At 64.1% G+C, this 125,229-nt stretch overlaps 3 protein-coding genes and 1 long non-coding RNA gene across 9 annotated transcripts; 2 read left to right on the top strand and 2 right to left on the bottom strand.

Annotated features, from left to right (window-relative positions):
• The first annotated feature begins 3,875 nt into the window (after positions 1 to 3,875).
• DENND3 (DENN domain containing 3) lies at positions 3,876 to 34,914 on the top strand. Of its 3 annotated transcripts, none has more exons than XM_036337578.1 (23): positions 3,876 to 4,072; positions 9,959 to 10,235; positions 11,099 to 11,214; positions 12,195 to 12,334; positions 13,293 to 13,404; positions 15,126 to 15,245; positions 16,015 to 16,233; positions 17,035 to 17,141; positions 18,875 to 19,030; positions 19,782 to 19,878; positions 21,175 to 21,278; positions 21,939 to 22,138; positions 22,515 to 23,036; positions 26,034 to 26,293; positions 27,491 to 27,661; positions 28,459 to 28,588; positions 29,052 to 29,159; positions 29,671 to 29,810; positions 30,491 to 30,651; positions 31,166 to 31,299; positions 31,825 to 31,937; positions 32,016 to 32,153; positions 32,232 to 34,914. In XM_036337578.1, the coding sequence occupies exons 1-23, from the start codon at positions 3,971 to 3,973 to the stop codon at positions 32,430 to 32,432; spliced, it is 3,828 nt and encodes a 1,275-aa protein (XP_036193471.1). In that variant the 5' UTR covers positions 3,876 to 3,970; the 3' UTR covers positions 32,433 to 34,914. The 3 variants fall into 3 exon arrangements, with proteins under 3 accessions (XP_036193471.1, XP_036193470.1, XP_036193469.1); XM_036337577.1 differs by having other exon boundaries at positions 16,993 to 17,141; positions 32,019 to 32,153; XM_036337576.1 differs by having other exon boundaries at positions 16,993 to 17,141.
• Positions 34,915 to 37,162: 2,248 nt separating this feature from the next.
• SLC45A4 (solute carrier family 45 member 4) lies at positions 37,163 to 80,096 on the bottom strand. 4 transcript variants are annotated; one of them, XM_036337579.1, is made up of 9 exons: positions 80,024 to 80,091; positions 55,978 to 56,079; positions 54,357 to 54,974; positions 43,395 to 43,583; positions 42,218 to 42,397; positions 40,769 to 41,784; positions 39,960 to 40,059; positions 38,892 to 39,092; positions 37,163 to 38,697 (listed from the first exon to the last, which is right to left on the bottom strand). In XM_036337579.1, the coding sequence occupies exons 3-9, from the start codon at positions 54,598 to 54,600 to the stop codon at positions 38,144 to 38,146; spliced, it is 2,484 nt and encodes an 827-aa protein (XP_036193472.1). In that variant the 5' UTR covers positions 54,601 to 54,974; positions 55,978 to 56,079; positions 80,024 to 80,091; the 3' UTR covers positions 37,163 to 38,143. The 4 variants fall into 4 exon arrangements, with proteins under 4 accessions (XP_036193472.1, XP_036193475.1, XP_036193473.1 ...); XM_036337582.1 differs by lacking the exon at positions 43,395 to 43,583 and having other exon boundaries at positions 80,024 to 80,096; XM_036337580.1 differs by lacking the exon at positions 55,978 to 56,079.
• LOC118670564 lies at positions 77,762 to 80,838 on the top strand. Its single transcript, XR_004972379.1, has 3 exons — positions 77,762 to 78,699; positions 78,920 to 78,985; positions 80,656 to 80,838. It is a non-coding gene; the product is annotated as an uncharacterized LOC118670564 (long non-coding RNA).
• A 28,552-nt stretch (positions 80,839 to 109,390) lies between these two features.
• Positions 109,391 to 110,953, bottom strand: GPR20 (G protein-coupled receptor 20). The gene has a single exon (XM_036338585.1). It carries the CDS (start codon positions 110,928 to 110,930, stop codon positions 109,857 to 109,859), a length of 1,074 nt encoding a protein of 357 aa, XP_036194478.1. The 5' UTR covers positions 110,931 to 110,953; the 3' UTR covers positions 109,391 to 109,856.
• Between the last annotated feature and the right edge of the window lie 14,276 nt (positions 110,954 to 125,229).

Genomic DNA, 125,229 nt, shown 5'->3' with positions numbered 1-125,229 from the left:
CTGAGGCTCTGGAGCCAGAAACAAGTGAAGGGTCAGGTCAGTTAGTCTGTTGGAGGCCCCAGGGCAGGCACAGAGGGCAGGGCCATGATGAGGGCCCAAGAGGAGTAATGAGATTGGGGGGGGGGGGGGCGACCACTCCCACCTGGTTAGGCAAAGTAGGCAGAGCTTCCTGGAGGAGGCAGCAGCTGAGCCAATGAGAGGAGAGTCCCTTGTCTGGGCAGAAAAGGGAGAAGGACATTCCAGGGCAGCAGGACCGGCAGGTGCAGAGGAAAATAACCTTGAATAACCTTGGGCTTCCCTCCGGGCCCTCGAGTGCCGGGTTGGTACCTGACTTCCCCTTTCCCACCCACTTACGGTCAGCTGCCTATTTTTATGTGTCTTGATTCCCAGTCTGGGTGGGTTAAGAGAGTTCTCACATCTGTCCCCTTCCTCCCTGCCTGGCGCACAGCAGCAGCTGGACCGCAGTTGGACCGCAGCTTCCTGTCTTTCTTCACAGCGAAGGGCAAGCGTGGCCACCCCCCTGCGCGGGACTCGGCGGCTCTGCCCCAGGGCCCTGCAGGGTGCAGGCGTCTGCAGCTCGAGCTGCCAGGAGCCAAGGGTGCGGAGGGCCGCCCAGCCCTCCGTCTGTCATCCCCCCCCCCCCCCCGGCTTCTTTCTAAGCGAGACCCCCTGAGCTCATCCCTGAGAGTGGGGACAGCCTTGGGACAAGGCACCCTCCCGGCCATCAGCGTGGGGACCCGGGACAGCCCACGGCAGCCACATTGTTTGACTACAACAATGCTCCAGAAATAGACCAGACCGTGGGTTTTCTCTTTTTCTCTGAGGAAGTCTTTCATATTCACAGAAAACGTGTTCAGCTCTAACATGAACACCCCGCCCCACCCGCTGAGGCGTCAGAGGGCTACCCAGACTGCTCCCCTCCCGAACTTGTGTCGCCAACCCTTGCTGTCCTTTTAAAAAAAAAGCATATATATATTTTTTATTGACTTCAGAGAGGAAGGGAGAGGGAGAGAGAGATAGAAACATCAATGATGAGCGAGAATCATGGATCGGCTGCCTCCTGCACGCCCCACACTGGGGATGGAGCCTGCAACCCAGGCATGTGCCCTGACAGGGAATGGAACCGTGACCTCCTGGTTCCTAGGTTGACGCTCAACCCCTGAGCCCCGGGCCCTTGCTTTCTTTCATGGCCTCTTTCTGTCTGTGTGCTTTGCCCAAGCGCGGACTCTGTTAAATGGTGTCGGCATGTTTTCCTGTGATCCGGTTCCTTCCCTCGGCCCCAGGTTGCTGAGTGGCTGTTGAACGGCACCCACTGCACAGATGGGCCCTCATCGATGGGCAGTGGAACTGGATTCTCTTATTCATCAAATACTCGGGTGCACCCGGGGGTGCTGGGAACTCACGTGCACAGGGCGGGGTCACCCAGTCTGTGGGCACCGGGCCGGGTCAGACTGTAATTCACCTCAGATATCCAGCCCACTACGCGCCAGCTCTGTCAGGCACGGCGGTGTGGCCAGCACACAGTGGGCGCTCAGAAGGTGTTTGCTGAGCAGAAGGAAATGTTTTTGTTTGGGAGAGGGAAGGACCGTTACTTCCGTTTTACCATGATGCAGGATGGCCTGAGCCCAGTGGTTTTGCAGCCGGCTGCTCCTCCCTGGCTGAGCTGCCTGTGGGGCTACGGCTGCCTGCCCGGCCCTGCAGCCCACGAGGGGTTCCTGGAGCCGTCCCAGGGGGTTCTGACCTGCCCGGGTTAAGAGCCGCGGTGTGCACCCCTCACCGTCCTGGGAGACACGGAAGTCGTAGCTTGCTGTCTCCGCATGAGCCTGGACGGGGAGCACTTGCCAGCATGTGACTTCCTCTCATTTATTTTTGAAAGAGAGAACAACTTGTAACAACGGTTTCAGTTGGTTGGGCAAGGAGCCCCTTGCACGGGTGGTTAATGTGCTGGGCTTGCCACCTGAGGCCCGGCCCGAGCCTGGGCGGTCTGTTGTCACTGCCGTCCGGGCTCTCAAGATCCGCCCCCCTCCCTCCCCCCCGGTTTCGGGTTGTAGGTTTCCGGCTCGATCCCCAGTGTGGGGCGTGTAGGAGGCAGCCATCAGTGTTTCTCTCTCATCGTTGATGTTTCTCTCTCTCTCCCTCTCCCCTCCTCTCTCTCTAAAATTAATTAAAACATGTTGCTTTTTAAAGGATAGATTTTGCTCACACTTGTCTCGCTTTCTCCCCAGGCGCGTGCCCTTACCCGGAATCGCACTGTGATCAACTGGTTCATAGGGCTACGCTCAACCACTGAGCCGCGCCGGCCGGCCGGGCAAATCTTTCTTTTCTCTTCTTTTCTTTTTTAATATATTTTTTATGGATTTCAAAGAGGAAGGGAGAAGGAGCGAGAGATAGAAACATCAGTGATGAGGGAGAATCATGGATCGGCTGCCTCCTGCATGCCCCCTACTGGGGATCAAGCCAGCAACTCGGGCATGTGCCCTTGAAAGGAATCAAACCCAGGACCCTTCAGTCCACAGGCTGGTGCTCTATCCACTGAGCCACAGCAGCCAGGGTCACATCTGTCCTTTTGAAGTCCATGACTAACTGCTTGTCAGCAGGCGGAGGAGAGACCTGGCTGCCTGGCCAGAGGGACTGAGCATGACTCAGGATCCTGAGGTGACTTACTACTAAGTGGAACACAAACCCACTGTGAGTCAGACTGTGGGGCCACCAGCTGCAAGGGATGAAGGAATCCTTCCCCTCGGGGTCCAGGCCTGCCCCCTCTCCCCGCCGCCCGCCCCCCCCATTTCCACTTGTCTCCTAGTTATTGTTCTGTTGTACTTCCGCTCCCTGATGGCAGAGGTTTGACGTTATTATTGGGCACTGCCAGCTTTTAAATCATAGATTATTAGAACTAGAAGTTCCTTTGGAATCATTTCCCTTTTCGTTTTATAGATGCATATGCTAGGGTCCAGCCAGGGTCTGCCCAAGGTCAGCTGGGACCCCGGCCCCTTTTGTTGTGTCCAATGACCAGGCTCCAAAGCCGGACCAGGAGGACGCCGAAAGCCCCGTTTCACCGGCCTGAGGGGGCTGGGGGTGGCCCACGGTCCATAGAGACCCTGGAGCGGGCCGGGCTCGGGCCTGTCCCGCTCGGACCCTTCCCAGTCCTTTGCTCCCAGGGCTCCATTCTAGTAGCGCGCACTCCACCCCGTTTGCGGCCGAATTTTATTTTATCCTTTTTTCCTGCTGAATTTTACTCAGCCTCCTACTGGACATGGCCAGTCTTGGGTTAACGGGCCGGCTACTAACCAGGAATGGATCTTTCCACTCCCTTTCTGCGCCGGCCCTTCCTGCTGTCCACGCCCAGCCAACTCCCAGGCCCAGGGCCAGAGGGCTTCCCGGAGGCGGAGGCTGGGCGGGGGAGCCCAAAGGGCCCTAGTCCCTCAGGGTCACCGGCCCCATTTGGGGACCCCGCCCACTCCTTCTCTGGTTCCCCGGGGAGGGGGCCGTGCGCCGGGGCCCTCCAGGCCGGTTAGGAAATGACTTGCTCCAGCCGGGCACTGCGCCCGCCCCGCTCCTATCCGCCCCGCTCCAGCCTCAGACCCCGCCCCCCCGCCCCCGCCCCCTAAGACCCCGTCCCCGCCCCGCTCCGCCAGGCCGCGCTCCAGCCCTCAGGCCCCGCCCCCAAGGCCGCGCTCCAGCCCTCAGGCCCCGCCCCCGCCTCGCCAAGCTGCCCTCTAGCCCTCAGGCCCCGCCCCAAAAGCCCCGCCCCCGCCTCGCCAAGCTGCCCTCTAGCCCTCAGACCCCGCCCCAAAAGCCACGCCCCCAAGGCCCCGCCCCGCCAGGCCGCGCTCCAGCCTCAGGCCCCGCCCCGCGGACGGCGCTCTTCGCGGATCCGGCCGGCAGCCGGTAGTGCGCTCCGACACAGCTGGGCGCGAGGTCGGAATCGGGCCCCCGGGTGCGCCCCGCTGGCAGCGGCGGCATAGCAGCCATGGCGGAGGCGGCGCCGCAGCACCTGGCGCTGCCCTCGGGGCTGTTGGAGCTGTGCGTGCTGCTGGGGGCCCCCCGGGACAGCCTCCGCGGCCCCGAGCAGGTAAGCACCCCGCGGGAAACAGGAGGCGCGACGGTTGCTGAGCGGGTTCAGGACCCGGCGCTCCGCGAGTCAGTGTCCCCGAGGACCCCCGCACCACCTCCTCTTCCTCGCGGCGCCATCCCCGCACCCCCGGGCGGGGACCCGGCGCGGCCTCGGGGTGCGCGCAGGACGATGCGCCCTTGGTCCGGCCAGGCCTGGCTGCCTCCGGTCTGCCGGGCGCCGAGAGCCGCAGCTGTTCTTCCCAGAGGCGGAGTTCGATTGGCCGCCCCTGGGGCTCCCCCCGCAGCACCCCCGGGTGGGGACCCGCTGGAGTCGCTCCAGAGGTTCCTGGGAGGAGCGCCTGGCGTCCGTCCCGCGTTCTCCAGGAGCCTCGGCTCCGGTGAAACCAGCTGTTTTCCCTTCTCTCCACCGGCTCAGCCCAAGGGACAGACGCCTGTCCCCCCGCCCCTGGGAGCTGCAGCTTCGGACTTTCTCCTCCTGTTTTCCCTGTGCTCGCACTTTTTCTTGGTCCTGGGACGGCTCTTCTGCATGGGCCTGCGGCCCTCTATTTTTTTTCTGGTTAGAGGCGATGCCGTGTGTTCAGGGACCCCACTCTACCCCCCAGTTACGCCGGCCAGTGCATCGGACCGAGAGAAGCTCAGTGTTCCTGAAATCCACCGCATTTACATCTGCCCGTGCTTTCCTGGTCTCTGCTCCTTGGCCATCGCCCACCCCCACTTTTACTCCTCGAACCCCCAAATGTCTGTGTCCCCTTTTTTAAAAAATATTTTTTTTATTGATTTCAGAGAGGAAGGGAGAAGGAGAGAGACAGAAACATCATTGACGAGAGAGAATCATTGATGGCCGCCTCCTGCACTCCCCACACTGGGGATCCAACCCGGCATGTGCCCTGACCGGGAATTGAACCTGGGACCCTTCAGTCTGCAGGCCGGCGCTCTATCCACTGAACCACACCAGCCAGGGCTGTGTCCCCCTTTTGGCGGTCTCCTCTGACCCTCTCTGGGTTGGTTGAGCTGTCTCCCTGCCTCTCATTGGCCAAGTGGCCGTTCCTCCTTTTTCTTCTGATAGGAAATGGCCGGGTTGCAGCCTGGTCTGCCGGCAGCCGGCGCCCGCGCCCCGTGCTTCTGGCGCGGTTGCCACACACCGGTCAGTCGCCTCGATGTGAGATGTGTTTTGGGAGCAGGATGAGTGAACTGAACTATGACAGCGCTACTTCCTGAACCAAACAGGCTGCGGCATCCTGCCAGGTCTGGGGCCGCCGCCGCTGTCTTCCACCTCCTGCCCTCTGCTCTGCACTGCGATCCCACTGATCCCATTGATTCGGGGTTTGGAGGAGGGCGGGGAGACGGTAGAAGAAGGAGCAGGAAAAAGCGAGCGTGAAGACACACGTTACACTTCCTGGAGCAGCGCTGCTTGTGTGACTCATGAATGTTAAAATGAACCAAACATTTTATTTATTTATTTATTATTTTAAAATATATTTGTATTGGTTTTAGAGAGGAAGGGAGAGGAAGAGAGAAAGATAGAAACAACAATGATGAGAGAGAATCATGGATTGGCTGCCTCCTGCACGCCCCACCCTGGGGGTCGAGCCCACAACCTGGGCCTGTGCCCTGACTGGGAATCGAACCGTGACCTCCTGGTTCGTAGGTAGACACCCAACCACTGAGCCACTCCGGCCGGGCTTACTTCGTTTGATTTTTTAGAGCTGTTCTATTTTGAATGCCCAAGGCTGTTTAATAACTTTTAATTTTGCTTTTTTGAACTCCTCCATTTCTCTGTGCCTCAGACATCCCTCTGGTGAGCCTAGGGGTGTGAGGATCCTCCAGCTTAAGCCCAGGACGGTGTCGTGTCCTCCCTTTGGGGTCGAGGTATTTCTCAGATGAGGTGGTGTTTGTTTTGTTGATGACAGTGACAGGGAATTGGAGGGTCCAGTTCGATCCCCAGGTGAGTTACCTGTTGGTGACATTTCCCGCCACTCTGCGGTTGCTATGGAGACCAAGCACAGGGTGTGAGGCAAGGGGCACACGTCCACCAGAGAGGAAGGAAGTGCCGAGCTTTCGCAGTTCGGGTCATCCTGGTTTCGGTTTTGAGCCCAGCACCGCCCAGCAGGACTTTCTGGACGAGGACAGCCCGAGGATAGCTGGTGCTCTTGATCTGCCTGCCCAGCCGCCGGTGCTGGCCGCAGCGGGTCCTGGGTATCGGCTCTGGAGCGCTAAACAGTGATTAATTCTGTTCTGTTTCTCAGTTGATGCGGACCCCACCGTGAAGGTCAGGGCCCCTGTGACTCACAAAAAATCTGTGACTCAAATGAATGAATGTCTGTGGTCTTTACCTGTGCATTAGATTTTTTTTTTTAATGCGAATGATGTTTTCCTTGGGGGAGAAGGGGCTTATTAGGTCCCGGCCTGCTGGACAAGAGCAGGAAATCCCTCGGGCAGAGTCTGTGGGACTGGGACCGTCGTCCCAGGGTGTGGGCAGCGGGGACGTGAGACGCCGAACACTCGGGGTTCAGGGTTATTCTCCCGGGAACTGCCTGACAGGGGTCCTCGCCGGGCACCGATGTGTCGGGGACACGCTTCCTGGCGGCCCCGGCAGGGGCTGGGCAGGCAGACCCGGGGCTAGGCACCGGCTCCGCACGTACATCGCAGCTTCCGCACCCCGAGTGGCGCCCCGCAGTGTGACAGGGACGCCAGCCCCCGCGTGTGGCTACGGCGACCATGTGGCTAGGATGGTTCTGTGGATGAGAAGACGCTATTTACAGATTCATAAAAACGAGGAGAAGGCCCGGGCTGTGCAGCGCGCTCCCTCCGCGTCACGGCCCTGGGGCAAGCTCGTTTTTTCAGACGCGTCCGTATTGCTTATCGGGTCAGAAGAGCCAACAGTGGAAACGGTTTCCACTTTTTTTTTTTTAATTCTCACCCAGGGATATTTTTCTTTCTTTTTTTAAAAAATGTATTTTATTGATTTCAGAGAGGAAGGGAGGAGAGAGATAGAAACATCAATGATGGGAGAGAATCATTGATTGGCTGCCTCCTGCACGTCCCCTAGTGGGGATCGAGCCTGCAACCCGGGCATGTGCCCTGACCAGAATCGAACCTGGGACCCTTCAGTCCGCAGGCCAATGTCCATCCACTGAGCCAAACCGGCCAGGGCCCAGGGATATTTTTCCATTGATTTTCAGAGAGAGTGGAAGAGAGAGGGAAAGACAGAGAGTAGATGTGAGAGAAGCACATCGATTGGTCACCTGCAACCGAGGCCCATGCCCTTGGCTGGGATGGAACTCCTGACCCTGTGGTCCACAGGCCGACGCTCTAGCCCAGGGGTGGGCAAACTTTTTGACTCGAGGGCCACAATGGGTTCTTAAACTGGACCGGAGGCCGGAACAAAAGCATGCATGGAGTGTTTGTGTGAACTAATATAAATTCAAAGTAAACATCGTTACATAAAAGGGTATGGTCTTTTTTTTTTTTTTTAGTTTTATTCATTTCCGGCCCGCGGTCTAGCCACTGAGCCAAACCAGGGCGGCTGGCTTCCACTTTGGAAGCAGCAAGCTGCCTCTGGGCCTCAGGGTGATGAGGGCATTCACCACAGTGAGTGGGCCTGAGGGGTCGCCGCGGGCCGAGGGGGTTGGGGGGATGGACGGAGGCAGCCACGTCTGTGCTGGGGGTGGGAACACAGGAAACCAGGGCAGCCCCTGCCTCGCTCCACCCGCAGCTCCAAAGGTGGCGGTGCCAAGGCCGGGCAGCCGCGCTCTGGAGGGATGACGGAGGGCAGAGGGGGGGACGAGGGGGGAGGTGCCTGGGAGGCGATGGGAGGGCGATCGGAGCTTAATTTTTGAGGCTGTGGGTTTAAGGGACCCGCGCAGGTGCAGGTCCGGCAGGCACCTGAGGACCGCCTGGGTGTGAGCGGGCGTGGGGCTCTGGCGCTGCCCCCTGTGGGTGGACGGAGGTCGGTGAGGAGGGCCAGGGGCCAGGGCTCAGCCCTGGGGGCCAGGGCGGCTGCGAGGAGCAGGAGGGAGGGGAAGCGTCCGGAAAAGGGCCGTCAGCCGCCTCCCAGCCTGCTCCCCTGACTTTCTACCGGGAGAGGGGTGGCTGCAGGGGGTGCCTGGCCGTCTTCTGGGCTGTCACGCCCCCTGTGGGGGAAAGGGAGGCCATGGCTGTAGTTGCCTAGGTCCCAACCGCTGGGTTTGAAAAGAAAGTTGTACAAAAGATTTCACGTAACCAAAGAAATAGGCTCCTTTGTGTACGACGCGCGAAGGGTTTTAGTTATACGGCCTCTGATTTCCCAGGTCTGGTCTTGGTTCCCATTGGTATTAATTCCACCCCCCCCCCCAATACAAAACAATTACTGCATTTAAATTCTATGGCATGAAAATCTTCTCTTTCACCTATATTTTATTGATTGATGTTAGAGAGAGAGGAGGGGCGAGAGGAACGTTGCTTTGTGTTCCGTGCATTTATGCGTTCAGGCTGATTCTTCGTTTTTCCCATCGCCGTGCGCCCTGACCAGGGCGACCCCTACCTGGTGTGTCGGGATGATGCCCCTGGGCGGGCAGCACTCCCGCGTGAACACAGTGGATGCAGACGCTGTCACTGTGCCGCCTGGAGGTGCGGAGTCCCCTGCTGGTGCCGCTCATTCGTACTGAGTGTGATGTTGGCTGTGTCCTTCCTGCTGGTCAAGGTCGCGTTCTCCTGGTGCCAGTGATGCCCTTCCTAAGGCCATTTCTAGGGTCCCCCCCCCCACCCCCCCCACCCCACCAGGCTGCCCCTTCCTCTGCTCTTTATACCCAAGGCTCCTGCGGTAGACGCGTCTCCCAGGCTGCGCTGCCTGCAGTCCGTGGGGAGACCTGCGGCCAGTCTGGCCGCCACACAGCCTGGGAGCGGTGTTCCCGCCCTGACACTTACCCCAGATCTTCGTCCCCGCTCTCCTCGCAGCCTCACAGGCTTTGTCGTCAGAAAAGAGACCGAGGGGAGCCCATGCTCCGTGTTCTTTGGGGGCAGAATGGGAAGAAGAGGTTAAGACAAATGGTGGACCCAGTGACAGTTTAGGAGAATCCAGGTGCAGTGACCCCCTTTGACTTTTTATTTATTATTATTATTTTAAAAACATTTTTATTGATGTCAGAGAGGAAGGGAGAGGGAGAGGGAGAGGGAGAGAAACATCAATGATGAGTGGGAATCATGGATCGGCCGCCTCCTGCACGCCCCCTACTGGGTATTGAGCCCACAACCCGGGCCTGTGCCCTGACGGGGAATCCAACCGTGACCTCCTGGTGCATAGGTCGACGCTCAACCACTGAGCCCCGCCGGCTGGGCATGACCCCCTTTTATCGATCCCGCGGGGCACTTGGTGGAGCGAGGACGCACGTGTGTCCTTCCTCAGTGCCCTCGCTCTCTCCGTCCCCCGGGTCTGTGCCGGCTGCGCTGGCCTGGAGGGCATGGTGCTGGAACAGGGTGTGCAGGGCTGTGTATAGACCCGCCATGGCGCTGCCCTCCCCACCAGCCTGTGAGGCGAAGTGGGGGCTTCCCGGGGACCCAGAGAGGCTGAGCCCTTGGCCTGGGGCGTCTCCTTTACTTCCCGCGCTCCCCCCGGGCAGGGAAGCTCCAGGCTGAGGAGCTAACTGGCTGCCCTCGGAGACGGGGCCGCTCTGACCTCAGGTCTGTCCACCGCAGGACGGGCCTTGTTCAGCAGCTGCAGGACCAGGCTCCGGGCGGCGTCCACTTGCCTGGACATCGGGCAATTCCGAGGGTCCTCACTGTCAGCCGCTGGCGGGAGACGCCGCCCCCACGGCAGTGCCGCTGCCCGCGGTGCACGTGTGGGCCCAAAGGGCGACCGGGACAAGGGCGGACGCCATCGCGTACCTCTTCCTTCTGCCTGCTCCAGGTGGCCCAGAGGAGGGGGCTCCCAAACCCTTCTGCCCTCGAGCCCGAGGTGCTGTCCGTCTTCGTGCCGCCCTTCATCAGCAAGGAGGACGGACAGACGGCCGGCACCAGCTGCGGGACCCTCGGCAGAACCAAGAGGCGCTCCTTCAGGAAGAAGAGAGAGAAGCCGAGGGCGGACCCCGGCCAGGGCCCCCCGGGTCCCCGAGAGACGGACACTGAGGACGTCAGCGTCCCCGACGGTGTGGACCTGCTGGCCCTGCCTCAGCTGTGCTTCCCAGGTACCTGCCCCATGCATGTGCCTGAGGCCACACCGCGACCTGCGTCCGGAAGTCGCCGGGAAGTCGCCGCGTTCCGGGGAGGGAGCGTGCAGCTGGAGGGGAGCTGGCCACCCTCAGGCCTGCGTCCTGTCCCAGGATGGCGCTGTCTTTTTTTCTCTTTTTTAAATATATTTTTATTGATGTCAGGGAGGCAGGGAGAGGGAGAGAGAGAGAGAAACATCCATGAGGAGAGAAATCATGGATGGGCTGCCCCCTGCTCGCCCCACACTGGGGATCGAGCCCACAACCCGGGCCTGTGCCCTGACCGGGAATTGAACTGTGACCTCCTGGTTCCTAGGTTGACGACACTCAGCCCCTGAGCCACATGGCCGGGCAGGACTGAGCTGTCTTGATCTTGGGGTTTCAACACTAAAAGGCAGCTGGGCATCCAGCACAGCCCCTGGGGCGTTTGACAGCTGAGACCTGGCGGGGGCCGCATGGCGTGTTCATGATGCTTTGAAAGCATTTCATCCTCAGGGGCCTGGCAGGGGCTTGTGATGTCAGGTGAGCCAGTTCCGGCCCCTCCCGCCCGTTTCCTGCGTCTCCGGGGCCAGATGCACAGGTTGTGCTTTCCCCCCAAACCGGCCAGGTCTGCAGACAGCAGGGTGCGTGCGGGGCTGCGCTTCCTGGCGGGTCGTGGAGAAACGGCACACGGGCGGGTGTGGAACACGCAGACTGAGGACTGGACATCAGTGCCTGTCCGGCCGTTTCCACGGGAAACTGCTGCTGCTGCCTCGTTTCGGGGACGGTGCCCCAGGGGTCCCCGTGCTCGGGAAGCAGGGGCCGCTCTGGCTTCACAGATTCTCTCTCCTTCCCGCCTGCAGGGGGCCTGTGTGTGGCCTGGGAACCTCAGGAGGACCATGTCCACTTCCTGGTGCTGACGGACGTCTGCGGGAACCGGACGTACGCCGCCGTGGCCCAGTACTACCGGCCACTGCACGTAGGTGGCCCCCGCGCCTGCCCTCTGCCATCGGGTCCCGGTTGGGTTCCTAGGACCACACCATTTTTCAGATGAGAAAATGGTGGCACAGAGAGGTCAAGTGACTTGCCTGGGGTCACACAGCAGCCAGGATTTGAACTTGAGCAGACCGACCCTCAAGAGTGTGCACTCACTGCACGGTGGTGGGCAGACGACGTGGCTGACTGTCCCCAGGGCTCTCCCTCAGTTCACAAAGTCCCTGATGGAAGCTGTCATCACGTTCCTCCATCCCCACCCAAACCCCCTCCACAGCCCCCTCCTGACAGCCCAGATTATGGCCCCGAGAGTGCCCTGCACGGAGCGGTGCCTCTGGGAGGCGCTGCTGAGCTGTTTCACGCCCAGGTCCCTCTTGCTCCTCCTCCTCTGTGATGTCCCCCCACCCCCCACTGGCTCCAGCTGCTGCACTTGCTCCTGTTCAGCCAAGCCCTGTGGTCCCTCTGGTGTCGGCTTTTCTACCTGCATCCCCTCCCCCGAGGCCGTGAGCTTCCCCAGCGCACAGACGCACCTTCCCTTCCTTGTAACCTTTTAAAAATATTTTTATTGATTTCAGAGAGGAAGGGAGAGGGAGAGAGGGAGACATCCATGATGAGAGAGGACCATTGATTGGCTGCCTCCTGCACCCCCCACCACCTGTGCATCTGGCCCTGGGGACCCAGGACACAGATGGGAGAGGGCGGAACTGGCTCACCTGACATCACAGCCCCTGCCAGGCCCCCGAGGATGATGGAACTTGGGACTGAAAATGCTTTAAAAGCACCATAAACACACCACTGGGGACAGAGCCCGCAACCGGGCATGTGCCCTGACCGGGAGTTGAACTGTGACCGGAGGGGGTTGGGAGGGGGACTGGGTCCGGCCCTGCGGCCCCCCCTCTGTCCGGAGCCTCGGGCGCTGTGGAGGATGCACACAACGCCGGGAGGTGACGCCCCGTTCTCTCCCAGGATGAGCACTGCTTCTACAGCGGCAAGCCCCCCTGGGAGTCCCGACTGAGTGTGGGCGCCGCCGGCTGCTTCGTGCCCTTCGCCGTGTGCGTGATCTCGAGGTTCCCCTACTACAACGCCCTCAGGGACTGCCTGTCCTGGTGAGCCGCCCCTGCCTCGGCTGCGGCCACCCTAAAACCCTGACCCGGGCAGGCTCGGGAGCTCGTGTGGGAACCCCGGATCCGGGCGAGGCCAACCTGGGGCCGAGGGACAGGGAGGGGAGGGAGCGCAGACTGTCGGAAGTCATGATGCTGGGATCTGAGAAAGGGACGTGAATCAGGAAAATGTCTTCCCTGGCTATCGGAGAAAATCAGCGGCCACTGTCAGTTTTGATTTTTGTTTGCATTTTATTTTCATTTATTTATTTTTTAAAATATATTTTTATTGATTTCAGAAAGGAAGGGAGAGAGAGAGAGAGAGAGAAACATCAATGATGAGAATCGTGGATTGGCTGCCTCCTGCACGCCCCACACTGGGGATCGAGCCCGCAACCCAGGCCTGTGCCCCGACCGGGAATCAAACCCAGTGCCCTCCTGGGTCATAGGTCAACGCTCACCCACTGAGCCACACCCGCCAGCCGGGCTTTGTTGCACTTTGACAGTTTCCCTTTGGGGTAGAAGAGCTGACTTAACGCTGACGCTGAGCTGGAAGCAGGAGGATGCAGAGAAGGTCTGGGAAACCGAGAGCACGGCATGGCCCTGATCCACCGCCTCGCGGGGTGTGGCCGCGAGGACCCTGCGGGCAGCCCTGCCACCCAGCTCTGCTCTTGGAATTGGGGTGGTGATTGCAGACGGGGTGGAAGGCGTGGGCAGCGAGAGCCACGTGCGCAGGTCCCGCGTCCTGCTGGTTCCGCTGGCGGACAGGCCATCGGGACCCACCTGGATCGGACGGAGCCAAAATCCTCTCCGGCAAACGCGCGTGTCCGTCACTCAAGTCCCAGCACCAGCTGCAGACTGTAACTGTGGCCGGCTCCAGACACGGGGTCCAGCCTGCATTTATGGCCACGGGCGTCACACAGGCTGTGGAACAGAGAGCTGAATGTTTCTTTTTAAATTTCAGTTTGTTGACTCACCTGAAGCTCTGCAAGGATTTCGAAGTTGACAATCACATCAAAGATTTTGCTGCAAAAGTCTCTCTGATCCCCAGCCCCCCACCGGGACCGCTGCACTTGGTAATGTCTCCTGTTTCTCTGCAGAGACGGTAACATGATGAAGAAGCCTCGGTGTTTTTCCTAAAACATTTCCTGAGTTTCCACGTTGGTTCTCAAGTTCCTGACACGCCTTTTATACACTAGCCCTAAAGGCCAAAACACTGAAAGTAGAAATTTATTTTCTAAAAGTTTAGCAATGACGCTCTGTTCTTGCGTCCGGTAGGCAGGCCTCGAGCTCCGCGGATTGGCCCCGATGAGTGGGTGTGGGGCTGGTCATCGGCCGCCTGGGGACTTAACCCGCCAGTTCCTTACTCCCTACGCAGAAATCGCGTAGCATTTACTTAAATTACAAATTTCCCACTTGTTTCTCTAGAATATCAGGCAATATATTTAACTAGGTAATGTTTTCTCCTGTCCGGTGTGGTTAATGAGATATATATATCATTAATGATATATATATATTTATTTAGTTAATGAACAACGATTTCCCAAACTGGGTTCCGTGGAACCCGCCCCCCCCCCCCCCCCAGCTGTTTTTGGCTGTTTCGTGACAGGAAGGTTTCAGGGTTCAGGAGGGTCTGGGACAGGCAGACCACATTCTGCCTTGGTTGAGTAACAGCTCAGACTGCACGTGACGCAACCTGTGTGACTCAGCGGTTTTTAGGCTGACGTAGCTGTGAGATGCTTCCTTTTAAAAAACAAAACCAAACCCAGAAAACCAGGCCCGTCAAGTGCGCGCTAGCAGCCGTAGGGGCTGCGCGTGCAAGTCGCTCTCCTGGTCCCTCGGCGACGCCACACACGTCTCGGTCCTTTACATTTTGGTTATTGCCAGTTGAGAATGTGTTGCATGTATCGTGAGTCACGTGATCAGGAACCTAGTGCGTCTTTGTAACACGGCCCCGAGCCCGGCCTCTGCTAGGGAGGAAGTCCTGCCGTCGAATCGGGGCGGAGCCAGACCCCTGCAGGGACCCGAGTGGGGACGTGCTTGGGCGGGCACTCTCATCAGGGGGCAGCTGGCATTTGTTTACTGTGCAGCGATGTTCTCGCTCTGTGAACTCGGCAAGGCCTCAGAGGACCTGCTGCCGCAGACTGAGCGCTTCTCCGTTCTCCCCCAGGACGTGGCTCATACTTAGGGCATCCCGTTCTGCTCATCTGTGGGCTCCAGGGCCGGGCGGGCACCCAGTGGGCACCCTGCAGGCACCCAGCATTCCCTGAGCGCCTCCCATGTCGTGTGGCTGATTCTGGAGACCCCGAGTGGAGGGGCCGTAGCTTCCTCTGGGCCCACGGTGTCCTTAAACATGACAGGCGTTCTGTGAATACGCAATTTAAAGCGTTATTCTAAAATATTTAGAAAAATTAAGTCTTTTAAAAAATTGTTTAAATGACACGTCTTTAAGGAACTTTGACCATTAAATACTAAGAGCAGATGTCCGCTGTAACTGCGAATGATGACGACTAGCTAAGGGTCATTTGAAGGCGATGGATGTAGGATCCGTGTTTGTTCTGCTAACGAATTCCAGAGTTTGAGGAAGTCTGGCCGAGAAAACCGTGAGGGCCAGTCCCTGTGGCCCCTGAGCGCCAGTCCTGTGTGTCCCAGACTGAGGTGCTGTGACCCACAGGGGGGCCGCACGAGTCTTCACAGTGTCCCCCGACCCCAGTGCTCTCTGAGCCCAAACTGTGGGTGTGGGTGCGTCCCGCCCCCGCCGGGCGGCTCTGCGTCAACACGGAACACGTCCCCGCAGATATTCAACCTGAAGCCGCTGCAGGTCGTGTTCCCCTCGCGCGCGGACCCCGAGAGCCCCGTCGTCGACCTGGACCTCCACCTGCCGCTGCTGTGCTTCCGGCCCGAGAAGGTGCTGCAGGTGCGCCCCCCACCTGGGCGCGTCCGCCCCTCGGCCTCACGGCATCAGAGCTGCTGTTGTATCGGAGGGGATTCGCGCGCCAGTGTCTCCCACAACATAAGACCCACGTGCTCCAAGTGCTAATTTCCTTTTTTTAGAGAGAGTGGAAGCGAGAGGGGAGGGGGGAGAAGAGAGAGAGAAACATCGATGTGAGAGAGACACATTGATTGGTTACCTCCTGCACTGGTCCTGACCGGGGCCGGGGTGGGGTCTGCAGCCCAGGCACGTGCCCTTGACCAGGAGTTGAACCCACAACCCTTTGGTGCTCAGACCGGCGCTCTAGCTATTGAGCACACTGGCCCGGGCTCAGAATGTTAAATTTTTTAAAAATACATTTTTGTTGATTTCAGAGAGGAAGGGAGAGGAAGAGAGAGATGGAAACATCAGTGATGAGAGAGAATCACTGACTGGCTGCCTCCTGCATGCCTCTATTGGGGACCGAGCCTGCAACCCAGGCCTGTGCCCTGATGGGGAATCAAACCGGTGACCTCTTGGGTCCTGGGTCAATGCTCAACCGCTGAGCCACACCCGGCCGGGTAAATGTTATTTTTTTTTTGTTTAAAAATTTTAGCATTCACTGCTGTGCACACTATTTACAAATTGCTACTTTTGGGGGAATCCCGGTGGCTTTTGTTTTGGCAAGTGGCGCAGGGAAAGCCGGGCAGAGGCGGCACCCGGGCCCTGGCTTTGCTGGGGGCTCACGGCGCCCGCGGCCGGTCTGTCCCCGCAGATCCTGGCGTGCCTGCTGACGGAGCAGCGGTTGGTCTTCTTCTCGGCGAGCTGGGCGCTGCTGACGCTGGTGGCCGAGTGCTTCCTGGCCTACCTGCACCCGCTGCGCTGGCAGCACACGCTCGTGCCCATCCTGTCGGGGCAGATGCTGGACTTCCTCATGGCGCCCACGGCCTTCCTCATGGGCTGCCACCTCAGCCACTTGGAAGAAGTCAGCAAGGTCAGGCACCGGCTGGGTCCCACCCTCCCCTTCTGGCGAGGCGCCCAGCTGGGGCGCCGGGCGGTGACCTGCAGATTCCGGCACATTCCGGGCTGCTGGCGTGGGGCCTCTGGTGTGTGGCTGTGTGTTTTGTCGCAGATAAGACCTTACAAGGAGGCCAGGCACATATTTTCAAAATCCCAGGTGTGTGCGGTCACCGCGCTGGGGCCCTGCCCAGGCCGGGTCCTTGGAGGCGCAGAGCAGGCGGGGCAGCCGGACAGACACGTCGGGCGTTGAATGTGGGTGATGCTCTCGCTGGAGTTCTGGAAGGTTCTCTCCAGGCTCCTCGAAGGAGCGCTGCAGTGTTTGACATGCACTGAGGCCTTGGCTCAGACACAGGCCTTTAGCTCGTCAACATCACTCAGGTGTTGACCCACTTTTGATCGAGATCACATAAGGCTCTGTGTCTACGTGAGGTTTTTAAAAAATATATTAAAAATATATTTTTATTGATTTTAGAGAGGAAGGGAGAGGGAGAGAAAGAGGCATAAATGATGAGAGAGAATCACGGATGGGCTGCCTCCTGCACGCCCCACACTGTGGATCGAGCCCACAAGCGGGGCATGTGCCCTGACGGGGAATCGAACCGTGACCTCCTGGTTCATAGGTCGACGACGCTCACCCACTGAGCCACCCGGCCGGGCTGAGTCGGGTAGTTTAATGATGAGGACATTTAACGAATGCCTCGGGGTGTGCACGTGCATTCGTGTGTTCTCACAGCCACATGCAGATTCTCACCTCGGCCTTGACGCCTGCCCACAGGAAGCGGACGGTTTGGTTCTGATCAACATCGATAGTGGGAGCGTCACCTGCTCGGGCAGCGACGTCCCCGACGTCCCCCTGCTGGCGGCGCAGACCTTCATTCAGAGGTAACCGTGGGAGCTGCGCGTGGGCAGACTTCTCACTGGCCCGTGTTGGGTACCTTTTCAGTCTGATATTATTGACAGACTAGAGGCCCGAAGCATGAAATCCGTGCAAGAGTAGCTCTCCCAGCCCCGGCTTCGTCCGGAAGGGTGTCCAGACGGTCACTCCGCTGTTCGGCCACTCGGTCGATTTGCATATTATGCTTTTATTATTATAGATATTTCATGTGTCTATAGTTGGAAATTATTTGTGAATTTTTAAAAATAAAAGTCATTTGTCTTTATTCTGATCTACCCTACGTATCAGTATGGCCTTGAGGGATCCGGGGATGGTCATGGCTCCCAGGAATCCTACCTCTCTTCTTGCCCAGGACCCTGTGCCCGTGACCTTTGCAGTTCCTTCTGTCCATCACCCTTCCATCCACCTGTCCATCATCCCTCCATCCACCTGTCGTCCATCCCTCCATCCACCTGTCCCTCCATCCACCTGTCCATCCATCCCTCCATCCACCTGTCGTCCATCCCTCCATCCACCTGTCCCTCCATCCACCTGTCCATCCATCCCTCCATCCACCTGTCGTCCATCCCTCCATCCACCTGTCCCTCCATCCACCTGTCCATCATCCCTCCATCCACCTGTCGTCCATCCCTCCATCCACCTGTCCCTCCATCCACCTGTCCATCCATCCCTCCATCCACCTGTCCATCCATCCCTCCATCCACCTGTCCATCAGCCCTCCATCCACCTGTCGTCCATCCCTCCATCCACCTGTCGTCCATCCCTCCATCCACCTGTCGTCCATCCCTCCATCCACCTGTCGTCCATCCCTCCATCCACCTGTCGTCCATCCCTCCATCCACCTGTCGTCCATCCCTCCATCCACCTGTCGTCCATCCCTCCATCCACCTGTCCCTCCATCCATCCATCTGTCCCTCCATCCATCCACCTGTCCATCCATCCACCTGTCCCTCCATCCCTCCATCCACCTGTCCATCCATCCCTCCATCCATCCACCTGTCCCTCCATCCACCTGTCCCTCCATCCCTCCATCCACCTGTCCATCCATCCCTCTGTCCACCTGTCCATCCATCCCTCCATCCACCTGTCCATCAGCCCTCCATCCACCTGTCGTCCATCCCTCCATCCACCTGTCGTCCATCCCTCCATCCACCTGCCCATCCATCCCTCCATCTACCTGTCCCTCCAGCCCTCCATCCACCTGTCCATCAGCCCTCCATCCACCTGTCCATCAGCCCTCCATCCAACTGTCCCTCCAGCCCTCCATCCACCTGTCCATCAGCCCTCCATCCACCTGTCCATCAGCCCTCCATCCAACTGTCGTCCATCCCTCCATCCACCTGTCCTTGGGGACTCAGGCTGAGTCCATGGCCATCCCCTCCGGGCCAGGGGGTGACTCGGGAGGTTTGGTGCCTCTGAGCGCGCCAGGCAGGCGTGGTGTGCAGTCAGGCCCTCGCTGGAGGCCTGGCTGTCCTGCGGGGGGGCAATGTGTGCTTTGCGGGGCAGAGCACGGGAACGGAATGACTCTTGGATCAACATGTGGTGCAGGAAGTCAGGCCTGTGAGTTCTGCACTGAGGGGCTGGCTGTGGGAGGGGACTAACTTGTGGGGAGTATGTGTATCGTGTCCCCCCGCCCGGTTATTGGGTGCCCTGAGCCCTGGCCTTCCGGAGCCTTCTCCCCGCCCAGTGGGAGCACAGGTGACCCGTCCCTGCCCTCCAGGGTCCAGAGCCTCCAGCTGCACCACGACCTGGACCTCGCCCAACGGGGCGCCAGCACCGACGTGAACGAGGGGCGAGCCCGCAGGTGGGCCTGGCAGCAGAGGCTCAACCGCCAGATCCAGCAGCTCACCCTGCAGCTGCTGGTCAACATCTTCAGGTACCGCCCCTCCCGGCAGGGGTGCGGGGCACCCTCCCCCAGGGGTTCAGAGCAGAGCCTGCCACGGGCTCACCACCTGGAACTCAGTTTGTTTTTTTAATACTTTAATTTTTTTTCTTCTTAAAATATATCTTTATTGATTCCAGAGAGGAAGGGAGAGGGAGAGGGAGAGAGAGAAACATCAATAACGAACGAGAGAGTATCACCAATCGGCTGCCTTTCACGCCCCGCACTGGGGCCCGAGCCTGCAACTTGGACGTGTGCCCTGACCGGAAATTGAACCCTGAGCTCCTGGTTCATAGGCCGATGCTCAACCCCTGAGCCCCGCCGGCCGGCTGGACTCGGTTTCTTTGTTTTTAATATATATATTTTATTGATTTTTTACGGCGAGGAAGCAAGAGGGACGGAGTCAGAAACACCGATCAGCCGCCTCCGACACACCTCCCACTGGGGATGTGCCCGCAACCCAGGTGCATGCCCCCGACCGGAATCGAACCTGGGACCCCCCAGTCCGCAGGCCGACGCTCTATCCACTGAGCCACACCTGTCAGGGCTGGACTCAGGTTCTTTTGTGTGAACCACGATTGATTTTGCATCGTCCTTTCTGTGAGGGGCGGGCCCAGGGCCGCCCTGGCTGCAGGAAAAGCTGTGCTAGAAGTAGTTTTACCCCAAACCGCGCGTTCCGGGTCCGGACCCCTCCCGGACGACCGTGCCGCCCGCTCCTCCTGACGTGCGCCCCGTGTCGTGTCAGGGAGGTGAAGAACCACCTGAACTACGAGCACCGTGTGTTTAACAGCGAGGAGTTTCTCAAAACCCGCGCCCCCGGGGACCAGCGCTTCTACAAGCAGGTGAGGGCCTCGGGTGGCGCCCCACGCACTTCCCGCGGGCAGCCTCCCGGGGTCTCCAGCCTCGGCTCTCACCCCATCCAGCGTGCCACCCCCGGATGCTTATTCCAGCCGGCGTGCTGCCAGCCAGGAGCGCGACGTAACACACGCCTGTTTTACGTGTCGAGTGTGATGGATTTTTAAATTGTTTTTAAAAATGTATTTTATTGCTTTCAGAGAGGAAAGGAGAGGGAGAGAGAGAAACATCAATGATGAGAGAGAATCATGGATCGACTGCCTCCTGCACGCCCCCCTCTGGGGATCAAGCCCACAACCCGGGCCTGTGCTCTGACTGGGAATCGAACCCTGACCTCCTGGTCCAAAGGTTGATGCTCAACCACTGAGCCCCACCAGCTGGGCCGACTTTTGACAAATGTGCCCACCTGGTAACCCCCTCCGCGGTCTGGATGGAGACCTTCCCGTCATCCCAGTCTCCCCTCGGCCCAGCCCCAGTCCCGCGGGCCGCGGGTCACTGTGGGTTTCACTGGGTGAGGTCACGCCTGTGCCCGGTGGTCCTTGCTTGTTCCCCAGCAGAATCCCAGGCTGGGCCCCGCCCTCCCTCTCTCCTGGGGATGAGCACCTGGCTGGCTCCGTTCTTGTCTGTTCGGAGAAGGAGCGTTTTGGGGTTTCTCTGGCGGCTCAGCCCCAGGCAGGTCTGCAGACCTCTTTCAGGGGAGGCTGACCCCCGCGTTCCCCCTCCTTGTGGGCGGCGCCATGGCTGTCCCGTCCCTCAGTGTCCTCACCTGGCGGCCCCGCCCGCCCTTCCTCCTCCTGCTGAACATGGGGTTTGCCAGCGCCCTCCTCTCTGAGCCCCAATCCTCCTGCATGTCCCGCCCTCCCCCCGCCTCCACCGGGGCAGCGGAGAGCAGGTCACCGTGGAAACAGCCCGGCTGTGGCTGTGGGAGGCTCACCGTTGCATGGGTTGTGGGAGCTCAGGGCAGGCGTCCAAACCAACAGGGGGCAGGCAGGGTGCTGCCTGAGGCCGGGAGGGGTGCGGGGGGAGCCTCGGTCCCCCTGGGATCGGTGCCGGGCCTTGGAGACGGGGCGCGCTGCTGTGGGGGCCCTGGCCTGGGCTTCTGCACTTCCTGGTGACTTTTCAGATGCACGGAGGGGCGCGTACTTTCCGTCGGTCGCTGGCGAGGGAGGCGCGGGGAGCGTGAGGCGGTTGTGATGAGCTAGGAGACGGGGAGCCCGGTGGCCGGGAGGGCGCGCGGAGGAGACGGCGTGCGGCGCCCGGTGGGTCACTGTGGTCTCCCTCAGGTCCTGGACACGTACATGTTTCACTCCTTCCTTAAAGCCCGGCTCAGCCGGAGGCGGGACGCCTTCGCGCAGATGGAGCTCAGCACGCAGCCCGAGGAGGACAGGTGTGCGCGGGCGGGCGGCTCTGGGCCCCGGGCCGCGCGTGGTCAGGTTAATGGCACAGACAAGCGATAGGTTCCTGCAGGCCCACACTCGGCACCTCGTGACGAGCTGCGTGGCAGGCTCCCTCCGAGTGCTTATTTGGGGTCCCTCTGAGCCCCCATGCTGGCCCTCCCCGTGTTTGCACCTCCGGGTCTGTGTCCCCTCCCATCTCCCTTGCTCTCCCCCCACATTTTCACGGTGCTTCTCCCGTGCGCCGTGGGCGCCCCGGGCTCTGGGAGCTGCGGCCTCTCCCACCCTTCACTGCCCTGCTCAGCCTCCCCCTCGAGTGCGAGGACGGGACACGGGCCACCACCCTGGGGGACCCGCAGAGCCTAGGCTGGCTCGTCAGTCATTTTTTGTTAATCCTCACCCACGGATATTTTCCCATTGGCTTTTAGAGAGAGCGGAAGGGAGGGGGAGACAGAGAAACACCGGTGTGAGAGAGACATGGATTGGTTGGTTCCTGCTTGCTCCCCATCAGGGCCGGGAACCTGCAACCAGGGGATGTGCCCTTGGCTGGAATCAAACCCGGGACCCTTCAGTCTGTAGGCTGACGCTCTACCCACTGGGCAACACCGGCCTGGGCAGTCGTTTTTGTGTCTATAAAACGTTGCTTCTTTCAGAATGAATGGGATGCTTCTGAGCCCAAGGAGACCAGCCATCGAGAAAACGGCCTCTCACAAACCTTCGCCCGGGCGCGCGGCCCGCCGGCGCATGGTGGTCAGCATGCCCAACCTGCAGGACATCGCGGGCCCCGAGCTGCCGCCCAGGAACGCGTCGCTGAGGAAGGTGGAGGCCGAGGGCTGCAGCTGCAGCAGCGCAGGTGACCCGTCAGGTGTTCGTTCTGCAGGCTGTGTTCATGATACTTTTTTTATTTTTAAATTTTTAATTGATTTCAAGGAGAAAGGGATAGATAGAGAGAGAGAATCATCCATGATGAGAGACAATCACTGACCGGCTGCCTCCTGCATGCCCCACACTGGGGATCAAGCCTGCAACACGGGCCTGTGCCCTGATCGGGAATCGAGCCCTGGCCTCCTGGTTCCTGGGCCGACACTCAGCTGCGGAGCCGCCTGCCGGGCCCCACGGGTCTTGCTCCGCGTCGCAGGAGGTGGATGTGTCCGGGGCCACGTGGGGGGACGGGACCGGGGGCTTGTCTGCGGGTCCCACTGACCCTCTGCTTCTCCCCTTCGCTCCAGCTCCGGACGTGAGCCCCAAGCCCACGTACACGTTCAAGATCCCCGAGGTGCACTTCCCCCGGGTGCGCCAGTGCGTGCAGACCTACTACGCGGACTGCGTGGCCCAGCTGAGCAAGGCCATGAGCTGCGTGGCCCCCGACAACTCGGTGCTGCTGGCGCGGTACCTGTACCTGCGGGGCCTGGTGCGCCTGGCGCAGGGCCAGCTGCTGGACGCGCTGCTGGACTTCCAGAGCCTCTACAAGACCGACCTCAGCGTCTTCCCCGCCGAGCTGGTGCGCAGCGCCGTGCAGGCCCTGCCGGGCCCCGAGCGCGCCCAGGCCGAGCGCACGCCCGAGCTGCGCCGGCTCATCAGCCAGGTCCTGGACAAGCCGGGCGAGGCCCCCAAGGCCGACGACCGCGTGAAGCACTTCGAGCTGCCGAGCCAGCACCTGCCGCTGGGCGACTTCGTGCAGCGGGTGCAGGAGTCGGGCATCGTGAAGGACGCCGGCCTCATCGGGCGCCTTTTCGAGGCCCTGACTGTCGGTGAGAGGCTCTCGCGGGACGGGGAGACCTGCGGCTGCGGCGAGAGGGCGCCTGCAGGGAGGGAGGGAGGGAGGGAGGGAGGGAGGAGGCAGTGCCTCCACAGCCAGGGGCCGCCACACACACGCACGCACACGCACGCACGCACACGCGCACACGCATGCACACACGCACACACACATGCGCGCCACACACGCACACACGCACACACACGCGCGCCACGCACGCGCACACGCACGCGCACACACATGCGCGCCACACGCACACACGCGCACGCGTGCGCACACACGCACACCACACACACACACACACACACGGGCACACACACACACACGCTGTCTTCCTCCGGGCGCAGCCGGCCCGGCTCTCCCTGGCCACTCGCGGGCTGCGCTCTGGAGATGCCAAGAGGAAATGGCAGCCGTGGCCCACGCAGGCGGGGACAGGTGTCACTGGGGTCTGGGGGCGGGTGGACGCCGCCCAGGAGATGCCCATGGACAGGGCAGTAGCGAGGCCTGGAGTATGGGGATCGAGCCCACAACACGGCAAGTGTGGGTGTGGGGCCAGGATGACGCTGGTCGGGGAGCTGCTGGGGATGTTCTCTTGGGCTGTGAGGACGGGGAGGAGTGTCCCGCCTGGGGTGTGTTCCCACAGCCAGGCGTCGTGCACCCCCAGCCACTGAGCCACACAGCCCCGTTGTCGCTGTGGCTGCTCTCAGGTCAGTCAGTGAGTGGCCGGACTGGGACATGGGAGCCAAGTAGTTGGCACCAACGGACGTTTGGGCCTCATCCAAGGATATTTTCCACTGATTTTTAGAGAGTGTTAGAGGGAAAGACAGAAATATCGATGTGAGACAAACACAGTGATTGGCTGCCTCCTGCACACGCCCCAACCAGGGCCCGGGCCAGGAAGGAGTCTGGTACGTGCCTTTGACCGGAATCAAACCCAGGACCCTTTGGTCGGCAGGCCCATGCTCTACCTACTGAGCCACACTGGCCAGGGCTGAGTATCGCCGTCTTGGACTGAACTGGTGTGTGTAAGAATACATCCAAGATTTTATTAAAGAAATCCATGTGCCCTGGCTGGTTTGGCTCAGAGCGTGGGCCTGGGGACTGAAGGATCCCGGTCAGTTCTGGTTAAAGGCACACGCCCAGGTTGCGGGCTTACTCCCCAGTAGGTGTCATGCAGGAGGCAGCCAATCAATGATTCTCGCTCATCATTGATGTTTCTAGCTCTGTCTCCCTCTCTTTTCCTCTCTGAAATCAATAAAAATATATTTTTTAAAAAAATGCATGTGCCCCAGCCTTGCTCTGCAGACCCGTGAGTGCGGGTGAGCGCCCCCTGGTGGACAGTCTCCCAAACAGTCCGGCGCCTGCACCTTCCTAATTCTGACAGCCCCCGCAATTCTCCCCCCCCCCACCTCCCGGCCCCAGGACATGGCTTCCCTTTCCCTGGCCACCCCGACGACAGCTTCTGTGCCGCCTGTCGGACCAAACTCGGCTGCGGCCGCGACATCAATTTCCCGGGGAACCACCCCCGACACTGTCAGGAGCCGGAGCGGACGTGCCGCAGGCCACCTGGGAACCACAGGCCTCGGTTCCCCTCCAGAGCAGGGCCCGCGGGAGGGCAGACCCGGAACGCAGAGCAGTGGGCCTGCCCGGCCGGCCCGGCGGCACCCTTACTGCCGGGAAGGGCCCTGCCGGCCGTGCCTCCGTTTCCCCGTTTGTGCTCCCCCTGCAGCGGTGGGAGGGTCCCACGGGCCTGTGCGGTGTGGGGCCAGGATGGCGGCTGGTCGGGGGCTGCTAGGAGATGTTCTCTCGGGCTGTGAGGACGGGTAGTTTCCCTGTGCAGCGTGTGCAGGGCCACGTGACCGCATGCTGGTGCCTGGGACGTGGGTGTGGAGGGGACCAGGGCCCGGACTGGAGGAATTTGGGGCCTGGTGTGGCCGAGGAGCCCTGAAGTGTTTGACGAAGCGGAGCCCCTACTGGCATCTTAGAAAAGCCATGTGGGCGAGTGGGCAGCTGGGAGCCGGGGCAGGGCCACGGAGGAGCTGCTTGCTGCGCGGACGCGGGGGGCAGGGGGGGTGGCTGCTGCGCGACAGGGCAGGCCGGGGACAGACGGGTGGGGCCCAGGGCGGAGGCAGAACAGAGCCACGGAGGGAGGTGGAAAGGCCGGACTCCTCGCGGTTGTGCTGGGTGCGCGGGGGAGGGGCAGGCCTACCCCACCTCCACTGACCCTCCCACAGCTGCCTGCAGTCACACTGCCGGACAGTGTGAAGCTGGGCATGCACACTGGACGTTATTTTTTAAAATATTTCTTTAAAATATATATATATTTTTATTGATTTCAGAGAGGAAGGGGGAGGGAGAAAGAGGCATCCATGATGAGAGAGCATCATTGATCAGCTGCCTCCTGCTCCACCCCCCACTGGCATGTGCCCTGACCAGGAATCGAACCCTGACTTCCTGGTTCATAGGTCGACGCTCAATCACTGAGCCACGCCGGCGGGGCTGTACTGGACATTTGTAAAGGTTACCGCATCCATTACGATCATCTTGGTTACAAATAATAGCAGTAACTTATTTGCTCACATGACCCAGAAGTACTGAAGTGCCTGGCTTCAGGCACGGCTTGATCAGGGGCGTGGGAGGGTCACCAGGGTGTGGACTCTTCAGTGCTAGCGTCACCCGAGGACTAGCTCCCGCGTGGCCCCGAGGCGGCTGCCACCAGTCCCTGTGGCCACACGGATCTCTGCCGCCGTCGAGTGCTCTTGTCCAGTGATCCCCGCCCCTGGTCAGCGGCTGGGAGGGCGAACGGGCGGGTCTAGCTCCAGTGCCCACCCCGGCACCGGGTGGGGGTGGGGGCTGCAGCGGAAGGGAGGGGGACTCGCTCCCAGCGTTTCCCATCCAGGTGCGAGTCCTGGCGCCCCTCTGCCCGGGTCGGGGAATGCAGAGCAGGGGTGCCCGGTCGGGCTGACTCAGCTCTCTTCCGTGTCCCGCTCAGGGCAGCAGAAACTGATCGACCCGGAGACGTTCAGAGACTTCTACACCTGCTGGAAGGAGACGGAGGCCCAGGCGCAGGAGGTCCGCCTGCCCGCGGCGGTGACGGAGCACCTGGACAAGAACGAGTGCGTGTACAAGCTGTCCGGCTCCGTGAAGACGAGCTGCGGCGTGGGCAAGATCGCCATGACCCAGAAGCGGCTGTTCCTGCTGACGGAGGGCAGGCCCGGCTACGCGGAGATCGCCACCTTCCGGAACATCGAGGTGGGCGGCGCCTCCCGCGGGCCGTGTCCGGGTTGGTTCGGCTCGAGGACAGCGCCCACGGCTCTGTGGTGGCGGCTGGACCACGGGCCCCTCGTGCTTCCCTTTAGTGTCCCCCCGGCTTTGCCCGCCTCCCCCCGAGAGTCAGGGCAAGAGGAGCCCCTGAATGTCAGTGCTGTGCACGAGGCCGAGGGGTGAGCCCCGACACCCCCAGGGGGACACTGAGCCTGGGACGTGCGCCGGCTGGGTTTCTCCACGTCTGAGCCGCTCCCTCCTCCCTCCTGGGACCAGGGTCATTTCAGGGCCTCTCTGTCCTGCGGGGACCCCCCTCCCACAGCCCCCGTCAGCCCAGCTCTGGGCCAGGCCCCCAGGCTCTGAGGTCTCTGGGTGCGCACCCCCCTCCCCCATGCTGCTGTGAGTCAGGGCTGTAGCCCAGTGCCCTGGCAGGTCCCTCAGCGAGGGTGGACGGGGACAGCATGGTCTTTATTTTTATTATTATTTAAAAAAAATTTTTATTTCAGAGAGGAAGGGAGAGGGAGAGAGAGAGAAACATCAATGATGAGAGAGAACCATGGATCGGCTGCCTCCTGCACGCCCCCTACTGGGCTGGGGACCGAGCCCACAGCCCGGGCCTGTGCCCTGACCGGGATTTGAACCGTGACCTCCTGGTTCATAGGTTGATGCTCAACGGCTGAGCCACACCGGCCGGGGGACAGCATGGCTTTTCATTTTGTGCGTGTGTGTTGTTTTGTTTTTTTAATTGCTTTTTTTAGGGAGAGGAAGGGAGAGAGAGAAACGTCAATGTGAGAGAGACACATAGGTCCGCTGCCTCCTGCACCCCCGTTGGGGGTCAAACCCCTAAGCTAGGTATGTACCCCGAGAGGGAATCCAACCTCTGACCTTCTCGGGCAGGAGGTGATGCTCCAACCAGACGAGCACCCCCCGCACAGGCTGGGCACAGCGTGGTCTCTGGCCCGACGCCCCTCATCGCCGCCCGCCCCCCACTCACCACCTGACCCCCGGCTCCCGCCCCCGCCCCTCACCGCCCGCCCCCCACTCACCACCTGACCCCCGGCTCCCGCCCCCGCCCCTCACCGCCCGCCCCCCACTCACCACCTGACCCCCGGCTCCCGCCCCCGCCCCTCACTGCCCGCCCCCCACTCACCACCTGACCCCCGGCTCCCGCCCCCGCCCCCGCAGGAGGTCAGGAGCACCACGGTGGCCTTCCTGCTGCTCCGAATCCCCACGCTGAAGATCAGGTCGGCCACCAGGAAGGACGTCTTTGAGGCGAACCTGAAGGCGGAGTGCGACCTGTGGCACCTGATGGTGAAGGAGATGTGGGCGGGGAAGGCGCTGGCGGACGACCACAAGGTCAGGCACGGCGGTGGCCCAGGCCGCGGGCGGTCGCATGTCCCCGGGAGGACCCTGGGCCTCAGACTCAGCAGCCGAGTCAGGGGACGAGGTCTGGCCAGGATGCAGCGAAGAGGCCGCGGTCTGTCAGAGGCCTGTGGGCGGACCCTCCCTGTCCCATCAACGTCCGGTGACGCCCGGGGAGTAGGATGGGGGCTGGCCTGGCAGGGCTGGCGGGTGCCGGGGCGCGTGCCTGTCTCCCACCCACAGGTGGGGGTTTGGGCGGTGCCCCGACGCCTTCCCGTGTCAGCCTCATGCGCCGGCGTTTCTGCATTTACTTCGGGCCACGTCGGTGGCTTTGTTACATCATGTCCCAGAGACCAGGGACAGCGGCTGAGATGGAGGACGGGGGGGGGGGGGGGGGGGGGGGGGCAGATGAGACGGGAAAACCGTCACAAAATGGCCAGAGCCTGAGCAGGGACTCCCACGGGGAGAGCGCGGGCGGCTGCCCAGCACCCGAGGCGGCGGCAGCTCCCACCGCGGTGCAGGCGGTGCAGGCGCATTGGTTGGGACTGTCTTGGGGGGGTGTTGTTGGGGAGGGGTGTCCCCATCATGGGAGGGGCTCCGGCCACGGTGTGGAGTGAGCGTCTCCATTCGGGGTGCGACGGGGGATGGCGATCATGTAGCCCACAGACTGAGCTCCCCTCCGGCCGGGGCAGCGGTCGGTGTGGCCTGACTGGGGGGGACGGAGCGTGAGGACAGCCCAGAGGCCAGCTCCCCGTGGGCGCCGAGCGGGCCTGAGCGCCGTGTCCCCGCAGGACCCGCAGTACGTGCAGCAGGCGCTGACGCACGCCCTGCTGATGGACGCCGTGGTGGGCGCGCTGCAGACGCCCGGGGCCATCTACGCCGCCTCCAAGCTGTCCTACTTCGACAAGATGCGGAACGAAAGTAAGGGCGCCTCTGGGCCTCGATCTGGGGCGTCTGGCGCTTCAATCCCAGTCACAGGCTTGGATGCCTTTGTTTATTTTATTTAAAAAAATATTTTTATTGCTTTCGGAGAGGAAGGGAGAGGGAGAGAGAAACATCCATGATGAGAAAATCACCGATCGGCTGCCTCCTGCACGCCCCGCACTGGGGATGGAGCCCACAACCGGGCCTGTGCCCTGACGGGGAATCGAACCCTGACCTCCTGGCTCCTAGGTCGACGCTCAGCCCCTGAGCCCCGGCTCTGCCTTCGAATGATGTCGCTGTCACTGTCCTGACCCTTCCCTCTCCTCCTGACGGACCCGGGGGCACGTTGCTTGGGGGCCGTGGCCATGGACGTGGCCGTGTCTGCTTTCCAAGAGCTCCACCCGCGAATGGCCAGGCTCACCGAGCGGCCTCTGAGGCCACGTGCCCGCGTGTGTTTCAGTGCCCGCGGCTGTTCCCAAGACGACGGCGGAGACACTGAAGCACAAGATCAACCCTTCGGCTGGGGAGACCTTCCCGCAAGCCGTGGACGTGCTGCTGTACACGCCGGGTTAGCGGGCGGGCGGCCGCGCGGGTGAACGGGGACGGCGTCCTGCTCTTCGCGGTGAAAACCACGGCAGCTGCTCTGTGATGCTCTGTGGCCGTCACCACGCGGAGGCCGGCGCGAGGAGCCCGAGGGCGGGGGCAGGGCAGGCGCTCCCATAGGCGTCGCTCAGAGGCCCACAGAGGTGACAGCGCGGCACTCGGGGCCTCTCCCAGTGAACCTGGTCCTGTTGTCATGGTTACAAAGTGGCGGGAGTCCCCTTGGGCGGGCACCCGGACCAACTCAGGCCCGTCTCCCCTCTCCCGCTGTCCCTGGTGCCCACAGCCCTGCTCCTCCATCCCCTCAGCCCCAAACCCACTGTCCGGGACTTCAGTGACCCTCCAGGCCCCGCTGGGCAGAGCCCTTGCGGCCCCGAGGGGGCACGGGGTCACCTGGCGCCTCGCAGGAGCCCATGGCATGGCCCGCGCTGCTGCAGAGAAGGGTTTCCATGACCCCTCTTGGTCGCTTTTCCCTTTAGGGCACCTGGACCCGGCGGAGAGGGCGGGGGACGCGCACCCCAAGCTGTGGTGCGCCCTGCAGGCGGGCAGAGTGATGGTGTTCGACGCGTCGTCCTGGAGCCTCCACCAGCACTGCGTCCGTGTGGGCGCCTCCGCGCTGGTGCGTCTCCTCGTGGGGAGGGAAGGGGCGGCCAGGCCCCCGGGACAGGACCCTCCGCGCCCTCCGCTCTGGCATCGGCAACCTTCTCATTTAAATGAGCTGATAACGGCTTAGCCGCCCTCGCTCCGAACCTGCCTGGACCTCCGGCGCCTCGGCTCGGCCCAAGTCCTCTGCTCGCCTCACGCCGCACGCGGGGTTGTCTTAAAAAACATGTTTATTGACTTCGGAGAGGAAGGGAGAGGGAGAGAGAGAAGAACATCCATGATGAGAGAGAATCATGGATCAGCTGCCTCCTGCTCACCCCACTTGGGATCGAGCCCACAACCCGGGCCTGTGCCCTGACCGTGACCTCCTGGTTCATGGGTCAGTGCTCAACCACGGAGCCACGCTGGCGGGCCCATTGCTGTGCCTTTCCTGGGTGGTCTCCGTGTTGAGCCCGTCCGTCCCCAGGTGTGAGCGGAGAGCTGCCGGGTGTCCCCAGGCGCGGGAAGGCGTGCCCTGATCGTGGAGATGGCGCGCTAGGTCAGCTGCGCTCAGACCGCCTCCGTGATGTTGGCCGTGGGCTCGTGTTGACGAATCAACAGTTCACATAAAATGCGACATGTCGGTGGGTCGAAGCTCCAGCAACCTGCCGCGCCCCAGGAGCGCTGGCTCAGCTCGCGGGTTCCCTTCCCCCACAGAACTGCATGGCGATGGTGGCGCAGGGCCAGGTGTGGGTCGGCTCTGAGGACTCCGTCATCTACATCATCAGCGTCCACAGCATGTCCTGCCACAAGCAGCTCACCGAGCACCGCGCCAGCGTCACCGGCTTCGTGGTGCAGGACGGGCCAGACGCGCCCAGGTACCCTGGCTCCCCAGAGGCGTCAGCAAATGCCCTCTTGGCACGTTCTGAGAACAGCACCCTAGTGAGGGAGGAGGTGCAATGGCGCCCTCTTGTGGACACTCTGTGTGTGAGCGGTCACCTGCAGGGGCCCGGCCTGGCCAGTGACCAGGGCCTGGAATCAGACGTCAGGGGCAGAGCAGCGCCTCTCCTGTGGGAACAACCCCAGGCTTCCCGCTGGCTGCCTCCGGCCACCCTCCCCCTGGCTCCCTGACTTGGTGTCAGAGCCGCTCCCTGTCCTCAGGGAGGCCCGTTCAGGGGGAGCCTGGGCGCGAGGCTCCCGGCCCTGCTGCGGTTCAGCTCGTCAGCCGCCTTGTCCTGCTGATCGGCCGCATCGTCGCCAAGGCCTGTCCTCACCACCTTAGCGTCTGCCTGTCATTCTACCCGGGTGGCGGGCTTTCATGGCAACTTCGTTCGTTTCTGGATGAAAGCGTGCAGCGCGTGTTTCAGAGACGAGATGCGCTTCTGCCTCCAGCCAGGTGTACTCGTGCGGCGTGGACGGGGCGGTCCTGGCGTGGGACGTGAGCACGCTGCAGGTGACCCGCAGGCTCCAGCTGCCCGGCAGTGGCCTCTCGTCCATCCAGCTGCACGCCGACCGCCTGTGGTGCTGTGAGTTCCAGCTGTCACGTTAAAAGTCCAGTCTTCCTGCCCCTCTCTGCGCCTCCCCTGGGCGGGCCAGCTCCACAGCCTCCCCCCTCCTCACCTCTGCCCGCTGGTGGCACGGGCACAGCGCACGCGCTCCCAGGAGTCGCCTGCGAGCAGCCGAGGGTGTGCGTGTGCCCCTCCCCCCCACACAGAGCGGGCGGAGGTCTGCGGGCTGAGCCAGCCTGTGCCAGGGTGGGACGGAGCTTTGCGTTGTGCCTGTGGCGTGTTCTGCATTCCCGAGGCCCTCGGAAGCTGGCTACACGTGAGGCTCCCGCATGTGCCGGTCACGGAAGAGCTTCCGTGTGGTGAAGGGCACAGGGCATCCAGTGTGCTGTGCTTTGGCCAAAGCATTCGCCACCCAGCCCGTCAGTCCAGATACAGAGAGCACTGCCCCCCCCCGCCCCCCCCCCCCCACGCTGCCCGCAGCCCCTCCGCTGTGTGACGGAGGCCCCGCGGGGCTCTGCCCGCCCTCACCCGCCCCTCCTGCAGGCACCGGGAACAGCATCATGGCCGTGAACAGCTGTGTCCGGCAGGAGCTGAGGATCGACGAGACCTTCCAGGAGAAGAGCACCACCTTCGTGGCCTTCCAGCTCCTCCCCGAGGTACCCGCCCGCCCGCCCGCGCCCGCCGCCCGCCGCCAGCACCCGCCGCCAGCACCCGCATGGTCCTCTCTGTCTCAGCAGGAGCAGCTGTGGGCCGCGTGCGCGGGGTACGACGACATCTACGTCTGGGACCTGGGGGACCTGGCCCGGCCGCCCGGGAGGGTCCACCTGCCCGACTGCGCCCAGGTCACCTGCATGATCCGGGTGAAGCGGCAGGTGAGGGCGCCCGGCGGGGGGGCGTGGGGGAGCCCTCCGGCCCCTGCAGCCCGTGGTGCTGACGCCCGTGTCCGGCAGGTGTGGGTGGGCGGCACGGGGCTGTCGCCGGGGAAGCCCCGGGGGAAGATCTACGTGGTGGACGCCGAGAGGAAGACGGTGGAGAAGGAGCTGGTGGCGCACGCGGACACCGTGAGGGCGCTGTGCTCGGCCGAGGACAGATACGTGCTGAGCGGCTCCGGCCCGGAGGAGGGGAAGATCGCCATCTGGACCGTGGAGTGAAGGGGGCACCGCGCCTCCTGCCCGCTCCCCGCGCTCCCGGGAGCCTGTCGGGCCGGGAGCACCCGCTGCAGGCGCCCGCCCCCCCAGGACCGGCGCTTCTCCCGGACGTTCCCGATGAAACTACGGCCCGTCCTGTGCTCCCAGGCCGGCAGCAGGCTCAACCCTGCGAGAACCTCTGCCCAGATACTGCCCCGGGCGCGGTCTGGAAGGTTCCAGAGCCCACGCCGGCACCGGAGCCAGGCACAGCTGAGCGGGCTGCGCGCCTCTGTGGGCCCCATTTACACCCTCGCGCCCAAGCTCCGCGCATGTGGCTCCTGCCTCCAGCCCAGCTGCCCCCGCAGCAGGAGGCCGCCAGGGAGGGACACGCGGGACAGGCTGCGGACGGTCGGGCCCTGAAGGCCAGCCCTGGGCCTGTTCTTTCTAGTGAACGCGGAGTCTCTGTCATGAAGAGACCCAGGGAGACGGCCCCCCACCGCAGACTCGGGCCCAGCCCCCGCAGGCCGCGCTCCAGGAGGCGCGGTGTCTCTAAGGGCAGGTGACTCCGCTGTCACCAGTGTTTGCCAAGAAGCCTTGTGCACATGTCCCCGTGCTGCTGCCTCTCGTTTCCCACAGCCCATGAGGGACGTGCGGTGTGGTCGCCGGGCAGCGTGTGGAGTTCGGGGGCTCGAAGCCCCGCAGCCCTCGCTGCCTGAGGTCGGGAGGTGCGAGTCGGACCCCAGGCCAGGGCTCCGGGATGGACGCCCCGCCTGGGCCTCTGGCTGGTGCCTGGGGCCCCTGCATTTAGGAAGGTCCGGAGTAGGGGCGGCACTTGGGGGTCTCCTGGGAGGTTCCCCCGGAGTCTGCTCACCAGGGGCACATGCTCCCAGCACCTAGGGCGTTCGGCCAGCAGTGGTGTGTGTGTGTGTGATTCTGCTTTTATAAACACGTGACACGTTCCCTTAAAAGTCTGAGGCCTCACCTCCCAGGCAGCGAACTGTCCACTGAGCTCCGACGTCCACTCTCCTTTCCCTCCGAGACCCGCAGCAGAGACCCTGGCAAGTGACGGGGCCACAGGATCAGCTCGAGAGTCACCCGAGCCCGTCATGTGACTGTCACGCAGGCTCTCCATTCCCTTCCCTCTTGGCGACACTTTCCAAGATCCTATTTGCCAGTCATTGCATTGAAAACAGCTGCCCGGCCGGCGTGGCCCAGCGGTTGAGCATCGACCTATGAACCAGGAGGTCACGGTTCAGTTCCAGTCGGGGCACATGCCCGGGATGTGGGCTCCATCCCAGTGGGGTGGGGGGGGTGCAGGAGGCAGCCCATCAGCGATTCTCTCTTCATTGAGGTCTGTCTCTCCCTCTCCCTCCCTCTCCCATCAATGAAGACACATTTAAAGAACACGTGCCGGCGACCCAGAGGCTTTCGGCCAATGGTCGTTCACAGAAGAGAAGGCCGGGCCGTGGGCTGCCGCAGTGGGCTCCACCCCGGGCCACGCGTCAGGGGGTGGAAAGGGCGCGTCCTGCCTCAGGTCCTCTGGGCTTGGAGAGCCGTGATGACCGGCCCGTCTCAGGAGCCCCCAGGGAGCCGGATCCACACGGGCAGGACCCCCTGCCTGCGCAGGGCCAGGATGGTACAATGGGTGCGCCCAGTGCTGATGGACACGGTGACGCCGGATCGCTGCTCACCGGGAGCTGTGCCAGGAGCCGGGCCGGGCAGTGCGCCGCTGCCTCCGCGCCCTCCACACGCCTCTCCGGCCCCTGCAGCCCTCCCAGCGCAGATCGCGCCGCCTCTGTCCCATCCGTCTGCCCTCCAGCTGCCAGAAGTCCTGTTGGTGGTCCCTACTCTGGCCTTTCATTGTGTGAGTGTGTGTGCAAGTGTGTGCGCGCGCGCGTGTGTGTGTGTGAGTGTGTGTGTTTTGATCGTTTTTAAGGGCCCGAAAGAGACTCTATGTCCGTGCCTCTCTCTGCACCTCTCAGAGCTCAGTGTCCTGGTGTAAGAATTAATCTCCTCCCCAGTGTGGGAGGTGATGGCGTAAAATCCTCCCACCCGCGGCCTGACTGGTGTGCTCAGTGGTTAGAGCACCGCCCCAAGCACCAAGGATCGCAGGGCCGATTCCCAGTCAAGGGCATGTACCTGGGTTGTAGGTTCGATCCCTGGCTCGTCAGGGTGGGTTCAGGAGGCAACCAATGGATGTCTCTCTCCCCCGCCTCCCTCCCTCCCTCGCTCTCCCTCTGAAAAGCAATGGAAGGCCCTCCTGTGAGGATGAGCAGAAACCTGGGCGAAGACCCGCGCACGTGGCTGAGACCTAACTTCCGATTCGCCGATCCGCTGCTCGCGCCCTCCGGCGCCGTGGGCCTCCGGGGACTTCCCGCTCTCCCCCGGGACACCTGCAGGGCGCGGAATGTTCATGATACACAGACACACAGACAGACAGACAAATATAAACAAGATTTTTTTCTAATAAAAAACCAAAAATCTCCGAACAGAGGGCCTCTGCTCCCTCACCAGGAGGTCACCTGCTTGTGCGGAGGAGGGAGACCAGCGCCCGGGTGCGGGGGCTTCGGGGTGTTGAGAAGCCCATTCCGTCCTCAGCCTCTAGGGGCGGCCGGGGCCAAAGGGCGTGCATGGGGCCGAGTGGACAGCAGGGGGCGCTGCGAGCCAGTGCAAGCCCAGGAGCCCCTGGTTCCCGTCCCCAGCAGGGAGCACCCCACCCCCTGCGGTCCCCACCAGAGGGTGCACAGGGCCCAGGCAGGCCCCAGGCGTGGGGTGTTCTGGCCACTGTCTCCGGACGTCCAGGCTGGACCTCACGTTGCCCCCAATCCTGCGGCTTCCCGCCTCCACCCACCCCCACCTGGCGGCTCCCTCAGCGCCCCCTCCCACCAGTCAGAGGAGCATTTTAACAAACAGAACTGTCTGGGGTCCAAGTCTCGCCCGCGGTGACCTGGGGCGAGTCCCAGCCCCTCTTCTCCGCTGCCACCTGGGCTGCTCCGGGTGCAGCTGGGGAGGCCGGCTGTTTCCAAGCCCCCCTGCCACACACGCTCGCTCTCCAGGCGGCCAGGGCCCCCCACCCCTGGGGCCCGAGAGGGCGTGGGTTCCCAGCTCAGCCATGCTGGTGGGTAGGTCTCCCCAGCCGCTCAGCCTGAGCGCCCAGAACCAGGGGACCCCAACTCCGGCTGACGGCAGCCCTGGAGGGGCGGGGCTCCGACACTGGGAGGCCTTTGGGGAAACAGCCCTCCCCCAGGAGGAAGTGACAGGCACGTGGTGGCAGGTTATTCAGGTTCAACCCCAAAGCCCACGAGAGACAGAGGGGCGGACACAGGAGGTGCAGGGCTGAACAGAGCAGGTGCAGGGCTGAACCCCACAGACAGAACAGGGTACACAGAGCAGGTGCAGGGCTGAACCCCACAGACAGAACAGGGTACACAGAGCAGGTGCAGGGCTGAACCCCACAGACAGAACAGGGTACACAGAGCAGGTGCAGGGCTGAACCCCACAGAGAGGGGTACACAGAGCAGGTGAAGGGCTGAACCCCACAGACAGAACAGGGTACACAGAGCTGGTGCAGGGCTGAACTCCAGACAGAGTGGGGTACACAGAGCAGGTGCAGGACTGAACCCGAGTGGGGTACACAGAGCAGGTGCAGGACTGAACCCCAGAGCGAGGTACACACAGCAGGTGCAGGGCCAGACCCCACGTCCACCACAGGGAACAGCAAGGCACAGCCCTGTGCCCCCTCCGGCCCCCTCCCCTCCCAATGAAGTGTGAGGCAGGTGGACATTCTTCACTTCTCCCCCCACCAGGTGTGCCACACGCAGGTGTCGGTGCCAGACCAGCAGAGCAGTAGCCTCCAGCTCAGCAAGCTGGTCAGGATGGCCCCGGGGCAGCCGTTGGCCAGCAGCAGCGGCAGGATGAGGGCAGCGGGCAGGTCCCAGCCCCGCCTTCCAGGAGGCCCCGCCCCACCTGCTCCTCAACTCGGTCCTGGTGGCGGCAGGAGCCAAGCAGCCTGGGAAGTCCTGTTTGGTGGGGCTGCCCTGGCCGGCGGTGCCTAGGGGTTTGGTGTGCACTTGTGTGTCTGCGACAGGCCCAGCGCTGCCGTGGGAGCCACGGCCACAGGAGGGAGGCCGGTCTCTTTTGAGAGTGGATCTCAAGCAGGCCGCACGGACACCCGGCCGCGAGGACACCCGGCCCCGCGGACACCCAGCCGCGCGGACACCCGGCCTCGGTGGCCTGGGCCTGGCAGGATGGGAGGAGCCGCCCTTCATTCCTAGCACCCACTCCTGCCGCCGCAGCCCACACCTCGGGTGGCTCCACCCTGGAGTTCCGGGGGCGAGGGGGGGTGTCACACCTATTTCTCCATACGCTGCTGCCCCAGCAAACACCCGAGACTGTGGAGCCGACTCCGAGGGGCATGCTGTCCTGCCCCCCCACTCCCCGGAGACACTGGGCACCGTCCCACCTGGCCGCTCAGGGGCCCCGGTGTAGGAGCTCCGGGCGCCCGGAGTGTCTGGAACCAGGGGAGCCGAGGTGCAGCGAGAAGACGGAGCCCGTCCCCAAGAGGCCCTCGGGCCTCCCCGGCCTCACACACGGGCCCCTCGTCTGCCAGGCGGGCCTCTGGGGTCCTGGCCTCTGCGGGAGGGCCCCCGGGCGGAGGGCATCTGAGGTGGGCGGGCACCCAAAACCCGGGCACAGGCGCTGCCAGTGGCGGAGACAGGGCGAGACCAGCGGCCAGTCAAGTACAGACACAGTCATTCCTTTACATACACAGAAATTCAAGTAATTTATTTCAAAACTGCTTAGTTTCATCTCGAAATATATATTTGCTCTAGAATGGTCATATTGCAGCATGATTCTCATGCAGTTTAAAGTCCTTTATTTAAAACATCAGCTTGAGGCAGCAAAGTTCTACAACTGGCGCTCCATCCGGGGCGCGGGGCCTCCCCTGAGACTGCGGCCCGAGCGCGTGCGGGCGCCGGTGCAGAGACGGCAGCAAACGGCCCTGGCGGTTGCAAACCATGAGGCGATGGTTCTCTCCTCACGGAGTGACCGTGGGGACTCCAGCGTCAAGCGGGGAACCAGGCGACGAGGTCAGAGGTTCAGCAGTGTCCGGCACGTGGCCGGCGGCCGTGGCCCGCACCCCGCGGTGGGGCTGGGCAGGCCCAGCGGACGGTTGAAAGACAAAGTGCAATGAAAGAGTCAGCCACGCGCCTGGGCCCTGGGCAGGGACGGGCCACGGGGCAAACGTGCCGCCCCAATGCCGCCCGGCTGGGCCCCGTGGGCGGAGCCAGGCGTGGCCCTCGCCAACCGCCCGCTCCGCCCCCAGGAGCAGGGCCCTGCCCTCCCGGCTTTGGTGTGGCTGCCACATGCCCGCTGCCCAGGAGCGGGCACACGTGTCAAACTCCGAGGAGGAGAGGAGATGCTGTTAGTCTAAACAGTGTTTGGAAAAAAAGTTTTTTCTAAAATCGGAAAGAAAAACACTCTCCCGCAGCGAGCAGCACCGACGCGTGGAGAGATCTGACACGTCCCGATACCACAGAGAACACGCCTGGTGAGCACGGCCGTCACCGCCCGGGCGGCTGGGACCTGAAGGCTCAGAGGCGCCGCGGAAGGCGCCCTCCCGTCTCCGAGCCGCTCATGGCTGCTCACGGCCGACACGGTAAGCCTAGCTCACAATTCAGACCTGCAGGACAGTGCGCCTGCGGGTCAAACTGGAAATTAAAGATCTTTTTCAGTTAAAAAAAAAAAGATTTCAAATGATTTTTAATTGTGGAGAAAGTGAATCCTGGTGGTATCTGGCTCGTGGCTCTGCCTACGCGACAGCAGCCTCCCCTCGCTGGGCAGGCGCCAGGGCTGGCACGGCCACGGAAGCAGCGCTGGCCGCTCACGGGCGCCTGTGCCCTGCACCCCGCGGGCGTGTGTGCACTGGAGCCGCTCAGACCATGGACTCCGTCTCCACAAGCCCCTGCAGGCCCTCCTTCCGCGTCAGCCGCAGGACCGTGGGCTTCTCTCCGCTGCCCTCGCCCAGTGGCGGGGCGGACAGGCCTCTCTGCTCGTCCTTGGCCTCTTCCGACACCTCCGGGTAGATCACCAGGAACGTGGCGGACAGGAAGCCCAGGAAGGAGCCCACGGAGGCCACCATGGGGATGACCCTCACGGTGCCCACGGCGTCCACCACGCCCCCGAGGGCCGACGCCACCAGGATCTGGGAGATGTAGACCTGGCAGGAGAGGATGGCGCAGTCGATGCCAAAGCCGCGCTTGGAGTTCCCGGGGCTGTGGTGGATGTACTGCAAGAGAGGACGGGAGGGCTAGACACGGCCGCTCGGCAGGACCCCGCCCCTCTGTGCCCTGGGGCCGTTTCAGAGCACAGACCCGGGACGGCTGGGCCCAAATGGGCACGAGGGAGTGAGCGCGGGCTCGGGAGCCAGGCCACAGCGACCCGGCACGATGTGCCCAGCATCCACCGCAGGCGCAGACGCACCTCCTTGATGTCGTGATACTGCCCCAGCAGGGCGTAGGGGCAGTAGGAGATGCTCATGGACACGACGCCCATGGTGCTGATCATGATCATGGCCACGTAGACGTTGGCGAACATGGCCATCACGGCGGTGCCCACGGAGAAGCCCAGCGTCCCCAGCACGTAGATGACCCGGATGCTCAGGTCGTAGTTGTCCAGGTACTTCTGCAGCAGCGCTGCCGAGAGAGCACGTGCTCAGGGCCCGCACCTCCCCGCACTCAGCCTGCCTCTCTGCACGCCGCTGCCCACCGCAGTGCCCACTCCCCGTCCCGGGCTCCAGCCCTCAGAAAGGAGCCAGCCCTCGGCCCAGGCTCTGCCATCGGCCCCGTCCCGCCGCTCCCCGGCCTCTGTTTGCCAGCCGGCCGCCCAGGCCCTTCAGCGGCCTCCAGCCCTGTGCCCAGTCCTGCGGAGAGAACTCAAGCAGCTGCGGGTTTGCTCAGGGGCACCCCTTGGCCCACCCTTCCTGACCAGCAGCTGGATGTCACTCCTCCGGAGGCACCATGGACGCCATCCCGAGGCCTGTCCACGCTCGGACAGCGCAGTGACCGCCACGCTGGCGCCGGCTGCTGAGCGGCATTTATCTCGGCTCCCTGAGTCCAGGCCAGGCTGGAGCGAAGCCACCGCCTCCCCCAGGATGTGGGTGAAGAACGGGCAGGGAACCCCTGCCTGGCCCAGGGCTCCCAGGACTGAGCCTGTCGCCCTGACCCCTGGGCACAGCTGTCTCTGGGAGAAGGCCCTCTGCATGGCAGGTGCCCCTGTAGCCACCCTGACCGCATGCAGGCCCCATCACACCGTGTGCCTCGCCTGGTCCTGTGCCCGCACTCCCGCTCCCTGTCCTGGCTGAGGTGCCACGGCCCCTCCCAGGCTCAGGGGCACAGCCCCCCTCTGAGGGTCCCTGCAGGGCCCAGCCCCGAGGCCAGCCGCAGCGGGAGTGCAGGACACCGCGTTCCCAGGATCCTTCCCGGAGGGCAGGCAGCCCCGCTTCCCCTGAGCAGAGCCCCCTCCGTGAGGCAGCGCCCTGGGACCACTCACCCGAGCAGATGGCCCCGGTGGCCGCGTAGATGACCAGCCCCCAGCAGCCCATCTTCACGCCAGCGTTGTAGGCCTGCCAGGCAGTCGAGTTGGAGGGAGCCTGTTCCAGAGACAAGACTGGGCTCGGGCCACTGGCACAGGCGGCTGCTTCACCTCGACGCAGCCAGGGGGTTGCTGTGCAGCAGGCACAGCAGCCTCCACCCAGGTCAGCGCTGAGCGGTCCGCCTCCCTCCAGCCTCGCTCCCCCCGGTCTGGTCGCACCTAACTGGCAGCCCCCCTCCCCCAGCCCTCCCGCAGCCCAGAGGCCCCACGGAGCAGCTCCAAAGCCCAGGTGAGGGACATGTGGAGGGCGGGGCCTGGGCCTGTGCTGAGACCACCCCAGCTGGACCCCAGGAGACACGGCCATAGGTGTGAGCCAGGCGGAAGCCATGGCCGCTGGCCTCGCCCACGCATGGTGACTGATGGCCACGTGTGGTGACAGACGCTGAGGATCTGGCCCACAGCAGTGGCGGCCAACACTACATCTCAATTCAGGTTCTCAGTGCCCCGCCCGGAGCATTTCTGACTGCTGGCCATTGACCGGGTGTGACGACCTCTCAAGTTCCCCCGATGGCCCTACCACGTCCCCAGGAGCAACGTGGCCGCTGCCCACCGAGAGCCACCCACCCACACCCGCGGCGCTGGGGCTGCAGGCGGCGGTCTGGGGAGCGGCCTCCCTGCCGAGCTGGGTGCATGGGACCATCACGCGCCCGGCTCTCCCCGGGCCCCTCGTTCAGCCCTCACGACCGCCGTGACACCCCCCGGCTCACCTTGGGGTCCCCCTTGAAGATGACCTGGCCCATGAAGTCGGTGTAGAAGACGGCCTCGGCGATGACGGAGAACCAGGTGAGCAGGTGGCAGAGGCAGAGCCGCGTCAGCTCGCGCGGCATCTTCAGCATGGACAGCCACAGCAGCCGCACGGTGGTCTCGCCCTCGCCCTCCTCGCTCTCCGTGTCGCCGCTGGAGGTGGTGGCCCCGCTCTGGTTGCGGTGCCGGCTGCGCTGCCGCTGCCGCTTCTGCAGGTCGTACAGGTCGCTCATGCTGCGCGAGGGCTTGATCAGGACCACGGCGTTGGCGCGCCGGTAGCGGTAGCAGTGGGAGCCGATCTTGCCGTAGTAGGAGAAGGTGCTGGAGGCCTGGCGGCGGAAGCCGTGCCTGCGCCGCCGTAGGGCGCTGGACGCGGTCAAGGGCTTTGGGTCCCCGGCGCTGTAGCCGGGGGGGCCGTCCCTCGGGGGAGAGCCGCTGCCGTTGGGGACTTTGGCCTCGTGCGTGTGATTGTCCAGCAGCACGGCGTCCTCTTTGGTGGTGTCCCCGAGCAGCGAGGACAGGCGGGGCGGCAGGGCGGGGCCCAGGTCCTGGCTGGCGCTGTGGGGCGTGCCGGGGCCCGAGGCGTCGTGGAAGATGGAGGGCTCGATGCCGCGCAGGAACAGCAGCTCCGGCTCCAGGTCCAGCGTCGCGTCCGGCACGTGCAGCACCGAGTCGCTCTTGCTCCGCACCAGCTCCACGCCCAGGTAGTCCAGCGCCAGCTCCTGCTCCGACTGCACCTCGTCGGGGAACAGGCCGCCGTCCAGGAGGCTGGGCGGGGCGGGCGGGGCGGCCTCGGCACGCTCCTGCTGGGGGCAGTACTGCTCCTCCTCGATGCTGAACAGGTGCAGGGCCACCGACGCCGTGAACACCACGGCCGCGAAGAAGAACAGCACCTGGTTCTGCGTCCGGAACCAGGAGCCCAAGAAAGTCTGCGTCCAGTCCAGCCCCCCGAGCACGTAGCCGATGGCCCCGCCGAGGCCTGGTGGGCGGACGGACAGCAGCAGTGAGGAGCGGCGCCCGGCCCCAGCAGACAGGCCAGCCAGGTGTCCGCGACGGCCCGCGGGCTCGGGGGGGAGGGGGGGGGAAGGGGAGGGGCGGGGGGGAGGCAGCACGGGCCCCTCTGGCCGACCCTGGGTCTGCAATTCTGACCCCACAGCTTCCTGCAGTGCCCCCGGGACCCGCGGCACCACCCTGGGCCCAGGCCTTGGAAGCGGGAGTCCAGAGGAGGTGAGAGCTGCGGGGAGCAGTGGGCCACGTCAGCCATCAGCCGTCATCGGGCCCAGGGGCAGGGCCCTGCTCAGCCCAGCCTGCTGGCAGCTGGTACGGAGCCCATCGCCCCGACGTGGGTGCGGCCTCAGGAGCAGCCGCCCGAGCGAGGGCCGGGAGTGGGGGGGGGGGGGGGGGGCGCTCACCGGCGGAGAAGGCGTGGATGTTGAGGGCCATGTCCTGGTCCTCGCTGTCCACCACGTCCAGCAGGTAGGCGCGGATGGGCCCCTCCGTCGCGTCGGCGCTGAAGTCCAGGACAACCACGCCCAGCACCGTGAGCACGATGCCGATGGGCTGCTGGCCAGGCACGTCCCCGAGGACCAGGCCTGGCGGGCACAAGCGGGCAGGCCTCAGCTCCGGGCACCTGCCTCAGCCCAGCCAGAGGGTGCTCCTCACCCAGCGGCGCCAGGCCTCCTTCCTGCCGCCTGCGGGCTGCTGTCCCTCCACCCACACTAACTGGCCGCGGACTCAGAGCCCCTTTGTGGGCGTGACGACCAAGCAGAGAGGGTCCTTCCCACCCACCCGCACGGGCGGGGTCCGTGGGAGCGCCGGAGAAGGGCCAAGGTCGGGTCCCGCCCGGCCCAGGGCCTGCAGGGACGTCCCCCTGTCACACACGGGGACGGGAGTGACAGGCTGGGCTTCTGTCGGGGGACATGCGGCTGCAGGGGCTGCCCCTCAAGCCCAGCCCGCGCAGGCCTCTGAGGAGCTGAGCGAGGCCCCGTGGGGCCTCTTCCTCCACGACCGGCATCACTGGCTGCCACCCGAGTGCACAGACCTGGGGGCAAGCTCCCGGCTTCAAAAGTCACTGACCGGCTGGGGGTGGGGAGGGGGTCAATGGGGGGAAAGGAGACACACATATACTTTACACAATAAAAATAGGCTATTTTATCACCCTTCAAAGAAAAAAAAGTCACTGGAGAAAACCACGTGTGTTCTCAGTGGCCTCTAAGGGCGCCTCGGCAAACCCTGCTTCCCTCATCGAGCCGCTTCAATTACAGACAAAACCAAACAAAAAGATGCGGCTGCAAGGACGTGAAACAGCAACGCCACCTCGCACGGGGGCATTTTCAGTACCGAGTCGGAAAAAGGAAAAGATAATTTCTGAGCTAATGCTGGGAACAGGACGTGGGTCGGATACGCGCTAAGCAAACAGCCCACCAGGAAGCGCCGCCCGCCCTGTGAACGGGCCCCCGGGGCTTTCCCACAGCCCCGGCCGCCAGGCACCCGCCGCGGGCACTGCCAGCCCGGCCCGGGCACCACTGAGCGGCCTCACTGGGGGCAGGCCCTCTCCGCTCGGGGGGCACGGGGCGGCGGCGCACTCACCGATGGCAGAGCCGTTGAGGAAGAGGGCCACCCCAAAAAGCACACCCACACACAGGGCAAGGATGAATGGCCGCCGCCGGCCCCAGCTCAGGGTGCACCGGTCACTCGCGGAGCCGATGAGAGGCGTGAAGATGAGGCCGAGGATGGGGCTCAGGAACCAGGTGAGGCTGTAGTACTGCTCCGGGAGGCCTGCAACAGACACCGCCGTCACGGGCAGGCACACACATGCACAGACATGTGCCGTCACACACACGGGCACGCACACGCACAGACACGCCGTCACATGCACATGCTGTCACACATGCGGGTACGCACAACATCACACATGCATGCCCACACATCACACGTGCCATCACGCACGGGAATACACAGACATGCACCATCACATGGGAAGGCGCGCACACACACAGACGGGTGGCCGTCACATGCATAGGCATGCAAACACACAACCATCACACATGTGGGCACACACACACACAGGCACACACACACGGGCACACACACACGGGAACACACACACACGGGCACACACACACACAGGCACACAGACACGTGCAGGCTCATCAGCCCAATCAGTCTGCGGTCCCTGCTCAGGAAGCCTGGGGACAGGGTGCTGCTGGGCGCACATGGTCGCATATGTGCACCCCAGACGGTGAGAGGTTTGTCAGGACAGAAGGTCCTACCTGTGGGGCTGGGTGATTTGTGCCCATTTTACAGTATTGGGAAGCTGAAGCTCAGAGAGGTTAGGCACTCTGCCCTGGGTCACAGAGTGAGAAACCGAGAGCCCTAGGGCTTAAGCCCAGGGCTGCCCAACTCCAAGGTCTATGCACACTGACCCCCACGCTGGCGTCCCACCACCAAAACCCAGTGCCCACAGGGGACGGGAAACGAGTGTCGTGCCTCCATCCGCAGACGAGTACCACAGCCATGGGGATGAACGAGCCACAGCCTCACCCAACAGCACGGCAGAGCCTCCCGCACGTTGGGCACAGGACAGCATCCGCTGGGGCTCGGGCTCAAGGTCCCGTTCTTGACCCGGGTGGGGGTGGCTGGGGACAACCCAGCCAGACGCGGATCCTGCGCCTCCCGCATGGTGCTCGTCGAAGGGAAGGCGACACACAGAGCAGCGGGCGCTTTGGCGGGAGGCGCTGGGCTGACGCTCCCCACGGCCAAGGGCACCGCCACGACGGGCCTGCTGGGGGGGAGGACTTCGCTCTCAGGACAGGAGGCGCCTTTTGAAATCACCGAGTGGACGAAAGCACCCGTGCGCTCACTCCGCCCAGGATCGAGGCGCCCCCGGCCCCCACGCCGCGCAGAGCTGCAGGGAGTCCCAGGGCCAGGCCCTCGGCAGAAGGCACCGAGCTCGCGGAGGGTCCCGCCGACGAGCCCCGGTCCCAGGCCCTGGATCCTCGCCTCTCACCACCGGTCAGGCCGTGAGGACAGCGGCCACTGTGGCCACGCTGACACTGCCCGCGTCCCACAAGACACGTCCAGCACCGCGTTTCTCACAAATAACCGCGCAAACTTCCCAAAGAACGGGGCACTTTTTAAACATATATTTTTATTGATTTCAGAGAGAGAGACACACATCCACGATGAGAAAGAGAGCAAGCTGCCTCCTGCACGCCCCCCACTGGGGGTCAAGCCCGAACAGGGCCTGTGTCCTGACTGGGAATCGAGCCGTGACCTCCTGGTTCCTAGGTCGACGCTCAGCCCCGAGCGACACCGGCCGGGACTCTCTTTTGTTGGGATTTTTAAACATCACGACTTGACTAATAAACGCTGACCGGCCTAGCGACAGGCGGCTCCTCGCAGACAACGTGTGCTCGTGGGGCACCCGCAGCCCTGCCGGCCTCCCCTCCTCGGGCTGCCTTCCCGCCCGCTGCAGGGGCCTGGCTGGGAGCCGCCGCAGGTGAGAGCACTTCCCTCCCTCCCCTGAGGCCAGGGCGGCGCCCCGGGCAGCCTCACTCCGTGACCCACCCCACCGAGCCCTCAGCACAGCCTGGCACGGCTCCGCCTTCCCGAGCAGCAGTGGGGGGCACAATGGGCTGGGACTGTGCCCTGCGCACCCCCGGGGGCAGTGCGAGGAGGGTATGGCTTCCAGGTACAGGAACTTGGATCTTTCTGAGAAGTCACACCCTTTAAGCCCCCACCTTCAGGACTCATTCGGAAGTTTGCTGAGCGCCGGGGAGCCAGCGGCGGCTCCTGCACAGGCAGCACCTGCCTCTCCTCTGCCCGGCTCTCCTGCCAGCACCTTCTAGGCCGGAGGAGCCGCAGCTGCCGGGGCGCAGCCGCACCTGAGCTAAGAGGGCGCGGTTATGGGACTTGCTGGGCAGCGGCCTGGCCCATGGGGCACCCGGGGCTGGGAATGGCACAGGGGCACCGGGGGACACTGTGTTTACGCCCAAACATTGGCAGGGAGAGTAACCGTTTCCCTCACGTCCCCAGCGCCGTCCTGAGCTGTGCGTGAGCCGGTCCGGACGCCCCCGCGGCGGTGAGAACAGTCCGGTCCTGGCCGCGGGGGCGCTGGGACGCGGCGGCCACGGCCTTTCCCAGCCCGGCTCTGCACAAACAAGGCGGCCGCAGTAAATAATTTCTGTTTTCTTCCAGGCACCAGCTGAACAACAATGGTGGGACCAGGAAGGCCCTGCGCTCACAGGAAATGCTCCGTGTGTCACCCTCGCCCGCAGGCTGAGTGAGGTCACGGTGACGGCAGCCGCGTCCCGCCTCTCCTGATAACGGCCTGGGGGCGGGGCGGGCGGAAGGTGCTGGGGCTTTAACAAAGGCTGCGGTGGGAACAGCAGCCCCTCAGCAGACAGGCAGGGCTGCCCATCCAGATAGGCTGCTCCCCACGCCAACGGCAGCTCCTGGGAACGGCTCCCGGTGGGAACCGCTCAGGAGCCTCCGTGACTGAAGAATGGAGTCAATGGAGCTGGGAACCACCGCCAGCGGCCACGAAGGAAGCCGTGAAAAGACCGTCCCTGCCCCTGGCCACACCCCCGCCCCGGCGGTCTGCCTGCACAGGCCCAGGGGGCAGACAACACCTCCAGCTGCAGCCAGGGCCCAGAGCTGCAGGAATGTTCCAGAATCCCAGAGCCACCAGGAAGAAGAGGGAGGGATGGAAAGAAGGGACGTAAACGCATGCTTTTCTGAGGCCCCCTGAGCAGCATGCTGTGAGGAGGGTGCGAGAACCTGTGGCCAGGGATGCGCCTGGGCCTGGGCCTGGCTGGCCTAGGAGTGGAGGAATGACACGGGTGCCCAGCACCCAGCTGTGCTCCCCAAAAGTTAGCGTTCACCCCAGTGAGGAGGAGCAGACAATGGAAGCCCGGTCCGCAGGCCCCTGGCGTCGGGGAGACGGCACCGTCAGGCCTCCTGTGGGCGCCGTGAGCGGCATCCCGGTGGGTCCCCTGGTCTTCCTTCTGGTAGAAGAACCCTTCTCCCCCGACGTGGCCGAGGCCCGCTGTGGTTTCCAGGGAATAACTGGGCGGCCGCTGGCAGCCCCAGCCCGGGGCTCCCCAACACTGGGTGAGGCCTGGTCCTATTTTAAACAAGGGCTGGGCCCACTGGCGAGAATCAAGCAGGACCCTGACCCACTGGAGAGCAGGGGACCCTGACCCGCTGGAAAGCGGGGGACCCTGACCCACTGGAGAGTAGGGGACCCTGACCCGTTGGAAAGCGGGGGACAGCCTCCTGCTCCCGCCCGCTGCTGCCAGCACCCCCTCCGCGGCTCTAACAGGAGCCCTGCAACCAGCAACCGTCTTTACGACGACACAGCGAGGCTGCCCAGCACTACCCAAACCACGTGGCCCTCGGCGGGAGGTTGCAAGGCTCCCTGAAGAGCAGGAAGTGCACGGCCACCCAGCGCCCAGCCTGCTCGCTCAGTCTCGCAGCCGTCGGTCCCAGAGCCAGCACGCCGCCAACGGCACGTTTCCCTGCGGCCCAGCCTTGGAGGAGGATGAAGACTCTGCAAGTTCAACACGTCCAGAACCTATTGATCCGCACTCCAAACCCAGAGCTCCCCTGGGTCCCCTCACTCATGGAGGACACCCCATCACCGACCTGCTGGCAGAAGCCTGGGTCCCCTCCCCTCCCCTCCACCAGAGCCCAGCACTGCCGCAGCTCAACCACCTCTTGCGCCGCCCACACTCCCCCGCCCCCGCCCCTGTACACACCCCTGCCCCCCACACCTCCCAGGGACTGCCCAAGTGGCCCGCGCCTGCCAGCGCCCCACGATCCAGGTGGAGGGCAGCCTCAGGACGCTGAGGACCCCGCCTGTCACGCTGCAGGGACCACCAAGTAGCAGAGACCCCGCCTGGGCTGCGTCCGTTTCCAGCCCAACCCACCACCTGGCAAGCAGAGGGCGCGGCAGAGACACCTCCTTCCTATGAGCCCAGCAGGTGCGTGGGCGCCCACCTGCGCTCCCAGCCCCGCTGCCCGCCTTCCCAAGGACAGTCGCTTGCTCATGTTTCTAGGCTGAAGGCACCGGAGGCCTTGCAGGATCACTGGACAGTGCGAGGCGGAGGGGCGAGAGGTGGTGGAAGAAGTGCCACAGCCTCGGCCGGACAGAGCAGTGGACACAGGGCAGGCATGGCCCTGGCTGGGAGAGGGCAGAGGTCTCGGTCTGGGAAGCTGACAGATCACAGTGCCAAGCACAGAGGGTGAGGCCAGTTCCTGGGGAGGAACCCCTGGACCAGAGACCAGCGTCCCCAAGGCCACAGCAGGTGAGGGAGACCAGAGGCCACACAAATGATGGGGCGTGGTCAGGAAGGGCTATACCGCCACGGGGCCCCCTCACCCTGTCACCCCTGCAGGGCCCGAGATGGCCAGGGGAAGCCACGCTCCTGGCCAGGTCACTGTGAGCTCTGGCCTGGTCCTCCCTCCCAGCTGCTGGGTGGCTGTCCTGCCTGCTGACCGGGGGATGGCTAACGTGCCACCCCCCTTCCCAGGGAAGGTGAATGGAAGGGCCCGGAGATGCAGGCGCACCAGAGCCGCAGGGGCGAGGGCTAGGCGTGTCCCTGGCCCCAGCCTCACCCCAGCAGCAGCCCTGACCTCAGCGGCCCAGCAACCCGACAGGAAGTGAGCTGAGAGCCCCCTCGGCTCGCAGGCACTGCCCCTGCATTTAGGGGTGCCGTCAGGGTGCAGGAGAGGCACATGGGCCGTTAGAAAGCTGAGGGTCAGATGCCGGGGGCACAGCTCTGCGGGCCAAAGCGCGCCTCCCATCACAGCCACAGTGACAGCAAGTGCAGTGCGTGGGCGCGGAGAGGACTCACGGTCACACAGAGCCGGCCTGAAACTGATGGCTCAGCAGGTCCCGCCCAGGCTCAGCGCCGGCCGCCCTCCCAGCCCTCGGCTGCGGTGACTTTCTGCCTCCACAGCGGTTCCCCCTCGTGTAGGCGGCATCCAGTGGCCCTGACCACCCAGCTTCCCAGCTCGTGATCTGCCTCATCCAGGGCTGCGAGCAGCCCTTGTACCACATGGTTCCAGTCCCCACATCAGGCGGGAGCTTCTCAGAGCGCCTTTCTGTGAGGCTCAACAGTGCACAAGCCCTGGGCACCCACCCCTACTCACCCACCCACCCACCCACTCACCTACCTACCCACCCGCCCACCCACCTACCCACCCACCTACCTACCCACCCACCACCTACCTACCCACCACCTACCTACCCACCCACCCACCCACCCACACACTCACCTACCTACCCACCACCTACCCACCCACCCACCCACCCACCACCTACCCACCCACCCACCTACTCACCTACCTACCCACCCACCTACCCACACACTCACCTACCTACCCACCCACCTACCCACACACCCACCCACCTACTCACCACCTACCCACCCACCTGCCCATCTTCTCACCCACCTACCCACCCACTCACCTACCTACCCATTCACCACCTACCCACCTACTCACCACATACCCACCTACTCACCCACCTACTCACCTACTCACCACGTACCCACCTACCCACCACATACCCACCTACCCACCTACTCACCTACCCACCTACTCACCACATACCCACCTACTCACCTACCCACCTACTCACCACATACCCACCTACTCACCTACCCACCTACTCACCACATACCCACCTACTCACCACATACCCACCTACTCACCTACCCACCTACTCACCACATACCCACCTACTCACCCACCCACCCACCTACTCACCTACTCAACCACCCACCCACCTACCTACTCACCCACCTACTCACCACCTACCCACCCACTCACCTACCTACCCACCTAAACACCCACCCACCCACCTACTCCCCGCCAGGTATGCCCCTCCCACTTAGACGGCTCGTGTTGGTGGAAGACACTTTTCAGGACAAAACCACTGCCACCTGGAACATGCTTCGCTGGTGGAAACGTACTGTACTGGTTTCTCTGATACAATTTTTCCTGTCGCCTTTAATTCCACTGTGTATATACTAGTATATAGTTCATGTTCTGTCATTACTGTAATTTTGGAAGATTATAAATGACCCAGCAAGTTTGAAAGCTGCTGTAATACAATACAGCCCTATTGAAGCTGCTCAACACCACTGCTCTTTACTAGTGTTAGTATGTGCAGAATGGCCCAGAGCTCTCTGTAAACCACCTCCTTGGAGTGGCAAATGAGGCCTCTTGCGATCAGACCCCTGCCTACCAAGACCCAGATCTCTCAATGCAGCCTCCCCTCTCGCTGTGCCCGGTTCCCGCTGTCCCCCAGGCTCGGGCAGTGGCCTGCATTATAAGTGTGCCTCTAATCTTGCTTCTGCAGGCCACAGGTCACAGCCTTTGCCCAGGCCAGCGGAGCACCCACACGAGGCACTGCCTCCTGTCAGCCTCCCAACTTGGAGCCACTGCGCCTTGGGACCAGGGCCGCAGCAGCGCATCCCTCCCAAGCCTCATTCCTCATCTACCAACTGCTGGCCCCGCACCCAGGTACGGCTCAGAGGCTGAAGAACGAACAGGCCCAACTCCTTGGGAAAAATGACGACCGCTGACATGTCATTGTTTCTAAAACACAATGATCTGAAACGAGGAAATCCAGACTTCCCAGCCACACCAAACAGCCACGGCGCACCGGCTTTCGCTCTGGTCAAGGCGGGAGGCTCCGGGAAAGGCCCACGGCGCCCACGCTGCCCCGCGGTGGCGTGCCTCCGCGCAGGTCTGACTGCGTTCGGAGGACCCAGCAAGGACAGCGTGCCCACGTCATGGATTCTCTCCCACGGGGTGAGGGTGGGCAGCCGGCCAGCGGCAGCCTGGGCCATGAGCCCCTGAAGCTCCTCAGTCTCCAGGCAGCAGGAAATCAGGCTGTGGACAGCCTATGGCCTATTCAATGCTTTCTCACATTTTAGAAACTGTGGCAAAATGACAATGTAAACTTTACCACTCGGACCAGGGGCGGGGCTAGCTTTTAACTGGTGAGTCTGCATGGCCCTCGGGTGATGCTGGACATACCCACCTGGGCCTTGGCAGAGAAAAGGGTCCCACCCGACTCAGGCCCACGGCCAGGCGTGCAGCTCTGAGCGTGCAGCTCGGGCACTACGGGCGCCACCCCACCCTCGTCCTCCTCCAGAACCGCCACCTTCCACGGGCGCTGCCCCGCTCCTCCCCCACCTCCGTCTCCATGGAGGTGACCACTCCGGGGACCTGACAGGTGGTCACGTCGCATCTGTCCTGTGTGTCTGGGTCGTTTCACTGAGACTGATGTCTTAAGGCACCCCCTCCCCAAATGGGCCATTTCCCGTCCCCACCGTGCGTGGCCCTGGGCGCACTTGCCTCCTCACTCGCCAGAGCTCCCGGGTGCGTTGGGGCGGCTCTGAGCCCAGCACTCTCCACGCACGAAGTAACCGACCGCTGGACCACGGTCCCCCAGGCCAGGGAGCCCCGGGAACCTCACACAGCAGCTGCCCTGAGCTTAAGACACACGGTAAACACAAGTTCCGCCTCGGACCCACCGGGCACAGGGAAGGGAGCGAACCTCACCACACCCCTGGCGAGCAGCACCCTGCACACCCGGAGAGCAGGTGGCCGCGTGTCAGGCAGGACGGAGAGGCCCTCTACACACATGGCCGCACATGTGCGCGGACCGAGATGCACGCGCTCTGCGGCCGTCATGATCCTCTCCTCCGAGCGCTCACTAGGCCCCTGTCCATGCGCCCCGCCCTGTGCGTTTCCACCAATCAGCTGGCAGTGACTGCCCCGCCCTGTGCGTTTCCACCAATCAGCTGGCAGTGACTGCCCCGCCCTGTGCGTTTCCACCAATCAGCTGGCAGTGACTGCCCCACCCTGTGCGTTCCCACCAATCAGCTGGCAGTGACTGCCCCACCCTGTGCGTTCCCACCAATCAGCTGGCAGTCACTGCCCCGCCCTGTGCGTTCCCACCAACCAGCTGGCAGTCACTGCCCCGCCCTGTGCGTTCCCACCAATCAGCTGGCAGTGACTGCCCCGCCCTGTGCGATCCCACCAATCAGCTGGCAGTGACTGCCCTGCCCTGTGCGATCCCACCAATCAGCTGGCAGTCACTGCCCCGCCCTGTGCGATCCCACCAATCAGCTGGCAGTCACTGCCCCGCCCTGTGCGTTCCCACCAATCAGCTGGCAGTGACTGCCCCGCCCTGTGCGATCCCACCAATCAGCTGGCAGTGACTGCCCTGCCCTGTGCGATCCCACCAATCAGCTGGCAGTCACTGCCCCGCCCTGTGCGATCCCACCAATCAGCTGGCAGTCACTGCCCCGCCCTGTGCGATCCCACCAATCAGCTGGCATGCCAGACTGGCTGCACCTGGCTCTCGGGGGTGGGCTGTATGGAGTCACCTGGCTCCTGCCTGGCCGGCCTCCAGGCCCTTTGCCCAATCCCGAGTGGAGGAGAGTGGGGGGCACTGGCCCTTCTGTGCTCTCTGGGGTGGGCTTTCTCACAGGAAAGAGAGGGGCGTCCAGTTCTCCCAAACCCCAGGGGCCCTGATTCTCCTTAGGCCACAACGGGAGGGAAGAGCCTGGCTTTTTAATAGACAGACAGACGGACGGACACCAAACGCAGGTGCGCCTCGCCAGCTCCGGGAGAACGCAGGCACCCCGCTGGCTAGGATGCCTCCGGTCACGACTCCCAGGCCGGGCCGGGCGGCAGGGGCCATCTCAGCCTTAACCCAGCTCATTAGTCAGACCCGAGGCAGCGAGACATCCTTTCTTCTTTATAGGATTTTCCTTTCCCTCGGGGCTACTTCCGGAACCAGAAGAAAACAATGAGTGTGTGTGGCCAGGCGCCCACACGCCTCCTTCCCGGGAAAGGCTGTGTGGGAACAGACTTTGCCAGCGGGCGACAGGCCCCGGAGGGGCTGGGCAGGCTGTTCCCAGAGTTTCCCAAGACTGACCCCCACTCGCACTGGATTCTAAGTCCGAGACGCCCCATTCACCCCATTCACGGGCTGCAGGCACGTGGAGTGGCCGGCACCTCACCTACAGCCTGTGCGGGGCCGGGTCTGCGGGAGCCTCCTTTGCGCCTGGATGCTGGGCCGACAGCTGGGGTCCTGCCCAGCGCCACACCCTCCCCTCTGCTGGATCTCCTCTGTACAAGACGAGCCTGGGGCCTGAGAATTCTCCTCCGGGGAATTCCTACACTGAGGACAGCAGCAAGGGCAGGTGGCAGGGAGGGTCAGCTCCAGGTCAGGGGTGAGGAGGGCGCCCAGGACCCTGCCCGTCACCCCCCTCCCCAGATGATGTGAGAAAAGACCCTTCAACTCTTCTTCTACATACACACCAACTCAAGGTGGGTCACAGCCCTCACTGTGGGAGCTAAAACTACAAACCATCTGGAAGAGGACGCCATCCTGACCGGGGCCAGGCCAAGATTCTAGTTACAACAAAAAAGAAAAAAATTGGCATGCCAGCTTTCATCTACAGTTAAAGCTTCTGATTTCAAGATCCTACTGAGATAGTGAAAGGGAAACCACAGACTAGGGTGAAAACGGCAAACACGTATGTGATCAAGGACTTCCATGAAGAATGTACAAGAACTGCACGCAGCGGGACCAGCCCTGGTAAGATGCCAGCAGAAGCCTGCATACATTCACCTGAGACCATCAGGAGGGCACGTGCCGCTGGGCCAACCTGCTGAAGAAACGGGCTCAGTGAAAGCTCTGACACTGTGCGGCCCCAGGAGCGGGAGGCGAGTCCAGCCCTGAGAAACGGCCGCCTTTTGTCCCCACTCTAAGGACCGCTGTGTGGTTACAGGCATCCGGGCGCAGGCGGAATTCCAGACGACGCCCGCGGGGACGGAGATGCGCCCCGCTCTCTGCCGGCCCGGGCCGCTGCCCCACCCCGCGAGCTCCACGCAGAAACTCCGGTTTTCAGATCCAACTCAGAGAGTAGGCCGATCGGGAGAAAGGGACATTCCCAAACCCAAATGAGTAGATTTTACAAATACTTTACCAAGCACATGGGAAATCCTAGCATGAAACTATGCTTTTAAATGGCTTGGCCCCTTACTCAAACCTCTTCTAGGCTGGACAATCACACATTGTTAAACTTCCTTCGACAACAGGGAAAGTGAAGACCTCGGGGTGATGTGGAAGGGACCGTGGACTCCAGGACTCTGACAACCCGGCCCCTCGCCACCCGAGATGCACACGACACTCAGACTGCAGGTGACGGCAACACTGACAACAGGGCTTTAACCAAGCTGCTCGGTGTCTGCTCCCACCATGTGCCACGCTAGGGCTCACCTCTTGCCTCCAGGGGCTGGTCGCACACCCCAGCAGGACGGATCAACGCCAACTGCACTGATTCAAACCCCCAAACCCTTGATTCCACCCCAACATCAGGGGACCGTCCCCTCCCCTGCCCTGGTTTCAGACAGGAGCAGAGGGGTCCAGGCCGTGGGCCCCAAGGTCCCCAAGCCCACGCCCAGCCCTCGTTCTGCTCCACGTGCTAAAGGAGCGAAGGCGGCGGCGGCACTTACCGATCTGTAGCAGGATGGGCGTGACCAAGGCCGTCTCCATGGCGTAGCAGAACTCCCTGCCGAACATCACGGCCCCGTGCATCACCCACAGGCGCACGGGGATGCGGTCGATGGAGCCCTCGCTGACGGTCTCATCGCGGGGCTCGGGGCCGGCGCCCGCGGGCTTCCGCAGCTCGGGCAGGGCCACGGGCAGCTCCTGGACTTGCATGGACTCCGAGTCGGCATTCTGTGGGGCCATTCTCATCACCACCGAAACGGATCTGTATTGCTTACTCTACCTATGTAAATAACACTACCGTGTATCTGTGAGGATAAGTTAAGACGTCTCCTCTCTCTGCTTCCGTTGCGTTCCCCAGCGAGCAATCCTTATATTCCTCTTGGCACAACTTCCCACTCGGACGGTGCGCAGCAGGCAGAGCGCTTTCTGGCTGGATTCTGAGCATGTGGCTGCTGGGTTACTGCGAGTGAGAGTTACAAATCCATAATTGCCACTCAGTTAATACCAGTTTCATCATCATGACCGAGGGGGTGCAGGCGTGGTTTCTGGGGCTGCGGAGAGGTGGGGCGCTGACACGGGAAGGGGCTCCACCGTTGCTCCCCATCGAGCGACCGGCTAATCTGCAAGAGAGGAAGGACCAGCAGTCAGGCCACGCTCGAGAACCAGGCGCTGGCGCCCAGGCGGCCGCGAGGGAGGCGGGCCACAGCCGTGGCCGTTCGTGCGGCTTATTTTCAACAAGAAGGCGGCAGAGCAGGGCTCGCCAAGGAGCTGAGACTGCCCAGCGCGCAGCGGCCACAGGCTCGGCGACCCCGCCGACAGGTCTGCGGACTCAGCGAGTCCCGGGCGATGTCCCCACTTTGCCTGGACAGCCGCGGAGCGAAGCCACGTGGTGACAGTCACCTGACCCAGTTACCACACAGAGTTACACCTCAGGGCTGGGGGCTCCTAGATGTCTAACCGGCCCTGGGAACGGGGTGAGGAGGAGGGAGGCAGCCGTGGACGGCCTATGCTCAGCGCGAGGGTGAGTGTCCAACCACCTGTCGCCTGCCTCGCGATCAGGGCTGCCGGCCCCAAGCAGCTGGTCACAGCCACCTGCCCGTCGCAGTGGCTCCCAGCCTGAGTCCTGCCGAGTCCCTCTGACGGCCCAGGCCCACATGGCCACCCCGGGGGGAGCCTGTCAGTCTGCGGCAGTGCAGGTCCCTGCCCTGACGCTGTCTGTGGGGCAGAGGGACGGAAGGACCCGCGCTCAGGCAGGGAACCTGCTGCCCCTCCATGTCCCTCAACCCCCTCCCACCTTCACTCAGCCACCGAGTCCCTGAAGTCTCTTCTCAAGGCTCAGCCTGCCTGGCAGAACTGCCCACAGCCCCTTTCCCGTCACAGGCCAGGGAGTCGCTCCCCGGAGAGCCCCTTAGCCAGCACCATCGTTCCATTCTCCACCCCCCCCTCCCCCCCAGCCTGGCCGCACAGTGGGAGCCCAGGAAGGCCTGGGGAGAATGAGAGAGTGATAACCAGCTGCCAGCGCCCCGCCCGGCCAGCTGCTTGAAGAGTTGGACGCAGGGGATGGGGCAGCCGCTCCCGCTCCCGGAGGGTCCCAGGCACCGGCGAGGGCGTGGCGGGGTTTACCTGTTAGTTAAGGAGTCTAGGCATTAACGCAGCGGCTCCCTCTGTCAGGCAGTGCACACGCAGCGGCCCAGGGGACAGTTACCCAGGTAGCGTCACTGTCATCTATATTGACGGAAACGACAAACACCGTTAGCATCCTGTCAGCAGCGGTGGGCACGGTGGGCACGGTGGGCACGTGCACAGCCTCCCGCGCTCACAGCTCTGGGAGCTCACTCCCGGGTGCGCTCAGCGCAAGACCACCACACACTTAGCAAAACTTCTGAAAGCAAGGGAAGCTTGCCACGCCCTCCGTTAGCCACGCCCCGTTAGCCACGCCCTCCCCGTTAGCCACGCCCTCCCGTTAGCCACGCCCTCCCGTTAGCCAAGCACCTGGGTGGCGGGTTGCCATCACATTTAGGGGGACGATCAGATACCATTAAGCCAGGGCTGCTGCCCAGAAGCGGACTCCCTGGAGGCTGGAGGCACTGGAGTGGCAGTGGGGGCGCTGGAAGCACTGCCAAGTGCCTCTGCGGAGCCCGTTTAGTGCCACGCTGAGCTGGGGCTGCCTGCTCCCTTCCGAAAGCGGGGGTTCTTGACCAGAGCCTCCTCAGCTGCTGAAAAGCAGCAGCCGGGGACGCTGTGACCTACCCCGGGACCTCCCACTCGAGACCAGACAACTCCTAGGACAGGCTCCTCGCCCAGAGGCACTGCCCACGGGGAGCGCTCGCGACAGCGCTGCTGTGCTGGGCAGAGGCACTCAGATGAGTGAAACTACAATGGCTGCAATCAACAACTTCCTCTATTGTCCTGTTTCTCATTTAAGGGTAAGTGATGCCAAACATGTGACTTCCGACCATTTGCCAGTGGAGAAGCCGACTGCAGGGCCATCCTGACCGGCTCCGCACTCGGGTCAGGCCTGAGCCTCGGCCGGAGTCACACACTCGATGTGGCGTGGCCACCTTCAGTGACCAACCCCTCCGCAGGGGGTCCGGAGGTCACACATGTTCGCATGTGGCTGAAGCACGCCTGCACACGTGACGCAGGCGCACACGCACTGCCCGGGCAGGCGGACTCCGGCCAGTGCCACTGCCACGGTGGCTGGTGTGTGGCCACAGCTGTTTGTTGCACACCCGCCTTTAAAACAGGCCCTGCCCTCGTCCGCCAGCTTTAACTATTAAAGAGATTAACTAGGGACCCGTCTGATGTGCCCTGGCCCCGACCTCTCCCTGCGCCTCCAGGCGCCATGGGCACAGGAGCCGGGAGCCGGACCGAGACCGTAAGAAGACGCAACATCGGACCCAGCGAGTTCGTGTGCCCTCACTAAGGAAGAAAAGACCCTGCAAACCTGCGCACCGTGACCTCCTGAAATCCCACAAAACCCACTGCTGGCCCAGACTGCTTCCCGGTCAGAGGCCCACTCGGGGAAATGACACGGAACCTGGGCAAGCTGCCCCCCAGGAGACACTCGCTGCCAGTCGCCTTCTGCCGACACAGACGCGCTCCGTCCCGCCACCTCCACCCCTCCGTGCTCCTCGGTTTGCAAATGGGCTGAGTAGGAGGGTTTCTTGTTTTTCAATGAAAAAACGAAGGGTTTTCCTCCCCTTCTCCACATTCCCAGCCCTGGTCGTGCGCACAAGCTCTCCAGTAGGAATGAGGCTATGGCTGCCATGGCAACAGGCAGCCGTGTTCCCACTGCACAGCTCCAGACCCGCCGCCAGGGAGGCTAAGCCTCAGGGTCCACCTGCAAGGCCAGGAGCAGCCCTGCCGGTGGGCCCCATTGCTCCCTCAGGCGCCAGGCCAGGGGCCAGTCTACTCGGCCTCCATCACTCAGGACAGGAAGGGACGCAGGTCCCAGGCCGCCCAGGGACACGCATGACAACCAAACGATTAAAATAGGAAAACCCCTCGTGTCCCAGACAGAATCAAGCCTGACCCGAGACGGGGCCTGAGGAAGGAACCCCAATCCTGTGCGGGGCAGGGCCTCTCGCTGGTGCTCAGACAGCGCGTCCGTCAGAGGAGCTCCGACGGGGTCGCCCTCCAGAGGACGCAGCGCAGTGACACGGGAGCCACGGTCCAACAACGTGGAGGGACTGGCCCTGGGTCCAAATGGCAGGCGAACCCAAAGGCCCACGTTTTTAAACGGGAAGTACGAGATTCCCGCGAAAAGGCAAAATCACAACGGGGTTTTCCAAGGTGCATTTCTGACGGATGAAGAGAACCGCAGCTGGCTTTGGCCTGGTTACATTTATCTTTCCCTCCAGGGCCATAAAGAACCACCACAAAGCCACCCCTCGCTGACCCCGTGCTCACCTGGGCTGGGGTCGCTGGTCAGCGGCCCAGCGAGGACGAGTCAGGTCTGCCCCAGCACAGGACACTGGCTCTGCTACGCCCCCAACGGGTCCAAGGCCGCCCCTCAGCGTCTCGTGCCGTTTCTGCTCGCTCATAAACCCTCCTGTGTCACGGGCCCTTCCCTCTCCTACGGGTCTGACCACGGGAAGTGGCCCGGGGAGCAGGAGAGGCCAGCCGTCTAGAAGGGGGAGGGCGACGCCTGCCCCAGCTTCTTCACCTGCGTAGATGAGGCTGTAAGCCCACAGGGCCTGCCTCCACCTCCAGAGACGAGGGACCCCGTAACCAGAGGTCCCCGTTTTCGGTGATGACGAGACCTACTCTCCCAGTCACCTCTGGAGTGAAGGCGCACAGTCCAGGCGCTGCCTTCTTAAAAACCAGCCTCCCAACTCGACCAGACGCCTGGAAATGGCGTTCCCGCGTGTGGAGGCTTCCCCGCTCCACAGCAGCCCCTGCCCCCAGCAGCTCCGCCCGGACACTCTCCACCGGAGAGAGACCCAGCTCCACAGGGAGGGCACCGTCTGCGAGACTGTCCTCCGCTCCAGACGCCGCCAGAGCCGCTGCCTGTGGCCTGACCAGCTGGCTGAGAGAGGGGGGCCCAGGACCCCTTCCCTGGGCTCAAATAACTTGCCAGAAAGGCTCACTGAACTCAGGAAAACCCATTTACTCATTAGGTCATGGATTTATTCCAAAGGATCTTAAAGGATGCGAGTAGACAGCCAGAGGAAGAGGCGCAGGGCAGGCTCCTGCCAGCGCGTGGCACGTGGAGGCGGTCTGGTTCCAGGACCGGAGCCGCGCTCGGTGTTTATGAGGCTCATTACTAGCTCCGGACTGGGCCACCGGCCACTGAGCTCCCCCTATAGCCCCCCTCCCCCCCAGTTGGGGAGGCAGAGTTCTAATCCTCTGATCACCAGGCTGGGGCTCCTGGCAGCCAGCCCCCACCCTCTAGCGCTTTCCAAAAGCCACCTCATTAACGTAACAAAAGACACCTTCATCCCCCACTCTCCACACCTAGGAAATTCCAGGGGGGGGGGGGGGGGGGGAGCCTGGGCCAGGAGTGGCGGAGGCACAGGGGGTGCTTTGTATTAATGAGGTGCTTCTGGGAAGAGGAGAATAACCCTGAGTGTCCTGACCAGCCTCGTACACAAAGCCGCCTGGCCCGGCCCGGGAGCCCCCACAGTGAGTGCAGGGAGCAGGGCCTAGACCAGCTCGGGGAGCATGTCCGCTTCTCTGCAAGGACGGACGTCGCTGGATGATGACAGTCGCATCCTTCTGCTTCCATAGAACCTACCGTTTACGTTTAATCAAACAACACACTACCTTTCAGAAGAACTTTCTGATGGGCCTATCTGAACGCCACAGGGTGCTGCCAGGCGGTGAGAATCCAGGAGTGCTGTGGTGCCGACTGGCAGAGGCCCGCAGCCCCAGGAGGGGTGGGTGGGGGCAGGGCAGGTCTGACAGCCCTTTGGACCCCATGAGCTCCTTCCTGCAGGTGCACTTGGTGCAGACTCGGGCTGGTTACCAGGAACCATCCAGAAGCCTTCCCGTCTGACACAGCACTGTGCCAGGGACTTAGACCCCTCCCGGGCTGTGGTGCCCAGAGACCAGCCACTCAGGTAGGCCTGGCGCCTGCTCCCTCCGCAACCACTCCAGGTCTGTCACGTGACCACCACGGGCCTCAGTCACATGACAGGACTTTTCATTCAACAGCCCCACCCAGGGGCAGCTCAGATTTCACTCTGCTTTATTCAGCCTGCTCCCCAGGGACTGAACGCAAGCACTACCCCTAGCCACACCCCACCTGCTCTGTTCATCCTGATTCTCCCACAATGCACTGTACCAGACTAACTCGCGGTCGGCCCTGACAGCTAGACGGGGTGGCCATCCAGGCGAAAGGCCTCAGCCACTCTCCTCTCCTCTCCTCTCCTCTCCTCCCCTCCCCTCTCCTCTCCTCTCCTCTCCAGGCTGAGAGACAAGAAGCAGCCCTGCGGCGAGGCCGGGCGTGGCGTTCGGGGCTCTGCTCCTGGTCTGGCTGATGGACCGCACCCTCCCCGCCTGCGGCCAGAGCCCACGTGGGTTTCTCAGCTGAAAACATCAGCTGACAGGCACCTCCCAACTCACCGACTGGTGGGCGCGCCGTCCGGGCCTGCGGGCTCGGCGTGCTGTCCGTTAGCCGGCAGGAGAATGAGCCTCCAGCAGCGCCAGGCAGGCGAGCAGAGGCGAGGAGGCCCAGGGCTCCCGGCACCTGCGTCCAGGTGAGCGTGGGAGGGCGAGCGGTTCCCAGCACCTTAGATGCACGCACACGGCCTTCGACAGCACCCCCTCCCTCCCCCCGAGGGTGTGGGTCCACACGCAGCCACAGAAACTCCCCGTGCCGTCCAATCGCGATGGAGGTGAGTGGGACTAGGGGCACGGTAAGGCCACAAGCACAAGCATGACCCCGGCCCTCCCCGAAGAGCAGCCCCTGCCGCGAAGCTGGACAGACCTCCATGAGCATGAACACTGGAGTCACCAGAAGCGAGGAGATGAAAGCTGAGCCCCCGGGCAGAGCGGGCGCAGGCACGTAATACACGCTCATGCAGGTGACCTCCCGTGACACAGGACCTGAATGTGCAAGGAAAGGGCTTAAAATAGGCTCCATCTCTTCCTACGGAAACGGACAGTGACCCAGTCACCGCACCCCCACCCAGGAGTCAGTGATGCGGCCCTGGGCGCACCTTGCCCCCTGGGCGGGCTTTGCTGGGGGAGTGAGGGTGCTCAGGTGCCTGCCGTCCTCGGACCCACAGGCAGCACCTGGGCCACACGTTAAACCTGTGGGCACAGCACTAACAGCTCCAACAGTTTCCAGTGAAGGAACTGTTCCAACCGTTCCTTAGCGACACCTTCCGCCTGGGAAGATGCAAAGTTGCGGGCATGGACGGTGTGATGGCTGCACGACACTGCGGACGCACTTCTAATGGCCAGAGCGGCGTCGTTTCTGGCAGGTACACCCTATCACAGCGTGCAGTGAGGCAGCGTGAGGGACACAGCTGGGACATGACCTGGAAGGCCATGCTAGCGAGAAAGTGGGGTTTCCCCCTAAAGGAACCCAGTGCCCCCACAACCATTCGGCAAACCCACAATCTTTTAAGCACGACTTTGAAACCCACAGGACGCTGGCCAAGGACGGGGATGAGCCTGTGTGTGGTGTGGGGACAGCAGGAAGGCACGGGACGCCGTCGTCCAGGCGTCCTGGGCCACCAGCGGCCGCCAGCAGCTCAGAGTGCTGACCACACACCCAGCTCAGGGGATGAGTCAGGAGGGAGGGAGACGGACCAACAGGCAGAAAGACAGAAGAGTGGAAGTCAGCAGGGCAGAGTGAGTCAGCTGACCCGGGAGGAAGTGCTGGGCCCGACTAAGGCCTAAGGTCCCACAGAACAGACTCCGCGGCACCGTGCTGGGCCGGCCTTGCTGGGGGCCCGCGACCGGCAGGGGGCACTCTGCCCCATTTGGCGAGGGCCCGGGAACACCACCTCACGCCCCCAGGGCGGTTCACGTGGACCTCTCTTCCCCCCGTCACCCTCCACCCCCTGTCCCACTGTGGGAGCCGGGCCTGGCTCTGCCCCCACTCCGCCTGTCTGCAGGAGGCTGCCGGGGGGGAAGGTGGACGGGGCCCAGAAAGCGGCTCCTTCACTGAGAAGCAGCTCCTCGGGGAGGTTCCACTGCGGGCGTTAAGGTGTAAGTTCGCCATCGGCGTGGTTTCCTTTACACCTGAAATCTGACCACACGTGGACGCCACCCCCACCGGGCGACCCGCCTTAAGAGTCACATCCCGTTTCTTCCGGGTGGGGCCAGGGTTCCCTCTGGACGAGGCGTCTCCAGTTTTAAAGGAACAGTTCATAAAAAGGCAGGGCTCTAGTGCAAGTCACATTCCTAAAAAGCCGGCCGATCCTACCAGTAGCACCTGGAAGCATTGCCAGACCGGTTCCCACCAGCTCTCCCCTCCCCCAGCCCAGCCGAGGCTCGCCAGGAACAAACAAACGCCGCCGAGATAAAGACCTTCAGGAACTGTGAACAAGTCTATCTGTTCACAAAACCAACTGTGGACGCAAGGTCGCAAGTTCAAACACAATCGGCCATTGTGCACAGTGCCTCAGTTTATCGGGAACAATAACTCCCTTTCAGAGAAGATGGAGTCCCGACGCGGCCCGCCAGCATTTTTAAGATACTTTGCAGGATAAATATTAGCTCGGGACCTGCCTACGAGAGAAGGGAAAGCTGCCAGAGAAACGTTTTAAAAGAGGAGAAGGGCGCCCAGGCCTGGCCAGGGCAGGGCCAGCCGCTCCCTCCAACTCGCCCGGGGCCCACCGGCGCACAGCGCAGCGGAGAGTGCAGTGGGGGCCCCCAGAGCCACCGGCAGACAGAGAAGTGGGGCGTGGAGGCGATGGAAAGGAGGGCTCCAGGTGACTGCTGGGTGAAGAGCAGGGGCAGTACAGCTTCGGTTCCATTTAAACCTAATTCTTGAAAGTTAAGTAGCCTGGGTGACCAAACGCAAGGACCCACGGGCCTGCACTGGAGCCGCCCCCACGCCCCCACTGGGTGGCGTGCAGCGGGGGCCTCGGCTGCGCTTCGCACCAGACTCCAGCTGTCACTCACCCGCGCCACCTGGGGAGCGTTTCACATTCAGGACACGGCCTGAGCCCGCCCCGCAAGTCACCCGCTCAGTGAGACCCAGAGCAGCCTCCAGGGTCACTGAGGGGGGCAGCCAGGTCAGCCAGGGTCCCACAGACCAGCCCAAGCACCTCACTCCTATGTCCCTGTCTTTCCAACCCAGCACAGGCCCCTCTTGAAACAGGTAGGCCCCCCCGAAACAGAGGAGCGCCCAACACTCTTCCGCCTCCTGCAGTGCACCTGAAACAAGCTCAGCTCCCTGAGCCGAGGGCAGAAGATGGTGCAGAAGACAGTGGCCAAGTCTGAACCGCAAACCAAGTCTCTTACGACAGCCGTGACCCACGCCCACCCTGTCCCGTCTGTAAGGGGCAGCACCTAAAGCCTGCCCTAAGGGCTGGTGACGCAGGTGATGCTCACGGTGCCTGTAAGAGCAGGTCCTCCCTGGGGGCTGCTGCCACCAAGTCCTCAAACTGGAGCGGAAAGGTGGCTGCGGCCGGCCATGCGGACGACGGTCCTGCCTCGGCCTGGGATCCCGCCCACCAGCAGGCCTCCCCCACTGGTTCTGTCACTCACTCCGCCTCCTGCTCCCCGCTCGGCAGCCGGAATGTCTCCACTTGGCCAGTTTCTCTAGGCATCAACATCACACCCATCTCGGCCTTGACTTTGGGCGGTTCTGGGCCCCCAGGCCACAGGCAGCAAAGGGCCTGCAGTCAGGCAGCTCCTGTGACCCAAGCACAAAGCTTCCGGGGCTTTCCCGCAGCCACTGCCCGCCGCGGAGGCACAGGACGGGCGGCCAAGCAGACAGCCCAGGCCTGTGTGGTGCAGAGCGCAGGCCGGACGGCGCGGTGTGAGGGTGCGGTGTGTGGGGAGCCGTGACCGCCCCACGTGCTACGCTGCACACGCACCGCCACAGCCAGGGTGCAGCCGCTCGCGGGTTCTCAGCAGCGCAGACCCCGCTGTGCACTCAGCAGGTGCTGCCGGGGACACGTCCCCCACGAGCAGACAAAGGCGTGGACGTCCTTGTGCTCCACATGGGACCTGCTGACCCCCCGCAGTGCCCGAGCCGCAGGGGGCAGGTGTGCCGCACGGAGCCCAGGCCTGGCTCCCGGGCCCTGAGAGGGGGGCCGGCTCGGGCACCCCCCACCTCGGGACGGAAAGTTGGCCGGAGCTGGGAGGACGCCTGGCGTCTATAAAAGCGCCCCTCCCAGGGGAGCCTCCCGAGACAGACGCCCAGATCCCTCATTCTTTCCCTTATTTGCCGCTCTGAACACTAAGCTGTTCCTCCTATTTTGAAACAGAATCCAGGTCAAAACCTTGTACAGTGAACGGTGACCCCAAGAAAAAGGTCACCAGATCCAAAATATTTCTCATCTGGCCAGAGGCCCAAGTAACTCTAAGCTGTTTATTTGCTTAGAGCGGAGCTCTGGGAGGGGACAGAAACCCAAGCCGACACCCGTCCGTCTGAGCCAGGAGAGGGGGGGATGCGCTGCTCCCTTGGCGGGTGCTCCGGGCAGGCCCTCCCCTCCCAGGACTCTCTGCCGCGGAGCAGAGCCGTGTGGGCCTCTGTGCACAGCGCAGGCCCCAGCGAGGCCCCCCACGACCTCACACCTCCCACGCCCGCGGCCAGTGAGCTCCTGCCGCACCACACAGCTCTCGGCCTGATGTCCTGGGTGCTGGCAGCCACGGGACCGACACAGTCGACGTCCCCCTCCCCCACCGGCCTCCCGTAGGTCACTCACCTCCCCGGCTTCCACGTCACACCCAGCCGGTGCACGGCGGCCCTGCACACAGGCGGCTCCCGCTTTCCCAGCTGCACACGCCGCTCAGCCTTCGCACCCATCCCGTGCCCGTGCAGGGCCCAGGCTCAGCGTGGCCGGCCTCTGGAGAAGGGCCCACTGGGGAGACGGGGCCCTCCCAGCCGCCTACACAGACCCGCCCCCGGTCAGCACCCAGGGCACCTGAAGACTTTCCTGAGGCACAGACGGACCCGGAGGGAAGACACGAAGCCAGCAGACACAGGTGGGGAGAACCCGCGGGAGGTCAGGAGGTCAGTGCGGACACTGACACGCAGAGCAGCAGCCACATGGGACCTGGGCTCTCCTGGGGCTGCGGCTCTCGGGCCAGCATGTCTGCAAACCCGAGGTCCACGTCTTCCCCAGAGACCCCGGAGCCGCCCGAGACCGGGCTTGAGGGGTGACTCAGAGGCGGCGCCCTCAGGGCTTCAGAACTCCCCATGTCAGTCAAGTGGGGTGTCCCTGAGACATGCTTCTCAGGATGCAATCGCCTACCAGCCTAAAAGAGGGGGCTGTCCCACGCACAGAGGGCAGGGGGCCCTGGGGAAGATGCTACCCACAGGGGAAGCCCCAACACCCCCATCCCTGCTGCCCTAAAAGGCACGAGCACGCCGGCCGCCAGCCCTCGGGGAGCAGCTGTGCGGGAGGGTCTGAGTGCCCGCCTCCCTTCTAGGGACGGGATTTGGAACAGAGCGAGGAACCGCGGGGTTTGGGCCCAGGCAGACGGCCAGTCTTCACTGGGGCCCCTCCTTCTGCGCCTCCGGGAAGCTTACAGCCTGTGCACCCCCATCTCGGTCTCTCACCAGGAGCTCAGCACGCACCCCTGCAAACAGGCCGCACCTGTACCTGTCCGCAGCTTCTCTCCTCAGACCACCTGTGTTCCCTCCCAGAACAGGCGCCGGCAGAGTGAGTGACAGTTCAAGGCGCGTCTCCCATGGAGGCACCGCGACAGTGGCCTGCAGATGCCCGCACTGCCCTCCTGCGGGGAGTATGCCGGGAGACCCTGCTCCGTCCAGGCACAGACATTAGCACCCCCCCCCCCCCCGGCCCAGTGGGTCTGAGACCGCGAGGAAGGCAGAAGTAGCTGCTCTTCCAAATTGCTGGCAACAGCAGGTTCAAGTGCCACTACCACGCCACCTCCACGGCACGAGGCCTGTGAGCGCAGGGAGCCACGCCGCCTCCACAGTGCGAGGCCTGTCAGCACAGGAAGCTGGAGTAGATATTAGTGAGGGGGGAGCAGAGGGAGCCGCTTGCTGCACCAGGAAGTCAGCTGCACGCTCTAGGGGACCAGCATTGCCCGCCAAGGATCAACACCCTCCTCCCCACACCGGGGAGCAGGGGCGGGGCCTGAGCAGAGGCCGGGTCTAGCCTGGGGAGGTGCAGGCTGGCAGAAGGCGGGTGCAGCGCAGCCCACAGGAGTTGGGAAGTTGATCAGAGGGCTGCTCTGTGCACCAAAAGGCTGTGTGTTCAATCCCCAGGAGGGTGGGCACAGGAGGCAACCGATCGATGTTGCTCTCTCACATCAATATTTTCCTCTCTCCCTTACTCCCTAAAACCAACTAAACACACCACCACATACCCTTGGGTGAGGATTTTTAAAAAATCACACACACACACACACACACACATATACACACACACAAAAGCTCCCAGCCTTTCCCAAGCCTGAGATAATGGAACCCCAGGGGAACAAAGAGCTCTCTCCCCCCCGGAACACACGCAGCCATGCCATCTGCAGCCGTGTGGGCCCGCGGCAGACCGCTCGGGCCCCAGAACTAAGCTTTAACGTGAGACAAACTCTGGACACGGCCTTGGTTTTGGCCTTGAAGATAAGCTCGGGCTTCTTCCTCGGCAGGACGGATGGAGATGGGACACGGAACCAGAAGGGCAGCCTCCTATGTGCACCGAGCACGCCCGCCACACCCCCACCTCCCGTGCGCGGCCCGGGAAATGCTTTCTCGATCCCGTGGAGAACACGCTCCCACCGACAGCACACGCAGGGCTCTCCCGGACGCAGGGTCAGAAAGGCGCGGGCAGACAGCAGGCCACGGCCGCCGCGGCCCCAGGACACGGCCAGGTGGCTGGGGGGAGCGAGCGCCGGGGCCTAGAGCCTTAGCCCCACCAGGAAGCCCACACACCAAGGCTGCTCATCACAGGAGGGAGGCCTGCAGGGCGCGGGGAGCCTGTGACAGACGCACATGAACGCACACCTCGCTCTTCCTCCACCCGTGTCGACAGGGAGAAGACACTCCCGCAGCGAGCAGAACCACCCTTTCCTGGCGGGTGTAGTTTATGCCACCGCAGGTGAGGTCACCTGGGCGTAAGGATGCTTTCAAAAGGCAACGACCTCAGGCAGGGCCAGGGCAGCAGCTGTGCCCCCTTCCGGACCCCCTCCCCCCCGCCAGGATGGCCTCCCGCCTGCAACCCAGTTCCTTCCAAGAAACAGCCCCGTGACCAGATGCCGCCTTCTGGCCTAGATGGTTGAACAACCAATTAAAGACGGCTACGTACAAATATGAAAATTATGTACTTGGTTACAGAGGTTACTCTTTTGAGCAGCTGATGAGTCTACCAGGAAAACAATGTGCGCCCTGAACGGCGCGGCTCAGCGAGGGGCTCAGGGAGCGGCTGGGCGGCTCAGTGAGCGGCTGGGCGGCTCAGCGAGCGGCTCAGTGAGCGGCTGGGCGGCTCAGCGAGCGGCTCAGGGAGCGGCTGGGCGGCTCAGCGAGCGGCTCAGGGAGCGGCTGGGCGGCTCAGCGAGTGGCTCAGCGAGCGGCTCAGCGAGCGGCTGGGCGGCTCAGCGAGTGGCTCAGCAAGTGGCTCAGCGAGCGGCTCAGGGAGCGGCTGGGCGGCTCAGCGAGGGGCTCAGGGAACGGCTGGGTGGCTCAGCGAGTGGCTCAGGGAGCGGCTGGGCGGCTCAGCGAGTGGCTCAGCGAGTGGCTCAGCGAGCGGCTCAGGGAGCGGCTGGGCGGCTCAGCGAGGGGCTCAGGGAGCGGCCGGGCGGCTCAGCGAGTGGCTCAGCGAGGGGCTCAGGGAACGGCTGGGCGGCTCAGCGAGGGGCTCAGCGAGCGGCTGGGCGGCGCCCGGGCCCTGAAAGGTTGCTGGTTAGATTCCCGGCCAGGGCACATGCCGGGTCTCGAGCTCCATCCCCGGTAGGGGTCGCGCAGGCCGATGTTCTGCTCTCACATGGATGCTTCTCTCTCCCTCTCCCCTCCTCTCGCTGTAGGAAAAGAAACAATAGGCCATACAAGGTGCACTGTGCCACCTGTCACCGCCGCCCTCTTCAAGGGCAGCAGGCTGCGCAGGCCACGCCAGCCTCCAGCACAGGCCGACCCTCCCCGCGGGGAGCTGCACCCCTGCCCGTGGGAGACTGTCCCTTAGCCCTCCGTGGGTGTGCCCCCGCCGCTGGCGGGAAGGGATTCCGGGAGGCCCAGCTGCTGCAGACGCGCGGGGATGAGCTGGAGCCTCTGTGGCGAGGCACAGGGTGTGAGCACCACGGAGAGGGGGAAACCGAGGCACGGCGGGACAGCAGCCCCGCATGGGCACCTCCCCCAGGCCCTCAGCACAGGCCCCCGGCTGGGAAAGGAGGCGGGTGTCCCAGGAGGGCGCCCCCCCCAGGCCCTCAGCACAGGCCCCCGGCTGGGAAAGGAGGCGGGTGTCCCAGGAGGGCGCCCCCCAGGCCCTCAGCACAGGCCCCCGGCTGGGAAAGGAGGCGGGTGTCCCAGGAGGGCCCCGAAGGCTGAGGTGAATCAAAGCCCAGCAGACTCGGGAGGGGTTCTGGTTTTGTTTTCTTAGCCCCGCCCCCTTTCCTGCTTAGCGATTCGGACAGAAACCTGCGTCAGGAGGCTCAGCCCGTTTCCACTTCCGAAATCTCAGACAGCCCCTCCGCCCCCCTTTCTCCTCGTCCAAAACCATCTACAGTTCTACACCAACAGTGCGTGTGTCCTGGGAATCCCACACTCCGAGAGTTCAAGTCCGATTCTCTCCTGCTCATGGCCTGTGCGCTGCCCGCACATCCGACCAGCCAGCAGAACCAGAGGGTGCAGGGCCTGTGTGACAGATGCAGGCTGGAGGGCGGGGCAGGGCTGCGGGGTGGCAGCGAGCGCACACGTGGTGAAAGGCTGTGCCTGCTCCTTGAGGAAGATTCAGATCAAACATCTTAGTTCAAAACAGGCCTCGCCACCTCCCGTCCAGCGCAGGGCGGCCCTGAGAGCAGGTGCGGGGCGTCAGCGGACGGGTGACTCCCATGACAAGGACTCTGCTCGAGGCTGAGCTGGCACGGGCCCGGAGCCGCTCCCACTACAGCTGGAAGGAGGCAGGGGGTGACTATGGGAACGGGTGGGACGCGGGCGCAGCTCGGAGCGCGATGGGCCACCCCCAGCCTCTGCTGCCGCCTGAGAGGGTCACCGGGCCTGACCTGAGAGGAACTAGGTGCCACGTGCCAGAGACCCGCGGGGCCCTGTGACCGTGCCCTCTGCAGGGGGCCTCCAGGGAGCTGGCGGTCGAGGCTGGGCAAGCGGGCCCCTCACGGAACCCCCGGCCCGCCGGGCTCGGGCCCAGGAATTCCACCCGCTCCCAAGCCTTATCTCGGGCGACATTGCTCAATGCAGCTGGACAGCCTTCGCTCTGTGGCTTTCGCTGCTAATTTTAACTACCCTACATTCTCCCACAAACTGAACGGGCATCCACAAGGCACCGCTGCAGGCCGCCTTCCGCCTCCAGTGCCCGAGGCACGTGCCCCACCCCCCCATCCCCGTCCCGCGGCTGCTAACCACGGTCACAACGGTCATAGCGAGGAGCCACAACCACCCCCCCCTCCGGGTCCTCTCCAGCCACTCCTCAGGGGCCAGCCTGCCAGCGCCAGCCCGACCACCTGCTTCTGGGCACTGAGTGCACCCTCACCCCATCCCCCACTCAGACTGGCGGCCAAGCTCCGTCTTGCAGGGCCCAGAGGCAGACTAGGCGGCTGGCCCTGCAGGTGCGAGCCCCAAGCCAAGGCCCCAGGACAGGGCTCCTCCGCTGGGAGACCGTGTGGGATGTTAGAGGACCCGTGGGCACTCACTCCCTAAAGCACAAGAAAACGGGGTCTTGTGTTTCTGTGGGGAAGTGGCCCACAGCCTTCACCAGGTTTTCAAAGGAATCCACGACCCCAACCGGGTCAGAACCACCCGTTAAGGGGGAGGGGCGTGAACAGGGCCCTCGATGGGCACAGGGATTCTTGTCCTGAGATGGCCATTGCATAATCTTTTCATAACTTTTTGGTCAGTCCTTCCTTCTGTAGTTTCCTTTACAACGGAATTGAGCAATTGAGTTTCATACAAAAAAAAAAAAAAAGCAGGTAAAAGAGAGAGAAAGATGGATTCTATGTTTAAGAAACTAGGAGGGCTGCCCAGGGTGACAGACGGACCGTTTCTGGGCCTCACGAAACAGTCACAGCAGAAATGGAAGACCAAGCGCTCTCCTGGGCCTGACCTGGGGCTGCACAGAGGTGAGGGGCTGGCACCCGTCGGAGAAGCCGGGCGGCAGCCGGCGGCGAACGAGGCTCCCCTCGCTGGCCATGCGGCTGGCCGGGGCGGGAGCATGTGCTGAAGCTCAGGAATAGCTCACTCATTTTGAAAAGTGACCCAGCACAGATGGAGGCGAGGAAAGACGGAGTGAAGAAGAAACCAGGTCGGCAACAACGGGCCTCACGGTTCATACAGAAGCAGGAGCCTGTCCAGGTGCCACCGAGTGCAGCCAGACACGCGTGGACGCGAGTGGGCAGGGCCTCTCGCTTGCGTGCAGGGACCAGTGTGGCCTGCAGGGATGCCCGCCCTGGCTGCTGGGGTTCAGGCTCAGAGCTAGCGAGGCTGCCCTCCTGGTCCAGCCCTCCCTCGGCCGGGCGCTCGGACTGCCCGCAGGTGAACTCAAGGCTGCTCCAGAGCCAGCGGGAGCCCCAGGAAGGAGCAAGTGGCCGTGCACATGGGACTTGGACACGCCAGCTCTGTGACAGCAGCACCAAGCACACGCAGCGCCAGGGGCCAACGCAGCACCCTCCTCTGCCACCTCCTCAAGGCCCCAGTGACCACTAACCATGGCCACCAGCTTTCGCCAAACAGGAAACCACACCAGGCGGCCTTCCTGGTCCCACATACACAGTCTGGCCGTGCCGGGCAGCTGAGAGGAGAGGCACTGTGAAGGCCCGAGAGGTCACCCTGTCCCACAGCCTCTGCTCCATGGGCCACCTGCTGTCCACAGGCCCGAGCCGCGAGCTGGAAGGCTGTGAGGCCAGGCCCTTGCCTGGCCGACTCCCCCGGCCTATAAGCGGAGGCCACCTACTTCCTGGCAACAGAAGGACGCCACAGCTACAGGGACAGTGACGCCCAGCCACAGACACACGGGGCGCTGGAGCTGTCAGTGATGAGGACAGCAAGCTCTACACAGCGAGGAAGGGCTGACTCAACAAGTTCGAGGTCGCCCGGCCGGAGGCTCAGCTGGTTGGAGCATCGTCTCCTACAGCAAAGAGGCTGGGGTTCAATTCCTGGTGGGACTCATACAGGAGGCGACCGATCAATGTTTTTCTCACATTCTCTTGCTCGCTCCCTAAAAATCAATGATCATAGCCTCAGGTGAGAATTTTACAAAAGGAGTTCCAAGTCCTTGGTCATTTTGTTATCAAATCCCGCCCGGAGGCAGAGCCTCCCCAGGATGTTCAGGGCAGACAGCAGGTCCCTCAGACAAGGGTCCGTGTGCCCCGAGGGCCAACCCGCACGTGACCCATCAGAACTCAAAAATTCCCTGCGAAGACTGTGGCCTGCTGACATCCCCCCCCCCCCCCCCGCCCCACGGGGAAGGGGGACACGCAGGGCCCTCCACAGGCACACGCGGGACCACGCCCACGGCAGCCAGCACAGCGTGGCACCCGTGGCTCAGGCTGGAAGCGAATCCTGCAGGCATAAAACTGTCTTGCAATTTTTTTAAAAAAATAGAAATCTAGATAAGATCTTCCCAGGGTTAAAAATCAGCCAAAAAAATAAAAAGGGAGAAAGAATGGGTTGAAAAAGTTGAGAAATCCTGGTTTGGGGCTTAAGACCAGCTGTGGCAAAAGAACCAGGCCAGACCAGCCCAACTCAGCCCAGGAGGACCCTGAGCCTCCCAGCACCCTCTTCGCCAGGCCCACCAGGAGGGCACGCCAGGGCTGCCACACGCCGCCCTTGAGAGCCAAGGATGAGTGGCACTGCCGGCCATTTGCAGATACCTCCCGGGGTCACACCCAGCGGCCGGGCTCGCAGGTGGGCAGCTGGGCAGGTGGGCAGGCGAGTGGGTCCCGCAGAGCAGGCCCGGGTCTGCCAGGCTCGCGCTGTCTTTCCCACGGGCTTCAGGTGCCACCATGTTTCAAGGTCGTATGTTGGCAGAGAGCTGGCGCCCAGGAGGGATGAGTCCAGGAGAGAAGCCCTGGCTGGTCCAGGGGCACAGGTCAGGGGCCGGCGAGACGCACCGGGGACAGTGAGGCCTGGCCACTCCCTCGGTCCCCACAGAGGCCTTGGCGCTGTGTCTGCCAGAGACGGGGGCGCCCTGGGACTCTGCAGGGCTGCGCAGGCCCCGGAAACACTCGGGGGCAGAGCTGACACCCGGGCACCACCCGCAAAGCACCATGCCGCCGGTCCTCAGGGTGCCTCGTCCAGGAGGAATCAGGGGCCCCGCGCTCAGCTCCCCGCAATGAGAGGGGTGCACAGCCCAGCTGGCGGCCGCCCTCGCTCGCCGGGGCGATGCGTCACCTGCGCCCAGGGCGTCGCAGAGCGGTGAGCACTTCCGCAGCCCAGAGCCACTGCGTGGCAGGGAGGAGGCAGCGCTGTGGGGAGAGGCCCGATCCCGGCCCACGCCCCCGGAGGGCTCCCAGCCCAGGCAGGACTATGTGGCAGGACCACCCCAGATGGACCAGGTTCGGAGGGACCCTGAGGAAACCCACAGGAAAATGGCGGAGAGCTATTTCCCCAAACCATATCATGAGCAGCAGAAACCACGGCCGCACTGGCCCGGCCTCCAGACTCCCCCACCGGCCCACAGACCTATCTGAGCCCCACAACCACAAACGGACACACGTGCAGGGCTCTTATCTGCCCGCAGCCTCGCCGCCGCTGCGCCAACCGCCGGACGGACCAAGGAGAGGCCGATAACAGCTGGTGACAATGCCACTGAGGGCCGGCCCTGGGACGCGTCCGCCGGCCTGGCTCCCTGACACAGTTCTGCCTCCCTCTCCTCACAGCGTCTGAATTCCCAGTGTAACTACCACCGGCTCAGGTGTGGGTCCAGGACACAGGTCCCGGCTCACTGTGCACCGGACGGTGTTCACCATCCCTCCTTTATGAAGTTACCGCCGTTTCTCAGTCACGGTGCTGAAAGAAGACAGCCGTCCCACACTGCGCACACACACACTCAGTGCACGCGTAGAACCCAGCTTTTCCTGTGGGCGGAGGCAGCCCGCAGCCCCCACACCCGCTCCGTGTTAGCGAAGATCCAACACTCCAAGGTTCACCCCCAGCTCAGCCACCTACTGTGTGGCTTAGGGCAAGTTACTTCACCTCTCTGTGCCTCCTTTCCTCCCTGCTAAGTGGAGAGACTGGTGATACAGCAGAGCCCCCCGGGTCCTGCAGAGCGAAGCCGAGTGCTCTGCATGGGGCCGCCTCAGTGCTTATTCCTCCCGGCTGGCCGAGCGCCAGGAACAGAGCCTCATTACGCTCCCCGGTTACAACACAGAAGCTGGAGCTTGGACCAGTGGGCGGCCTCTGGGCCAAGGACACAAGCCAGGGACGGCCCCGCCAGGGTGCACACGCTCCCCGCACAGGCCGGGCTCTGGGCTGCGGCAGCTGAAGCACAAGAGGCACAGGCCGCTGCACCCCCTGAGGAACGACAGCACTCAGCCCTCGGAATCCTTCAAGGCGGAGCTGCCCTTCCCTGCCCCACAGGGCGCCTGAGCCTGAGCCGGCCAATCAGAGCAGACAGCCTCAGCCCCACAACCCACCCAGCACCGCTCACCAAGTCAGAGCAGCCTGCGCATGGGGCACGGGGTGCAGCAGGGGCGCAGGAGGACGGGAAGCACCCCGGCCCTGGCTCCATCCAGCAGAGGGTAGCAGTGTGCAGGCCTGCAGGGCTGATCCCCACTTGGGGTGCATTGGGTTTACACCGCCCGCCTTCCCGGCCTGTTACAGGCGGCACCCCTGGCTGGGAGGTGAGGGGAGAGTCCAGGACAAGCGGCCTCGCTGTGCAGTCCCCCGAGGGCCCGTTTCCCCTTCAGCAGCCCTGGCTGCCCTAAGCCTTTGGGTTACAAACCAGACTCAGTGTCAAGGTCCGAGATGCCAAGAGGATGTAAGGAGGGGCTCCTGCTTTAGGGATCAATGGAGGTGGCACCTTTAAGGCTCCTTCCCCAACTCGCCCAGAGTGGGCAAGGGGCGCGCTGCCTGCCCGTGTTTCCTGCGCTGTCAGGTGAACCACAAAACCCTGACGGTCATCGGGGGGCAGCTCCTAGCGTCCCTGACCCTGGGAACAAAGGGATCCTCAGTCTGAGGACACGTCTTGTCCCCAAACACAAGTCCAAATGTGCGTGACAGATTCTACCAGCAGCTGAGAACAGAAGGCAGGTCACACTCCCAGCCGCCCACAGCGCGGGGCGGCAGCCTGCTTTCCGGCCGTGCTGAGTGGGACCGAGGGAGGTCTTGGGGAGGCCCCCCCTTGGCGACCCCCCAGGACCTCTCACCACCCAGTGGCTCTCCCCGGGGACAAGCAGACCCCTCTCCAGAACCGTGCTCCTCATGGGGACCCCAGCAAGGCTCCGGGACCCCTGCAGGGAGAACCTGTCCCAACCCAAACCCGGGCCCCCACCCGCACCCCCCGGAGACCTTCCTGCTTCCAGCACATCTTTCTGGCAAATTAAACTGGAACTGCAGGCAGGCTCCCGAGGCTCACACTAACCCAGCTGTGGGCAAACTATGGCCCGCGGGCCGGATCCCGCCCGTTTGAAATGAATAAAACTAAAAAAAAAAAAAAAAAAAAAAGACCGTACCCTTTTATGGAATGCTGTTTACTTTGAATTTATATTAGTTCACACAAACACTCCATCCATGCTTTTGTTCCGGCCCTCCGGTCCAGTTTAAGAACCCATTGTGGCCCTCCAGTCAAAAAGTTTGCCCACCCCTGCACTAACCCAACCAAAGGCCACGGGATTGCCGCGCCCGACACCTGCGTCCGTGAAGGGTCCCATCACCTCCCTTCAGCGACACCTGGGAGCACACGCAATCAACCGCTACAGCCGAACGGAGCGGCACGAGGTCCCAATTAACCCCGTGGCGCACGCGCCCCACCCCCAGGCCCGGGAAACAGTGCGTGGAAGCGCTTCACACCGCGGGCCACGCAGGGGCTGCCTCGAGCCCTCAGGTGTGGCAACTCAGACTGAACGTCCCCACGGACCTCCACGCACAGTCCAGGCCCGAGGGCCCCGCCCAAGGCCACCTCACACTCCCTTCCTCCCCAGCCAGCAGAAGGCACTCCTGTCCTGGAATGTTCCAGCAACAGGGCGGAGCTGGCACCAAGGGCAGGCCCATAACCCCTTTAACTGAGGCACCTGAGATGGAGCCTCGCTCGAGGCGCCTTTGTCTTGTGCGTTTAGTAACTGAGGACAGGTGTGCTGTCAGTGCGGCCAGAAGCCTCGCGGGAGCCCAGGGGCAGCAGACAGTAGCCCCTCGCCTCCTGGCCAAGGTGCGGGCAGTGCCTGCTGGACCTGAGCGAGGTACTGGAGAGTCGGTTGACTCAATGCCTGGGAGAGGTTTGCGATCAGGACTGTCACAAGCCACCTTACTGGTAACCATTACACAGAAGATTCTCGGGGGGCGAGGGGGGACCCTCATCTTCCCAAAGCAGCAGGTTCTGAGCTGCAGTCAGAGAGAAGTTGGTGATCAGTTCGCCTCAAGTAGGAAGGCACGTGCCATCAGCGTGAAACTCCACGAGGAAGGCTGAGCAAACATACGAGTTCAGGAAGAAAAGGGAGACGCGGCCGTGTACAGCAGGTTTTTAAAGGGTGCTGGGGCCCCCAGCCCGAGTCTTCACACCGGAGACGTGAAATGCATTTAGCCTGTGCTTACAATATTCTAGAAACCACATCCTTTACAGCTGCTTGAAATCAGCAAGAAGTTTAGATGTCCACTTCAGTGCCCGTTTCCAGTTACCCCACAGCCGTGAGCGCGACTGGACTCCAAGAGGGCGGCTCCGGCAGCCCGTGTGCCAGGCAGCGCTGCCCCCCTGGCTGGGGCCCCGCAGGCCGCCTCCTGCTGGAGCAGTCAAGCCCCTCCCTTCAGAGTAACTCAGGGGACACGATTCCTTTCCCATTCCAAACCGAAAATCATCCTCTTTGGGATGAATGTATTTTCCTAAAACGATGACTGAACGGTTGGCAGCGAGGAGCGATTTACTGTTTGCCGGCCTTGCGAGGTCCCGGGGCTGCTGGCCGTGTGCAGCAGCATCTGTGTGTAAGCGCGGCGGCCGCTGCGGCGGGGCCAGACCAGCGGGCCTGCCCCCCCGGCGCCTGCTGTAAGACTTGCTGTGTATTTTACACACTCGGGAGTTCCCTTCCTTTAAAATGGGCAGGGTCTGGTCGCTGACCAAGCCAACTGGCTCCAGGGCTCCCAGGCAAACCTCAGGGGCCTGCAGGGCCCGCACGGCCCAGGTGGAAGGCCCCTTCTGCACGCAGCCAGCAGCGCCTCTCGGGCACCGGCTCAGGAATGCAGCTCCCCTCGCTGCCAGCAAAATCCTCCAACAGGTTTGGGAGGATGAAAACACCAAGGACTTAGGGCTGAACCAGGCTCCCGGCCAGGCAGAGCTGGGAGGGCAAGGTGGCCAGGCTCGGGGGACTGAGAGGCTCTGCAAACCCCGTCAGCTGCGGGAGGGCCTGCTGGGGACCCGGGGCCAAATGCCCAGCACCATGTGTACCCTTGGGGGCGGGGGGTGGACCTGACTCACCTCAGGTTCCAAACAGCCACACAGAACTCAGCCTCCCTGTCCCTCCGGGCGCTTGTTTCGCTTCCCATCATCTCTCAGAAAACGAGTGCAGGCAGAACAGGCTGCACTGCGCTCCCAGGATGTTGTGTTTACTACGGAGGGCGCAGCCCCTCCACCTGCGGGAAGGCTGGCTGGCCTGACTAGTAAGGTGATGGCCTGGGAGGGAACAGGACAGCTCCGAGGCTGCCTGGGACGGCTGAGCCCAGGTGAGCACACTCAACAGGCACCCCTACCGCCCCAGCCCTGGGCACCGGCTAAGGTCCGAGATGCTGGCGGGGCCCTGGGGGATGCAACCTCAAAAGGAAAACAGAAAAGTGGATTAGGCGGTCGCCCTCCAGCTCTGTGGATTGTTCATCTTCTTAAAATGCCTCCTCTAAGAGTCACTGGCCAAGAGAGCAGGTTCATTCGCACTGTTAGGCCCCCACGCCCCCACCCAGTGTCCCGAGTTCCCACCGGGAGGGCAGCGGGCCCTCTGATTTCAGGCAGGGGCCAGGGGAGGCCGCCTGTCACATTTAAAAGGCCCACCACCTCCCAGGTCCCTGAAGGTGCCTGATTTCACAAAGGCTTAGCATTTGATACCTTAAAAAAAAAAAAAGGGAAAAGGCCAAGCACTTTGAAAGTTCCACGTCTAAAAAGACCCTTGTTCATGGCTTTGGGGAGGGTAATTAAGCTAATCTAAACAAGGGGACCTTGTCTGGGCGCGGCGGGGGAGGGGCGGCCGGCCTGGCCTGGAGCCCCCTGCACAGCAGGAGCCTAGCGCCAGGGTCCTCTCCCACCCCTTCCTTCCCAAGCGGCTGCTCTTCTCCTGGGGGACGGGGGTGGGGGGAGGGGGGCTCTTCCTTCTCTCTGGTCAGATCTCCGCTTGGCAAAGCTAGATGCTTGGTTTCCTGGCTTCGTGTCCAGGCAGCCCACCCAACGGGGCTGTGCTGAGCGCTCGAGCCTTCAGCAGCCGTACTGCTGTGACCAGAAACCCGGGAACCGGACCAGGCCAGCGTGGGGCAGCACCCTCCCTGTCCGCAGTAGGAACACGGCTTCCAGCACATTCCAGCCCCACAAATTACAGGCTGGGCTCTGCCAGGGGTGTTTCCGAAGAGGGCACTAGCAATTTGGGGTTGTCTGCCACCTACAGCGCTCGCCAGTCGCCCTCACTCAGTGCCAGCCCGTGAGGCTGAGTCACAAACCACCCCTGCCGGCTACACGGGGCTGGGCTCCGGGCCTGGGGGACAGGAGGGGAGGGTGCAGATGGTGGCAGGCACAACAGGCACCCCAATTAGAAAATGACAGTGTGGCCGGGACCCCAGCTCAGCCCACTGCTCTTCCCCCCACCCCCGTCCCTCAGACCAACCCAACACCCAGCAACCGAGATGCGGGCCGCTTTCCTCCACGGAAGCCACGGCTGCGGCAGCCCCCCTCTCGGGCAGACCTGGAGGGCCTGGGACCTGTTCCCAGACTCCTCCACCCCTTCTCACCTCCCCTCCTCTCCAGGAAGCAAAGTGGAGGGCAGAGCGAGCCCAGGATGTTAAAAGCCGAACACCACCTTGGAGCTCACCCAGTCCAATCTCTGCTCAGCTTTCCAGATGCGACAGGGGCCAAGGCTGCAGCACCGCCCCAGGGACGCCCCACAGGCCCCAGGGAGCCCAGCAGGCCGGCACCTCCCCAGGGGGCCCCCTCCACACCTACCACCACCAGATCGCTACTATGCATTTCAAACGCATCGCCAGCCACTGGTGTTCTTTCCAGCTGCTGCCCCTACAACAATTAGCCCGGATGGGACTGTGAAGACCACCTGTCTCCTGCCCTCAGAAGCTCTCCAGACCCCATCTCCCTGGTCGCTCAGCTGCGGCCTGCGATCGGCCGGCCTCAGCCCTGCCTCGTCCCACCTTCTAGCACAGAGGCCTAGAAATCAGGATTTTAAAAAGATTCCCAGGTGATTCTAAATGTCAGCCAAGGCTGAGAACCACTGTTCTAGCAGCTTCTGCAACCTCTCTCCCAGGCATTAGGTAAAGTCTGACTCTCCCAGGCCGCGTTCAGGTCTAGCAGAGAATCACGCACACCTGGGAGAGGCGGCGAGGGGCTGGCCGGGCGGCGTCACACTTCTTCATCAGCAAACCAAGCCTCCCGCTTTTTCTTTCCTTTTCTCCTTCAAGCACAAAACGGAAGAGATGAAAGACTGGCCCCAGGCTCCCTGCCTGCCCACGCCACAGGGAAGGAAGGTGAGCGCACGCCCCCGTAAGGCCGGGAAGAGCCAGTCGGTTTCCCCGTAGAAACGGGCTTAGGTTCTGACAAACACTTGACCCCACAATTGCTTCAATCACTCAAACTCTCCCCCGCTCCCCAGGCCCTAGGCTAGGAGACACCCCAATAACCAGGAACTACAGGCCCCTTTAGCTGGAGTAAGCTGAGGCATCGAAGGAATAAAGCGCCCTAGGAGCCCCAGCGCCCCTTCCCACTCCTCCCTGCCCCCCCCCCCCCCCCCCGACACACTGCGGCATGTGTTCCCGGGAAAAGCTGTGGCTGGGGGTGCCCCCTGGGAACCCAATGCAGAGCCACCGCCTGGCGAGGAACGGGTTAAGCTCCGGGAGGTCGGCGGCTGGGAAAGGGGAACCGGTGCTGGGATGCGGACCAGCGCACGGAAGGGGCTGGTGCAGGGCGCACTGGCTCCCCGCCTGCAGGGCCGGCTCGGCCCCGGGCACAGGGTGCTGTCTGCACGGTGCAGGGGAGACACCGAGCGCAGGGGCAGCGGCTCGGGGTGTGCGGCCGCGGCGGGGGCGCGGAGGGCCCGCGTGCAGGGCGCGGGGGGCTCCCGGCAGAGGGGGCAGAGGCGCAACTCTCCGAAGTTGGAGGCGTCAGGCCGAGAAGGCAGGGCAAGGTCGCGGCCGCGGGGCGGGCAGCCGGGCTTCCCTGGGAGGAGAGGAGCCCGAGAAAGCGGGGTGGGGATGCCGAGGGGAGGGTGCGGCGCGGGGCAGGGTCCCGGGAAGGTGCACGCCCCGGAGCGGGGCCCCGAATGCCCGGGAGGCTGCTGGGACGCGGACGAGGAGGGGCAGGTGCAGCCCGGAGAGAGGAAGGAGGGTCAAGGGTGCGGGCGGGTGTCCCGGCGGGAGCGGGAGGCGGCGTCCGGGCGGGGCGTGGGGTGCCCTCCCCGAGGAAGAGATGCCGGGCGCGGGGAGTTCGAGGCCGCAGCGGCGCGGGGTCGGGAAGCGGCAGGTGCGGGGCGCCCAGGTGCGGGGCCTGGTCCGGCGGCGGCCGCTCACCTGTCTCCTACGGCCGGGGCCGCGGGGGGCGGCGGGGCGGCCGGGCCGGGCGGCGCTGGCGGGGGCGCGGGGCCCCGGGCGCTCGGGAGCGGCGGCTGGGGCGGGGACGCGGCGGCTGCTCCCGGCGGGCCGGCCGGGCAGGGTGGCTGCGGCGACGCGGGCGCGGAGGGAGCGCTGCGAGAGTGCGGCCGGCGCGCCGGGACAACGCCGCTTTATCGGGTCGGAAACAGCCGCCGCGCGCCGCTTCCGCTGACGCAGCGCGGCCTGCGCTCATGACTATGCAGCAGCCGCCGCGGGAGGCGGGGCGGGGCCTGAGCTGCGCGTGCCCATTGGCCGCCGGTCTCCCCGCCCCCTCGCCGCCCCGCCCCGGCCTCCAAGGCCCCGCCCCCGGAAAGCCCCGCCCCTGCCGCAGCCCACCCCCCTCCTCCCTGGAGCTGAGTCCCGCACGCCCCCAACCCGGGCTCCTCGAGGCCTGGGCCCCGCCCTCCCCAGGAGCCCCGGCCCCGAACCCCGCCCACCCTGCTCCGTGGCCGCGGGACCGAGGGAGGGAGGGAGGAAGTACCCTGCAGCCCCCGCCCCGCCCCTGCTCACCTCGATGCTTGCCTCTCCCCAACCGTCCTCCGCCTACCTAGACTCTACCCAGGGAGCCTCCACACCGTCACCAGCCTGGCCCCTCTACAGATACTTCCTGCCATCACCACCAGCACCAGCACCACCAGCACCATCACCACCACCACCACCACCATCATCACTATCATTATCACCACCACCAGCACCAGCACCAGAACCAGCACCAGCACCAGCACCATCACCACCATCACCAACACCATCATCATCATCATTATCACAGCCACCACCACCACCACCATCACCATCAACACACACACACACACACACACACACACACACGCACACGCACACACACACGCACACGCACACACCTCTCCCCAGGTGCAGCCGCAAACACTCCTGGCCTCCCCATCCGGGTCAATCCCTCCTCGCCTCCTGGTCTCGCTGAGGGCCACCTTCCCTCCCCACTCTCCTCCCACCCAGGAGCTCCCGGGAGCTGGCAGGACCCCAGATGGGGCCTCCCACGCACAGCCTGACCCATGCCAGGGACACCCCTCCAGTGTCACCCCGAGAGCAGATTGCCTATAATCCCAGGATGGGGCTGTTGGGAACCCCTGGGAGCAAGGTCAGAGGAGGCAGCTTGACAGACAGAGAAACAGATGATAGGATGGGCTGAGGTCAGAGAGCCCTGCACCCTGACCCTGACGGGGCAGATGACTTCACCTCTCAGAGCCTGTGTGCCCTCATCGGGCACCCGGAGACCACAGACCCATCTCAGGGGCTTGCTGACGGGGTGGAGCCATAAAGGGTGGGGTGCCACCTCCAAGCAGTCCGGATTGTCAGGAATGGGAAAACCTGACAATCGCAAGTGTTGACGCTGAAGTGGAGCAACCAGAACCCTCAGACATTGCAGGCGGGGATGCGAAGGGATGCAGCCGCCTGGGAACAGCGGGCAAACCCTTTGACCTAGCAATTCCATCCCAGGTGCCTATCTTATCTGATCATGTTTGTGTTCATAGCAGCACACTGGTAATAAACAAAAATGGGAAACTACCCAAAATGCCTGTCAATGATTGAACAGATACATACATAAGTTGGGTTGCAGTCACGCAATAGAATGACAACAATGGCCATGAATAAGCTACACCCACACATGAGAATATGGCTGACTCCGACAAATGATTTTGAGGAAGGGAAGAAAGCCAGACCCCAAAGTACGTCGGACGGCTTGGGTAGAAAGTGGTAGACCTCTCTCTATATACGGTGGGGCAAGTCAGGAGCGTGGTGAACGGTGGAGGGAGGGGCTGGACCAGGACAGGACGGGGACAGGAGGGGTGAAGGTGCTGGTAAGATTCAGTTTTTTGACCTGGGTGCTGGTTACAGGGGTGGGTATGTGATGCTTCAGTAAAGGATTAATAAGAGCATCAGGGGTGTACACATTAAAAGCCACAGTGGCACCTGGCACTTCCCGGGGGCTCCTTGTCGTCTACCCACCACCCCTAGTGGGTGTTTGCTCCCGTGGCCAGAGGATGGAGGTGGAGGCGAGTCCGGCTGTGCTGTGTGAACCTTTCTGAGTCCTCATCTAACAGGGGCTTCTAATAACACCTCGCTCACACGTTGTCCGGAGGATTGAATAATGCTTTTAGAAAAGACTTGATACAGCACAGACTTAATCATTTTGTTTAATTATCTGCAGAACAGTCAATGCTTGTATTGATAGCCTCTTCTTCATCTTTATTTCGTCAGCAACCAACTACTGAGGGCCTACTATGCGCCATGTGCCATGCCAGATGCCTTGACTAGAGCTGGCAACCAAGTCTGCTCCCTCTCCTTAAGGGTCCCACAGTAGAATGGGAAATGCATACAGATAAGGGGAGGACCACTAGCCACCCGGCACGGAGGCCAGCATAGGACCTGACTCACAGTAGGTGCTCCATCAATGCCTCTGAAGGGTAATGGAATGCCTACCTAAAGTGTGTGCATGCACTTTCATGTGAATGGCCTCCAGAAGGCGGGTTCTAAGCCAGAGATGGGGAAACATCAGATTAATTTACTTACGTGACCTGAAGTTTCACACAGAGATTGGACAGAGAACAAAGTTAGGAAGAACATGGCCCCAGTGTGCATGTGCCTGAACGCTGTGTGTTTGTATGTGCACATGTATCTGCGTGCACGTGTGCATGAAGACCCGGGGCAGGGCCACTCTACCACACTCTCTCCACCTGCCACCACCAAGAAGGTGTCGTGGACTGCATGTTGGGGCCCCTCCAAAATCCAGGTGGAAGCCCTAACCTCCAAGGGATGGTTGGAAGGTGGGGCCTTTGGAAGGTAGTCAGGTCAGGAAGGTGGGGCCCCTGCAATGGGATTAGTGCCCTTATAAGAAGAGATGGGAGTGAACTTCCTTTCTGCTCACATGCCTCACAGAAGGACATGTGAGAACAGAGCCAGGAGGAGGCCCCCGGAACCTGACCGTGTTGGCACCCCGATCTCGGGTCTGCCAGGCTCCGTAACTGGGAGAAATAAGTGTTGGCTGTCTGGGCTGCACAGTCTGGTATTCTGTCGTAGCAGCCCTGGCTGACTGCCACAAAAGGTGCGAGGTGTCTGTGGCCCGTAGCCCTACTGTCCAGCCGCCAGGGCAGCCTGGGAATGGGATCTATAGGGCGCCCCCTGAAACCTCCTACCCCCACAGCTTTTCCTGGATCTGTATCTGAAGGGTGAGGCTATGGGTCCTATATGGAGAGTGCTTGAGCCGTGGGGAGCCCTCTTGCCCGGAGTCAGAAAGACCTAGATTCTGGCCTGGCCCCAGAGCAGGCCTGCCTGGGCACTTACCTGTCACAGGTGTGCAACCTGGGCAGCCTCAAGGCCCCGTGCTCAGAAGACCTCCACATCTGGGCTGCTGTCACCATTTTTAATTTCTTCAAATTTTCAACATGGGCCCCACAAATTCTGGAGCCGATGCTATATTCTCTTTTGTAAGTACATCGACCTCCCAGCGCACTTGTGGGGAGCCTGGGGTGTGACAATGTCCTAATCACCGCTGTGCGGCCTTGCCTTCTCCCCTCCAAACCTGTGGACCCTTGGAGCTGGGCAGTGTCCCTTTCACCCTTGGACTCCATGGCCTGAGAACTGGCCAAACTGTAACCTTGACCATTTCTGGAGGTCTGCCAGGAATCGCCTCCTCCAAGAAGCCCTCCTGGGTGTCCTGCCTCAGAGGATCAGTGGCTTACTCCCATGAGCTCTGAGGCACCCCACCTTTCACGGGTCAGTGCTCAGACCCCTCGTCCGCACTGTAACTGGGCATTGTCTGTCTCCCTAGTGGACTCGAGCCCTGTCTGAGGGGCTGGTCCCAGGCCAGGGTCACTGCTGCAGCCCAGAACCTGCCCCTGTAGGGCTGCAGACATGTCTGCATGGAGAGGGAGACAGAGAAAGAGGGAATAAAGGGCTTTCCGATCGAGGGCCCATGGAGAGACCTGGGGGGTCCACGCCCCCCAAAACAACATGAGCCGACTTCCACGGGCACTCTCTGAGGGCCAGACCCAGCCCTCTAGGAGCTGCCTACGGCCACGTGCCTGCAGGGGTCAAGAGCTTCCATCTTTACCTGTGACCCACTGGGTTCAGGGCCCCTGCAGCAGGAGGTGGGAGGCCCCTGCGACCTTTAGCACCTCTGACCCTGAGGCCAGGAGGCAGGGACAGGTGGGAGCTCCGGTCTGGGAGAGGGGAGAGGGAGGAGCAGGATTGGGAAGTGGAGGGGCAACCAGCAGACAGATTTGGGGTTACAGGGCCTGGGCTTGAACTTTGACCTCACTGTCAATGAACCTGTCTGTGAAATGGAGTGAGTGGCGCTCGCTAGGGAGCCCAGACACGGAGCCGCCTTCGGGGGCTGAACCCCACCCTGCGCTGACCAGCTCTCTGACCATGGCGGGTCGCTCAGCCCCGCCGGGTTCCTGAGCTTCCCCGAGGGAAGCAGGGCAGTTCCTGCCCCGAGACTGGCGTGAGAAGCGATGAGTTCGTACAGCAGCGCCCCCTGCTCCGCGGTTTCGCTTTCACGGTTTCAGTTACCTGAAGCCAAAAAAACGCCTGCAAATATGAGCTGGAAAATTCCAGAAACAAGCAACTCATAGGTTTCCCATTGCAGGCCCTTCTGAGGAGCGAGATGAACTCTCGCCCGGCCCCCTGGGGACGTAAGGCATCCCTTTGACCGGCTCATCCACCTGTAGCTGCTCCCCGCCCGGTAGCCACCCAGGAGCCTTTGCGGTAATCACACCGACTGTGGCTCCGTGGTTCAAGCCACCCTCACTATCTCGTTATCAAGGAGCTTATAATTGATCTATTTGATTATTGGCGACTGCTGTTAATCTCTTACTGATGCATCAATCACACTTTAACGGAGGTCTGTGTTAGGAGGAAACAGTATATATGGGGCTTGGTGCTGTCTCCTGTCTCAGGCAGCCACTGGGGGTCTTGCAATGTACCCTGTGGATAAGGGGGGGCTACTGTATACACAACCGCAAGCCACTGACTTACCAGGAGCCCGGTCAGCTGGGGCAGCTGGGGTTTCACTGTGATTAAACCAATGAACCCACTCTCCCTGGGGCCCTCCATGCCAGCCTGGCCTCTAGGGGCCTGGGGACAGGGGGCGGGGGGGAGCCCAGGCTGAGACAGTGTCCCCGCTGGACACGCCCTTTAGGACACTCCTCTGCTCCTCTGCAAACCTCTCCTTTGTTTTTGAAGCAACAAATACTTTTTAAAAGAAACTTTGGCAAATCCCCAGCCTCTCCATCAGCATGCCCACTGATTCCCGGCTAGGTCTGAGCCCCGCTCCGAACCAGGCAGGCCGCACGCACGCACGCACACGCACACACGTTCTCAGGGTGCGGATCCAGCTGCCTCCCTGACAGCTGTGCTCCCTCCCCTCCCCCCGCCCCTGTGAGCCCATCTCAGGTGGAGAGAGCAGAGGGCAGAATTCCAGCTCCACCACTTCCCGCTGGGCGCCCTCGGGGAAATCCCTGATGTCTGTGAGCTCCAGGTGGGCCACACCCTCAGGTCCCAGATGGCAAGCAAAGCCCAGCCCCCATTGCCCACCGCAGAACCTGAGACCTGAGAGGACATGCCTGCCGGAAGTCCTGGGGACAAACCCCTCAGCGGGACTTCCCGGGGCTCAAGTTGCCAAGAGAGCAGCAGGCTCCCCGAGGTCCTGCAACTTCCCAGGGTCACACTTATGATACAGCTTCCTGGGATCCTAAGTCCTCCCAGGGTCATATGGCCACAGGGAGGGTCATATGTCTGCTTGGGGTCATGTGGTCCCTGGAGTCAGACAATTGCCAGCAGTCACATGGCGACCTGGTCATCGGTGACCCAGGGTCATATGGCCACTTGGGTTGGCACCTGGGGTCACAGGTGTGTGTCTCATTGGAGGCTGGGGCTCCTTCCAGGCCATTCCACGTCCTCTTGTCCTGCTGAGCCTTGGCCCTGGTCTGCGAGTGGACAGAGCGCTGTGTCCAGAGCAGGGGTGAGACCTGGGTGAAGGGGCGCAGGGCACACCCCCTCGGGCTTGGGCAGACCCGGAGGCTCCCCGGAGGGAGCTGTGCAGGTTTCTCGCCTGGCAGGGGTGGCCTTCCGGCCTGGGTGCGGCCTGGGCAAAGGCTGAAGCCACATACGCCTGTTTAGGACAAGCCGAGCAGGTCAGCGCTGGGACGGGCTGTGCCTGCGGAGGTGACCCGAAGGGGGCACCAGGCCCCACCCGGGGTGGGCAGCGATGCCTGTGGCACCTGCCGGGCCTTTTCCTGTCGCCGTTTTAGGTTCCACAATGAAACATGTAGAACAAATAAACAAAACAGTGAAATACGACACTGACTTCAGCCGGATTGGAGAGGCCTCGGGTGCGGGCCAGGGAATTGCCTCCTGCCTGAGGGCGAGGGAGCCCTCAGGTCTTTACGGGGCGATGGGGGTGCCCGGGGAGGCCGTGGGGGTCCCGCACTGGTGAGGGGTGGGGGCAGTGGTGGGGGAGGAGGCCAGGAAGCAGGTGCGTGACTGACTGCACGGGCCGCAGGGCTGCCGCTCTGCGTGCAGGTGACGGCGCTGCCCTCCTGGAATCCCCACCGACCGCGTGGGTCCTCCCGCCTCCCCTGCCCCCCAGCCCTCTCCGCGCCCCCAACAGATGTCTGCCTGTCCCTCTGCCTTCTCCCTCAGGGAGCTGGCTTCTCAAAGCGTGGCAATGCCCACCCCCAAAGGAACCCGCTGCGGATGGGGGCTGTGGCCCGGTCCCAGGGAGGGTGCTGACTCGGCTGGTGGAGCCCTGCTGAGGGTCCCCACAGCCTGACAGCGGGCACGCGGGCATGGGCACCTGGCTGAACGCCGCCCCTCACTGCCCTTCCTCCCTGGGCTGCAAGATCGATGGCGCCAGGGTTTCCTCCTGCCTGAACCCTCAGGGACTGTCGCGGCAGGAGCCCCTGAGCGCCAGGCTCCCTGGTGCCAGCCCCACGCAGTCCTGGCTGTGCACAGCCTCCGCTTCTCGGCACCTCAGTGATCTCCGCTGTAAGTGATCAGCCGCGGGGCTCAGTGGCTGAGCGTCAACCTATGAACCGAGGTTATGGTTTGATTCCCAGTCAGGGCACAGGCCTGGGTTGTGGGCTGATCCCTGGGGGGCGGGGGGCGGGGGGCGTACCAAAGGCAACTGGTCAATGACGATCTCTCATCATCCATCTATGTTTCTATCTCTCTCTCCCTCTCCCAAATCAATAAAAATATATTAAAAAATAAAATGAGTGCCCGGGGTCAGAGCCCTTGCTGCCTGGGGTGGACTAAGAGCCCACAGGTGGCCAGGGATGGTTGCCATGAGGAGCTGAGTGCCAGCTCGGGGTCCCGCTGACCAGGGTCACCTCACGTCCCCAGCAGCCATGTGCTTGGTGAGTTAGGGTCCCTGCGGGGAGGAACGGAGACTCAGGAGGGAAGGGGCAGGCCCACGTCCTACAGTGGGTAATGGAGAGCTGGGACTGGAACCCAGGCCGCCTGGCTCTGAGTCCTGTGCCCTCTGCCCAAGGTCACGGGGCTTGCGAGAAGCTCCCAGACTGTCCGAGGGGAAAGCAGCCGTGTCCCCTCGGCATCTCCAGGACAGTGATGGGGGGAGGATCAGGCCCCGTCAGCTCAGCCGTGAACCCCATGACCAGGGAGAGGAGTGGAGAGCCAGCCGCCCACAGCAGGTGACAGGGTGGGGCATTGAGCAGAGCCTCTCAGAATGAAGGGTGAAGGCAGGTGATGGGCGGGGACACCCCAACCAGGGCTCCTGGCGCAGGCCACACCTGCTGAGGTCAACAAAGGCAGGGTGGGCCTGTGGGGTACTCTGGCCAGGACATGGTCCCCAGCCAGTCACCACCCCCAGACTTCCAACCCCACCCCTGCACCCTCTCAGCCCTCTGGGTTGATGCCCTCTCCTGCCTTTGCTCACAGTTCCTCCTGCCAGCAGTCCCCTTCTTCCTTCTCCTGCTCCCCCTCCCCCTCCCCCTTCCCCCTCCCCCTCCGGTCTGCCGATCCCTGTGCACTTTCTCCACAGAGCCTTCCCAGACCACCCCAGTGCACGGCAGTCTCTGCTCCCCCAGCACCCGGCAATGATAAAGCTGGGCTGTGATTGTGCCCTGAGGCACCACTTGCAGAGCAATCTACATGTCACATGGCACCTCTCCTGTCCAGGCTCATGGGGCCTCACGGGACCCGAGGGGCCAGGTGCTTCTTGTCCCCATTTTGCATCCACTCATGCATCCCTTTGTGCGTCCCTGCAGGAACTGCTGACAGAGCACCCCCGCTGTGCCGGGCGCTGTCACAGATGCTGGGGACCAGCCATGAAGACAGGCCGATGCCATCCCCTCCTAGTGGGGAGACAAGTAACCAGTAAGTTAGGGAGGTCGCCCCCTTCGCCTTCGCCAGGTCACGGAGGGAACAGCCCCCACTTAGAAAGGAGCCGAAGCGGGGCGTCCTGGCTCCGCTGCCCTCCGTGTGTTCAGTCATGACCACGAAGTAGCACAGCTGCTCTCCGAGGTGTGTGTGTGTTGGGGCGGGGGGGCTCCCTGAGCCTGCATGACACACACTGACCAAGTCCTTGCTCTCAAGGGGCTTCCATTCTAGGGGCACAGAGCAGTGAAGCAATGATAGGAGCCTGGGTGATAGACACCCCGACAAGAGGAAAACCGAGGACGGAGGCTGGGAGAGGGCTGCTGCCCACGCAGGTGCGGGGAGGCCTCCGGTGGGCGTGGAGTCAGGAGGGCCTGGGCCAAGGAGGGACAGGGCGGACTTCCTGTTTTGCAGGGTCTTTGGAGTGGGGGTCTGGAGAGTGACTGAAGGCAGAGCAGGGGTCTGGCACTTCCAGGACCGCTGGGCGGAGGGAGGGGGCGGAGGTGACTTCGCATCAACACTGAGGCCGAAGGACTGTCTGCCGATGGGCCCAGGGACGCCAAGGGGGGTTGTTACTCGCGGACACGGCTTGTCTGAGCCTCTTTCAGCCTCGGTTTTCTCACCTGTGAAATGGGTGCTGGGCCCTCACCGCCCAGGCTCTGGGAAGTGGGGGGGTGGAGCCAGGCCTCGCTGAGGCAGTCGATGCTGGGCACTGGTCTAGGGCGGTGATAAGCGCTTTACAGAGTGGTTTCTTGTTTTTGTTTTTTTAAAAAATATATCATTGATTTCAGAGAGGGAGGAAGAGGAAGAGAGAGATAGAAACATCAACAATGAGACTCATCCATCGGCTGCCTCCTGCGCACCCCCTACTGGAGATCGAGCCGGCAACCTGGCCAGGTGCCCTGCCCGGGAGCTGAACTGTGACCTTCTGTTCATAGGTCGACGTTCCACCACGGAGCCAGGCCGGGGAAGTGGTTTCTTGTTTTAAAAAAAACAGGTGGGAGGGCGGGCCACAGGCGTGAGGGGGAGGGCGGGCCACAGGGGTGAGGTGGGTGGCGGGCCAATGAACACGGGAGTGAAGGCCAATGGGCCAGGGGGGTCGCCCGGAGCTGGCTGCTGGCAGCAGGGCCTCTGTTGTCTGACCCTGAGGCCGGCCGCTCAGAGAGGTTGCTGGGGGCGACCAGCGACCGGAGCCAAGAAGGGCCGGTGCGGCGGGCTGACCCCGTTCCCGGGCGCGGTGCCAGGAGCCTGTGCGGGGTGTTTACGGAGGAGCGAGCTCCCCTGTTCCCAGGGTCCTCCTGAGCACACGCGGGGGGCGGGGAGGGGCCGTGCGGTGGCAGAGCCCAGGCTCCTGGCGCTGGGCAGGGTGGAGGCAGCGGGCAGCAGAGGAAAGGGGAGGCTCGGCCCCTCCTGAGTCTGCACAGAGTCCCGGGAAGCCACCCAGACCCTCCTCTGATTGGGGCTCAGAGCTGGGCCAGGGTAGCCCTGAGGGGAGACCCCTTGCTGCCAGGGAAGGGGCGGAGATGGTGCCCAGGAGTCCGGACTCCCGCAGGCGGGGAGCGCACAGGGTCAGGGTTCAGCCCGTAAAACCAGGGCCAGCGATAAGTTGCGCAGGATCAGGGCTTAATGTATAATCGGGGTCAGGGTTCAATGTCTGAGCAAGGTCAGGGCTCAGACAGTGGCAGGTGCCAAGCCCCGCCCATGAGCAAGGCCGGAGTTCACTGGGGCCGGTGTCTAGGGTGTCACTGGGACCCAGAGTTCGGTGTGGCTCAGGGGTCTGGTCTCTGAGTGGCATCGGGACTCCGACAGCGGAAATCGGTGTGGGGCTGGTGCTCACCCAGATGTGAGTGAGGCAGTCACAAGCCCAAAGTGGACTTCAGCCCCTTTCTCTCTCTCTCTCTCTCTCTCTCTCTCTCTCTCTCACTTAAGGGTCATCTGCTCGGTGCCAGGCATGGTTCGAGGTGTTTTGGAATCCAGGGTCCCAGCCCTAAAGCAGCTCCCACACCACCCCCTGCCCCTCACCCCCGGGTGGCTCAGTCAAGTCTCCACCGTATAAGACGCTCCCAGACCTGGAAAGGACCGGGGACCATTTCCACCCAGGGCCTCGGGCTTCCTGGAGGGTTTTCAGGCGGCGGCTGTGCAGAAAGCCCTGCTTCGGTGGCCTCCCTGCCCCAGAGGCCACCCTCCTGGGGTGGATCTGAACAGAGAGACAATGGGAAGGAATGGGAGTGGGTGACACAGACAAGCATGGCTGTGGGAAGGGGCGGCCGGGTGGAGGCCAGGGACGGCCCCGGGAGGACCACTATTAGCCAGGGACACGCGGGGTGGGGGTGGGGGGGGTGCCTGGGACACAGCTAGGACATCTGGGTGCCATCTCTGCGTGTTGTCCAATTGCCCAAGTCCTTGTAGCCTTGTGGGCACCCCTTCCCAGCTCAAGCATTTGTGTCTGGGCCCAGGAGACCTCCCGCCCGCTGCTTTCCCGACTGTTCGGGAGTGTGCAGACCCAAGCCGGGGCCTGGCCTGCTGGGCCCAGGCCTCCTGCCTTCCCCAGACCGTGGCCTGGGCCTGGCCCACTGCACACCCACCTTTGTGCGGCTACAGCGTGTGGACAGGTTCAAGCCTGGGACTGATGAGAGGGCACGATCCTCTCGTGGCAAAGCCACGTGCAAGTCCCAGCACAATGACAGCCAGAGGCTATGGCTGTGAGCTTGACGTTATGGTCCGAACCTGTGGCCCCACGCGGCTGAGTGGTGTGGGCTGCGGGAGGTGCAGCAAGTAAACAAAGCTTGACCAGGTGCATGTAATTGAGTGGATTCGAAACCTGCGAGAACGCTGTAAACCGTGGTTCTCAACCTTGGCTGCACATTAGAATCACCTGGGAATCTTTTTAAAATCCTGATTTCTGGGCCTCATCCTCCGGAAATTCTGTTTCTTTGTTATGGGGTGAGGCCACAACATTAGTAACAAAGAAACAGAATTTCTGGAGGATGAGCCCCAGAAATCAGGATTTTAAAAAGATTCCCGGGTGATTCTAATGTGCAGCCAAGGTTGAGAACCACTGCTGTAAACATCTTGACCACGCCCTTTCTTCGCCTCGTGGAAACTGGCTATAAAATAAAGACTCGGCTTGCAGGCCGTGGCGCTATCGCTAGCTCTCCATCAGAGAGGACAGCGTCCCACCCAGACCCAGCTTTCTTCTCTTGTCTGTCTTTTCTCCATCCTCCACCGCCCCCTCAGGCTCACCGAACCTGGCTGTGCTGGCGCGGCACATATGGCGTCCAGTGTGGGGCTACAGGTTCGGACCAGAAGGTCAAGCTCACAACTGTAGCCTTTGGCTATCATTGTGCTGGGACTTGCACGTGGCTTTTGCCACGAGAAGACTGTGCCCTCTCATCAGCCCCAGGCTTGAACCTGTCCGAACGCTGTAGCCGCTCTCCGCAACCTTCACAGAGCCGAACAGGTATCTTTTCCAAACACAGTGGAAGCAGGTCCGCTGTCCTGCACCAGGCCCGGGACCAGGCCATCGGCTCCTGCAGGCGTGGCCACAGCTGGTTCACCTGCCCCTACCCCACCTGAGGGCAGCCGCTGGCTGAGGCCAGGCTCTGGGGTGACAGCACGGCTGTCAGAGGGGCAGGGCTGCCTCCAGACAGGCTGAGTGGAGGGGAAACTGAGGCCCCCACAGCAGGGGGGCCTGGGAGCGCAGGCAGGGCGGGGGGTACTTTGGGCTGGGGCTCCAGAGCTCCAGTGATGAGCCTGTTTCATTGGACCAGGTGCCACCATTCCTCCCTTTGCTCAGATGAGGAAACAGGCCCACGGCAGCTCAGTGATGCCTCCGAAGCCACCAGCCCTCGGGCAGAACCAGGCTGGGCTCCAGACAGGCCCCCGGGGCTGGAGCTCCAAGCCCCTGAGCTGCTGGCACCAGCGGGAACGGTGGCTGGTTACTGAGAGTAAATCAAGCTCCTGAACCACAAAAAATCCAACAAGGGAAACCACCAGCAACCAGGAAGCGGGAGCTGTGCAGAGGGCCTGAGAGGGGGTGCCCCTGTGGGGTGCAGAGGCCACTGGGCACTCGGGGTGCTGGTGGGTCCTGCCCCAGTATCTCCCAGGCGCCCCAGCGCCCTGCCTGCTGCCCCCACTCCCGCTTGAGGTCGCAGATGCCGTGCCGTGCCGTGCGGGCCTGGATTCACGTGGCGGCTGGCGGCTGGCAATGGCTGAGCGTTTACTCCCGCCGAGCCCTTCCCATCCCTCTTGCCTGGGCCTCACCCTGCACCCGGTGACAAGGCGGAGAGCTGCGTGCTGGCCCGGCCCCAGCGCAGTGACAGCGGCTCTGAACCCTCTGTCCTCTCCCCCAGGCTGTCCTCGGGCCAGGAGTAAGGTCACCCTCGTCCTGCAGGGCGGGTGCGGGGTGGAACCAGGCCCACCCAGTTCCCGCCCGACCTGCTGGGTTGGTTTGGCCCTGCCCGCACCCGCGCCTGGGGAGCCAGCTTGTGCCGCCTTCCCCACCGCTCTCTCTCTGAGCAGGGACTTTTATTTTTTATTTATTTTTATATATTTCTATTGATTTCAGAGAGGAAGGGAGTGGGGAGAGAGAGACATCAATGATGAGAATCATTGATCGGCTGCCTTCTGCACGCCCCCTATTGGGGATCAAGCCCCAACCTGGGCATGTGCCCTTGACCTGAATCGAACCTGGGACCCTTCAGTCCGAAGGCTGATGCTCTATCCACTGAGCCACATGGGCCAGGGCTGAGCAGGGACTTCTAGAGTCTGCTGTGGCCACGGGGTGTGGGCCTCGGAGTTCCTCCTTCGTCTCTGGAGAGCTCCGGGTTTGAGGAGCCGGGCACACCTGGCCTGCACACTCACCTCCACGTGCCCACAGCCACGCACCCGGAAGCGCCCCCCACCCACACACACACACACTCGCCCCCTGCCTCGCCCTGCAGGCCTTCAGACCCCCTGGCAAGCCCGCCAGCCTCCCAGGTGGCCGCAGGTGCCAGGCCCGCCCAGGCCCGGAGGCAGGTGTGCCGGGAAGCCACTCCGGACACAGACAGCCCCCCTGTGGCATGGACAGGTCACGTCGCTGGTTGGGCCCAGTTTTCCCATCTGCAACTTTAGGCAATGAACACCCGTGGCAGGAGCCGGGCAGCATGGTCTTTGGAGTGACGGCTCCGAGGGGAGGCCCAGCTCCCAGCCCACCAGGCTCAGCCCCTCGTTCCACCGGGGGTCAAAGGGCACGGGCTGGAGTCCGAACAGGCATGCCAGTCCCTTGGCCCCTGCTGGCTGGAGTCAGACAGCCTGCTCTTTGCCTCGGTTTCCCCGATGGCCGGGGCATTCGAGTCTCTGATGCCACCGGAGGGAGACTTGTGGCCCATCAACTGGGGGCCACGTGGCACGGGCTGGGGACCTGTGCCCACACGCACACACTGTGCCCGCAGACCTGCCGGTGAATGCACTCACACACGTGCATGCACGGATGTGCCACGCCACACCTGGCCTGCACACTCACCTCCACGTGCCCATGGAGCCACGCCTCCTGGAAGCGCCCGCATACCTCCCACCGCACGCACACACACACACACACACACACACACACACACACATCTCCCACCGCACACACACACACACACACACCTCCCACCGCACACAGACACACACACACCTCCCACCACACACAGACACCCACACCCCCCTCCCACCACACACAGACACACACGCACCTCCCACCGCACACACACACACCTCCCACCACACACAGATACACACACACACCTCCCACCACACACACACATACACCTCCCACCGCACACAGACACACACACACCTCCCACCGCACACTGACACACACACACACACACCCCTCCCACCGCACACTGACACACACACACCCCTCCCACCGCGCACACACACACACAGCTCCTACTGCACACAGACACACAGACACACAGACACACAACACACACCTCCCACTGCACACAGACACACAGACACACAACACACACCTCCCACTGCACACAGACACAGACACACACACCTCCCACCGCACACAGACACACACACACACCTCCCACCACACACACACACACACACACACACCTCCCACCGCACACAGACACACACACACCTCCCACCACACACACACACACACACACACACACACAGCTCCTACTGCACACAGACACACAGACACACACACACACCTCCCACCGCACACAGACACGCTCGCCCCCTGCCTTGCCCCGCAGGCCCTCGGACCCCCTGGCGCGCGCCCAGGCACATGGAGAGCTGGCACAGGCCCCGGCTTTGCTGTCCGTCTCCTGCCTCGTTCCTCAGACCCCTGCTTCAGGAAATGAGGCACCGGCGGCCACTGGCCGAGACCCCCCCTTACCGCTGCCACCTGGGCCCCAGCGGGGTCCTCACAAGCCGAGGCCGCCCCAGCCGTTCTCCACCCGTGGACCCTGCACAGCGACCGATGGCAGCCCGTGTTCCGTCACCCGCACCAGGGCCCCGTGCCTCAGTTTCCTCCTCTCGGAAAGAGCGGCGTTGCAGGCGAAGGCACGTCGCAGCCGGGCTCGATGCCATTTATGTGGCTCCCGGGAGGGCTCAGGGGGGCCTCCTGGGTGAGCGGCGTTGAGTCAGGCAGTCAGGGGTCAGGTCGCTCCTCACAGACCTGTTCCTGCCGAAGGAACAGCACCTGCAAAGGACCCAGGCCTGAGGTCTGCTCAAAGCCAGGCCCCGGGAGGGCTGGGCCGGAGGGGGCGGGGGCTGCGGGAGGCTCCCCACCTGCACTACCAGGTGCCCAAGGAGGGGCAGCTGCCAGTGGTCGGCCACACTCCCCACCCAGCTGCTCCTTCTGCCAGAACGCCACCCGCCCCAGCTGAACCCAAACGCAGCGTTGCCCCCAGAGGCGTTCCCGCCGCCGCCCCCGAGATGTGGGAGGGAGACAGCCATGCTCAAACCCACAGCCGAGAGCCTTCCGGGGCGCTGACTCCATAGCGGGAAAGGGCCTGGGCGAAGCCAAGGTCCAGCCCAGCCTGCCTTGCTCTGCCCCTCTGAGCCGCTCATCCCCAAGAGAGCTGGTCAGGCCCCTGCGGGCTTTCTTTTTAAAAATATACATTTTATTACTGGTTTTGGAGAGGAAGGGAGAGGGAGAGAGAGAGAAACATCCATGATGGGAGAAAATCATACATCGGCTGCCTCCTGCACGCCCCACACTGGGGACGGAGCCCACAGCCCCGGCATGTGCCCTGACCGGGAATCGAACCCTGACCTCCTGGTTCACAGGTCGCCACTCCACCCCCGAGCCACGCCGGCCGGCTGGGCCCTGCAGGACTTTCTGAGAATCAGAGACATGACGGTCCGCAGTGGGGCTCCCCGCGACTCCCTCCCGCAAAGCGCCTGGGGTGCTGGGTGGGTTTCCTGTCCTGGGTGTGGCCAGGCATCCACCCAGCCTCCTGCTTTACAGATGTGCACGGGGGCTCAGGGAGGGGGCAGCGGCGTCCTGGCCCCAGGGCGGGGTGGCGGGAGGAAGGTGCCACGGCCGCTCCCCGGGCAGGGCAGGACCCACCCCATCTGTGGGAACGCACTGGGCCCTGGAGAAGACCCAGGATCACCAGCGCCCACAGCCACTTAGCGAGGAGGAGGAGGAGGAGGAGGAGGAGGAGGAGGAGGAGGAGGCTGTTGCAAGGATCCAGATGTTGAAATGTGACCATGACCGAGCCCTGGTGAGCCTCATTCACCCCCAGGCCGGGCCCCTTCTCCAGCCTCCCCTCCAGGTGCCCCGCAGCCCTCTGTGCGGGCGGCGGTGGGGGGGGGGGGGGTCCTGGTCCTTTTCTCACCGTGGGGCCTCCCTCTGCCGTGAAACCGGGTGCTGAGTCTTCCCTTCTGGGGTGTGACGGGCTGACCTCTGCCACCCAGGTTTCTTTTTCCTTTTCTTTTCTTTAATCAAAAAAATATTGATTTCACAGAGGAAGCGAGAGGGAGAGAGAAATACCAATGATGAGAGAGAATCATGGATCAGCTGCCTCCTGCATGCCCCCTGACCTCCTGGTTCCTAGGTCGATGCTCAACCACTGAGCCACATGGGCCCGGCCAGTTTCCTATGTCTGAGTCCCGACCCGCAGGGCCCCGGATGGGACTTCCTTATTGAGGGGCCTTCACAGAGGTGATCCCGCCATAGCGGGTCCCTAGGGTGGGCCCGGACCCCATCTGCCTGGTGTCCTTAGGAGAGGGGGACGCTTGGGCACAGGGACACAGGGAGAGCGGACGTGGGGACCAAGGTCAGGGCCTGGACCAGGAGCCGCGGGGGCCAACCCTGTGGCCGCCTGATCCCGGACTCCCGGCCCCGGATCCGTGAGGCCGCCGATGCCCCCGTCCCTGCCGCCCCGTCTGTGGGTTGGTCACGGCAGCCCGAGCTAGCGAACACAGGGAGTGGTTAAGATCGCTCCCGTGACTGTATTAAGTGCTGAGTACAATGTCTGGCCTCCAACCAGTGTGGGCGACTCATGAATATTTAAAAGCACATCACACCCTCCACAAACAAGAACAGCTGCTGAGACCCGGGATTGTGCAGCTGGGAAAGGCGGGGCTGCCCGGCACCTCTGAGCCCGGGTGGGGCTCACTGTGGACCTAAGGGCCTGCTCAGCCCCACCAAGCCTGTTTCCCCGTTGGCTCACAGCACCTCTCCAGGGGACTGTGAAGATCGGCTCAGGCAGGGCTCAGCCAATATTTCCATCTCGGAGGGTCAGGCTCGCTGCTAAACCGCTCAGTTCTGCAGGCAGCCCTGGACGCTCTGTGCAGGGACGGGCGTGGCTGTGTCAAAGAAACACTTCCTTCTCGGACACTGAGCACGGAGGTGCACGGAGTTGTCGCGGGTGATGAACTGCAGGCTCTACAGGTCTCCCAACCACTCTCAGCTCGGAGTCTGCACCCAGAAGCGCCCTGGGAGGGCGGTGTGGGCAGCGATCTCCGATAGAAACCCAAGGCCAGCCACATCGGAAGCTTTTCCGTCAAGTTATCATTTTTAAAAAATATATTTTTATTGATTTCAGAGAGGAAGGGAAAGGGATAGAGGGATAGAAACATCAATGATGAAAGAGGATCATGGATCAGCTGCCTCCTGCACGCCCCACCCTGGGGATCAAGCCTGCAACCCGGGCCTGTGCCCTGACTGGGAATCAAACCGTGACCTCCTGGTTCATAGGTCAACACTTAAACGCTGAGCCATGCTGGTCGGGCATCATGTTAAAAACGGGGGGAATCAATGCCATTTATTTTAATGATATATCTTATTTAACCAAGTATATTGGTAATATTATTTCCACGTCCTTAGTATGAAAAATAGTTGGAGATATCTTACATTGTTTTTCTCACGCTCAGTCTTCGCCACCGGGTGGGCGCTGCACAGCTCCTCTGGCCTGGGAGCAGCTGCGCCTCCAGTGCTCAGCGGCCACGTGGTGGCACAGGTGTGGCGGCGGGCGGTGGAGGTCGCTGGAGGCAGGGAGGCTGGTGGGGGGCCCCGGACTCCCCGCTCAGATGCCGGCCCAGGTGGGGCACTCGGGGGCCTGGCCCAGACGGCACAGAGAGCAGCCGGAGTCTGGGCTCTGTCCAGTGTCCAGTGCGCGGTCGCAGAGCAGCACTGCCTCAGTCAGTGTCTGCCCAGACAGCTGGTGTCCCCGGCCCAGGGGTCAGCCTCCCGGCCCCCGGCCACCCCCACTCCAGACTAACGCGCGGCTTCCTGTCCCAGCTGGAGGGTGACCCGAGGCCTGACCTCTGTGGTCCGGCGGCTTGAGGCCGGAAGGAAGACCTCCTCCTTGATGGGCTCCACAGCAGGCGGCTGGCGGGGGCTTCCCCGGGGACGCCCTCGGGAAGCACTTCACACCCCGGTGGGCATGGGGCCAGGGCGGCCCCCAGCAGGGCAGGAGGAGGGCCTTGGGGGAAGAAAGGGCCAGCACCCAGCGTGAGGGCCTCCCCGTGGCACCTGGGGGTGCAGGGGTTGTCCCCACAGAACCCCAGAGCTCTGAGGGAGCAGGCTAGCCGGCCGAGTCTTCCTGGCCCCCGCCCTGCCCCAGGACTCCGCCAGTAGAGAACTGGGTGGGGAGCGCATGGAGCTTGTGGCCTGGGTGAGGCCTGGGTGCCACTCCGTGACCCCTGTCACCCGCAAGGCGAGGCTCCAATGTGCTCGTGTGCACGGAATGCCCTTTCTGGGTGTGGCCTCTTCTCACCTGACAGCTCTGCTCCCGGGATAGAAAGTTACCTCCCGCTCCTCGCTCATCTTCCTTCAGAGTAAGTCCTTGGGGTCCTCCAGCCCGCCCGGCGCCCAGCCTTGGGGTGTGCTCTCTCTTCTTCCTACCCCTGAATATTTCTGCGCACCTACTCTGTGTCAGGTGCTATGCGAGGCCCCGGGACTTAGCTGGGAGCAAAAGGGACACAGCCTTGCCCTCCGAGCGCGGCCGGGGCAGACACTAATCGCGCAAATGGACAGCAAGTGAGAACCGAGACTGTCGGCCTCGGGAGAGATGCTTGGCGGCATTCGGAGGCGAAGCGCTGGGGGATCGGGAGTAGGAAGGCGCGATCGGGATCCGTGCAAACGTCTGCGGCAGGTGCCCCGCGGCCGGGCGCCGTGGGTGGGGGCTGGGGACCCGGCAGGGCCTGGCCAGGCCTGGGGGGTGGGGGTGGGGGATGCTGTTCATCCCAATGCGGGGCAGTGGCCTCGGGGAAGGGAACTAAGCTGGGGGGGGGTGGGGTGGGCTCCTACTGGGTGAGGCTGAGCCTGGGCGGGACCAGAGGGCAGGAGAGGGAAGGGTGTCTGCGTGCAGGAGGCTGGCCGCGGGGCTCCTGTGAGTCGGTGGAGGCGCTTCCACCCCTTCCTGGGACCTGGTGCACGTGGCGGGCGCTCTCTCTCGGGTGCTGCTCCGGCGCCCGCCCTCCCGCCGGCGCTGATTGGTGGGTCTGGGAGGAGGCCGACGCTGATTGGTGAGTCTGCGAGGAGGCCGTGCGCATGCTCAACCCAGGAGCCCCACCCGCAGGCCGTGCGGCCTCTGCGCATGCTCACCCCACGGGTGGTGCGCCCTCTGCGCATGCCCAGTGGGAAGGGCGGGCCTGCCCGCAGGTGGCACTGAGTGGCGGGGAGCCTGGGCGCAGCTGAGATGGAGGGGAAGGGACAGACGCAGCTGGAGAGAGGACACCAGGAAGCATGTGCACCTGGGGGCCTGGGTGCAGCAGGCAGCCGCCCCTACGCCGGGCTGACCGCAGGGAGATGAGGAGGGCCGAGGCCCTGCTGCCGGGGGGCCGACCCCAACACGTGCCCCCAGACCCACCCCCATTCTGCAGGGAGCAAGCTGAGCCCCGAGAGGGTGCCTGGCCCCCTGCATCACACAGCAGAGCGAGGCGGGGGAGATGCAAGGAGGCAGCGTTCTGGCCTCACCGCTGTGGCCGCAGCAGCGGAGGCAAGTCCTCGCCCGGGGCTCCAGCCCGACCGCTCTCGGATGGCCGTGGTGTCGGGGGCCTGTTCTAATGTTCACCGGGAGCGGGCTGGCCCAGCACAGGCACTCCCAGCCTTCCGGCCGGGCCTTGGCGGCTCTCCCGGGGCCCTGTGCCCTGCGCACTCGCTGTGTTTACTCTCGGGAACTGGGAAACGCCCTGCGGGGGGCGGGGGGCGGGGGGGGGCACCTCTCCGCCTGCGGAGGCTAGCCTGGGCCCCAGAGAGGTGAGAGTTGGAGATAGAGCCCCCGGATCTGGGAACAATGGCGAGGCCTGTAATTAACGTTCAGCAGCAGCGATTACGATGACATCCATCACATCCTCTGCATCTCCCAGACCTCCCTCTCCCCGGCCCCCGGCCCCCGGCCCAGGCGCTGCTTGTAAGTGATGCGGTGACCGAGGCACACCTGGATGCGGAGCAGCACACCCCTCCCTGCCGCTCTGGCCCGAGTCCCACCTTCCCTGCGCCTGGGTCAGAAGCTTTTTAAAATCTTTAAGTTAAATGTATTGAGAGAACACCGATCACGACATTATATGAGCTCCAGGTACCACTTCACCCCCGGGGCATCTATGTGCCCGCTGAGTGCTCCCGGCTTGTCGAAGACCCACACGCAGCGCTATTGCCCATCCTAAGTACTGACTAAATGAGAGCGCGCCCAAGTAGATTGTCATGGAAGATGAATTTTTAAATATGTTTTTATTGATGTCAGAGAGGAAGGGAGAGGGAGAGAGAATCATGGATCGGCTGCCTCCTGCACGCCCCACACTGGGGATGGAGCCGGCAACCAGGGCCTGTGCCCTGACCAGGAATCGCGATGCTCGATCACTGACCTACACTAGCTGGACTAGAATATGAATTTTTTTTAAAAAAAATCTGGTTAACAGGCTACCCAATATCCTGAAAGACCCCGGTGCCTGGGCCCTGGTGGGTGGCCTGGGCAGTGTGACCTCTCTCCTGCCTCCGCCTCCGGGTGGGCTCCGGGGTTAGCCAGGCTGGGTTCTAGTCCCTGCATCACGTGTTGGGAGCTAAGCAGCTGACGGAGGGGTCAGGCCCCAGGTCGGTGGTGGAGTCTGTCTCTTACCTGCCCCTCTGCGCCCTGTGTGGAGGTCTGATTCCACCCATTTTATGGAGGGAGAGACTGAGGCTCAGTGTGGTCTCCACCCAGGCCCAAAGCAGTGCAGCCCCCAGCACCCCCAGACCCCCCCTGAGACCCTCCCCTGTGGCCTGCCCAGCAAACCTCGCCCTTGGCACAGCTGGGTCCCTCTGTGCCCGGGACCACGCTGACCCTCTGTCACCACAGCTCACCTCCGGCCCAGGGAGGGCTGCAGACCCAGCCTGTCCGTCTGCAAGGCCCCTCGGGCAGGGGACAACCGGGGTGGGTGCACAGGCTGGGGAGCCGTTCAAATCCCTGTGTGGTGTCCGTCTCGGGACCATGGGTCCCTGAGGCCCCCTTGGCTGGGGGCTGGGGCTGGCTCTCTGAGCTGTCCACGGTGAGGAGCCAAGCGCAGCTGGTCCTGGAGGTGCCCCAGGCTCAGGAGTCGGATTTGAAGCCTCCCTGCCGAGGAGGAGGGGGAGGTATGGAGTGGGGGGGGGGGGGGGGGGGGAGGAAGGGGGCAGAGGGCAGAGGGCAGGCCTAGGCACCAGTCCTTGCCGGGAGCCCCTCTGGGTGAGTGGCCAGTTCACCTCTGACCTGGGAGGAAACTTGGACCACAGGCTCCTCCCCCTGCAGCCTCAGTTTCCTGTCCGCCGAGATGGGGTCCCTGCCTCCTCGTGGGGCATGAACAAGCTTGCAGAGGGCCCAGGGCGCCGAGCCCCGCCCCCCACGGACAGCGGCGGCTGCTCAGGGCAGGGTCCCCACGGCGCAGGGCTGCTCCGGGCCGGGGTGGCCGTTGGCAGGGCCTTGGCGTGTTCTCGTCTGTGAGTCAGCGCGATGGGAACATTAATTTCTCGGAGTGGCTGGCGGGCCCAGGGCTGGGAAGGCGAGGAGTGTTGGCCGAGGTTGGGCTGAGGGTGTCGCGTGAGGGTGGGAAGGCGCCCAGGAGGCCTGTGCTCCGCCACCGGGTAGCTGTCCCTACCGTCTGCCGGGCTCCAGGCCTGTGCCCAGCCCGGGGGATGTGGGTCCGGCCGGGGTGGCAGGGAGCAGGTGTGCCTGGCACGGTGGGGTCTGGCGGGTGGGCAGGATTGGCAGGGCCTGCCTGGGCCCTGGATGAGCTGGGGGGGGGGGGGGCAGAGGCACAGTGTGGCCCCGGGTGCGAGAAGCTGGGGAAGGGGTGGCGAGGGGTCTCCCCTGGGGCCCCCGAGGGAGCCAGCAGGCTGCCCCGTCCCCTGAGGACTCCTGTCCGTGGGGAAGGTCAGAGAGTCTGTGTGTGAAGCCACTGAGTGCGGGTGATTGTGTAACCGCAGCCATCTGGAGCAGGTGGGTGGGGCCTATCCCAGGACCCCAGGGGTGGCCCACAGCAAGGGGCGGGCTCAGGCTGCCTTGGCCCTCGCCCCCAGTCCCACGTGTGGCCTTGGGGTCCTTCCAGGAATGGCAGGTGTGGGGGGTGACGTGGAAGTTGATGGGCCTGCTGGCCAGTCTCTAGGATGCCTGCTCCCTGGAAACTTCCAGAGCCGCCGGCCGCCTTCGGGGGGCTGGGCTTGGCGGGAGGCGGCGCCGGGCGTCCCGAGTATACACATCGCGCGTTGGGGGGCTCTTCGCCGGCCCTGCGCCGGGTCCTGCTCCCTGCTCCTCAGACGAGGGCTTTTCAAAGGCTTCTTCCTGGAGGTGAAATTCACGCGACAAAGGCGACCACGCTAAGCGGAAGGCCAGTGGCTGAGGCCGAGGGAGGTGCTGCCAGCCCTGGGCCGAGCTCCCGGTCTCCCAGCTCCGCAGGCCGGCCCTGGACCGGACTCAGCCCCCCCCCCCCCCCCCCCCCCGCTGGGTGCCTGTGGACTGGCCTGTCCTGGTGTTTCAGGGACAGGCGCCATCCTCGCGGCCCTCCTGCTGGCTCCCTTCACCGATGTCTTGGGGGTCCATTCATGTGCGTGCGTGTGTGCGTGTGCATGCGTGTGTGCATGTGTGCATGTGCGTGCATGCACATGCGTGTGTGCGTGTGTGTGTCGGTGCCTCCTCCTTTTCACGGCTGAGGAATATTCCAGCGGCTGCTGAACCGTCCACCTGCCCATGGGGTTCGTGCTGTCGCCCTTTGGCTGCTGTGATTCCCAAGCAGATAGGGGAGGGGCCAGCCCCAGCCCACGGCCATTTGGGTGGGGGCGGGGCTTGCACTCCTCCTGGTGGGAACCCCTGTGCTCTCCCACCCCTCACTGCCGAGCCTGCCCGCCCCTTGGGCCTGGGCCTTGACCTCCAGCTGCCTGAGCACAGGCGAGACCTGCAGGTGAGACCTGCCTGAGGCTGCAGGTCCACGTGTCCGCCCTGTGTGCGGGGCGCAGGCCCTGGGGTCTGAAGAGTCTCAGACACTGAGCTGCCAATGTTCCCGTGTGTGTCCCCCCCCCCCCCCCCCAGGCAGGCATGGCTAGTCAGGACGTAGCCGGCCCGCCTCTGGCAAGCTGCCCACCTCAGCCAACCGCCCTGCCCGCCTGGTCCCCCTCCTCCCCCTCCACACCCACAGGCCCTTCCTGCCCCTCCCACCCCATCAGCCCTGGCTCTTTCCTGCCAACCCCACCTGACCCCCACAGGAGGCAAGGCCTGTGGGCGCTGGGACAGTGCGGGGCTCCCTCGAGGGCCTGGAGGTTCTCAGGTGGGGGAGGTGGGGGGACGCTGGTGACAGTGCCGGGCTCTGCTCCATCCAGGGCCCGTGCTGCTCTGGTCGGAAGACAGAGTCTGACGGGAGCCGGCTCCTCTGGGAAAGGACGCGCCGGGCCTGGAAATAGCCACGTGTGGACAGAAATAACCGGCCCCCGAGGGCAGCAGGGAAAACTAAATGGGCCACATTAGCATTCGCTGGCGCTTCCCACGGCCACCGTCTCCGTGCGAAGGTGAGGTGTTCATCCTTTTAGACACGAGGGATCGGAGGCCCGGGAGGGGACAGGCCCTAACCCTCCCTCCGTCCCCACCAGCACGCCCGTCCCTTCCGCCCGACAGGAGGGGCCGGGACACTGAGTGATGCACGTCCCGGCCAGTTTCTCCCTGGCGTCCGCCCGTCTGTGTCTCCTGCTTCCTCGCCACCTGGGTTTGGGGCAAGTGCCGGTGCTGCTGGTCGGGGCATCCCAGCCCTCAGGCGTGTTTCTCCTGCTCGCAGCCAGGCTGTGTGACTCCAGGCAGGTGTCTCACCCTCTCTGGGCTCACACGGTGGTGAACGAGGTGATGTCAGGTCTCGTTCCACAGGAGGGACGCTCACCATTTGACCGCCCCTCACAGTGGCTCCTCCCCGCCCCCTCTGGCAGGTTCCCGTAGCCGGGGCCTGGCTTTCCCTGACTCGGTGTCACTCTTCCCTGGGTGGACCAGGAAACCGCGGCTCCTCACTCCCCCAGGCACCTCCCCGGGACTGCTGACCCCAGGGCCACCCCTCCCAGGGTCGGGTGGTGGGGGCGACCAGGAGGGTCACTCCCAGCCCGGAGCTGGCCGCCTCCTCCAGGCCAGCAGCGCCACCTGGTGGCCGCAGGCCTCCAGACACGGGTCCAACTGGCGCGTCCAGCCGGTCCGTGGGAGGGGCTGGCCGCATCACAGCAGCTCTGAGAGCCCAGGGGTCCCGTGCCCGAGCCCAGGCCTGGAATGTGCCCTCGCTCTGCCCCTGCCAGGTGCGTGCAGGTTCCAGGGGCAGCTCGAGAGAGGGCGTCACCCAGAGGGTATTCCAAAAGGGGGCTCTCAGTCCCCTCGTGTGTGTGCACGTGCATGTGCGTGTGCGTGTGTGCGCGTATGTATGTGTGCGCGCGTGCGTGCACGTGTGAGTATATGTGTGTATGCATGTGTGTGCATGCGCGCGTGCATGTGTGAGTATATGTGTGTGTGTGTGCGCATGTGTGTGTGTGTGTGCATGTGTGTGTGCGTGTGTGCGTGCGTGCGTTGGGGGCAGAGGGCCTGCGGGAGGGGCTCCTGCGCAGGGAAGGGGAGCGAGGCTGCTGGAGGAATGAGGGGAGATGAGTGAGTGTCCGGGGCAGCCCGTTCCCTCCGTTAGCTCGGGGCAGTCGCTGCTGATGAAGCGCTGAGCTCCATGCGTGTACCCACACACAGGTGAACACGCACACACAAACACGCACTCACACACAGCATATACACATACACAACGACGCACACGCATACGCACATACGACATACACACGTGTTTCATGCTCACAACCCCACCTCGGGGTAGAAGGGGCCAATTACCTCCCTGACGGAAGGGGAAACGGAGGCTCCGGATGGCACGTGACTCCCTCCAGATGGAGGGCTGGGGTGGCCAAGGGCGTGCCTGGGCGGGCGAGCCGCGGCCCTGCTGTTCCCGCGGTGCCCACCGGGCGGGGCTGTGGCGCCCTCTCTGAGCCTCTGGTGTCCCGGCCCAGGCGCTGCCCCGGCCCCGGCCCTGGGCTCTGCCCTGGAGACGACAGGATAGAATGGGGTTCAGACCCTGGGCCTCACCCCCCAGCAGGCCCGTGGGAGGCCCAGGACCCCCAGGAATGGGTCCCGAGGCCACCAGTGCTGCCTGGACTCCTGGGGCTCCCAGGGGTCAGGCTGCTGCATCCCGGCCCTGGATGTGAAGGTCTGTGGGTCCCGGGACCCTGGGAGACGCGGGAGATGAGGGGAACGGCTGTGTCCTTGGCCGCCCCTACCCCCCTGAACCTCCCTCGGGAGCCCCCACTCTGTCAGGTGGCGCCCCAGGAAGACTCCCTGGCTTGGGGTGTGACTGGGGACCCCACACTGTGTGAGGCCACCTCTCTGCCCAGGACCCCCCTCCCCCAAGTGAGCCTGGGAGCGGCCGGGCAGGGGCGGCATGGCGGCTGCTGTAGGAGCAGAGCCCTTTGTCCGGGCTGGGGCGGTGGCTGCCAGAGGGAAGGGGTGGGGGGAGAGGGGTCCTAACATGCGGTGGTGGGAGGAGATGTGGCTCTGGGCGGTGGGCACACGGTGCAACACACAGATCTTGTCACACAGAAACCCACCCCTGAAGCCCGTGTGATCCCCGTGGACCCACGTCACCCCAACCAGTTTAATAAACAACAAGAAAAGAAGCAAGTCCTTGCTGGGCCCGGCGGGAGGGGGCATGCAGCCCCACTGGGTGGGCAGAGGGAGCAGCCCCCCCCGCCCCCCGCCAGGCTGGGGAGTCATGTGTCCTAAGCCCTGATTACAGATGGGGAAGTGTGGCTGAGAGGGGCTCCCAGCGGCCCCTGCCCCCCAGGCCCCTGCCCGGAGCAGGACTCCTGCCCTCTGGGCCCAGGGCTCTCACTTGCAGATGGCGAAGCTGGGAGGCCCCAGGTCACTGCTCAGCTGCAGCCTGGTGGGTGGGGGGACTGCTAAGACCAAGCCACACACTAGAATGGATTCCCCCCAACGTGTGGGAGCCCTGAGGGCAGGGCCGGGGAGGGGCTGCCTGCAGAGGGCTGACAGCTAGGCTAGTCGGGGCAAGGGAGGCTGCGAGGGGCAGGGAGGGGCCATGTGGAAGTGGGGGGACACAGAGAAAGAACAGGGGCCTAGGCCTGGCTGCAGGGGCCTGTCCCCCCTTTCCTCAGTCCCCGCTCCCTGCACTGGGGCCCTCTCCCTCTGCGACACTCAGCCACTGGTCCCTGCCCCCCGGCCCACAGCCTTTAAGCCGGCCTGGGGTGGTGTGGCCTTGGCCGGGGTCAGGCGGTCTGCGTGGGAATTCTAGCTCCTCTGCGGTGACATTAGGTGGCCTTGGAGCCTCCCTGTTCCCTCTGTGACTTGGGAACACAGACCCCTCGGGGCGTGAGGACACCCCCAGAGGGTGTGAGGATGTGGCGTGACTGGCCCAGGGGTGTCTTCGCAGCTCACACGCCCCCTGGGCGCCCCTGGCCGGCGCCTCCTGGAGGAGGGGTGTGGGAGGCGGGTGAGGGGGGCGTGCTGCGAGTGCGGGGTCTGAGCCAGGAGCAGGGGGGACGTCCATCTTCGAGGGCGCCGACTCCTGCCTCAGGCACCGGGCCTCCAGGAAGCCGGGCGGGCGCCACCGTGACATTTCCTGCTATTAATGGAGCCTAATCCAAACAGGCCCTAATATTTACCCCTCTGCCTCCGCCTCCGGCGCAGAGGGTGCCAGACAGCCAGAGTGATGGGCCTGTCCTAGCTCCCCGCCCCCCCTCCCCCCGCCCCCCGCGCTTCCCTGGCCCAGGACGCAGACCCGCTGTGTGTGAGGCGGGAACGGGGAGCCGCACACCCGGAGCCTCAGTTTCCCCATCTGTGAAATGGGGGTGACAGTCCTGACCTCCAGGCTTATGGGGGTTTCAGGGGAAGGGAGGACGCGCGCGCGGTGCAGCTGTGCGAGCCCACAGTCCCCCCCCTCCCGGGCGTCCTGTCCGCTAACTGTCCCACCCTCCTCCCGCTCCCTCCAGGACACACTTGGGCATTCTGGCCGCCCTGCCATGTCCACCTCTCCTCCCTGGCACTCGTCATTCTGCCCACCTGTGTCCCTACACCAGTGACTGTGCCCGCACCCTGCCCACACGTCTGCCCCTGCAGCCCCGCCACCCCCTGCCCTTCACAGAGGCCGGGACGGCAGAACCAAGAGCCCTCGGCCCAGTCTCTCCCGGAGCCGCCTGGGCAGGGACAGTGGGTGCAGGGCTGGTGCGCAGGCCGCCCGCTCGGCCCTCGGCGACCCCTGCCCACCAGCGGAGGGAGTGCGGGCACGAAGGGAATAAACAGGTTTAATTTGGGACGAAGACGTCTCCTCAAGGACACTGTTTACATCAGATATAAATACACATGCCATCTCGCGTCACTCGGACTTTCGGAAAATCCGGAAGGGAGGCCGCGAGGAGGGCCTGGCGATGCAGAGACCCCCCCCCCCCCTGCATCCTCCCCACCCCCCCACGGGCTCTCTGGGGAGCAGGAGGGAGCAAGCCTCGGTGGATGTGGGGGCCCGGCCCCAAGCCCCTTCCCCTCTAGCTGCCAGGCCCGGAAGAGGAACAGAGATGGGGAGACTGTGGTCCATCTGCCGAGGGCTGTCCAGGGGCCACTGGGCTGCTTCTCAAAGGCATGAGGTGGGCCCATTCCCGCCCTGGCCCGGAGGCAGGGGCCACCTCTCAAGGTCGGATGGTGGCGGCTCCCCAAGGCTCTTGCAGTCCCTGAGGAACCAGGTTGGATGGAGGGATTGCAGATCTGGGGACCAGAGGCACATGGAGGCAATCCTGGAGGCCAGGGCAGAGGAGGCGATCAGAAGCTCAAGCCAGAGCCCGGCCGGCGTGGCTCAGGGGTTGAGTGTCAACCTATGACCCAGGAGGTCACGGTTCGATTCCCGGTCAGGACACAGGCCCGGGTGGCGGGCTCCATCCCCAGGGTGGGGTGTGCAGGAGGCAGCCGATCAGGGATTGATGCTCTCTCATCATGGATGTTTCTCTCTCCCTCTCCCTCTCCCTTCCTCTCTGAAATCAATGAAAACAAATTTAAAAAAGAAGCTCAAGCCAGAGAAATGCTCCCTCCCCAGAGAGAGCGGGAGCCAGGGTGAGCCGGGCGGGCAGCTGGGCAGCGCCCCTCTGCCGGGACGTGCAGGAGGCCGTGCGGGGAAGGCCACGGGAGGCCTGCGTCCTGTGTGTCTTTGCTCTTGGTTTTCTCATCCATAGGATGGGCCGGAGCCGGGCTGTCCTCCCGGGACAGCGGGCAGGCCTCTGCGGCCCTCCCGGGCTGGCTTTGGGAAGGCCTGCGCCCCCTCCCGGGGCAGCACGGGGTGCGGGAGGAAGCGGGACTGGGTTTTGAGTCGGACCTGGCCTCCCCCCCCCCGCGTGGCACCGCACTTGCTGGGTAACCCCCCGCCCGAAGGGGGGCAGCAGCCAGCCTCTGCCCTGTGGGGTGGTGGTAGGTTCAGGCATCAGCCCAGATTCCCAAGTACCGGCTCAGAGCTAGCGCCCCCGGGCGGTCTGTGGTCTCCCCGTGCACATCATGGCCCCTGGGGGGGGGGGGCCCAGGCAGGACCCTTCACATCACTCACGTACGTAAATCTGTGTCCCCTGCCATTTCCTTTCTGTGCTTGTTCTTCTATCTCCATGGGGGAGGGGTGGAGAAGGGGGGAGGGGGAGGGGTGGAGAAGGGGGGATGGGGATGGGGAGGGGGAGGGGTGGAGAAGGGGGAGGGGGAGGGGGAGGGGAGGGGTGGAGAAGGGGGGAGGGGGAGGGGTGGAGAAGGGGGAGGGGGATGGGGAGGGGGAGGGGTGGAGAAGGGGGGAGGGTTGACTACTATTATTTTTTAATCCTCACCAGAGGATATATTTTTTTCTATTGAAAGAGTGGAAGGGAGGGAGGGTGGGGGAGAGAGAGAAACGTCGATGTGAGAGAGACAGATCTGTTGGTTGTCTCCGGCATGCACCCCGACGGGGGCAGGAGGGATGGAACCTGCAACCCAGGTCCGTGCCCTGAACCAGGAGTCTGACCGAGATCCTTCAGTGCGTGGCCAACGCTCTAACCACTGGGCTGCAGGCCAGGCTTCAGGGTGACTCACTCACTCTCCTTGGAGCCCCAGTTTCTAAAAGCCCGTGTCCCTTTGGCTGCAGACCCCCTTCTGGGGACAGAACACCGGCAGAAGGCGTGCCAGCCGCCCCATGTCCAGGGACACGTCCACACTCCAGGGAGGCAGTAGCGGTCGGAGCCCCCGCCAGCCTGGAGCCAGCGGACACTGCTCGCCAACCAGCGCGCAGCGGCCCTGGGATCCGCGGGCTGTGCCCTGCGCAGACGTCACCCACGGGTCAGGTGGAACCGACCTGCCGCCGGGCCGAGCTGGTCCTGACCTGGCCGGCCCTGCCCTTGGGCCTCCTGGCTGGGTCCTGCCAATCACGCCTCCGGCCCATTAGCCAGGGCCTGGGTCAGGGCACCGGGGCCGGCGCCGAGGATGCGGCGGTGGCCCGAGCCCCGGGAGCTCTTGCGCACGCCGACCGGGGCGCCGGCTCCGGGCTCCCCCTCGGCCACGTGCCGGCGGAAGAGGCCGCGCACGGTGGCCTGGAAGCCACTGGTGACGAAGCAGTAGACGATGGGGTCCATGCAGCTGTTGAGGCTGCTGAGCGTCACGGCCACGTGGTAGACCACGAGGCTGGCGTGGCGGGGGAGGTCGGGCCACAGCGCCACGGCCACCTGGCGCGCGTGGAAGGGCGTGAAGCAGACCAGGAAGATGACGAGCACGGTCAGCAGCAGCTGCATGGCCCGCACGCGGCGCTGGCGGCCCTGGCGCAGCAGGCCCGGCCGCGACAGCGCGCACACGATGCGGCCGGTGAACACGCTGATGACCAGCAGCGGCAGCAGGAACTCCAGCACCGTCAGCGCGAAGACCCGGCAGCAGGGCCCGCCGGCCGCCACGCCCAGCACCGACAGCGTCACGGCGCCGGCCGCCAGCCACACCAGGGCGCACACGGCCCGGGCGCAGGCCGGCTGGCGCCAGCGCCGGGAGCCCTCGGGCTGCACGATGGCCAGGTAGCGGTCCACGCAGATGCAGGTGAGGAAGAGGATGGAGCAGTGCATGTTGAGGAAGTAGCCGAAGACGTGCGGGAAGGCGCAGCGCAGGCAGCCCCGCGTGCCGTAGAAGACGGCGAAGCGCGTGGGCAGCGACAGGTCCACCAGCAGGTCGGTCACCACCAGGTTGATGGTGTAGGTGACGGAGGGCGTGGAGGCCCGCGTGCGGCAGCAGAACACGTACAGCGCCAGCCCGTTGAGCGCCAGCCCCGCGAGGGAGACGCCGCCGTGCACGGCCAGCAGCGCCAGCCACAGGCCCGGGAAGGCGCGGTGCAGCTCCTCGTCCAGCGCCGCGAACTCGTGGAACAGGGGCCGCTCGCTGCGGTTGGCCCACGCTGCCGCCGGCGCCGTGGCATTGGGGGCCGCCACGGCCGAGGGCCCCGCCGGAGACTCAGAGGCCATGACGGCGGCCGGCCAGCGCTCGCTCCGGGCCTGGGAGGAAAGAGATGGGGTTACCCCGGCGGCATTTGAGCCCTGGAGGCTGGCCCCCCGCTGGTCTGCTCACCGAGCACCCCGGCCCGCCTGCCTTCCTGCCTCCGCCTCCGCGGCCCTGGCATTGCCCGAGGGGCGCTTTGGCAGGACATTGGTGCCCTGTTCTGGCCAGTGTGGCTCAGTGGACAGAGCGTCGGCCTGCGGACTGAAGGGTCCCGGGTTCAATTCCGGTCAGGGCACAGGCCCCGGTTGTGGGCTCGATCCCCAGTGGGGGGTGTGCAGGAGGCAGCCGGTCAAGGATTCACTCTCATCATTGATGTTTCTATCTCTCCCTCTCCCTTCCTCTCTGACATCAATAAACATATATTAAAAGAAGAAGAGGAAGGAGGAGGAGGAGGAGAAGGAGGAGGAGGAGAAGGAGGAGCACTGAGCACAGCAGCGCCCGGCACGTGGTCGGGGCCAGGGAGACAGTGGGCGCCCACCCCATGCTCACCCGCCCGCTGACCCCTCGCCCTGAGGCCCGGCCTGTCCTTCGTCCACCCACCTGTGCTCACTTCCTCCAACGGCGCCAGGGCAACGTCCTGGGTGAGGGTCCTCGTAGGGCCGCTCCCAAGGGGCAGGGACGGTTCTGTCCCCTCTGGGTGCCCTGCGCCCTCCCAGCCCTGAGGGGCAAGCACCTGGTGTGTTGGAGGCACAGGCACGGGTTCGCCAGGGCCGGGCGGAGGGGCCGAGCGGGTGTGAGTTACGTAAACGCCCGGTGGCCCAGACACGCTGGGGGGGGCGGGCAGGACGGGGGCCGCCCCTCTGTTTACGTTCCCACCCGAGCTGTCTAACTTGCTGGGATTTATCCTTTATTTATAGAGGAAGGGGTCATGGGCCCCCTGCCCCACGGCGGCCGCTCCTCCAAATAAGGGCATTTCTGGCTTTTTCAGGGGAAAGGAGAGAAGCGGGAGGAGGGGTGGGGCGTGGACAGCCTGGCGAAGGGCCCTCCCCCTGCAGGCGGCAGGGAAGACCCCTCTCCTAGCGACCGAGGGAGCCAGACGCTGCCCCCGCTCCGGCTCCAGGCTCCCTCTGGCAGCGCCCGCTCTGCGGGGCGAGAACCCAGCCCTGCCTGCTGGGGTGGGGGACCCACTGCCCCGCCCGGTAGGGCACACCCAGGAGAGGAGCCCTCACTGGTCGAGGCTCCGTTCCAAGCGGGCTGCGGGGAGGCCTGGTGAGCGGGCGCTGCCCTGTCCTGGGGCTCAGAGTCAGCACCTGCTGAGGGTCCCCCAGGGGGGCCTCTGCCTCAGCCCCTGCGGCTGCTGGGAGTGGCCAGGTGCTGCCCAGGCCTGTGCCCGGCCCCTCCAGTCGTCCCCAGCACCCTGGGCCCAGGCTCAGCTCACGGGTCCTCCAAGTCATGTTCAGCCCTGACCCTGGTCACACTGAGCCCTGACCCGAGTCACACTCAGCCCTGACCCTGGTCACACTGAGCCCTGACCCTGGTCACACTGAGCCCTGACCCTGGTCACACTGAGCCCTGACCCTGGTCACACTGAGCCCTGACCCTGGTCACACTGAGACCTGACCCGGGTCACACTGAGCCCTGACCCTGGTCACACTGAGACCTGACCCGGGTCACACTGAGCCCTGACCCGGGTCACACTGAGCCCTGACCCTGGTCACACTGAGCCCTGACCCTGGTCACACTCAGCCCTGACCCGGGTCACGCTCAGCCCTGACCCTGGCCTCAGCCTGGGCTCTGACCTCTGACCTGTATTCGTACCATCCCTTCCCCATCCTCTCTGTTGAGTCTGGCCATCCCCACCCCTATCCCCCACCCCCCGAAGGCCTGGTCCTCACCTGTGAAATGGGGTCACTAGTGTTTCCCATGGGGGGGCATGGCCCTGTCCCTTCCCCTTCCTGGCAGGTGCCTGGGCCCTGGCCCAGGCGGAGCAGACCCTGAAGCTGGGCCAGCTGGGCGGGGGCCATGTGTGCCTGAGGTGCCCAGACCAGTGCTGGGCGTGGCCTGGAGACTGGACCAGGGCACCTGTCCAGCGGGGGAGGCGTGTCCCTCCACCAGCCATTCACCGAGTTTGGTTCAAGTCTCAGAGCCCCAGTGGCTCACCTGGATGCTGGGAACCGTGTTTGTTGAATGAACAAGCGAGCAAACCAATGAATGAAATCTGGCAGCGGCCGGAGGAGCCTGAGGGAGTGAGCACCAGGCTCACGGCGTAACAACCCCGGTGCTGGCGGCTCTGGGCTCCCGCTGAACGGGGCCCTGACTGGGCCTCCCAGGGGCGCGTGCGGGACGTCTCAGAGCCTTGGTGAAGGCTCGAGCCCAGGCTCAGCCCACAGAGGGAGAGTGAGCATCTCCCAAGTCCTCTGACCCTGTGCCCTCCTGGGGCTCCCTCTCTGTCCAGCCTTATGGCCACAGCAACTACTGGGGGCTGTCTCTGCTCACAGCTCACTGGACCCCTGCCCCGTGCCCAGCAACACAAGGCCAAGACCCCACGGGGCCCTGCTGACCTCCCCTCGTTGGCAGGTAGGGGTGCGTCCTTTCGCACGCCCTCGCCCACCTCCTGCCCCTGCGTGTTCTCTGTGGTGCCTCCGCCTGCCACATAGGGGGCTGCGGGGAAGCCAGGCCTCAGCCGTGGGCAGCACACTCTTCCCTGGCCAGGTGCCCGCAGCCTCGCGGGGCCAGGCGTCCACACCGCGGCCGGAGCTTCACAGACGGGGGAGCGGAGGCCCAGCTCGGTGGGTGATGTGCCCGGGGTCACAGCGTGGACTGGTGGATGGCAGCCAGGTCACCTGGGCTGGTGGGGGGACCGGGCTGGTGGGCATCTCTGGACCTGAGGTTTGTTGGGCACAGGGAGATGCTCGGGCACGCAGTCCCCGTGTGTGCCCACGCCCCCAACACGATGACATTCCAGGGCCAAAATAGCCGATATGAGAGGAACCATCTGCCTGTTTATTTTTCTGGTTATTCTTGGTTTCATGGCAGCAGCTTGAGAATATCGCCTGTGGTTCTACCAGGTCGGCCGGGCCCTTACTGAGGCCCCAAGAGGGTCCCCGCTGGCTCTGGGTCACCCAGCAGGTCCTAGGGGGGTGCCAGGCAGAATCTAGGCTCCTTCCCTGCCGGGGCTCCCTTCACTGGGCTCCGAGAGGGGGACCCCTCGTGGGCACGGGTGGGGTGCTGGCAGAGGGCACCTGGGCTCCGCCACGCCCGCCGGACTCTGCCTCACATCCCGCCCGATGGAATGGGGTCCTGGGTGCTCCGACAGCCTCGCTGCCGCCCCGGCTCACCCCTCCAGGCAGCCTCCCTGGGGGCAGGGGATGGGGCTCCAGGCACCCCGTCTGGCCTCTGCCTCATCCTTCCCCGCAGATCCTCGGCCTGGGATGCTCGGCCTTTGCACATGCTGTTCCCTCTGCCCGGCATGTGTCTCTGTCAGTGTCACCTGCCGAAGGCCCCTCGCACCCACGGGCACCACCCCACACCGCCGTCCCCGGGCCCCCTGACCTCCTGGTGCCCTGGACACCCTTCCAGGGGCTCACTGAGCCTCCCCCAGACACCCCCAAGTTGGTGTTACCAGCCCCAGGCATGTGAGTCCCCCAGCGGGGGCGAGGAGCTGGAGTGCACCCTCTGCCTGAGGCCCCTCCTGCCTGCCCCGTGCCTCCGACAGCGGACACGGCCTGTGCAGGGGGAACCAGAGGCCAGGGCAGCAGCTTGACCGGGCGGCCCAGCCCGGAGCCCCTGCAGGGAGCGGACCTGAGCGCCCCTCTGGCTGGCAGAAGGGTATGGTGTCCAGTGGGCAGCTGGGTGGCCGGCCTGGAGGCTGTGAGCGCCGCCTCCCTTCCACCCTGCCCGCCCTTCCGCTCCCAGTCCTGCCCGAGGCCGCACAGCTGCTCCGCGTCTGCCCTCCCGCCGCCCTGGCCACGGGCCAGTTCCCAGCCCGCCCGCCTGCCCCCCGCGGGACCGGCTCCTTCTCACAGGGCAGCCGCCTCCAGCCAGAAGCCAGACGGGGCAGAGCCAGCTCCCAGGCCCATGCCCTGACGGCCGGTGTGCCTGGGCCTCAGTTTCCCCACCCCTAGTCGGTGGGAAAAGGGTGGGGCTGGAGCTGAGGGCCTCAGCTGTGGAGTGGCTGGGTTGCCCTCCATGTGTGTGGAGGGCTGCTTGGGGCCGGTCCCCACAAGCCCCTCAGCCCCCACCCTGCCCAGCCTGCAGGAAGGGGGGGCGGAGGCCCCACAGCCCCTCCAGGGCCCCTGGGGTCCCCCTTCTAGTGCCTCCACAGGTGGGCGATGCTGTGCCGCCTCGGCAGCCACCGGCAGAGGATCAGAGAGCTGCTGAATGAGCAAGTGAGTGAATGAATGGAACCCAGAGAAGGGCTTTGGGGCTCAGCAGCACAGGTGAGGCGCGGGCGGGAGGGACGCCCCGCCAGCCCTGGGCAGCTCTCCGCCCTCTCTGCACCCGCCTGGCCGCTCGCCGCCGCCTGGGGCTCAGTTTTCCCATCTGTGCAGTGGCCCCTCCTGGCCAGGGCCTGAAGCCCCTCTGGCCGGGCTGCCTGCCATCCTGAGCAGGTGCCAAGCGGAGGCCGGGCCAGCCCTGGACTCACCTCCCCTCCGCCGGCCGGTGGTGGCAGCGCCGGCTCCCCAGCCTCCTCGCAGCTCTGCGGCCACTCGGTCAGGCGGCCGCTGCCTTCCTGGGGCCTGACGTCAGCCGGCGCCCGCCCGGGGCTCCTTTTGGGCAAAGGCAGCAGCGGTGGGGGCGGGGCAGCCGATTCTCCCCACCCCCCACCCGGCCCCTGCAGGAGCCTGGCCAGGGCCCTGCGGGGAGGAGCTTAGGGGCTGCAGAGTCCACAGCCCCGCGGGGCAGAGGAGGAAACTGAGGCACCCAGGGGTGGGGCCAAAGCTGCACCGGCCAGGAGGGGGAGGGGGAGAGGGGCGTCCTGGGGGCTCCAGCCGGGCTCCCTGACCCTCCAGTGCCTGGTCTGGGAAGACGCAGGGCAGCCTGTGCGCCTGTGCCCTGGGTGCTGGGAGCGGGGGTGTGGGACCTCAGACCCAGCTTTCTGCGGGGAGGGGGCAGATGTCTGTTTGCCTGCCCGCACTGCCCTTGGGTCTGCGTTTTGTACATCTGGGTTGCGTGTGCCCCTGTATGTGCCCCTGTATGTGTGCCCGTGTGCCCCTGTATGTGTGCCCCTGTGTGCCCCTCTGTGTGCCCCTGTATGTGCTGTTTGCCCCTGTATGTGCCCTGTTTTGTGCCCGTGTGCCCCTGTGTGCCCCTGTATGTGCCCCTGTATGTGCCCCTGTGTGCCCCTGTATGTGTGCCCGTGTGCCCCTGTATGTGTGCCCGTGTGCCCCTGTGTGCTTGTGGGGCTGGTACCTGCCCCGGCCCGTGCCCGGCCCCGTGTGGCCTCTGAGTGCCAGTGGCTCTGCGGGGACACACTGGGGCCACGTGGGAAAGACCCGGGCCTGACGGCCAGTGGTTTGTAACTCGTGGCTGCGGCCTGACCCGGGAGTGGGGGGGGTGTGGGGGGGGCCGCTGGGAGGGACATCTCTCCCTGACAGACAGCTGACAGGGTGGACGCTGGTGGCCAGCCTGGGGCTCAGGGCTGCGGGCCGAGAGAGGGAGGCAGGGGTGAGGTCCCTGTGCTCACGCGCCCACTATAACCCTCCAACACCTGCACCCACGGAGCTGGCCTGGGCCCGCACGGACATGGGGCAGCTGCCCACCGAGGCCCCGGCCTCCGAGATCTCAGTGCCCCCAACAGGAGGATGCGGAGGTGCCCGGCCCCGAGGGAGGGTGCCCAGAGGTGGACACACAGCTGAGGCAGAGGGAGAGCAGGGCAGAGGGGGGAGGGCAGGGGGAGGGCAGAGGGGGAGGGCAGAGGGAGGTCCTCTGGCAGCAGGGACTGCACCTGTGGGCCTGTCTCCCCTGAGGGCCCTGGAAGGGTCACTCCAGCCTCCTGGGCTTCCCCCCCTCCTGCCCTCCCTCCCCAATGAAGCTGGGTGAGCAGGGGATGGTGCACTGGGCCTTAGCGGCCCCCTGGGTACCAGATGAGGAACTTGGCCTGAGGGCAGTGGGGGCCAGAGGGGAGGGTGGGGCCTAAGCAGCTCGCCTGCCCACCCCCAGGCTCCCAGCTGATGGGGGCTGAGCCCACAGGCGGTCATCATCTCCTTAGATCGTTTCTATCTACCCCAAAGGAGAAACTGAGGCCTGAGAGGGGCAGGAGCCTCTGGCCCACGGGGGCCTCTACCCCAGGCCGGCACTGGCACCCGGGGCTCCTGGGGGCGTGGCTTCCGTGTGGGCCCGGATGTGGCGGGGGCGGCAGGCTCACATCTTATGAACTGAGTCATAGGCAGGGCCGAGGCCCCGTGCCCACCTCTGAGGGCCACAGCAGGCCCCATGCCCACCTCTGAGGGCCAAGCTGGGCCCCGTGCCCACCTCTGAGGGCCATAGCAAGCCCCGTGCCCACCTCTGAGGGCCACAGCAGGCCCCATGCCCACCTCTGAGGGCCACAGCAGGCCCCGTGCCCACCTCTGAGGGCCACAGCAGGCCCCATGCCCACCTCTGAGGGCCAAGCTGGGCCCCGTGCCCACCTCTGAGGGCCACAGCAGGCCCCATGCCCACCTCTGAGGGCCACGGCGGGCCCCGTGCCCACCTCTGAGGGCCAAGCTAGGCCCCATGCCCACCTCTGAGGGCCAAGCTGGGCCCCGTGCCCACCTCTGAGGGCCACGGCGTGCCTCAGGCAGGCTGGTTCCAGGGGAACTCCGGGAGTTTCTCCGGACCCCACGGTGCCAGCGCACTGTCTGGGGAGCTGGGTGGCACCGGGGTGGCCCCAGGACCCCCCAGGGGGGCTCTTCTCTAGGAGGGGGGAGGGAGGGGGGAGAGGGAGGGAGGGCAGAGGGAGGGAGGGCAGGAGGCTGGAGTGACCCTTCCAGGACCCTCAGTGGAGACAGGCCCAAGGGACAGTCTCGCCCTGTCACCTCCAGGGCCTGGGCGGCCGGGCTGAGTCTGGGTCAGGGGCCGGAGCCTTTCCAGGGGTCTGACTGCCCATCTAGGGCAGGGCTGCCCGGCGAGGCCTCCGTGAGCCTGCAGAGTGCCCCCCCCCCGCACCCCCACACCCACCCGCGGCTGGGGCTGGGCTTCTGTCTGCAGGACTCACAGAGGACAGACGTGGGCCGTCCTGAGGACTCAGCACAAACAGCCCCGGCGAGTGGGGGCCGCGGGGGAGCAGGGGACACGCTCCACAGCCCACAGCCCTGCCACCCTCCTGTGCCGGCAGCTCCAGCCTCATCTGTCCTCCTTCCGGAGAGACCCGGCCACTCCACGGGTCCTCCTCCACGCCTCCAGGGGGAGGCGGCCCAGGGGGAGGCGGGCCAGCTCCGCGGGAGGGCTCAGGCCCCTGGAGGGAGTATGGGGAGCCCCCAGCCCTGGGGTGACCTGGAGAAAGCGGGGCAGCTGGGGCTGGGGGGCGAGAAGGCCCCTGGGGGCCCTCCTGAGGGGCCGGGCAGTGGCCATGTGCCCCTTCTGCTCTCGAATCCTTGAGGCCCAGGCCCCCACTGGTGGTGGTGATGGTGGGGGGGAGGGCGAGTAGGCTGGGGAGAAGTGACCTGTGTGTCAGAGATGAGGGGCTGGAAGGCCCTCGGGCAGCCCTGGGTTCGAGCCCAGCGGGACCACTCGTGCTGGCGGTGGGGACAGCGGGCCATGTCAGGCCCCAGGCCAGGCCCCCTCCACCCCACCCCCCCGGAAGCACCTGGGCCTGCGTGTCCGGGACACGGGCCAGGAGCGCGCCCCCCAGCAGGTGGGGACCAGGCCAGAGGTGGGGTGCCCGCTGGGCCCCCCGCAGGGAGGGAGGAGCTGGGGGATGGGTGGGGCTGGGCCGGGCAGGGTTTGAGAGTGAGCGAGGAGGCGGTGGCTGGGAGATGCCTGCTCTTCCCCAGCCCCGTGTTCTAGAGCCTGGGGAACCCCGCACCCAGGAACGGTGGAGAGGATCCCAGGCCCTGGCCCAGGGCAGAGAGTCGGGTTCCACGTGTCCCAGGTGCTGGCCCCTGTCCAAGTCCGGAGGCCAGGCTCTCTCGGCAGCGTCAAGCCGGCCCACCCAGGTCAGGGGCAGCCACGGCCCCCGCGGCTCCGGACCTCTTTCTATTTCAGAACACCCGTGGGACCGGGCGGCCCTGCCTGCCTGTCTGTGTCTGTCTGCGTAGCAGGCCCCACGGGGCGGCCCTGGCTCCCCAGCTCTGCTGACCTGGCTGCCTCCACCACCCCGGACGGACGGGGAGCGGGGACAGCGGGGCCGCGGTCCACGCGGGGGCTGTTTCTGTTGGCGGGATGGGCTGGCGGCTTCCCGGGAAGCCCTGCTGGGCAGGGAGGGCCGGGGACGGAGCGCCAGGGCTGGGCGGGCACGGGGTGGGGCCGGGGTGCAGGCGGACCCCACAGGCCTCCACAGCCCCCGCCCAGGGTCTGCAGCCCATCGCTCTGAGACGGGAAGGCGTGGAGGTGAGGCGCGGCCGATTCCGGAGCAGCTCCTGACCGGCAGGGTCTTCCGGACGCGGGACAGGCGGCCGCTGGGGAGCGGGGCCTCGGACACCGGCAGCGTCGGGCCGGGCCAGGCAGCGCGTCACTAACATCCAACAGCCGTGCGCGGTTCGCTGCCCCGTGGACGGGCCGAAAACCTGCGCTGTCCACCTGACGCTCATACCACGTGGTACGTCAACTCCACTTGAACAAAAACAAAGAGAACCTGGCCCGCGCCGGTGTGGCTCAGTGGATAGAGCGTTGGCCTGTGGACCAAAGGGTCCCAGGTTGGATTCCCCGTCAGGGCACGTGCCAGGGGCTGCAGGCTCGATCCCCAGTGGGGGGCGTGCAGGAGGCAGCCGGTCCATGATTCTCTCTCATCATGGATGTTTCTCTCTCTCCCTCTCCCTTCCTCTCTGACATCAATAAACAAACAAACCAAAAACTTGAATAAAAACCCTTCTGCGTAGGAGGAAGCTCTGAGAATCTCCCGTCCTTCCAGCTGGAGGCCAGTCCCAGCCTCTGGCTCAGCGGCCAGGAAGCCCTGAGTGTGTGAAATTGTCTGCCAGGGCCTCAGGCCGGCATGTTAGAGCCGGGCGTGTCCAGGCCCCTCTCTGCAGAGGGCCCGGCCCCCGGGCACAGGGAGGCGGAGGGTCAGAGCCAGGACCGGCTCGGGGCCGGTCTCTGTCCCCACGCCCCGGACCCCCCTTCAGGGGCTTATTTCTGACCCCAGCCTGGCTCCCGGGGAAGCTGGAGAGACGGATGGAGCCTCAGATGAGTGATGGTGGCATTCTGCAGTGACAGGTTTGGGTTCTAATCCTGGTCCCACTGCCTCCTCCCTGAGACAAGTCCCTTAGCCGCCCATGCCTCGGTTTCCCCATCTGCAGGATGAGGGCGGCCGTGCATGGCCCTGCGGTGAGGAGTGAATGAGACGACGGATGTGTTTCCAGGCCGGCGCGTGGCCATGCGGGTCCCACGTGCCGTGTGCGCCAGGATCATCGCGGCTCCCATCCATACAGGTGCCAGGGCCGCCCAGCGACTCGGCTCCCGCCAGCACTCAGAGATGCTGGTCGGGGCGGACACTGGGCTACCAGCCCGCTTCCCTCCCAGTGTCCAACCTAGACCAGTGATGGCGAACCTATGACATGCGTGTCAGAGGTGACACGCGAACTCATTTTTTTGGTTGGTTTTTCTTTGTTAAATGGCATTTAAATATGTAAAATAAATATCAAAAATATAAATCTTTTCTTTACTATGGTTGCAAAAATATAAAAAAATTTCTCTATGTGACACGGCACCAGAGTTAAGTTAGGGTTTTTTTTTTATTTTTTTTTATTTTATTGATTTTTTTACAGAGAGGAAGGAAGAGGGATAGAGAGTTAGGAACATTGATCAGCTGCCTCCTGCACAGCCCCTACTGGGGATGTGCCCGAAACCAAGGTACATGCCCTTGACCGGAATCGAACCTGGGACCCTTGAGTCTGCAGGCCGAGGCTCTATCCACTGAGCCAAACCGGTTACGGCGAGTTAGGGTTTTTCAAAATGCTGACACGCCGAGCTCAAAAGGTTCGCCATCACTGGCCGAGACCCTGGCTGACACCTAGTCACTGTCCCAGGTGGCCAGCATCCCTCCATCCATCTCTCCGTCCCTCCATCCATCTCCACCCTCCATCTCGCCCTCCTCCCATCCCTCCCTCTGTACTTTGTCCGAGGCCTGTGGATAATTATTTTTCCCTTTTGTAAACCAAATCCTGTTTCACTCTCTCTCATCCTTGCAGCCTGAGCTGCCCCCCTCCCCGTCCCAGGTCCCCCCCCCCCCCGCCCCAGCTCCCCGCCGCCCTGGGCCTGCTCCTCGTCTCCGGGCAGGCTGTTTAGGGCCAGCTGACACTTCTCCTCCTGCCGCCTGGGCTGTTTACACGCTGTTTACACGGCCTGTCATGGGAAGCTCCAGGTGTGGGAGGAGGCTGAGTGCGGGGACAGCGGGGGCTTGGGGGGACCTTCCACATGTCTGGGTAGCACTGTCCTCAGCCCACTTACGGTCCCCATTTCACAGGTGAGTCTGGGGGGCTCAGAGGCTCCCAGCAGGCCAGGGACAGGCCTGAGGTGTGGCCATCACCACTAATTCCAGAACATTCCCTTCACCCCAAAAGGCAGCCCCGCACCCACCTAGCAGCCACCCCACGCCTCCCCTGATCCCTGCAAGCACGGGCCTGCTCCTCACGCTGCGACCTGCCTGCCCTGACACTTCACAGGACGGCCTGGGGTCTGCGTCCCCTCACAGCGCCTGCACGCAGGTGCCTGCCGTGCCCTGGTCCTGCTGCAGCCGCTGGCTCTTCCGCCTCCTGCTCGCGGGGCGTTTCCACCGGCTCTCCAGGCGCAGCAGACACACTGGGGAGCAGGCCGGGCGGGGGAGCGCCTGCTCTGAGCCCTTGAGGGCTCACACCTGGGGTCCCCCGTCAGGGCCTTCCTGTGCGGGGGGTTCTCTGTGGTCACTGTTCCGTGTGCCCCGTTGCCTGGGCGTGGGGAGGGCCAGGTGCGTTTTGTGGGGGGACCTGGCACCTGCCTGCGGGCTCCCCGCATCTTTCTCTCTTTCTCCCGACACTCGGGGCCGGGTCGGCCCAGGTCTGACCGGCCAGAGGTGCTCCAAGCGAGGGGACACCTGGCGCCCCTGGGGGAGCAGCGGCCCCGGTGGGAGGGGGGTCAGGGCCCGAGGGGAGTGACAAGTTGCAGGGTCCTCCCCGCAAGAGCTGCAGGGAGCGGGGCTCCGGCTGCCCCCTGGTGGCCACCGCACGCAGGTGCCAACGCTCCGGTCAGCATCTCCCAGGTGCCCACAGGGATCGTGGCCCTGGTGCCTGCCCGCGGCTGGGGACGCAGGAGCCCCTGGCCCTGCCACCCACGGAGACTGTCATCCCAGGGAGGCCTCTGAGGGCCAGGCCCGGCTGCACGAAGCCCCAGGGGTCAGCCCGAGAGTCTGACCTTTCACCCCAGCACGGGGGAGAGCAGGTGTTCCCACTCCTGGCCACCTGCCCAGCCACAGGCCCAGGGAGGCCTCCGGGGCACAGGCCACGGCCGGGGCGCCTCCGTGGGTGTCGGAGGGGTCAGTGCACCCCTCGCAGAGGGCTGTACCCAGGAGGCGGGAGGACAGGACCTGTGGGAGGAAGGAGCGTGAGGCCAGGGGACCCTGAAGGTGAGTGGGGTCGGCGCTTGTCCAGGGTGAGGTGCGGGGGTCAAAGGCCCGGGGGGAGGAGGGCGCGGACAGAACCACCTGCAGGCTGGCCAGCAGCCGTCTCAGCAGGCTCACCCCAACACAGAGGCCCCCAAGGCAGAGGCCCCAACACAGAGGCCCTCAATGTGGAGGCCCCCCAGCGTGGAGCACCCCAATGCAGAGGCCCTAAGTCTGCAGGGGAGGCCCCACCAGAGGCGGCAGGTGACCAAGGGGGGGCCCCAATGTGAGGACGGGAGGAGTGAGGGTTGCCTCCCACCTGCCCCCCAGCTTGCCCACCTCACCCACACAGGTTTGGCACTGGGTTGGGGAGGGCACCTCGCTGGGTCCTGCCTACCCTCCCTGAGCCCCGGCAGGCGTCATCCCTGCCCCTCATTCTCTGGGGAAACTTCTAGACCCTGGTGAGACCCAGAGGCTGAGGGCCGGCTCCATGCCCAAGCCGGGCAAGCAGCGCTGTAACCGACACCGCAGTTCCCAGGCCTGTCCCACGGGTCACATGGGGGCCCCCTGAATTGGGAGACAAGAAAGGAGGGGGAGGGGAGGAGGGGAGGAGGGGAGGAGGGGGGGGGGAGGGGGAGGGAGGGAGGGGAGGAGGGGGGAGGAGGGGGAGGGAGGAGGGGAGGGAGGGGAGGGGAGGGGAGAGGGGGGTGAGGGCGAGGGGAGGAGGGGGAGTGATAGGGAGGGATGGAGGTGAGGGGAGGAGGGGAGGAGGGGAGAAGGGAGGAAGGGGGAGGAGGGGAGGAGGGGGGAAGAGGGAGGGAGGGGGAGGAGGGGGAGGGGAGGAGGGGGAGGAGGGGAGGAGGGGGAGGAAGGGAGGGAGGGGAGGAGGAGGGGAAGCGAGGGAGAGGGAGAGGAGGAGGGGATGAGGGAGAGGGAGGAGGAGGAGGGAGGAGGGAGGAGGGAGGAGGGAGGGAAGGAGGGGAGGGGGAGGGAAGAGGGGAGAGGGGGAGGGAGGAGGGGAGGAGGGGGAGGAGGGGGAGGAGGGGGAGGAGGGGGAGGGGAGGGAGGAGGGGAGGAGGGGAGGAGGGGGAGGAGGGGGAGGGGAGGGAGGAGGGGAGGGAGGGAGAGGGGAGGAGGGGATGAGGGAGAGGGAGGAGGGGGAGGGAGGAGGGGAGGAGGGGGAGGGGAGGGAGGAGGGGAGGGGGAGGGAAGAGGGGAGGAGGGGGAGGGGAGGAGGGGGAGGAGGGGAGGAGGGGGAGGAGGGGGAGGGAGGAGGGGAGGAGGGGAGGAGGGGAGGAGGGGGAGGAGGGAGGAGGGGAGGAGGGGAGGGGAGGGGGAGGGGGAGGAGGGGAGGGGGGAGGGGGAGGGAAGAGGGGAGGAGGGGAGGGAGGAGGGGGAGGAGGGGAGGAGGGGGAGGAGGGGGGAGGGGAGGAGGGGAGGAGGGGAGGAGGGGGAGGAGGGGGAGGAGGGAGGAGGGGGAGGGGAGGAGGGGAGGAGGGGAGGAGGGGAGGAGGGGGGCGGGGAGGAGTGGAGGAGGGGGAGGACGGGGGAGGGGAGGAGGTGGAAGGAGGGGGAGGAGGGGGGGGGGAGGAGGAGGAGGGGAGGAGGGGGAGGGGGGAGGAGGGAGGAGGGGGAGGGGAGGAGGGGGGAAGGGGGAGGGAGGAGGGGAGGAGGGGGAGGGAGGAGGGGAGGAGGGGGAGGGGAGGAGGGGGGAGGGGGGAGGGGAGGAGGGGAGAGGACGGGAGGAGGGAGGGGAGGAGGGGGAGGGAGGAGGGGAGGAGGGGAGGGGAGGAGGGGGAGGGGAGGAGGGGGGAGGGGGAGGAGGAGGGAGGAGGGGCAGAAAGTCCCGGGCTGGGAGAGGCCCTTCTTCACCCTGCGGCCGCCCTGCCCACAGGCACCACAAGGGGGCGCCCGCGCTGCACGCTGCCCCCAAGCCTTCCGCCTCTAACTGCCCGTCAGGACCGTGGTGGGCAGGTGTCCAGGCTCCTCCCCGTGGGGCCTCGGACGCTGCTGCGGGTCCTGGGTGAGGACACAGCTGTGCAAGGCCGGGACGCCTCTGCGTGCACAGGAGCCGCTCCCCACGCCCGCCCACCAGCAGCCGGCCTCGGCGCGACGCCCGCGCTCCCGGGCTGTCCTAGGGGGCTGTCTCTGGGGCGGGGGGCTGTCCGAGGGGGGCTGTCTCTGGGGCGGGGGGCTGTCCGAGGGGGCTGTCTCTGGGGCGGGGGGCTGTCCGAGGGGGGCTGTCTCTGGGGCGGGGGGCTGTCCGAGGGGGGCTGTCTGGGGGGGGCCCTGGCTCCAGTCCGCAGCCCCCGGGGCAGCCCAGCACGAGCGCTCAGGACGCTCAGAGCCACGGGTGGTGTGGAGCAGCGAGCAGGCTTAGGGGCCCTGCCCCTAGGGCGCCCCCTCAGATGGTCCCTGAAGCCCCCACGCCCACCGTCGCCTCAGGACGCGGGGCTGGAGGACAGTGGCCCCTCGAGGGAGGACCCCCGCCCGCAGGGAGCCGAGCCCACCCTGCAGCTGCCGGTCTTCCGGGCAGAGCCCCTGGGGCCCCCCTGCCCTGTCCTCCCCACTGACTCGGGGGGCCTGTGCCCCCATGGACACCGTGTGCGCGTGTG

The sequence above is a fragment of the Myotis myotis genome, unplaced genomic scaffold (genome assembly GCF_014108235.1).
Source record: "Myotis myotis isolate mMyoMyo1 unplaced genomic scaffold, mMyoMyo1.p scaffold_m19_p_16, whole genome shotgun sequence".
Classification (NCBI taxonomy): Eukaryota; Metazoa; Chordata; class Mammalia; order Chiroptera; family Vespertilionidae; genus Myotis; species Myotis myotis.
Note: the sequence above shows the minus strand (reverse complement) of the source record. Positions and strands in the feature narration are given on the sequence as shown.

Coding starts and splice junctions, on each gene's coding strand:
- GPR20 (XM_036338585.1), bottom strand. CDS start 110,930: ATGGCCTCTGAGTCTCCGGCGGGGCCCTCGGCCGTGGCGGCCCCCAAT.
- DENND3 (XM_036337576.1), top strand. CDS start 3,971: ATGGCGGAGGCGGCGCCGCAGCACCTGGCGCTGCCCTCGGGGCTGTTG. Junction 12,335..13,292: donor CTCAGGGACTGCCTGTCCTG/GTGAGCCGCCCC, acceptor TTTAAATTTCAG/TTTGTTGACTCACCTGAAGC. Junction 30,652..31,165: donor GACGGGCCAGACGCGCCCAG/GTACCCTGGCTC, acceptor TTCTGCCTCCAG/CCAGGTGTACTCGTGCGGCG.
- SLC45A4 (XM_036337579.1), bottom strand. CDS start 54,600: ATGAGAATGGCCCCACAGAATGCCGACTCGGAGTCCATGCAAGTCCAG. Junction 40,060..40,768: donor TCTTCAAGGGGGACCCCAAG/GTGAGCCGGGGG, acceptor TCTCTGGAACAG/GCTCCCTCCAACTCGACTGC. Junction 39,093..39,959: donor CACCGGGGCCATCTGCTCGG/GTGAGTGGTCCC, acceptor GCGCTGCTGCAG/AAGTACCTGGACAACTACGA.